This window comes from Ylistrum balloti, unplaced genomic scaffold (genome assembly GCF_031769215.1).
Source record: "Ylistrum balloti isolate Yb309-2 unplaced genomic scaffold, AGI_CSIRO_Ybal_v1 Utg369862, whole genome shotgun sequence".
Taxonomy (NCBI): domain Eukaryota; kingdom Metazoa; phylum Mollusca; class Bivalvia; order Pectinida; family Pectinidae; genus Ylistrum; species Ylistrum balloti.
Genome location: NW_026782009.1, coordinates 1,051,464 through 1,178,659, shown reverse-complemented (window position 1 = coordinate 1,178,659; position 127,196 = coordinate 1,051,464). Strand labels below are relative to the sequence as shown.

Below are 127,196 nucleotides of genomic sequence, written 5' to 3'. Positions count from 1 at the left end.
ACAGGCAAAGAACCTCTTAGAAATAGCTGTACAGGTTGTCACTCACTCCTCACTGAACACATCAAAGGGCGTTATACGTTGTCCATCTCTTCAGGGAGAGAGCTAAGAGAACATCCTCTGTTATTTAAAAAAAAAACAAAACAAAAAGAAAAAAAAAAAAAAAAAAACAGAAAGTAAATCATGTAAAACGGATCAGGATGAAGCGAGATGGCAGCATCCGTGACACCAATACTTTTGATCTTATTTTAACACCCCAATTTTGCCAAAACCTGTAAAAGTTGGCTTCGAAAATGTTGGTGTGGATGTTGCATCCCAAATCCACTGCGATGCTTTGGTTGCCAGAAATTTGGACATCATTCTGATAACTCCAAGAAACAGAAAGTTAATACAAAGTGAGGTGTTGTAGGCCACGAAGATGGGACAGCAGATGGCGCTTGTGATGGTCGAACTCACTGTGCCAACTGTGATGAAAGGCATCCGGCATATTCTAGAGATTGCCTGCTTGGCGCAAGGTTAAAAGAGATCCTTCGCGTCAAGTATACAAACAACATTATTTTCCCCGAAGCAAGAAAGATTGTTGAAGTACCTCGTCGGGTTCATCCTATGCCAGTCGTGCAAAGGTTGGTATTAAAACCGTGGAGACCCGTGATGCTGCAACACAGACATGTGATGCAGTTACACACACTGACATAGCGTGCGACAATCTTTCTGGCCTTAGACCTGCTGTATCAACGACTTCAACACAGTCATTGCGACCAACACCATCACCATCACCATCAAAACAGAATCAGAACCCTCAATCACAATCAAAACCTGCCTCCAACACTCAAAAAGTGAAAAGCCAGCAAAAGCAGAAAATTCAAATTTCCTCAGATAGAACGAAAAAAGGGTCTGACGACCCAATTCACATTTTCAACAAATTCGGCACTCTGGAGGATATGGAGTACAAGGTAGCTACTTCAAGATCCTTCAAGATCTCTATTAATGCTGTCAAAACGCCTTAGGTTAAATAGAATCCTTTACTAGCCGAAGTATGTATACCAAAAGCCAAAAGAAAACGCAATAAAAGACCTTGGATTAATGAAAATTGTGATAAAGCTATTCGAAATAGGAAAACCGCTTTGAGGCAATTCAAATACAACCCCTCAAGCGATAGCTTAAACAACTACAAAATTATTCGGGCGAAAGCCCTTCGTGCTATATGCTTAGAAAAAATTGTCTTGGAGATCTTAAGTATCCAAATTAATTTCCAATACATCCACCAAAAATGTATGGAATAGGATTAAACGAATCAGTGGAAAAAACATCATTCAAAACAATAGGACATCTGAAAACTAAATGAAAATTAGCAACATCGAAAATTGATATTGCAAATGCTTTGTGATCTGTTTTTTTTTATAATAATCATTCCAAAAACAATTCAAAAATTTAAGACCACGCGTGAAAAAACTAAATTGAAATTTTCTTCCGAAAACAATGAAACTTACAATCAACCTTTCTCATTGTTAGAACTTCGAGAATCGTTGGAAAAATCACATGACTCTGCAACAGGACCTGATGATATTCACTATTAGTTCCTAAAACACCTACCAGACGCATCTTTAGAAAAACTTCTAGATATTTTTAACTATATTTTTAGATCGAGAAATGTCCCAAAGTCATGGAAAATGGCAACTGTGATTCCTATCCCCAAACAGGGTAAAGATAAAACAGATCCCTCCAGTTACCGTCCAATATCACTTACGAGTTGCGTTTGTAAAACTCTAGAGCGGATGATAAATTCAAGATTAATTTGTTATCGGGAATCCAATCGCATAATTTCACCCCTACAAAATTGTTTTAGATCTAAGCGAGGTACCAACGAACATTTGATTGGACTTGAAACCTTTGTGCGCGAGGCTTTTCTAAACAAGGAGCACTTGCTTGCTGTTTCCTTCGATTTGGAAAAGGCTTACGACACAACGTGGAAATACGGTATAGTGAAAGGTCTGCACAATATAGGTATTAAAGGTAATCAACCATTTTTTTTCAAATTTTCTATCAGATAGAGTATTTCAAGTCCGGAATGGAACGACCCTTTCCGATGTTCATCAGCAGGAGATGGGTGTACCACAAGATAGCTTTTTTTTCATTTCAGAATATTTTATTGTACTGATCGTATGTACAAAAGGAATTGGGCAACAGGCAAAGCCTATATAAGCCCTCTCCTTACAAAATATAACAGTATATACATGCACATTACATATGAATATTACTTATACATAAATTTCATGAATTATTAAAGAGTTTGGACAGGAAATTATTTGTGCATTTCAGTCAATTTCAATGGACAAGAAACATTTTAAATATTAAAAGTATTGTAAAATTAAGCTAGTTAAGGGTCTAGAAAAATCGTTTGGTGTCTCTTATGTATTTCTGAACCGTCTCCATAATATTAATATTCATATTTACATCTTGGGGCTGAAAACCATAAATGAAAGTTTGAATATTGAGAGGAATAGAGTCATTTAGCGCTAACAAAGAGTTAAATAGTATTAGTCTTTGATTAGTATACAGAGGACAGTGCAGGAAAAAATGTTCACGATCTTCGAATGGAGCACCACATGTACAAACAGGGTTATCATTAAGATATGAATTGAATCAATCAGATTTTAAGTGACATAATGTTATATTAATTTTCCTATCACCATGATATTTAAAAATGTTACTACATTTTGGGAAAGCACCCATATCTGATGAGTTTAAACATTCCTTTTTAGTGCACCAAGAGATGTCAAAGTGGGTAACAGACAGGCTGGCTTGTTCCATTCCGACATAAGTTATGGAAAAAAACTAGAATTATATAAATGCGTTCTTGATAATAGGACATCAAATAACCTGTCATGTCGAAAGTTGTAATTAACAGCGTTGTTAAAAAAGGGAAGTAGCAAGTCTGATACATGAGATGGACAAATACTGTTAAAAATTTTAAAAATACAATAGTCAGTCTCTTTATATAAAATATCATGGCTAGTGCTTCGCCTTAATCCAGAAATAATTCGTAATGCTTCATATTGGACTGACTCTTAGACGTCGCACTCTCTCTGGGAACAGTTGGCCCATACGATATCAGCATACTCTATAAATTTTCTCAACATATTTCCTATCAAGCTTGAATTTTAACATTCTAAGATTAGACGAACGAATGAAATATAAATTTTCTCAACAGATTTCCTATCAAGCTTGAATTTTAACATTCTAAGAATATTAAGTCTTGAATAAGCTTTTTCATAAATAAAATTTATATGAGTTGACCAGTTGGCATTGCCATTGAATATCAAACCAAGGTGTTTATGATTAGAGACATTATTTATTACTTCGTTATTAAAAATGAGGTCAGGATGCAACGTCCCAGATTCAGCCCGTCTTGAAAAAAGAAAAGAGAAACCGTTTTGTCCGGATTGAATATCATATCCCATTTTTTATCCAAAGTAATAATTTTGCGTAGATCTTCATTAAGTTTATCAGCAGCCTCCTGTCTGTCACCCTCTATCAATGTATATAAAGATGTGTCATCAGCAAAAAGCTTGACATTAGATGATAAATTATCTCCTATATCATTTATGTATAATAAAAACAAGTATGGCCCTAAAACTGATCCTTGAGGTATCCCCAGATTTCCAGTCAGATTTAAATCCATTTAAGACCACTCTCTGTCTCCTATCTATTAAGCACGATGAAAACCAATTCAGTATATTACCACAAAATCCATATTGTTTTAATTTAAATAATAAACAATCATGCCAAACCCTGTCAAAGGCTTTGCTTATATCGCAAAATATCATTCTGGCTTCTTTACCTTTATCCAAGTGTTTTACAATAGCATCATATATGGTTAATAATTGATAGACAGTTGAATCTTTAGGAAGAAACCCTGATTGATTCTTAGAAAGAATTTTATACCTTGAGAGATAACTAAACATATATTAAAAAAAAATGTCAAGTAATTTACTAAAAATAGTAGTAACAGAGATTGGTCTATAACTAGATGGATTATTTTTTGAACCCTTGCACTTGTACACGGGTGTTACATGGACATTTTACCTTTAAAGATTAGAAAAAGAGGTCTAATTAAAGATTGAGAAACTCCTTTAATAAATTTTGGAGGAATAGAGTCAGGTCCTTGAGGTTTATTAGCATTATGCTGGTGAAGTTGGTCAATAATGTCTTGTTCTGTGATGTCAAAGATCGCGAAGCTATGTTCTGGACAGTTAAAGTCGGTAGGTAAATCGTAAGCAGTCTTTTCAGTTTCTGATATTGATAAAAAATAATTATTAAAAGATTAAAAGCATTCTTTCGATTACACTTTTTGGACTTAAAATGAACAGTATTGTCAAAACATTATCCCCTACAATGGAGGGCGCTCTTTATGTCGTTGAATTCATCATGTGCTATCGATCTAAGCATATCAATACCATCGAAAGACAACTTGACAATGTTTTAATCGACTACAAATTTGGGCAGATGGAAATGGTTTTAAATTTTCACAATCAAAAACAGTTGTATGCATTTTTGTCAAATTAGGAAACAACAGAACGATCCAAATCTGTCTGAGTGTGGTGCACCAATTGCGGTTGTTGAGCCGTAATATTAGACAGAAAATTGTCGTTTCTTCAACACATAAAATACCTTAAAGCCACATGCCTTAAGGCACTGAATATTCTAAAGGTTGTGTCCCACACTGATTGGGGAACTGAGAGGAAAGTTTTACTAAGACACTATAGCGCCATTATGAGATCAAAATTGAACTACGGTCCCATCGTATATGGATCTGCTAGACCTTACCTTCATATTTAAAATTATTAGACACTGTTCATCACCAAGGTCCCAGGCTCGCTCTCGGAGCTTTTAAGACCACACCTACAGCAAGTCTCTATGTAGAAGTTAACGAACCATCACTATTTAGCCGTCTAAATAAATTGGCTGTGCAATGCACCATTCAGCTAAGGTCAAATCCTTCAAATCATGTTTTTTCCAATGTATTTGATCCAAAATATAAAACCTTGTTTCAGGGCAAACCAAAAACTATTCCATCATTTGGTATTCGATTTCCTGCTCTTTTAAAAAAAACAAATATTGATGTTAACCAAATTCAGTCATTTGGAACGATAGAAATTCTACCCTTGGCTCATGAATTCACCTGAAGTTGGCTTTTCACTTCACGAAATGCTTAAATCATACACAGATAGTTACACCTTTCGTTCATCCTTCTCGAAATTGCAATCAAAATATAAAACAATTTCTACATTAATATGGTGATGGTTCAAAAGATAATTATAAGGTTGCTGCGGCCATGGACACAAGATGAAACCTATGGATGCCGGCTACCGAACAACGCCTCAATATTCTCGGCAGAAGCGCGAGCTATATACCTCGCCCTTGCATATATTCAAAGAAACAAAATAATGAGAGCTGTTATCCATTCAGACACTCTTTCTGCTCTACAAACTCTTACAATAAAAAATATCGAAAATATTTTCATTCGTAATGCATTAATCCTATATCATGAACTTGCTTTTAACTTTCGTATTGCTTTTTGCTGGTTTCCTAGGCGCATGGGAATACCAGGTAAAGACAAAGCAGATCGTGTCGCAAAGGAAACTTTATCGCTACCATCTGTTGTTTTGAAACTTCATTTTACCGATTTTAAACCATTTATTTAACAAATCTTAAAAGCTCAGTGGTAGGAGGATTGGAATACCTATACCAAAAACAAATTGCACCCCCTTAAACCTGTTATCATTGAATGGTCTCCAGGCTATAGAGACAACCACCTTGTCCGTCATCAAACATCAAACAAACTAAGAGGTAATTAGTATGCGAACACACAATTTATTTACATAATATCATATTTTTTTAATTATAATTATAGGTTTAATGACCCGTCAACACATAAAAGGTCATTACAGTCACCAACCGGTGAGTGACACAGTGACACAAAAAGAAATAACATCAAACAAACTAAATGGTAATTAGTATGCGGACACACAATTTATTTACATTGTATTATTTGTTTTTATTATAACTACAGTCTTAACGACCCGTCAACACATAAAAGGTCATTACGGCCATCACCCGGTGAGTGACACAGTGATATAAAAAAAATAACATCAAACAAACTAAGAGGTAATTAGTATGCGGACTCACATTATATATACAATATCAATGTAAACTTGAAATGGACGTCTCTTTATGTCACAGCACATAACTTACCCATTTATTCATGTTGAAAAGGTGAAGATAATCTTCGGTGCATAGGATGGGAGGAGTCATTCACCGTTAAACTTTTAGTGAACAGAAGCCACCTTTTGTTTTACCGCTGAATAGTTTAATGATACCCCATACCTATTTGGTGGATGTATTTTTGGACATTTTTTTGAGTGTTTAAGCGTATAGCACGACGGGAATTTGCTCTCATAATTTCATAGTTGTTCAAGCTATCACTTGTGGGATTGTTTTTGAATTGCCTCAAAGCGGTTATCTTAACGGGTTTACTCCAATCTACTTCGTGTAATTTCCAATGGAGAACATAATCGCTCTCTGTGGATCCACAATCCCTTAGAAATATTGGATAGTGGTCAATTCCACAGAGATCGTCATGTACCGTCCGTTCGAAATCGAGTCAAAACGATGGGTGACCTAAAGTTTAATCAAGGCGCGAGAATGATCCGGAAAATGGATGCAAATAAGACAAAAGTTATTTTCCAATATTTTTTTTCCAAATTTTGTTCCTCTCACATTACTGTCGGGTGAACCCCAAAAGGTTGTTTTGACCATATCAGTCGCCAAAAAGTATGGATGGGGAAGGCAGTTGCGAAAGGAGTTTGGAGGTAGATACATAGAGCATACTTTAAGTGTTCTATGGAACGTAACACTAACAACAGTTGCCTGGAGGTCTGTATTGAATGCTGTTTTTCTGTGAGAAACTTGGTTGTCAACCAGGATGGCAACTCCATCGGCTGCTTTGTTGCTTAAAAAAAGAGGCTGTATCGCTCACATGTTGTCTTAACACTGTATACCTTTCAACATATATGAATGTGTAAGGTATGTATGATTCATCCGAAGACGGGCAAGGACAGCTTAGTTTCGGTGGTTGTCTCTATAGCCTGGAGACCATTCACTGATAACATGTTTTTCAGGATGCAATTTCTTATTGGTATATGTATTCCACTGAGCTTTTAAAATGTGTTTAATAAATGGTTTAAAATCGATAAAATGAAGTTTAAAGCAACAGGTGGTAGTGATAAAGCTTCCGTTGCAATACGATCTGCTTTTTCATTGCCTGATATTACCATGTGCCCATGAAACCCAACAAAAAGCAATACGGAAATTAAATGTAAGTTCATGATATAGTATTAATGTATTAGGAGTGAAAATATTTTCGATATTTCTATTACTAAGACTTTTCAGAAGAGAAAGAATGGATAACAGCTCTCATTACTTTGTTTCTTTGAATATATTCAAGGGCGAGTTAAATAGCTCGCCGAGAATATTGAGGCGTTGTTCGGTAGCCAGCATCCATAGGTTTTCTCTTAGGTAAGCAACCTTATCATTATCTTTTGAACCATCAGTATATAAATGTAGAACCTCTCTCATATTTTAACTGCAATTTCGAGAAGGATGAACGAAAGGTGTAACTGTCTGTGTTTGATTTAAGCATTTCATGAAGTGAAAAGTCAACTTCAGGTGAATTTAAGAGCCAGGGTGGAATTTCAGTCGTTCCAAAAGACTGAATTTAGTACAAACAAGAATTTAGGGCCAACAATTATTACTAATAATTATTACTTATTAACACACCCAAAAAGACTGAATTTGGTCAATATCAATATTTGTGTTTTGTAAAAGAGCGGATATTCGAATACCGAATGATGGAATGAAACAGGATGAAATACAAGTGAAAAAGCAGGATTTGAAGGATTTTACATTAGTTGAATGGTGTATTGCAAAGCCAATTTATTTCGACGGGCATATAGCGATGGTTCGTTAGCCTCTACATAGAGACTTGCTGTAGGTGTGGTCTTAAAAGCTCCGAAAGCGAGCCTGAGACCTTGGTGATGATGAACAGTGTCTAATAATTTGAGATATGAAGGTCTAGCAGATCCATATACGAGGGAACCGTAGTCTAATTTTGATCTAATACGAGCTCTAAAGAGTCTTAGCAAAATTTTTTTATCAGCTCCCCAATCAGTGTGGGACACAACCTTTAGAATATTCAGTGCCTTAAGGCATGCGGCTTTAAGGTCTTTTATATGTGGAAGGAACGACAATTTCCTGTCGGATATTACACCTAACAGTTTGGTTTGCTCAACAACCGCGATTGGTACAACAGAGAAACAGATTTGGATCGTCGTGTTGTTTCCGAGTTTGACAAAAATGCATACAAACTGTTTTTGATTGTGAAAATTTAAAACCATTTTCATCTGCCCAAATTTGATTAAAACATTGTTGTAGTTTTCTTTCGATGGTATTTATATGCTTAGGTCGATAGTATATGATGAAGTCATCAACATAAAGAGCGCCCTCCAATGAAGGGGATAATGTTTTGTTCATTTTAAGTCCAAAAAGTGTAACCGAAAGAATGCTGCCTTATGGTACACTCATTTCCTGCTGATGAACATGGGAAAGGGTCGTTCCATTCCGGACTTGAAATACTCTATCTGATAGAAAATTTGAAATAAAAATTGGTAGATTACCTCAAATACCTTTATCGTGCAGATATTTCATTATACCGTATTTCCACGTTGTGTCGTAAGCCTTTTCCAAATCGAAGAAAATAGCAACCAAGTGCTCCTTGTTAAGAAAAACCTCACGCACAAAGGTTTCAAGTCTAACCAAATGATTATGATTTTTTTCAACGATTCTCCAAGCTCTAACTTTGAGAAGGTTGCTTGTAAGTTTCATTTTTTTCGGAAGATAATTTCAACTTAGTTTTTCTCGAGTGGTCTTGAATTTTTCAAAATGTTTGGAATGTTTATTTGCAGACGAGGGTTTTTGAATAAGCAGATCCCAAAGCATCTGCAATATCAAATTTTGATGTGGCTAATTTTCCAACTGTTTTTAGATGTCTCTATGTTATGAGTGACATTTTACCGCTGATTCGTTTAATCGTACCCCATATCTTTTTGGTAGATGTTTTAAAATTTAATTTGAACACATAAGATCTTCAAAACAAATTTCTGTATAAGCTTATACCACGACGGGCGTTGGCCCTAATGATTTTATAGTTGTTTAAGCTATCGCTTGTGGGATTGTTAATGTCACAGATGTTTTTGTAAAGCCAAAGTAATGTTAGTCATTTTGTTTAACCTTTTTTTCATGTTAAGAGGAATAGCAAAGCGTTGTACACACTGTGCAAATATTGTTTAGTATTATGAGAAGAATATTGTAAAATTAACATAAAATTTATCTTCATTTTTCAGAGGTGAAGGAAATGTATTCACCTGGCTAACAAAAGAAATTTAGCAATGGACAGAAAAAGTCTGACTTTTGAAAGACGGCTTTTCTGTTTTACTAGAATACAGAAAGTTTAAGAACTGAGAAGATTTAGCAGCCCTTTCATTCAATTAGATTCTGAAAAGTTTTTGCAATGTTTTACATTTAAGCTTTTTTCCCCTGATCACCTTATCAGTCTGTAAGTAATTGAACATAATGAATTATTCTTGATTTCTGCATCATTGGGGTGGTTTCAGTGGGCGTATAGCCCACTACTAGGATACTTTATCTTCAAAACACGTCTAGTAACATTTATAGTGCTACTTTTTTTTCAAATGATTTTCTAAGCTACAAATCAAATTTTGACAAAATACCTTATTCCAACAACGAAACGAAGTATGCATTGTCTTACCTTAATTTCTCATAGTGTACACGCTATATCTGCGTATAGTTTAATATATTAATCTAAAATACTTTCACTGTTGCAGACACATCTATAGGCCCTATTTAACCATGTCATTCTGCACTCTGAGAAGTGAGACCTTCATCTCACAGCGAATTGATTTTCAACGAAAATTTGTCTTTCGTATAGACGGGGAAGACATTTCTTTTGCTAAATGTTTGGCTAAATTTCACATTATTTTGGCACCCCCTCCCCCCACCTTCTTCCCATTTTTGGTCTCGTTTCTCTGTCCCAAGATACAAAATACTTTATGGCTTAGCCCGCAAGGCCCCTTGGATGCAAATCCTACCATTTTTACACAAATGCAAATTATCCCTTTTGGTTCCGCCCGTCGGTTCCCTGGTAGCTCAGTTTTTAGTTTTGAATCCCCTTACACTCAGGAATGCATCCAGGAAATAGAGTTTAATTTCAATTAGTGAAATAGAAGATGTCAATTGACGACGGCTGCCATGATATGGCATAAGCTTGCATGGCTATTTGGACCAGACAAGCTACCATTTCAAAACTTGCGATGTAAGTGTACCATGGCTACATGTTCTTTCTATATACCAAACGATAATGTTAAATATATCTTATTTATATTGATTTTACAGCTACTTTTTCAATGTACTTTTCAAAATCACAGATGAGGTTTATGATTATTCTGAAATACACCTTTATAACTCATTTTCACGACTTTTTATCTCGTTCATACGAAATTTTAACTTGTTTGTACGACTTAGGTCCACACTTTTCTTTCGAAAAGTTGCAAGAGTAAGCTGGCGTATTAGAGTATATTGATAAGGTACATGTTTAATTATCAAACAAAGAACAATCAATAAAAAAATCAAACATTACACACAAGAAAATGCCTGCATGCAATACACAAGGATCATTCCCTGGTGAATATGCTTTATGTGAAGATATTCTGAGGTAAATCTGAATCAAATTCGTTGAAAGTTCCCAAAGTACCCAACATAGATTCGGAACGGGATATGATAAAAGTGATATATACCTCCTAGATCAATGTTAAAGCTAAAAAGCGGTGATACATCACATGTAGATATATGACATCATAATGCATGGCCGCCTGTCGACTACATGACATCAGCGGTCGGAAAATGTGTATGCTATTAATAATCTTTTGTTAGCATATACACATCGTGAATAAATAATTACCATACTCAACATCCAGTGTATACTTATAGAAATAGGACTGAAATAGTAATTTTAAGATGAGTTACGATATATGCGACTAGAATATATCGCGAGAGCTAAATCTTCATTGCTATCGTATCTCATCAATTAATCGGTTTTTCTTAACTTCGAGTGTCATTAGAACTTCAATATGTTTTTGTACAAGTGAATTGAAACAAGAATACCGTCGAATTAAGCAATATCCGCCGGTCACATTCCGGAAAGAAACACATTATTGTATTGAAATTGATAAAAGTACGGCAACGAATCAATAAGTGTTTTACTAAATTGTCATATCGGAAACCTAACTTTGTCATTAATTTAAAGTTTATAACTAAGACACTTCTATTTTCCTAAGTCGTCTCTCGTGTTTCAAAGATAGGGCCTTGAGCATCACTGACAAGTCCTAGAAAGACAAAACAGTTGCATGATACATTTTTAGTTCATTATTGGGTTCTATTGTACCTTATTCAAAAGGTGACTTTTTATGATCTTCTACGTGCGTCTGGACCCATAGAACAAGATACATATTTACTCAGTGTTATACGTGCAAGTGAATAGCACCTTTTAATGCAGGTTTAGAGTTAGATGCAAAGATGTCATCGAGATTTTTACCGTAAATCCAAACTTTGGGCATTTCTTCTACTGTTTCCTGTTCAGAAAAAAATATAACATTAGCAAATGCGTGCTTCAGGGAATGAAGAATGTCAGCCACTTGTGTTTATGGTGTACTGTATGATGGATGTTTGGTTTTTTTAACTTTCAAACTAAATGTCACTCAGAAGAAACACGTGTCTCTTGTCGATATAAGTAATTCATTATATGCATATTTTTAATTTGACTTGAATATACGTTAGGTATGAAAGACATATGTACATTTTCACCTCGATTACATTTAGGTTTTAATGAATTTATTTGTTCTTCATGACGCCTGTTATCATTTTATTGACACGTGACCTGTGTACCAAAGTTGTCGAAAGTAATTATTGGAATTATTTTGATAACAATTTTGCTGTTTTTATCGGAGACATCAGAGTTTATTACATGAACGTGACTTCCGTAACTTCGTTTTAACACGCCGCTTTATGCTTTCTTAATTTTCCCTCATGCGCAAAGACACTTTTGGAACGATAATGATATAAATCCGTGTTTCCTTTTGATTTTTGCCGTTTTTCATTAACATGGTAATGCAAACTTTTGAATATTAAGAGAAAGTATACAGCTTTATTAAATATTTAAAGGTGATGTTTTAGGCAAGTTCGACGTCGATTAATTTGGATTGATTATAAAACCAAAGGAACCATCTTTGAAGGCACAAAGCAATTTATCAGTGAGTGGCCGCGGAGTGTGAAACGAATCTTTCGGCTGACCTCTATGGGAAATAAGCATTGCTGGAAACCCGACCTTTACAAAATGTCGCCTATATCAGTATTTTCAAAACCTTGTAGAATTCAACGAAAAGCTTAAACATCTTTCTGTATACAGGCTTATATCATTCTTTCATTTATACCGGTGTGAGATGAAATAAAATTGTATCGAAATCATGTTTGAACATTTGAATCATACGAGTGAAAAGCTCGTAAAATTGTTTGCTAACACTTTCCAGTATCTAAATGTAATTTTGAGATTACCGAAAGTAAATGCTCTATATTTAATTCAAGCAGGTTAAATTTTGTATAAAAATTTTGTCAGCAGTGAATGTCGATAATCGAATGTCATCTGCTTGCGAAAACAAGCAGAAAATATGCAGCAATAAAACGGTATAGAGTTCACTGTCTATGTGTCAAATTTGAATAATTGTTGCCTATATTCTACCGTAAGGTCATTGAATCTTCCTCTTGCATAATCATAAATATGTATATGACAAAAGCATGTCAGCGCACCATACAATGAAGCGTATTTAAACTTTTTATGAAGAACTAGACTTGTTTCGTAAAACCTCAATTAAGTTAATATATTAATCGTTATTGTTTGCTGGTCATTATTTAAAACGTTGATGTCATTTTTAAGAAGTCAATATCTAGAAAAAGAATACTGTTAATAAGTTGTAAAGGAGGTAGAGTTGTTTTAAACATGATAACATTTGTTAGTGAGCTTTGATAACCGCTGTTTGAATTTGTTTGTCATGGGCCAATAAATATCAAGAGAATACCAACAAGTCAACATAATTTAACCCAAGTATGTATGTTATTTTCAAAATATCTGATACTGAAAACACGTGCATCTGTTGCATTATAGTCAGTCCACCTCTAGATCTAAAAACGTTGAGATTTACATGGAGTTATGTACGTTTTAAGACGCCTCTTAGATTTCAACATTTTAGACCGTAAGCATCATTGACGAGTCTCTAAAGGACAAAAACGTATGATGTAATGTAGTCATTTCACTGTCTAGTCTATTGTCAGTATTAATTGGCTGTTTGGAGTATCGTAATACCGTGTATATTAGTATGACGGCACAATAAATTTTTCTACATTCATTGTCTGGATCATTAAACAAAATGGTTCTGCATTCTTTAAGGTCCTTTAAAATTTATGATCATCAGGATTGCCGCCCTATGCAGGACAGATACAAACAAATAGATTACTCTACGTGACGTTCGGCACAGAACTCAAAAGCAAGTTACCGCTAAGTGACGGAAATGAAGGAAAATAATCAAGTACCACAGGATGAGCTCAACATTCTAGTTACTCTTTGACATCATACCATTTGCACATACAGTAAGCATTAGGCTTATTGTTATTATTACATTCTTAAGGGCCCGTAAACACATAAAAGGTCATTAGGACCGGTAAAAACACACAGCGATCCAAAAGGAAATTACATTAAAAAACGAAGAGGTAAAAGACAAACGCCAAAAATGGGTATGTTATCACAAAATATTAAAATGGTACGTCTATTTTATAGACCAACATCTTTCAGGTAGCCTAGAACTTTTACAAATCTCAACAATTTCAAAAAGGGTTTTCAGTCTTGTAATGTTACAATAAAAACTTTCTCGAGTAGACAGAAGGTTAATGCAGTCCAATAATGTTTAACGGTAAATGGATTATCACATCTTATGCACCGGGTATTATCTTCGCCTTTCAGCATATATAAATGTGTAAGGTGAGGTTGGCCTATCTGAAAATTGTCTCTATAGGATGGAGACCATTCTCCGATTAAAGGTTTTACGAAGTGTAATTTATTACCGGTATATTGATTCCATTCCTCTTGTCACGGAGATATTAAAAATTGTTTAATAAATGGTTTAAAATAATTAAAATGAAGTTCAAAAACAACATGTGGTAGCGATAAAGCTTCCTTTGCGGCACGATCTGCTTTTTCATTGCCTGGTATTCCCTTGTGCCCAGGAACCCAGCAAAAAGCAATACGGAATTAAAGGAAAGTACATGATAGAATATTAATGTATAAGAAATGAAAAAAATTCGATATTTCTAGTGCTAAGACTAGAACTGAAACAGAGTCGGAAAGGATAACAACTATCATTACTTTTTTTTTTTGAATATATTCAAGAGCGAGGTAGATAGCTCGCGCTTCCGCTGAGAATATTAATGCGTTTTTAAGCAGCCGGCATCCATATATCTTGTGTAACCATGGCCGCAGCAACCTTATCATTATCTTTTGAACCATCAGTATAAAATAAGCATAATGAAGTATCCTGAATTTTGGTAAAGCGAACAGCCATACGAAACCATTTGTTTGGTTTCTTCCTGTGAAAATTATTTGGGAGAGATTCTACGTGGGAGTTTTTCAGTGACTGCTGAATTAATTCTGTTCCAAATATAAATCTAATAAGTGGGTGGCAAATCACTGCAACATCACGAAGGCTTAGTAATGATCGCATTGCAGTTCTAGAAGACCATTCATCATGTATTCGTTACATGCGTTTTTCACAGTCCTTTTAGCAACATGTATAACTTTGTTAAAACATGACCCAAATTTAAATGCCATTGGCGTTTTGTAATTTAATAGTGGAATTGCCATCACATTTCAAAATGTTGATTACTTTTTCTAATTGACTATCTCATTTAAAATGTACATTTGCGCTTTTATCTGTCCATATATTTCATCTTGTACATAAAATTAGTGAGCGGACTGGAAACATCAAACATTACATTTGAGTTATATAGCTTAAATGCATAATGTGAGAAGATCAAATGTCAAGTTCATGAATTACTGATAACAAGTACAGTTCTACATTGGAGCTCTACGATCTGACAGATTAAATATGCCCTGTCATGTCCAAGGACATCACGACGTTCACCTGCTCATTTATATAGGACTCAACTACAACAGTGGTATAGGTCTATGTCAGCAATCTGTGTCATATAACTTCGCAATCTATGTGACTAAAGTCAGACCGAGAATTAAATTTATTATAAAACTAAAATTTGCGTTTGCATTTAACGACTGAATCTAAAATTGAATATTATGAAAAGATTCTTAAAAGAGAATTCGATACCGTAGATCCTAGTCAAGAATAGATATGCATCATACAGCTGTTTCGTCGTTAAAGGATTGGTAAGTGAAAACCTATATGATGACTGAAGGAATTTAATTTGGTCGAAAAAATGTCAAATTATAAATGAGGAGCTGCATTAGTCCCATTATTCAATAAACATTTTAAAAGAATGCCATCTGCTTGTGTATAATCTGAATCGTGTGATTATTCAAACTATTGATAATGACGTTTTGAATTTATCTATTGAAATCGCCCTACGTCCGTGGTCCTTAAATATTTTGTTGTTGTCGATATTTCCTGATTGAGGGACTGATCAGAAAACAAAAATGGCCGACAGGTCGTCATCTTGAATTGTTTCGGTGAAGTCGGCCATCTTGGATTTGGCAATTAAATATCATTATTTCAGCAAAGGATTGGTCAAATTTCATATTAATAAGAGCAAAAACAGAGAAGAGAAAAGAACGGAAAATCAGTATTTCAAAGAGCAAATAAACGATGATAGGAGATAAGATATCTCTTGGATCTCTTGTTAAAAGTGCTTTGTCATGGAAAATTTCAAAACTTTAAAATGTGTTTTTCAAGATGGCGACTATAGCATCCGCATTTCTTTTCTGGTTGACTCTTTCGGACTACCTTTACTACTTGTTGAACTTGAGAAGAATAAAAAGTGTTGTTTGGAGAAACCATTATTGCGCATTCATGACACAAAATAGCCGCCTTCGCTGCCGTATCAAAATTTCGAAGAGACAGAACTATCATAACACTTTGGCTGCTATCTTTCTCTATCATCCTCTCCAGATTTTAGTTCGGTGGTACCAGTGGCTCATGAGAAGCAGTTTATACCATGTCTTTCAATGGCGGCAACATTGGGTTTTCAACGTACCCGAAAAATAACATTTCGTGGTCTGGGCTGTCCCGTTTCCAGTGCGGAATTCCTGTGTTATACTGAATAATGGTTGTTTTTGTGGTAATACAAATAAGACTTTCATTTAAAAACAAAGAATTAAATTTCAGTTAATTAAAATTTCCCAATTTGGGTATAAGAAGACATACTTTTCGAAAATATTGCCCCCGGCTGCTCTGGATAATGACGGTACAATAAAACGACACTCTTCATCACAGTTTGTGTAATATTTACCCGTGTCACTGATCTAATCTTGTGACCACGGCAATAACCCGCAAAATACCAAGTATACGGTAATATGGTAAATTGAGAAGTTAATAAAGTAGGAATCATAATTGCACAATCCTGTTGCACAATAGCTGCCATATTGAACAATCGGCGGGGCTGCAAAAACAACGACACTTAGTCAAGACCATCTCAGATGAATACTACTTGTTGAACTTGAAGTTTCAAATAGGTGTTGGAAAATCATGTTACAAAATGGCAGCCATAGCTGCCATATTAATTTTCGGCTAGACCAAAAACTGAAACCTTTTTTTAAACATCCCCATCAATTTTCAGCTCAATGGCAGAGTGTACAAAGTATTTTTCAACAAAATGGTCATATTGGATTTCAAACCGACCCGACATTGATGCAAATGAGAAGTAGTTTCAAATACTAAAATTTACTTAAGTCGGACGATGCATGACGACAGGCACTTTCGTGTTTGATGAGCGGATACATGTTTGAGTTTTCCTGATTATAAGCGATTATGGTGTTAATTTCGTTTAACATAAATACTTTGTTACTGATGATTTATGTTTTTCATTTAAGGATCTGCTCTTGATAACTTACTTTTTTGGAAGCCATACCACATTTGATTTTAAATGGAAGAATATAGATATATAAAATATGAAAAGAAAGCGACAGGTCAGTGTGCCCGTTTTCCCATGACATGTCTCTGAACTTCGGTAGTACTCTTCATGGATTTTAGCGCTGTTTTTACAAGACATCGTATTTTTTCATATGTAAATACTGTGTGATACTTTATAGTGTTCAACATCATCTGTTTCTTTCTGATTTGACACTTCCTGTTGTTTCCTAAAACAAAAATGCAAAATGCTTCATCCAGCTTGAATTGTTCAACTGATAACATCAGTATGTGATGAGAAATGGATTGAAGTTTACTTTCAAATGTAAATCTACCATATTTCTGCTGACTCACTTTTTTCTATACTTAACACCAAAAGACTATTACTATCATCATTACTATTAAAATCCTAACGTCCCGTCAGCACACAAACACGTCATTAGGGCCATCAACCTGTGGAACACGCAGTTATCACAAAAGAAAATCACGTCAAACAAACTGAAATGTTAAAAATCCTAAATGGTTATATCATCACATAATATTGAGAAAGTAAGTCATATTCTGCAATATAGACCAATATCTTGCAGATAACCAACTTAAGAATTTTACAACTCTCGGCAGTTTCAAAAAGGGTTTTTAGACTTGTAACGTTACGATAAAAAAAATCTCGAGTAGACAGAACGTCAATGCAGTCCTATAAAAATGTTGAGCGGTGAACGGCCTATCGAATCATATGCACCAAGGATTATCTTTGCCTTTCAACACATATGAATGCGTAAAGACGGGCAAGGACAACTTCGTGGAAGCGATAAAGCTGCTTTTACGACACGAACTGCTTTTTCATTGTCTGTTTTCCCCATGTTCCTAGGAACCCAGCAAAAACAGTTCGAAAGTTGAAGGCAAGTTCATGGTATAGTTAGTATCAATATATTATGGGCAATGAAAATATTTTCAATATTTCTATTGCTAAGACTTTGTTTAACAGAAAGAGTTTCTGAATAGATAACAGCTCTCATTACTTTGTTGGATATATTCAAGTACAGGGTAGATAGCTCGCGCTTCCAGCGAGAATATTGAGGCGTTGTTCGATAGCCAGCATCTATATTCTTCATCTTGTGAAACCATGGGCGCGGCATCCTTATCATAATCTTTTGAATCATCTGTATCTAAGTTTAGAAACTGCAATTTAGAGTAGGGTAACGTAGGGTGCAACTGTCTTAATTAGCCATTTTATGAAGTGAAAAGTCAACTTCATGTGTAGAAAAGGGCCAGTGTGGAATTTCTATCGGACTAAATTACTGAATTTGGTCAATATCAGTTTTGTGTTTTTAAAAGAGCGGAAATCCGAATACCGAATGGTGAAATGGTCTTCTGTTTGTTTTGATACAATGTTTGTATTTTGAACCAATTACAAGTGAAAACGCAGGATTTGAAGGTTTTGACTTTTATTTCGACGGCTATATAGTGATTGTTCATTAGCCTTTACAAAGAGGCTTGCTGTAGGCGTGGTCTTAAAAGCTCCGAGAACGAGCCTCAGACCCTGGTGATCCACAGTGTCTAATAATTTGAGATATGAAGGTCTAGCAGATCCATATGTAATCGTGATGGTCTTGTATTGAAATGACGACAAGGTCACGGGGGTTAGGTACGATATTTATTCCAACATTATCAGGACATCTTAAAAAGCTCTGTAACAAATAATAATAAAACAGACTTAACTACACAATCAAGCTAACCATACTTTCTTAACTTCCACACACACACAGAGGGAAATAACTCTCACAGCCCTAATAAAATCATTACTTATCAATCGTATACTATTACGATTTACAAATGAGACGTTTACAATGATTATTATAGACTTTTATATCGATACTATTTATATCGATCAAATAAATATATAGATAAATGCAAGATGCATTTATCTTTACAAGTTATATTGAGCTAAAAGTTAAAATATAATCATACATATACAGAAATACATATATACCTGAATAATGGCTTAAAGCCCATGTCCTGAAACTGACCATGGAGCTACAACAAATCCACGGGACGGTTTAGTTCAATGTATATATCAATATATTTTCAAGTTTATTGAACACGTCCAGTCTGGTCAAGCGAATGCCTCAGTCTGACAAGACAAAAGCCTGAACAAAGAAATATCCCGCCAAATCGCCCAATAAAAACAACCAATGAAACAACAGGAACTATGTGACATAATACCACAAAGACTGACCACTTGGACATTACAATAACTGGTACAATAAAGACGACACGAAATGGCACTAAATACAGATACATAACTATATGATACAGACGATACTAATTCCGGCAATCTGTGTTACGGACGCGACAATACAATACACTGGACGATTGGAGAATAATATTAAAATAATGCCAAAAACACAATAATAGATATTTAATGAAACAACTTAAAAATACACGAAATAATGTCCCTGCTACACATACACAATGGAACCGTAGTCTAATACGAGATCTATAAAGTATTTTTGTATCAGCTCCTCAACCAGTATGGGACGCCACCTTTCGACTATTCAGTGTTTTAAGGCATTTGGCTTTGAGATATAACATATGTTGTGGAAGGAACGACAATTTACTGTCGAATATTACCCTTAAGAATTTGGTTTGTTCATTAACTGAAATGGGTGCACCAGAAAGAGAGATTCTGATTGTCGTGTTGTCTCCGCATTTGACAAAATACATACAAACTGTTGATTGTGAAAATGTAAATCCATTTTCATCTGCCCAAATATGGAGTCGATTCAAATATTATTGTATTTGTCATTAGATGGTATTCATAAACTTAACTCGATAGCATATAATGAAGTCATATTCAATTAAAACTTTATAAATAACTATGCAAAAATAATAACTGCATGGTTGCATAAAATCAACACTGAAATTTCAGGTGCAATAAGAGAAAATACATTTACTAACAATTTCTCTTGTTTATAGCTGCTGAATTATTTCCCTTCTCAATGGAAATTAAATCATAATATATACAAAGGGCAATAACTTTTCCAATGGTTAACAAATCAAATTGCTAAAAAGAATAAATTACGTCTGTATGTTGTGATGTATAAACACTCATTTACAAAAACAGAATTCTTAAAGTAAGGTTTTGCCAACAACATTACATGAAATGGTCAAATTCAAAAGAACTACTGTATACAAATTCAATCATCAATTCACAAGGGATAGAAAAGCAGCTTCACAAAGTTTCCAAATTAGATTAATGGGAGAATTTTCTTTTTGTTTTAAATCAAGGCCATCAAAAAAGGTTAACTACATGCCATTATAGTAATGCTACAATAATATCAAAATGCTCCTATTATGAGACAAACTATTTAAAAGACTGTTATATGAATAAGCAATGGAAATTTCATGTACATGACATAGTATTTGGAAAATTTAACAAAGAATGCTTTTAAACAAAGATTTGATGTTGTATCAAGTAATGCTGAAACGTGGTTGATTATTTCATCAATTAATTTGAAAGAAAATGCTCTAGTGCACTAGATACAACGTAGGCCTAACGGGGTTGACGCCTCTACCATTTATGTTGCCTTATGATGAATGATAATACTTGTAATATATTTGATCTGAGGTAGCAGTAGCGACGAACAAGGGTATTCCATTTTTGTTGTGTACAGGGCTACCATTTTGTGGTGTGTGATGTCTGAACTAAAATAATCAAAAGTTGGGGAACTACTGATAATAAAAAAGATATATAATTATGTAATGGAAGAAGGGTAAACTAAATAACTGGAATACTGACCGAGTAAACGCGATATTTTTTTAGCTCTGTATAACCTCTTCACATAGGGATTCTTTGCATTACAGGAACACAGTTTGAGATGCAGAAACTGTTATTAATCACTAAAAGCTGGCTATAGTTTGTGTGTACATAATTCCTGTGAACGTGTCTTGATCTTGTGATGCTGCCCTGTTGCTGCGCGTTTTTTTACGTTAAAGTCCGATGTCTGCCGGTCACAGGTCGGCTTATTTCGTAAATATTGATATTTTCCATGATTAAAACAAAATATAAGCATTTTCTAAGCTACAGTGGTGAATTAGGACATAAAAGAAACTTGAATTCAAAATAATACGTACAGAATTTTCTTTGTGATCAACTTCCCTTTGACGTCACTTCGTTTTGCTGACAAAGTTATCTCCCAGAACACTTTACAACCAGAACAGACACATAAAACACAGCTTGACAGAACTGAGACAAAAAGAAATTTGTTACTTTTCCCCCCTTTTATTTCAGTCATGGCATGCATAATTAATTCTCGGAAATATAACGCTTTGTAGGCTAAATATTTCAATATATAAATTAATATTTGTTGTTGTAGCTAATTAGGAGGAGGAGTTTAAGCTACTGCTATCAATGGAGGTGGTAGAGATGATTGTTATATAGGTTATTGGCTGGAACAAATAACATTTTGGTGCACGGGGAGAATCATATGAAAGAGATATGAGGAGACAGATGAAATCTAGACGCAATCTACGACCTAGATTCTGATGAGCATGGAAAAATCTACTTCCGTCGATGTGTAAGTATGTAAGCTAATATGTAAGCAGTACAGATGATTCAAAATGAAACAGATACATTATTGATTGATTTCACTGAATTTGCCTGATTTTCCAGCCTTTTGAATCACAAAAGACTTTAGCAAACCTATGAGTCATTTTATGATGCCTAGTCCGGCTTGTATAAAACAATCTCAAATTCAGATTTCCTTCAATTCGGCTTGCATAAAAAATATAAAGGTTGTTTGTGGACTGAGATAAAGTTGAGTTATTTTTGCGCCGGCTTAAGCGGCCCGACTGAAAACTGTTTTTTTTTTGGAGGAGGTAAGTTTCATGTTATCTGCAGCTGATTATCGAAAATGACAGTACAAGTAAAAGAGTGAGAAGTGTAAACTGGACAGAGAGAAATTCGTTTTGATACTGCCGGCATGAGACAGAGGAAGAACTGTTTGGAAAACTTAGCAGGAGTGGCGGACACAGAGCAATATCAGCTAAAATGGTAGGTGGCGGCAGCAGCGTACATATGAAATATAAATTATTACTTCCATATTGCGTTTATGGCAGATGTCACGTTTGCATTACAGACGCCGTCAAATTCGAGTAGGATTAGCAGCGGACAGTTGCTTTACTTGGAGTTAATACCATGGTTCATGCTAAATTTCAGTTTATATATGCATATATATTCACGTTTACATTTACAGAATAATTGAGACAACTTTTAAAAACGTACATTGTGCATACGGTAGCATATTACGTGAACAATCAAGATTAACAAAGAAATGAGTGAAGTTTTTATTCGTATCACCATCGGCTACAACGGAAGTGGCAGTCATGTCATTTAGATTATATACTTAGAAAACATTACATGTGTGACACATCATCTATATGTTTGAGCTAGCCTTGCTTACTACATGTGAAATGTTATAATTTCATCATGCTATTTTCAGTTTCAAAGTAGAAGGCATGTCGTTAATTCAGATACAGAAACAAAATCACAGCACCAAACTAGATCGATCACTTACACAAAACTGATTTTGTCTTCACACTAGAATAATGGACACAAATTTTGGCAAAAATCAATCGTTCCGACAGAAGTTGGGTTTTAAAGAATTTGCTCTATTTTCCCCAATGTAACATTCCCCTTCCACCCCAGGGCGCCGATACCCACACTTTATAAAAGATTCATTTCCCTTCACACCAAATTTGTGCAGATCATCCCTAAAGAGGTAATAGGATTTTAGATAATTTATATGTTTCCCTTTTGTGGCCATGTCCTTCCGTCCCAGGGGACCGCGACCCATCGATTATACAAAACTGAGTCTCCTTCAACCAAGGAAACTTGCGACTAAAGTTTGTCATGACTAATAGCAATTTATAAGAAAGTTGACGGATGGATGACAGACGGATGGTTAGATGGACATTATGGTATGCTATAAGCTTCGGACCAAGTAAACAATAATAACTACATGGTAGATTCGATATCAACCCAAAAGCACATTATTGTTCAGTATATAGAAACAAGAATCACATGTTTTCTTTTTCACCTACATACCCCATTTGCTGGGATTTGGCAAAGTCATCTGTATTCATTTTTGATTCCTACCACCAGAGATCATACCCGATGATATCAAATGCTCGTAAGTATTACATAGATAATTGAGTAGGATAAAATGATTATTATCTGTATGGCATACTACTTATACGGATATGTATTATTTTTGTGTCGCTATATATTGAATTTAATTAAATGAACATAATGACTGAAATATCCTACAGAATATGCATAAGAATAAAAGTCGTTTTTGGCGAAATTTTATTTTACTGTCGGCAGGTTTTGTATATAAATCTTAACTAAACCTACATTAACTCGTTGGGGAGAGGATGAAGCAGGCATGTGCAAACACAACGCGAAGGAACTAAACAAATTGTAAATCATGTGGTGTTGTTGTGTTACATTAGATGCGCCTATTTTGGTGCCGTGACCAGGATGAAACCAAGCTCAATTGATATAACTTACATCAGCCTTTGACACTAAAGGTATAAAGAGTTCAGTAAGTAGTGGATCAGGTCGATCGATTAATATGCTACATTGACGGGTATTAACCCACACAGAAACTATTGGTTGCGTTCCAACTTCTGGTTCAGGCTGCAGAGGCCTACGTTAAAATGCAAGTGGGTAACCCAGCTGTCGATCGACAATTTGTTTGATTGATGCGTCATATCACGAAAACCTCAAGCTTCAGGTCATGGATCCACAGCCTTATGGAGCCTCTGTAAGCATTGCTATGGTGGAGCAAAATCCCCTGCGGATAGGGGTTAGAATATATTCGCTTTGTCCTACTGCAAGTGGTAAAAGTCCTCTAAAAAGGGCCAACCTGGGTGGCGTCCCGTTAGTACTGGAAAACGAATCCTGGTGGTTGAGGAATGGTGATGTGTTTGGGCTTCATTCTTTAGCAATCTGGCATTGTTTCTACCCTATACATCACTTTGGCCTCTATCTAAGTAAGACGGCCCTCAATAACTTATTGGCTGGTCTTGCAAAGCCCTAAGTCAACTATATGTCCTAAGTGTTTGGTTTTTTCCTTTTTATATCACTCAGCAGTAAACCCATCTATTTTTGTATTTTTTTTTATTTTACGGTTGTATCAAAGAAGGCGTTTGCTTAAGAGTCGGTCGGGAAAGTTTTATTTTTTCGAGTATGCTGTCTGTGTTTCCTTGACACTCGTTTACCGGAGATCTGTATCGTTAGTCGTGTGGAACTCTGAGATGGGTTAGGAACACTGGTAATTAATATCTAAACAACTAATTATGAACACAAAAAACAACCTTGCCTTTCATCATCAGACTCATGAATTCAACCAGTTCATCGCAATACGCTCAGTGGAAAATATAAACCAATGTTATCTGTTTCATCATTCCTTATAGAAAAAGACCATTCTGGCAGTGCTTCATTTTACTGATTTTAAACAATGGTTCATTACATCCTATTCACCGAGTATGATATTCGCCTTTTAACAGATAGGAATGTTTAAGGTATGTATGGCCCATCCAAAGACGCACAAGGGCAACTTCGTCTCGGTAGTTGTCTCTATAAATTGGAGACCATTCCCCGACGATAGGTTTTACAGAAACGATTGATTATCGGTATATTAATTCCATTCGCCATGTCACAGAGCTGTTAAAACTGTTTGAGAAATGGTTTAAATCAATAAAATGAAGTTTAACAACAACGGGTGGCGGTAGCGATAAAGCTGCCTTTGCGGCACGATCTGTCGTCCAGGAACCCAGCAAAAAACAATACGAAAGTTTGAGGCAGGTTCATGATATAGTATAGAATGAACATGCTTTCAATATGTTTATCGCTAAGACTATGCAGTGCAGAAATAGATTCTGAATAGATAACAGCACTCATTACTTTGTTAGTTTGAATATGGTCAAGAGCGAGGTAAATAGCTGGTGAATATTGAGGCGTTGTTGGGTAGCCGGCATTCATAGGCTTCGTCATGTGTAACCATCGCCGCGGCATCCTTATCATTATAAACGATGTGTTGCGGTGTATTGACACCAATATGTCATCTCGGTTAGGTGTGCGATAGCGCGTTGTATACAGGTAAGCACGAAGGTGGCTGAGTACTAATATTGGAAGGTTATATCATATTGATGATATACGTGGGATTATTATATCAATATATCATAAATATTCATAGGACCTTATTAATCTGTTTTAGCTTTAACGTCACCGTGAATGCAATGCTTAGCCAATGTTTTGACTGAAAGCCATGGAAACTCATACTGCTCATACATGTATTCACGAACTAATGGGGGTTGTGGAACCTGTGTTCTACAAACCTATTGTAGGGTTGCACGACGTGATCACCAGATATGACCATTGTACCCACTGCATAGTACATGGAAGCTGAAATTTCTCGTCAGATGATTATGATATTGTATCCAGTTGCAAGACATCCCGGAAAGGATCAATTATTTTGTCAACTGGAGCATTTTGACATTGCCAATGGTTGTTTGATGAGGAGCAGATGCTATGGTTGAAAGCTACAGGCTTGTTAGTTATGGTATAGTGTTATAGTAAAGTGTATATACATACTGTGTAAAATATTATATGCCGTTGTGTTTTGGAATAGAGTGAGAGAGTGTGGTATATTTAAACTTAATGTAAGAAAATAAATACATATAGATATTAAGATTTTATTAATCTGTTTGGTAGTTGCTGGCAATAACAATCGGTTACGTTAACAACCCCATACCTTTCAAAATAGTACAGCTTGAATCCACAATTCATGTCGTTGGTGCACAAATGGGTATCTTTACTTTAACGGACCTACCCCGTTTATACTGGAGTATAAAAACTTCACAAGAATCCATCTAAACAACGTTTGATTGTTGCCCCGTCTGGTTGTTCAACCAAACCATTATCAAAACCACTCACTATCATTCTCATCACTATCATATCTTGGTTGAAATCTTACTCAAAGAACTTTCGACCATTCTACAACACCTTATCTCATTCTAAGCTGAGATAATGCCTTCGTTCTCTTATAAGGTTTAGAAACTGTACGTGTTTGATGCTCGTTAGTTTGCTAGTAGGTTCCGTTGTTGTATACCTTGCTCTTATTTGAGAACGCGACGTTACTCACTGGGACTGACAAAATTTCCATCCCTTAAGATTTTATGAGATAAAACCCGACGTAATGACTTTAATTTTAATGGTGGATATACTAACACCATAATAAACACATAGTGCACATATATATAACTTTTACTACGAGGGCCACATATAGATACATGCCTATGAACTACTGATCCAGATTTTGACGATTTTAATTTGGTCGGTAAATCGCTTTATAAATGTATTTCATACATACATATATAAATATATGCATGATATAATGCATAACTGTCATAACAGTAGAACATCTTTGAAATTTCAGTCAATTTGACCCATTTTTGGCGCCGCCTATCAGTCCCTAGGAGTCAATCAAGGCCAATATGTGCATCCACTCAAAGTGTCAGGTTTTACTAACAAAAAACAATCTAAGCTAGTATGAACTATTTCTGAAACAAAATTAAACAAATTACGCTTAAAAATGTAATTTTCCTATATATGATATAATAAATATTCCCCTTCCCCTAGGGAAAATGTGAGAACCATGGGTCATGAAATTTACAATTTCATGAAAATACACTTCCATACATGAAGAATATTTGGTTCTACATTATCCGGATATTGAGAAGATTTTCGAAATCTCAATAAATTTTACCCATTATGGCCCCGTCCGACATCCCCTGGGGGTTAGCTGAGGTCAATATGCGCATTGATTTTTCATCTTAAACTAATAATTCTATCAAGCTTTGAACTACTTCCAACAGAAAATGCTGTTCAAAACTGTAAGTTACCGAAATAAACTATAGTAAATAAAAGGCGAAATGTGCGACCCTGGTGTCATGAAAATGTCAATTTCGGTTAAGCATTTGGAGGATTTTCCATGCATGACGATGACTTGATTGTAATATATCTTTGGTTTGAGCGGAATTTTGAAATTTAATTTAATTTGACCCATGTTTAGCCCTGCCCAATTGTCTCTAGGAGGCAGACGTCGTCAATAAATGCATCTTATAAAACTTTCATGTTAAACTAATGAGTCAAGCAAGGATTGAACTGTTTCCAACAGAAAATAAAATATAGTAAATTTAACCCCCTCACCTGGGGAAAATGCGAGATCCTCGGGTCAAGAATCTTTTTTATAAAACATCTTAAGGCCTTACCATCCAATAATCTGTCTACGAATGTATTGAATCCATAGCTAAAGTCGTTAATCCACAGTCAACGATAGCAATAATCACGCACTGCAAGATAGTAATAAATCCACAATGAGAATAGTAATAAATCCGAATGATTTCCACTCTTCACGATATGAAAAACTCCACATGCGCGATAGTAATAATTATTCCAGCTCGATATGATTTCCACATGTATGATAAGCAATAGACCAATGTTATCCACCGGTTCCTGATGGGTAGTTTGTCGGTCCTTGTAATCGATCCATCACTGCCATTGCCACAATATTCACAGTAATTCCACATTAGCAATCATTGTGAAGTCATATTACAACTTACATCAATATGTACTATAACTATGGATATTTTATGATTGGCAAGTGGAGTAAGTATTGTATCCTTCGCTCCTTAGTTCACAGGGTCTACGTTTTACAGTCACTGCATAAACCTATATAGGCCCATGGTTTTGCATCGTAGATGTGGCTACATATTGGTCAGTTTTTGTCTCCGTCACTAATATGTAACCATGGTGTATGGTCTAGCGATGGCCGAAAACCCGCTTGGCCAAAGTGTGGCAAGGGACCAGGCTTGTCCCATACATACAATGATGAGGACAGTACTTCATCCTGTCCTGTAGCAATATATTGCGCTTCCCGTGCCTATCGGCATCACCTCTCGGTCAGGTGAATATGTGACTTACGGATGTGACCTCACATTGCGTAATAACAAATATATTTTAGACTCCAATTACTGAAATAACCATCCGCCCAATACCTACAAAGACCAATGCCAATTAATGCCTAACGATAGGAATCGTCAGTAACCCCTTAATTTCATTTACAAGATAATTCATAGAAACTTGAACAATTTCCATTAGCTGGTTCGGTATTTCAAACGTTTTGAACACTGGCAGAACCTTTTTCAATGGTTCCCAGACACTAGACTTACGAAAAATATCATTGTATAACAACTTAGTGGGTTCAATAATGTTCTATGCACTTTCTTGGACGTGAAACGGAGATAAATTCACATAATCACTCGATGTAGTGTACCTTATCGGTAACTAGACAATGTGCATCGTTGGCTTAACTGTTATTCTGTTAGTTTTCTCGTTTGTTTCAGGACACACTATAGCAAACAGCAGTACGCTGTCCGTCACAACCATCCACTTCACGTCAACAAGGTAGCTGTTGGTATCAACGACTCTGGAATTACAACTATTTCGCAATGCTCTTTGTTTGTGCAAGAACAGTTCTACAACTATGTTGTATTTCAGGACTGGAGATGTTTTGTTCAGGAAAAAAAAAAAAAAAAAAAACCCGAGCGAGCGGGCGTCCCGCGATTGGAGCCCAACCTCTCTCCTGTCTGGCCTCCGCTCCTCTCTTCTGGTAGACCCAGATAGGTCTATTTATACTAAAATGTTTTTAAACCGGCTGACAAAGATTGATTAATACACGAGTTATTGACATAAACTTATACACGGGAATGGTCGTAGATTAGGTTGTTTTCCACAAGATAAGTGTACACTGACCTTCATCCAAACTGCCTAGATAGGGCTAAGGTAATTACTTATATAATCAGGGAATGATTTAATACAGGAGCAAACGTAGTAGATTCAGTAACAACAGTATGCCTCTGGCTACTGGTCTATACATAATTGCCCACTGGTCGATAGATGTCAGTAATAAATCAATCTAGTCTCATTTTGGTATTTCAATTATGATTAAAAATCTTTCATATGTCTAAATGAACATAATTTTGAATAATTTAATTAAATCACATATTCATAATATGTTTATATTTACTGTACAGGAGTTATATTGGGAGTCCTTATATTGGCTCTTTTCGTCTATGTTTAAATACGAGAATCTGGTACGGTCCGCATTAACGGCTGAGACAGCCGCTTCGACATCATAGCGAGCAACGATGACCCCATTTTTGTTAAAATCTCAACTTTGGGTACCACGTAATGTGGATGACCTGGATAAGAGGTCAGCACACGTATTTTCTGTTCCTGTGATATACTCTACTATACAGATATACCCAGCTTTTCCTAGTGCCCATAATTGGATCTTCTTGTTTTTTTTTATTCATTTATTACTATCTAATTTTCGATTTTATATTAAAAGTACAATAATGATTATATTCGGATTGGCTCGTTAACACATAAAAGATCATTAGGGCCATCAACCGGAGAAAGACACAGCTATCAAAAAGAAAATAACATCAAACGAACTGAAAGATAAACACTTAAAATCTTAACTGGTTATATTATCACAAAAGATTAAAATAGTAAGACACATCCTATGATAAAGACCAACATCTTTCAGATAATCTAAAATTTTATCAATCTGAACAGCTTCAAAAAGGGTCTTCAGACTTGTAAGTTGCGATATTATATTATTATTATTATAATCTTAATAAAGATCACAAGGACCATCAACCGGTGAAAAGTACAGCGATACAAAAAGGAAATAACATCATACAAACTGAAAGAAAAAAAGACCAATGCTAAAAATCTGTAATGGTTATATCATTAATGATTAAAATGATTATTAATATTCTATAATAAAGACTAACATCTTTCAAATACCTATAATTTTACAAATATAAACTGTTTCAAAAAAGGGTCTTTAGAGTTGAAACCTTATGATAAAAAAATTCTCGAATAAACAAAAGGTTAATGCAGTTCAATACAAAATGTTTACAGGGAATGGTTCATCTCATCCTATGCACCAAGATTATGTTTTACTTTCAACATATATGAATGCTTAAGGTGTGTATGGCCCATTCGAAGATTGTCTCTATAGGATGGAGACCATTCTCCGATTAAAGGTTTTACGAAGTGTAATTAATACCGATATATTGATCCCATTCTTCCTGTCACGGAGATTTTAAAATCGTTTAATAAATGGTTTAAAATAATTGAAATGAAGTTCTAATAAAACAGGTGGTAGCGATAAATCTTTCTATGCGGCACGATCTGCTTTTTCATTGCCTGGTATTCTTATGTGCACAGCAAAAAACTATACGAAAGTTAAAGGAAAGTTCATGATACAGTAGTAATGCATTACGAATGAAAATATTTTCGATATTTCTATTGCTAAGACTTTTTTTGTACAGAAAGAGTCTGAATAGATAATAGTCCTGTCAATCTTCGACCAAAAAAGGGTCAACCTCCAGCTAATTGCAACAGAATTTATTTGACTTTTTTCTTGTACACAAATATATAGGGGAAAACATTTCAAAATCTAGAAAAATCTAAATAGGGGAAAATTGTAATTTTTGCGGGTTTTTTTCACACAGTGTCATATTTCTGCCGTCTTTATAAATTTGCATCTATCGAACCATTTCAAGCTTGTGGTCTTAATTTGAAAACACAATTCCTTGTTATTATGTACGGACGGAAAGTTTATTCATTGGTTATTAGTTTTAATGTAACTTTAACAAACTTTCTCGACAATACATTTGGGTTTAATGATAAAATGAACTCCTACCTCCTTTAGAATACCTCACAAATAAAAAAAACAACAAAAAACACACATTTTTATTGATATTTTTTTAATTGATACGTTATACACAATGAATTGTTACTAGATAACAACGGTGTGTGTAATATCGAAATTCTACAGTACTGATGTAGAGAAATGCGTTTTTATATTGCATTTTCCCTGCCCATAAGTCAGCAGTGTGTGTTTATTTGACTTTTCATGTCGGGACGTGTTCTGGTATTGTAATGTACATTTGAAACAACCCGTTGAAAACATAACACCGATAAAAAAGGAAACTATTGGAAGTTCCTACAAATCGAAATAATCATTTTTGATGACAAAATTCAATGGTAAAATCAGAAAAACTACCCCTACCACCTATAAAATTGTGAAATTATTTCCATTTTTCTCTTAATATTATCAAATGTGCATAGATTCAGGACAAAAACAACTTTATATATTTTTAAATACTCTTTAACTGAATAATGGACGGTTTTAAACTTGATAAAATATATAATATCACAAACCCTGATCAAGACAAGGAAATCATTTCAAACAAAAAACAGAAACATCATGATTGTGTGTTCCGGACAAGTGAATTCTAATGCCCACATGTTGCATGCGCCATAGTGTTTGCAAGTAATTAAGGTACAATGGCCAAGGTGAACATTCAGTTTGGCATGTTATACACCGACATGTCACAATTTCCCGACAACTGCCACGTGATTTCTTAAGTGTAAATTATGTCTCTTAAATGTTACATCTATCAAGTCCGTCTCCACAAGACGTTGTCCATTGGAACAGATGATGATGTTTGCATTCGCCACCACATGATGTACATTCCAGTCCATTTTTCGTACAGCTACAACTCTTTGAGTCACAGTTAGATTTGCAGTTACAGTGAATTACTTTTAGGAGCGCGCGCATGTGCTGGTGGTAAGTGTGTCATCACAGGGGACAGTCTGTCTTTGTCTATGTACGAACCCCAGTCTTCTGGCAGCAAACATTCACTTGGTCTCATCCACTGTTGTACCTGCAAGTACACACGCATGCTGTGGTAAGCAGCAGCAGCCGCTGTCGGTGGTAGTGTGTGCACCTGCACACAGGTGGTACAATACATGACTTTGCTGGAGAACGTCTTATACCGAAGTGAGTTTAATCCATCAGATTTCTCACCGCTGTACAATGCCACGATTATCTTTTCCCTTGCTACCAAAACATCCTCTTGTGTATAATTTCTACAAAATACATCTTCCAGTTCTTGAAAACCCGGGTCGTTCCTCACCTTTTTAAGCGCAGTCCCTTTCCCAACGCCAAAGTAGTGTCACATCCTGTGATTGCATGCACAAACGGCTGGAAATAGCAGGTGCGAGGTCCAGGTAGTTTTGTTTTTGTTTTAAGTATGTCCCAAACCTTAGTTTTTCTGCAACCGGATTTTACTGATTGGAAGAAAATATCGTGGGCGTTCAAATCGGCATGAAACAGCAACTTTTAGGTCTGTATCTTCGCCCATCGATACCGTAACGGTATCAAACAGTTGTTTGAACTATCATTGTGTCAGCGTCGCAAGGAAAAGCTCTTTTTATGTCCTGAATGGCATGTTTTCGGTTAAGGTTACCTTGGCGCCAACAGCTCCCCATGTACGTCTAATGTGAATGATGTCTTTGGTTTACATAAAGTTTACAGAAATCTATGCTTATTCTTAGAATTTGTCGTTGGCGTGCCATGGCTGGTGTGACACAGGAAATTATTCCGATTCGATGGAAGGTATTGTGGCCATCTATTGTCCTCAGGTTATGATCAACGTTATAAACTACGTATTGAATGGTGTGGTCCTGGGTATGCCGTCGATATCAGTTCCTTGCGATGCAGCTGCACTGATACGAAAAATCCCAGCTGACGCAAAGTATCTATCAGGAAATTGGATCCAAATTAGTGATGCATCTGTATACCGAGACCTAACTAAGTGGAGTGATGAAGGCCCTTGGGCATGTTGCCAGAACTATCGCCTGTCCTATTGATGCTAGCTTCACGTTCGCATCCGCTTCGTTGAAAATGTAGCGCAACATTATCTGCAAACTCTTGGGAATATATTCAATATTTTCCTCGCAAGAAGGTATATTGTAAGCTGCTGGGTAGACATCCTTTGTACTATCCATAGTTTTGGATGTCTCTTGGCTGCTGTTTCAATAATACTTTTTTTCGGCTTCCGTGTCTTGATATTTTGGTCTCTGCTGGAAATCACTTAGTATAGAAGATGCAGTAGCTTTAAATGTGATGACGTTTGGTTTCCCGTTTAGTTCAGTGATGATAATGTTTGCGCCAAAGTGCTTTAAATGTCTGTTCTTCATATGGGTGGCACTATAAACATCCTCTCTGCAAAAACTCTTCATGTGATCAATGAGTCCTGGAACAATGATCTGGTCATCGGCATGTTCATTTAAAATGTTAATAATTTGTTGAAACCCAGCCTCATTAAGATAATTCACAGGTCTTCCAAATGATTTGCGTCTTTTGTTTTCTTCCTTTGTAAACTGCTTTGGAACTTGCTTGTTGGTACGGAAATTTACATTTCATTGCTGATGGTAAACGGCATCGGGAGCAGGAATATCACGTACAAACTCTAGATGGGCTCTAACTTCTAATGCCCAATTGTCCTCCTCTCGATCCTTGATGGCTTGGGGTAAGCTTGTCTGAAACCCCATAGTCCGTACAGGATTTACATCATTTTTCCTCTTTTTTTTTGTCTGCTTCCCACCGAAAATACACATTTACAAAATTAAAGTTGATCGTCATCATTCGAACGAAGAGAACGTTGTTTTGAATAACTATCTGGAATTTGCCTGGTCGTTGTATAACGTTTTTATAGCAATACTGACGCCTACACTCTCTATGAACTTTATCACCAGTGTATGTATTGACCGTGTCGACATCACCATGTTCCTTGTTGGCATTGTTCACACCACTGCTTCCTTTTTCTGTAAGAGTGACCACATCTTCACCGTCTATAACAGGCGCTTTGCAAATTGCACAGACGCGTTCCTACAATAAAAATGTAAAAAAAAAAAAAAAAATAAAAAATTATGATGTACAAATGTAGATGTACATAGATACTTTTTTGTATATGCTCAGTAATAAAAGTGCATTTGATAAGCTAAAAAGATAAATAAATCAAGTAGTAATTGGAAACAAAAAGAAACAAAATATACAAATAAGACAAGCAAAATATGAGATTACTTAACCTTTTGATTAGAACTGCTCCCCGTTTTTGGTGGTCAATGACATCCGGTCCTATTTAAGTATATTTGTGTAGATTTTCACGTTGTAAAATTAAATTGAAAAAAGAAAATAATATTAAATAAAACAAAACACAAACAAAAAAATCAAAATAAACAAATATAAAAATGAAATAGGATTGATCATAAAAAATCATTGTCATCCAGTGATTTATGAAGCATTAGTCTAAATTTTAAAATATTGCTACATGTACTTCGGTGATAATTTGCGAAAAATATCTGTTTTATTTAGCACCGAACATTGCTTTTATTAAACAGTGTATTATGTGACAATAATAATTAACGCTTCAAAATTTAACAATTGTATATATGTGAAACGTCTGCCAAATCAACTTAATATATAGTCAAATAGTTTCAAGATTTCAAAACGTTCCTCGGTCTCTCCAAGTTACCCAATGTTCTAGTTCGAAATCAAGCTTTACATTATGATTTTAAATGTGGTTAAATATGGAACAATAAGTTGTATATACACGAAAAACTACAGTTTCGAAAACACATGTAAATTACCATTTACATAACAATATTATATATAAAAAAAAATATAAAGCGGGCTTAAAGAGCGCTTATAGGTTTCCATAGATTTTTTCGACCTAAGATACAGGTCGTTTTCATTTACATGTGAACACATAAATGTTGCTCGTTTTCTCATCGCAATCAAATAAAACCATTCATTGCATTGGATATCTATTTCAGACTGTGCCATGTACAACATTTTTTCATAGCAATTTCTATAAAATGCAGGCTTCGTACATGTGGAAGAGTCAGTATCACAAGCAAATGGCACACGTTTCCAAAGATAAAAATCAAATATGTCGCAGAAAATTCACAGAAGTCGCTTATCATAATTACAACAGGTTCGAGACGTATTAAAGTTGGCATCGTCGTAGGTAAACAAACATATTCTGCGCAGGATGTACCTCCCTTTATATGTACGGCGGCCCATACGCGTAAAATCAACACTAACATACTTTTGCAATTTTTAATCTCAAAATATAGAATGCTCCCCTATTTAGATTTTTCTAAAGTTTTATTATGATTTATTTAAACATATTCTGATTACATTTTAACAAGAATTGTTTCTATTGCTATTAGTTGGAGGTTAAACCGTAGATTGACTGGACCAATAACAACCTTCATTACTTTATTTTAATATATGTAAATGAAAGATATCGGTCTATATTATAGATTGTGACCTACCGTTTTAAAATGTTGTGATAAAATAACAATATTAGATTGTTAGCATTTGTCCTTTACCTCATAGTTTGGTAGATATTCTTTCCTTTCTTTTATCGCTGTGTGTTTCACCGTTTGATGACCTTAATGACAATGTATGTGGTTTATCTACGGGCCGTTCAGACCGTAGCAATATCAGAAGATACATCAGAAAATGCCTACGAATAGTTTGAACTGATAATCTGATAATTGAAATTCGAGGAAGATGCATCCTGTATTTCTCAAAATCACTCAGAATCCAAGATGGTTGTCTGTTAACCTTTTTTTTTCCAGATAAGTCGCAAAATGAAGAGTAAAAATAAGTACCAAGTAAAGCCTATTAGTCCAGTCATTTTATGCCAAAATTAGGCTTAACCTCAAACTAATTCCAAAAGAATTTATTTCAACTGCAATGAAGTAAGAAATTTTCCATAAACATTATATTAAAAGTCTAGGCTTATATACGAAGGGGAAGATATCTTTTTTTTAATATTTACAAGTGGACCGCAAGGGGAAATTTCAAGGATTCTAGTAATAATGTGTGATAGTTAAAAATGCATGGATATCAAAATGATCAACAATCAAGCGACAATACTTGTTGATTACTGTAGTCATATCTTGTTTTAATTTTGTTAATAAAATATATCTGGGTGGAGAACATTATTTTATTAATTAAGCATAAATGCTTGCACATCAGTTTTGTTCATGTATATAGCAAAAATGCTCATTATTCATTTGCAAAACATATTTTTTCTATTTCTGCATGTTTATGATAAGTTTAAATTTGTATTACATTTCCTTTATAACATTAAAAAGTTAAACTATCCAGAATGGCTACAACTTCATTGTTATCGATTAAATGCAAAAATGACATGTTCAACAAAATAAGTAGTGTTTGATTATTACACAATACATTGTACCTTTTATGCTTGATTTCTTAACACATACACATTGCTTATATACAACTAACAGCACACTTCAATATGAAAGTTTATCTTGGTGGCTGAATTAACAAAATATCTGCAATGCTTGATCAGTATTTCCTACAAGTCCTCAGTTAAGTCAGAATGAGTAATTGCTGACAAATTGGAACAGCTGGTACCCCTTCACTCACTGCGTCCTGCGGTACAATCGAGTCCATTTTTGCGGCATGTACACCTTTTCGTATCGCAATTCATTTTGCAACTGCACCTGACAGTTTTCAGTAATTGCTCTGTCATATACACTGCACATATCTTGAAAATTTACTCCAGTAATTAATTAGTTCATTGTCCACAAAAAGAAAAAGAAGATACAGTGTATGAGAGAAACAGTCTGACTCAATATGTTACAAAATATCTTTACAGTAAACATTGAGTAATTATTATAACCGCCTTTCGTTATACGTCGCATACATTAGAAAAAATAGTGTTGAGAAATAAGTTACCTTGACAGACGTGATTCCCGTCCTCATCTTGGCTGTAAACCGAATAGCCGAGATGTTGTATCACATCCTGTCAGCGCATGTAACACTGGGAGCAGAGTGCACACATCTCATAGAACTGTTTTTGTTAGGTTTATGTCCCATATCTGTATTTGCTTTCCAAGAGATCGGCTACAGTCCGACTTGAATAATATATTGTGTTGCTAAGGAATAGCATGGTAGCATAGGAGAACAAGAAGGTCAGTGTCTTCTCCGACTACGACGACGTCGTTAATGTCTGCGCAGTTCACAGCCGTCTGGACTATAAGAAGATCTGCATCGCTGCAGAGTGTACCGTTGTGCAGCCATTTTCTTGGAGTTTGCAGCTGAGTAAATTTATTAAATGCTGTTTATTTCCTGAATTTCCTAGATTTTTTTTCTTTTTCATCCGACAAGGCATTTCTCCCGTGAAGTCTGCTATCTGTGATGTAAGTCCTCGTCTCACGTGAGTGACATATTTGGCGGACAAGTCATTCCCATAACCATCAAAGACTACAATCGCATTCAAGTATCTCCTTGTCACAAACTCTACATAAGACTGGCAAATCGTTAAGAATGTAGCGCCTACAGTCCATGGAACTCGGTGTAACAGCGAACCCCCGTCAAGAACAATGATAGTTCCGTGGTCATATCGAAGTGCTTCAATGCGACATTGTCCTAGATTCCAAATGCAGTCGGCCAAAGATGAGTTCTGTGCTGCTCTAGGAAGCCCTGTTACTTCAAAAAGTGATGATGGATAGCTGCTCAATTCATATTTGAATACCGCAGACGGATCTTCACAAAGTGTGCTGGCAGCGATGGTTAAGCGCTGAAATAAGAGCTGCGGATCACTCTGAATTTTTTCTCCATCTGCATTAACACACGATCTATCTCTTAACGTCACCACCTGCTGGGACTTTTTAAATGAGAAGTCAAGAATCTGTTTGCCTTCCATGGTGCGCTTTTCTATTTCCTTTGCTTTGTCCTGAGTAACTGTGTCATCTGTCATGGTTCACGTTTCTATGTTTCTTAGAGATGCGCAGCCGGAAAATGGATTTCTCTCCTCCAGAAAAGACAGAATAGTGGCAATGTCCTTGTAGTCCCTCTCCTTTCTCGAGATAGAAGATTCCTTATGTTGATCGCTTGTTTGATAACCGACCCCAGTCAACATTTGCATGGCGTTATTGCACATGCTGGTATCGACAGCAACCATTGTGCCCGCTAAACTTCGCCCATTCCACGGCCTCTTGTTAAACCTCCAGATGTCTTAACACTTCTCATAAGCTCCTGTTCTATAACGCGGTCACAAGACAGGCCTGCCAAGTAGCGATCGCTTCTTCGAAAAACGTGATATCCGGACAAAAACTGCTGGTAGACATTGGGGCGGTCGAACTCAAGTTGCTGCATCTGTGCAAGGTAGGTGTACGCTGAATTTGAATTTCAATATTCTGCCAAATTTGTGTCGTTGAAATACTTCTAGAAACAATAAATGCTCAATAAAAACTCAAGTAAATAATGTCAAATAAGAATAAAATATTGTAATGAGAAATATATAACCTCTTACCGACACGTTTCTCTACAATAATATCGTTATCTGTCAGGATATGTTCTGGATCCCGTACGCTGAAACAGTGTCCGTATTATCTCCCATTGCACCTAAGGAGGCCCGAACACGACGTACAACTCGATAGCGGTATTTCGTCAGATTTGTCTGATTTATGAAATGTTCCCTTGTTTAGATTTTTCTAGACTTTTGATATGTTATCAAGTAATTCGTGTTCTGTACAATACAAAAAACAGCAATTCTTTTGCAATTAGTTTGAGGTCAAATCTTAGAATGACTAGTCTATATATGAAATCAGAGCGATAACCATCTTGTGCCAAAATCCAAGACTGTCAGTTCTAAACCATTTTTATTTATGATGAAAACAACACGAATGGAGGCCAGGGTAATTTGTATACAAACGTATGAAATTTGAGAATGATCAACCCTATGCTACCATAGAAATAGCGATAATCAATTTTCTGTCAAAATCCTATTTTGTTTCTTGTAATCAGTGTTACAATCAAATGGCACGAGGCACAAAAAGGGAACCATCATATGAAAGTAACGAAATATCATCCAGCACAGAAATAACGTTGATAATTTATAACTCGACCCATCAACCTCTTGTTTTCCAATCTGTTCAAAATATACATAAATAGGGACAAATCGTAGTTTTTACGAATGATCCATTGAACACTTCCAAAGAAATAAGATTACAAACTATTGCTATCAAACATGATCGCATTAATACAAAAATAAACCATCACGTGCGTCTCAAAAAATAACGATAACAAGAATGCCACGGACGAATAACGATTTAAAAGGACACATTTTTAGGTCACCCGAGCTTTGTTGTTGCTGACCCCTTCCGATCATATTTCGTCTAGCGTCGTGTGAACGATTCAGAAAATGCACATGTACCTGACGTATCTGATGTATATAAAAAAAAATATTCAATTATGGGGCTGCTGCACTTCCCCTTCTTTATCTGTACTTTTCTGTTGAACACTTTGGATTTTCTTTTGTCGCTTCCTAGGCTTCAAACATTAGCATCACTGACCTAGAAGGACGAAACAGCTGTGAGACGCAATTCGATTCATTGTTTGACTCTACTGTATTTGTTATGTATTATTCACTTGCGAGTCTTTTGTACAAATTTTAACTCTTTTTTTGACTTCTTGTCAAGAAATGTTTTGCGGTTTCCAACCAGACTTAGTCTCTAGCATCAATACCTCAAGGGACATCTTGATAGCGACAATCGTGGTCCTCCTTTCCAGGGAATTTGGGATGGGTCGAATATCATGAAAAATAGGGTCCTTTTTTAAGAAAAAACCGTCTTCTCTTTTGGAAATCTTGGAAAAAAATAAAGTGTAAATTTGCTCAAAAAACGCATATTCTTTCGAATACGCATATGCATTTGGGAATTGAGAGGACTAATGCGAGTATGTTTTGCTGATTTTCTTGGTCTTGGTCACTAGGTCAGCTTCTTGTAATGACATGCATTTAAATGCTATATGTATCATTAAGTTTAAAGGTGACTGGTGCCAATGTTCGGGTAACAAGTGTTCATTTTTTCTTCCACAGATGAGTATTTCACCAAGGCTTCAAGGTCACAGTTATCTCATAGTCATTGCCTCTTTTCTTGAAATCTCAAGTGGCCTTAAAAGTACATTTGACCTCTAGTTTCAATGTAACACGTTAACTAAAAGAATAGTTGTTAACATAACATTAATTTCTTGACTCACTTGTCTTACTTATGAACTCAGTTTTAAAGGTGCGAATATTCTACGAAAATATGTCCAATGTAATGGTAAGGTTCAAATTTATCCTCTTCTGTTATCTATAATCTATGGTATGTTCGTGTTTTCCTTTTTGTGATAGCTCGCACCTGATTTCGACTTCATAGTGCTTTCTCACTGAATTATGCTGACAAACACTACCCGGCACTGCCATTTTGTTTTAAGCAACAGCAACAACTACTCCTAATACCTATTTTGTCGCGACCAGGAGACAGGACCAAAGCCGCACTCTTTACGTGGCCAAAGACTCAACTAAGGACCAACATGAGGTACAGTGTGAAGGAATGTAAAAGTGAAATTGTTCAGAAAGAGTAGCAAAAAACATCTGTCTGAATAGACAACTTAGTCATACATCACCACATGACATCAAAAGCGTAGACAACTTGTTATTAATTTACAAAAAAATTGAATTGTATTGAAGTATTCTTGGTTAAAGAGTAATTAATTTTGTATAAAGGGTGGGGCGGGTCACAACAGAGGAAATACAACAAACTCTGAAATATTTCTCATTCTTTAGTATGCTTGAATTTTAAATCAATTTTGATCTGAAGTATACTATGGTAAAGAGCATTGAACTTTGTGTAATTGGTTCATCTGATCTGCATTGCGCAGAGGAGTGGGACCAAATAGTGGAAATAAATACCAATCATATAATCAATATTCATTTAGTTTTGAGAAAGCAATATCAGCAAACTTTACCGGGCGGGCAAGTAATTCAAAGGGTCGTAAGATTGAATTACCAATGAGTTGTCATATTTTTACAGTTCAGTGTTTTCAAGCAAAAATAATGCTTAAACCAATTTCCGTAATACATTCTTTATTTACAACTGACAAGTACAAATGTCACAGACGCTCCATGAACATATTCAGCTCCATGAATATATTCCACATACTTGTACATATTGATATATGTAAGTAAAACTGTTATGTACACTATCAATCTCACTTCTTTTGAAATCAACAATGTACACACATTAATTAACAATTTTGAGTGTACAATTTGTTAAAAAAAAAACCAAAAAAACAAAAAAAAAAACAAAAAAAAAGCGAGTTCAATTCACTCATGACAACCTGGACACTTTTATTCACTGCCTGCAAAAAATGTTCGGATTTACAACTGTTATCTATCTTGATTACATTGATTGCCATTATGATATCTTTCGTTGTTTTCAAAATACCTATGAATTGACTGTGACAGGTATTTATAACTTATCATCAATTATGGCTCATTTTCATAGATAATTGAACATATATTTATCAAAATCCCCAAAATAAAACTTTTTCTATTTAATGACGTCAGGTATCGTGGCTAATTCATTGAATGTCTGCTTAATATCGGCAGTGATGTTATTCTGACCTTATTTAATTAGGTCAACATTAGACTTTCTCACGTGGTCACCTTTTCGAATACCCTTCATCCTGCGTCGTGCATCCGTAAACAATTTAATACTTTCGACTGATCCGATTTCAATGAAATTTTACAGAAACCTTCCCAGGCCTTGTGAGTTATAGTCCTCAACCCCAGGCGCATGAGGGACGGGGCCAAATTCACTCGGATTTTAAAATCTTCTTCAGACCCAGATATTGTAGAATCAAATACTTTATGAATGGAAGCACCTTAATGTGCTTTACCAAAATTGTGAATTTCATGGTCCTAGTGTCTCACATTTCCCCGTAGGGAGGGGGTAAAGTTTACAATAGTTTATATAGAAATAGAAAAACTATATTTTTGAGCACTTTTTGTTTAATCTCAATTGAAAATATTTTAAATTTGGTTAGAATTATAAGTGAAGGGTGACGGCCTGATGGTATGCCCATTTTGATCCTGACTGAACTCAAAATGGGTCACATTGACTTAAATTTAAAAAATCTTCTTCTCAAGACCTAGATATTGTATAATCAAATGTTCTTCATGTATGGAAGCATCGTAAGGTGCTTTTAATACCAAAATTAATCTCACATTTCTGTTTTGGTATAGGATGACTGTTTTGATAGTATACATGTTTTGATACTGAACTACTATATTCAGTGTCTCAATTTCTGTTTCATGACACTTGATAATTATTCTTTTATCCTTTATTTTCAACATTGCTTATCTCAGGTGACCGTCAATGCCACTAAGCCTCTTGTTTAATACGATATGCACTGCATAAAATGTATTTTCCTTTATTTTGATACAGTTCAAATACCAATCATCCGATGAATGCGACGATATACTGTCATCTTAAACTGTGCAATTTTTAGAATCATTCCAGTCGGTTAAAAATTTTAAGGTTAAAAAACGGATATTTATTGCATAATTTTGGAAAAATTTCTATCTTTGATAATTCGTTAATCTGCGCCGTATTTTTCGTGTTTAATTTGTAGAAGTATTGAGGGACAACTACCTATATCGTTTAAAAATAAATCAATTGTCTACTTGTTTTTCCATAAGTGTCAAAATGAAATGCAGCCATCGTGTTTCATTCGTCATCGTCCGCCTTGCATTGAATGCAAACTTCTCCTTTAAAAAGCTACTTCTCAGTAACGTCCTTGTGAATTTTAGCTAAATAAGTCGGAAACATATTTGGAATGGGCAATCATCCTTTTAAATTCTTTGAAACTACTCTTCCCGAACGCACGAGCAGTCTTGAACTTGAAAATTTTGTTTGACCCAGAAGCCGTGGGATTTAGCTGAAATTTTGCTTTCCGTTGCAATTTTGGCTACTTGAAAAGAAATAATTTATGTGAAGAATGATTTTATTGTCAGATAACCAGCAAGTCCTTAGCATCTTGTTTCTTTATTTACTGGTTACTTAATATTAAATTCAACTTCAGAAGATTTTTTTTTAATTTTAAAATTGTGGAAATTTGCATGCCCTTCCTTTCAAGCTTCATAGTTGGGGACCATACAATGTGTTTCTTTCCTACATACTTATATTGCCAATAGTATTAAGTCAAATTTGTTGACTTTTCGAGGTCAAAATATTATTTTCCCGTCAGTTTCCAAACTTATGTTCTATGACGTTTATATCCAAAGTCATCCGGGATAAACATTCAGATGTTAAAATTGCGGACGGCATATTGTGGTCAGTCTACAGCGAGTTATTTCCATTGATCATTGAAATGAAGTGTTGAATTTCGAATGAATTTGAATATTGTTTACTAGATTCGTACGACATATAACCACTGAATAAACAAAATCTCGCGTAGATCGATTACAAGCTCCCGGTATAAAATAATTTTTATGACCTAGACTCAAATCCGATTCAACTATATCTAGCAGATAGATATTGTAGCGACGCGTGGGTCACTTCGTGTCGTTTTTCGGAATTTAGTACAACCCTGTCCGAGGAAGCGAGGAACTACTTACGTCACAGCCTCTTCCTTTGGAGGCCAAGATAGATAGGTCGGTATTGAAATTCAGGCAGGGAATCTGTTAGATTTTTGTGTTGTCAGCGCCCATCTCTTCCCTAAAATGTTATAAAATGGGTTACTAAACATCAGTTGCCACCTACAACCCGATAGGTTTGATTTCCGACCGTGTAATTTGGTGTATTTTTCGATTTATGCAGACTTAAGTTTTGGCGGGAACCTCGTGTCGTGATTGAAACAGCTGTTGAAATTTTGTTAAATAGTGGATAATTCGAGAATTGGTATTCTCGGGAGTAGTTTTCTCTCGTTCGGTGAGGCTAATTCTGTGTGCCCCCCTCGCCAAGACGAACGTAGGAGAAGGCGGTAGTGTTGAGTTGGACTTTGTAAATTTGGAGTCGACGTGGCGGAGATGATCATTGAAATGCTCCGAGGAACGGTGTTTCCGTGGGCCGAGAGTTAATTTAGCTAGAGAATTTCGACAACCACGACATTGGTTCCTGCCTGGTAGTTAGTTTAGGTAAAAGTTTGTTTATTTCAGGTGGCTTCTGTACATTGTTATGGTTAATTTAAAACACTCACTGAGCCGGTTAAATGTCTTTCAAAACTTTACTCTTGTAAAATATATAATAAATTGTTGAATCTGTTTAATTCTTCCGTCATTATTGCCAAAATAATTTGTTTGTGAAATCTGCAAGCGAAAGCGGCAGTCGAACCCATTGGGCACTTTTATTATTGTAACTACAGAGGTGACGTCCGCGGTGCGGCCACTAGTTGGTCGCGAGACGTCGTTCGTTACAATATATTCACCAATTCGATAAAAGGCAATGTATATATTAGTCGTCTACAAAATTCAAGTCATGTTTTAGAATATTAGTTATTGGGTTAATTACCGTTGGTAACAAGTCAGTAACTACTAATACCTCTGATGTATGTAGGCCACGAGACAGAATTCAAAGGCTTCCTCACAGGTAGTGAATGCTCAACTAAAGGCCAATAATATATAGATACTTATTACCGGCTAGCCTGTAATTATGATAAACAAATCAATGTGCAAAACTTCAACTCATTGTGAAATCTTATCAAATATTTCACATAAACAGCTGAAATTCTGCAACTCGCCAAATTAACAAATATAAACAAACTTTGTATCAGTTAACGACTGCCAATAGTCGACAAAGGATCATCACCTTAATGCCAGAAATAAGCGTTAAAACTTGGTCGACTTAATCTTATCGACCCACTCAATGCAAAAGGTCCTGATCACATTACTGAAAAATAATGAAGGGGCACCGACCAATGCTTTCTTAAACCTACATTCCAATATCACATAGAGCACGTCATTACAACATCCACCATGACCACATGAGTAATAATACACTGTTCGACCTCCTGAGCACGGGTAACACAAATCTAGAAATTCATAGACCCCATTCCCACCTTCCTCCAAAATACCAAAGCAAAACAAAAAGCATGAATTCTGACAAAATTCCACATTATCGATTAAAATCAAATAATTATACAGTGTAGTAGAGGCACACAATTACATGGATTACTGGTCTCTTCCTCTATTTAAACATATCAAAAAATGAGAAGGCTTTCGGAAACATGTTTGATTTCTAATATTTTCCAATGAATTCTCTGAATTTATCAAACAGTTTACCGACAATAGAAGACATAGCCATAGACAAAACCACGAAACACAAATGAAACGCACAGATTAAATCAGAACCTTGACGTAGAAGAACAATGTGAAAGTGACTGGTTAATGACATCCCATTATAACCAATAACTTCGAGAAATAATCCAAAATAAACTTAAGATGGAACGAGCTAACATAATTCCTACCAATGCAAATGTTTTAGGAGTCCTCAAACACAACCTCAAAAGCAATTAAGAAAACAGCATAAATATGCATAAGCAGATGACTTGATGAAATTAAGAGAGAGAAAGAAATGAATATATAACTTTGCTATATCACTTAACTGTAATGTCTTTGCTTGAATGTAGAGGCGCAACATTTTAAAATAGTTTGATTTAATAGCTCCCTAATCAAGACTGGTCAAACGATCGACAGTCAGGCCAATTTGATGACTGTTTATGTCAGCCAGCACAGAAATCGATATATTAACCAATTTCATCTTTCCATAGACCACTTTTGACGTATGATGCTGTTCTATTTGACTTGAAATTAATTTACAAACAATAATTTTCTATTCACGAAAACTCTTTTTTTTTCTTTATTTGATGAAAAATAATACACTCTATATTTTTTAATTTACACAATATTATCATACGGGTAGTTATTATGCATGTACCTGTAAAATTCGGAAATAAATACAAAACTATCTGTACAATAGATACCTATTATAACTTCGGATATTACTGTAAGTAATTACATTTTATTGGAAACGCAATATAATACACATTAACATTATGCTATTTAAGATAAAAGGGTAAATCTAATTGATCTCCTAAGGCAGAAAGAGGAAAAAAGGAAATGACAAACAAATGATAATAATGAAATAGGTATTTATGAATCAATCCTCATTTTATGTTAATGACTGTAATCACTACACAGCAACTGACTAAGTATATCTTGACTCAGTTAGGTGATCTGACAACAACGCAATCTGACAACAACGTGCGAGGTTTGCTTGCCGAAATATAAGCTATTTGAATTTCAATTGAAGTTGGCTGGAGTTACCTCTTTTTAATTCTTTCAACAAACATTCAGTTAAACGTTTGATAGAGTCAGTATTAAAAAGATTCTACACGATCATCCTCACAAGATCCTTCTCTTCTTAAAATACTTCAACTTTTTTCTATCACTGAATTTAATACATAAAAAACAAATGCTATAAATAACGTTTTAGTTCCGAGATTGCGTTAAATATATAACCTATATAACCCTTCAATCGGACGTAAATCAATGACTTTGTTTAAGCTTCATTTTATTTCATTTGTTACTCTATCAAACATTTTTTGACAATTGAATCAGGTGTTACAGGACCCCAATAATATACAGTTAGATATTAATACATACATCACGGTTAAATTGTTATAAAATTAATTAGATAAGTATTTACATAATGATAATAGTTGTACTTGTCCGTCTTCGGATGGACAATACTTACCTTACACATTCATATATGTTGACAGGCGAAGAATTCTTGTTGCATAGTATATGATGAACCATTCACCGTTAAGTTTTTATTGCACTTCATTGACCTGTCTACTCGAGAAATTTGATATTGTAAGTAATTTAGGACCTGCTTTTTCAAAAAATTTGTCTGCAAATACGCGTTCCAAAAAATATGAAAAAAATTTAAGATCATTCTAAAAAATCGAAGTTGCAATTCTCTCCGAAGCTTACGATCAACCTGTCTCCGAAAATCATTGAACAATTCACATGACTCTGCAACAGGACCTGATAATATTCACTATCAGTTCCAAAATCGGCTGCCAGAGTAATCATTAGAAAAACTTCTTGATAAATGGCAACTGTGATTCCTATTCCCAAACAGGATAAAGATACGACAGATCCCTCCAGGTACCGCCAAATATCACTCACGAACTGTGTTTGTAAAACCCTAATATCAACCAACAAAGCGTTTAGATCAATGAGAGGTACCGACGATATTTAGTTAGACTTGAAACCTTTGAGCGTGAAGCTTTTCTAAAGAAGGAACACTTGGTTGTTTTTTTCTTTGATTTGGAAAAGACTTACGACATAACATGGAAATACGGCATAATGAAAGATCTGCAAGATATAGGTATAAGAGGTAATATATCAAATTTTATTTCAAATTTTCTATCAGATAGATTACGTAAATCAATGACAAGGTTAGGTCATTACAAAATGAGGGCAACATTTTGATAGGAGTGGCGAACTGTGTCATGCCTATAAAAATGTCTCAACCCCGACCATTGAATCAGGTGTTACAGGACCCCAATAATATACAGTTAGATATTAATACATACATCACGGTTAAATTGTTATAAAATTAATTAGATAAGTCTTTACATAATGACACTATTTTAATGTTATTGACCAAAGCGAAACCACATCTGATCCGAGTATATTTAGACTAAATGAGATGATTTGACAACACGAAAGTATTGAGCAATGTTTGCTATTGAATCATGTTGTCTTCTGTAAGGGTCACAAATTTGTTTTAAATTCTATAAAATGCACTAATTTCAAGTCCGGAATGGAACGTCCCTTTCCGATGTTCATCAGCAGGAAATGAGTGTACCACAAGGCAGCATTCTCTCGGTTACACTTTTTGGACTTAAACGTACCAGTATTGTCAAACCTTATCTTTAATGGAGGGCGATCTTTATGTTGATGACGCCATTATATGATATCGATCTAAGCATATGAATACCATCGGAAGACAAATAAAATGTTTGAATCGACTACAAATTTAAGCAGATGAAAATGGATTAACATTTTTCACAATCAAAAACAGCTTGTATACATTTTTGTCAAATTCGGAAACAACACGACGATCCAAATCTATCTACATGTGATATACTCATTCCGGTTGTCCAGCATTATGTGTAATGTTCGAGAGGAAAACATCGTTCCTTCCACATATAAAAAACCTTAAAGCCACATAAAACCTTACGCCACTGAATATTCTAAATATGGTGCCCCACACTGGTTGGAGAGCTGATAGAAACGCTTTGCTAACTATATAGCCGTGGCTTTGCAATACAACATTCAGCTAAAGTCAAATCCTTCAAATCGTGCTTTTTCGCTCATATTTGAATCAAAAAATAAATTCTTGTTTCAAAACAAACCAAAAACTATTCCATCATTCGGTATCCGGATTTCCGCTCTTATAAAACACAAATATTGATATTGGCCTATTTCAGTCATTTGGAACGATAGAAAGTCAATGCTGGCTCTTGACTTCACATGATATCGCCTTTCCTCTGCATGACTATACAACAACTTATCTAAGTAATCTTAACTAAAATAGGCTTACCACACGGGGAAATTATGAAAGGTTTATTTACCGAAGCGTACGATATTTAAATTCCAATCCATGCTATCTATATTTTGTGGCTTTTTGAAATCTTAATGAATACCAGAGACAGCCATGACGACATTTTAAGTACAAATATGATATATATATACATAGAGAAAATACTTATAACCGGTTGGCTTGCTATAATAATATCAAAATTGCAGCTTTAATAATAAACAAAAGATGCTATACAATTTTACCTAGTAAATGATTAATAAAAATGTTCACAAGAAAGTGTCTTATCTGAATCACGTACATTCAGGAAAATGATTTAATAAAGAACCATTTTAAACAAATCAAACTTATTTTAATTCATTTTTCAGAGTACACAAAACCATAGGCGATAATATTTTTTTCCTTGGGAACATGACCTCGAACCTTTTGAAAAGTAAAGGTAAATAAAACATATACCCTTCCATACCAGTCTGGCTTCGCCTTTGCCAGTACCCTTATCTTTACTTTGGACAAGACGTCAAGTAAATATTCCCTCTTTTATGTCCACGTGCCATAATTCAATCAAATGTAAGTAATGTATTGCACAACATCAAAGCATCAATACAATATACAAATGTATCGTTTGTAGCTCTTGAAGCTCTGATACCGCAATACAGGGCTTCAGCTAATTTTTAGGTTACGAAACATCTACCATTTAAAGAAACATGTAAACAAACTCTTCATACAGGCCTCTGCATCACTAACTCATCAAGATGACGGCAGTGGACGGGGAGATATCAATTTCCGGATTTTTGCTCTCCAGACTTGGACCATAAAATAGTCGTTGGTTTTGAAATTGTGATGTCTCTTCGATGTTTGTATGATAAGACTCCAGGAATCTGAAAAGATTATTTTTAAAAAAAATGGTAGGAATGTCAAAGTACACGATCTCGGCTTCTGGGGCAAAAGATGTGGGGCCCAATATCGGGAATAGATGAATCACTTTAGAGGCAAAGGACACGATCTCGGCCTCTGGGGCGAAAGATGTGGGGCCCAATATCGGGAATAGATGAATCACTTTAGAGGCAAAGGACATGATCTCGGCCTCTGGGGCGAAAGATGTGGGGCCCAGTATCGAGAATAGATGAATCACTTTAGAGGCAAAGGACATGATCTCGGCCTCTGGGGTGAAAGATGTGGGGCCCAATATCGGGAATAGATGAATCACTTTAGAGGCAAAGGACATGATTTCGAACACAAATTATACCCCATATGCACGTGTGTGGCATATTTTGTACTGGATGATCGACAGGATGTCATCTTTGACTTAAGAAGTTAATCGGCTCATTTTTTATTCAATAGAATATGCATACTCAGAACACTCGTTTATCGAATAGCGAAGTAAGGGTCGGCGTCTTGTGAATCACAGCTACTGTTGCATCTTATTGGTTGAAGTATAAAACTAGTATACGAGGTATAAAATAGCTTCCCATGTCCTTTAATATGACTCTGTTGGAATGAAGATATTTAATTCAGATGTGGCCCAAAAATAAGCTTGTGTAAATGAAAGCTATGTATGTATAGATAATTGGTCTCTGCCCCATGGCCTAAACTTCTTTATTGTCTTTCATTTGTAGTTAAGATGCAATTTGGTCTGAAGTATTCTTGAGTGAAAGGAGCAGAGTTTTTAATAAAAGCTGTTGCATAGAAACCTTTTGAAGCAAAGGGCGGCCTACTAGGGAAGAATATAAATAAGATACTTTCCGTAGTTTAGAATGAACTATTTGAGCGAACTAAACCAGGTTCCACATTTCCATGACTGGGGGGATTATGAAAATGATAATTTGTTTGTCTCATTATTTGGTCAGAACGTGTATGTCATTTTTATATTTAACCCCAACCTTGTTTGTGGTTTTATGGGGTTTAACGTTCTCACGATTGCAAGGATCATATGAAAACAAATCAAAAGGGGAAAATAAAGAACGGGTAAAAAGAAGCATTTTGGACGACACCAGATTTATTTCTGTTCCTTTGGCAGAATTCGCGGAAGGAAACCACGATTCTGCATAGCTACTTGCAAAGTGACTTACTATTATGTAGTGGAATACAGCATACCATATTCTTAGGTTCTCTGGTGTCCTCTTAACAGAAGACATCAGAGATACCGATTCCGACCTGTCATTCAAATCTCGTTAAACCATAATTCAGTAAGTTGGCACAAAATAAGAAGCTAGAAAAAAGATGTAATTTATTCCACTATGATGAAAAAGGTGAATTTTGATATGAACTATTTACGAGAGTAACGAGATAACCAAACAACTTTAAATTGTCGTATTTGAATTGAATGCATATTATACATACCAGAGATTTTTCCGATGTCTACAGCAATGATACAATGACTTGGTATTGCTTTATGTCTTGACGTTCCTCGGCCATTAGGATTGATCAATCTTATCCTGGTAATATCATTTTGCACGTCCAATTCCAGCTGCACTGGATATTCCCAACCGTTTGAAGTCTCTTTCATAAATATTGCTGCAAACAGAAAGAGAACGCAATTTCATATTTTACATTTGCGGTCATATGTTAGATGATGCTTTATTTTCTAACTTATGCATAAAACAACAGCACATAAAATCTAGGAATAAACGAATCAATAGTAATGCAGCTGCGACTAGTATCATCCAACATTTGATGATATAAAAGAATCAATCAAACTTTGATAAAACATTATTTAAAAAAGCCCAAATATTTTAGATTGTAGAACAAATGAATTAATCTGGCCGTTTATACAATTGTTCTAACATAACGAATGGTTGCCACTTAAGTCATAGCCTATACAACAAGGTCAACTGTATCTTAACACTGCTATCATTTGTATATTTTGATGGTACAGAAATCGTATTGAATATCCAATTTCACAGTTACAAAATATTTTATCGCCTGTCCTTACAGCTGCGTTAGTTTTGTGATGTATTGCGCTTTCAGAAAGCTATGAGCTGTGAGTCTACATGTGTCCGATTTCGTTGGTATTAGACTTTCCTGTTAGTGGTATCGATAATGTCCAGCGAGGGAATTTCAAGTGTCAGTGCATTGTTCTGTCAAAAATGTCGTAGCGTAAGTTTCTTTTGATTTAACTTTAATTAAACAAGGACTTTTGGTAGTGTTATGGTACATTCCATTACTTCGAAGGTTGATCGTTTCAAAAATCCGTCAAAAACTTTGTGACATGCTTTTCAAACATTACTTACTTTGTATATAAAACGCTCTTAAATACTCTTCAGTCTTCTTCTGAAGAAGCACTTGTGTATATACTTGTAAATATATGGCTTAATAAACTTACTTAAATGTACTCATATATATCTAGAGATCAAAGTAATCCTATCCAACACTTATTCATTATTATTTTTAATTGGTATGTACCCCTATGGAATCGCACATCGCGCGCACAAATGTGCAATAGCTAATTTTGTTCAGTTTCCCACCGTGCATACACCACGCACACATCGCACATTGTATAACTTTGTGCGATCCTATAATTGCACCTGATAAAAGTAATTTGCATAATACATCTGTCATATAATCGTGAATTTTAAGATTTCACACTTTTTTTACATGGGAATGTTTAGATATTAACAATCTAATTTTTAAAATCTCCAATTTATGTCGCACTTATTGCAATATATGGCTTGTAGCAAGTATGAAAATAAAAACGGATATCCCGATGAAGCATCATTTTCTTATATTTCCAAATTACGCAATACCAAATGAAGCATAGGTCCTAATCGGAAAAAACCATCGGAAGTTATTTAGAAATAAACCAATCTAGAAACTGACATGGATACATTTTTTAGCTAGCATTCGAATACTTTATAAGGCAACATTTCTTGGAATCCTTTCCAAACTAATTTTCAGCTCAATGACACTGGTCAAACTGGAAAAATAGATTCAAATGTGTTTTTTCAAGAAGGCGATATGGGAGTTCATATTTAATTTCCGACCAACTCAAAAATATTAATACTTGGTCCGGACTATACCGGGGTTTTCAGGCAAGAATGAGATAAATCTCATCGGTAGAACATTAGAAGTTTTTCAAAATGCTTGTAAACAACATATCACTTTTGACCTTTGACTCCTATCGAAATCCGAAAGATCGATTTTTATAAATATTTATCATTACTTTATATAGCAATTGATTGCAGTATGCTACTGACAAACTATCAGCTCCCTGTGACTCTTTTAACTTCAAATTAATATTGAATGAAAATAGGAACGGGATAATTTTACATTTTTAAGGACATTTTTGATGAACCAATGAATAAAATCAACCAATCCAATACATCTGTTGAAAAATCTTTTGCCCTGTTCCTATTTCGGTAATGGAGACGGATTTGATTTGAATGAAATCGAGAAGAAGTCTATTTTCTGATATTAACTAAATACCTTGCATACGATCCGGAGCTTGTTTATGTGAATATGAAATCGAAAATTGTCCCCTTTAAAATTAATCAAATAGATGGTATGACGTTTTGACTTTATAATAGCCTTGTTTGACCTGAATTTTAGCGGACATGCATAGCTACATCGGGGAATTCGCCGGTCGTAATTCACATATACAATGAATGAAAGGTGTGTTAGTTTAGTTTGTATTTTTAGTTTTCCTTGTAGGCAATTTATTTATTACCGTATGCGATTACTTTGATACCTCAGATTTGAAAATCGAACAAAATGTGACAAAATATTGGCGATTTTTTTTCCAAAAAGAAATGGCAGATTTCTCTCTGGTATTTCGTTGGTCTCATTTACTAGTAACCAAATATATACTATACAAGCATACATTTCATAGCATTCCATTTCTTGTCTATTTTAGTGAAATTGTTTACAACGATGTCCATTTATAATCAGAATTAATAAGTGAGTTATCTGTCATTTGCTAAGGGAACATTGAATTGACGAAAACAGACGCAGTGTCCAATTTGACACTAGGCAATAATCAAGATATATAAAATTTCACGACGACAAATTGTAACACAATATTTACCCATAGGCAAGTGAGGGTCCATTTTGTCGGAAGCCTCGGTTTGATAACACTCCAAAGGTATGTCTTTCAGTCCGAGATCTGGATTTGCTACAGCAGCACTGGCCAGTAGCACAAGGTCGTTAAGCATACTTTCAGCTTTGGAGGAACTGACAATTTCTGAGTCATAACTCAACACTAATTCCATAGATCTGTCCTGGCGACCAGTCACCACATTTAAAGCTGTCTCCACTTTGTTTAGGAAACCGGTGATATAGCCTATATTTGTCATATGGTAATTTGAATACATTTCACGTTTTTCGAGTTGTTTTGATATGTCTCTTACATTGAAAAAATGTCGGAAATAGTTCTCTTTATCAATATCAATTTGTTTGATAAGTTGGAATGGGTACAAGCTGTTCGCACTCGCGAGCAACATCTGGTTGGAGCACAATGAAATGCATTCTCGTAATGTTGCACATACCCTGGGGAGCTGTGTTATGACTGGAATGTAGTTGGTACCAAGAAATATCTTTCCAATGAACTCCGGAAAGTGTCGGCGCATGTCCACTGTCAGCACAACCGGAACAGCAGACACGCATGTCATCTCATGTAGAAGAATCTGATACAAACTAAATAGTAGAGTAGGTACAGTTATGTGATATACGTCGAGACTGATATTATCAACCAGCTCTCTTGGTAGAAGCTTAGATAATTTCTTTGTCTTTCCTGACATATGTTTGGGTACTTTATCCCCAACTACAGATGGCACACTGCGACTCTTTTCAAGCTCTCCTCTCCAGAAATTATCAAGATGTACCCTCTCAGACTCGATTCGTTCTTCCATCAGCACAGCAAAATCTGGAGTCTCTACAGGTGTCAAATCGATATGTTTATGAAGAAAAAACGCTGGAATGTACAGCTGCAATTGTTCAACGAGCGTGAAAAGGCTTCCCAGGTCCATAGTGATGTGACTAATAATGAATCTCAGGCGATGCTTTTTTCCAGTGTCACAATACAGAACTCGCAACGGCGGATCTTTTGCTATATCGAAAGTGCAATATTTTGCAATATCTTCGTCTTTCTCACTCGTTATAACGCTAGAATCTACACACCGAAAGTCAACCTTGGCATCCTCTGGATCCGCAGTAACTTTTCTGAATCCGAATCTTCGCCCGCTAGGTTGATACGCTGTTCTCAATTCTCGGTGTTTGATAGTAATCCGTCGCAAGACAGTACGCCACATTCCGATATCGGATAGACCGCTCCCTAGTTTAAAAGCAATGCTGAACCAAAGACTTGAATCTTTCTGATTTATTTCGTGTATGTCTAAATAGAATTTTTCCATCCACGACGGTGATTCATGTACATTTTCACATTTCACTGGGGAATGAACCTCCCTGTCGATGTTAGCGGTGATACTAGAATGAGCAAAGTCAATAAGCATCTCTACAGAATATTCAGGAGACAGAATATAGGCCAACGGAAGTCTACAACCAGTAGCGTCCTTAAAGGCTTGGATTAATTCTATGGCTTTTTGCGACTCCATGCCAAGACTTAGAAGATTTTGATTCTTTACTTCTGCTCTGTCATATGCTGATAAAACTCTGGAGAGGCTAGAGAAAAACAAATCAACGATAATCTGTCTCTGTTCCTCATGAGACGCTTCCTTGAAATTGGCAATGTCGAGCTCTGTGTTGACATGCCGTTGCATGGATGACTGTCTGGCATTTGACATCTCCTCGCTATCAAATCCAGAGGTCCGCATCATGGCGGGATTTTTTCTTAAAATATTCCAGTCAAATAAGCCATACACTATTTGGCTTGGATTTCGAGTCAGAACATCTAAAAGACATTCCTTAATCTGATTCGTTTCCAACAAAAAATACCCATTAGCTTCAAGGCTATTCCTTATCGTTGCGTTGCTTGCCATACCCACCGCCAATGCTCCCCAGTTGATGCTCTGACCGGGCAGATTATTGGCCCTTCTGTATAAGGCTAATGAATCCATGAACGAATTGGCAGCCCCGTAACTTGTTTGGCCGGCATTTCCAAATACCGAAGTAACTGAAGAATGCATTACGAAGAAATCCAAGGGTAACTCTTTGGAGACAAGATGTAAGTTCCATGATCCCAAGACTTTTGGGCACAACACTGACTTGAAATTGTCCATTGTCATAGTTTCAATTCGGGTATCTTTCAAAACTCCTGCTCCCTGGAATATACCCTTGATTGGATGATTTGGAAACTGCGATTTTATGTTAGCAAACGCATTCTTAACATCTGCATAATTCTTAATGTCACACTTCACAGGGGTAATTTGATACTTATGTATATCCATCGCGTTTTGAAGTTTTTCAATCATCTGTTGATTACAATCTCTCCTAGAAAGCGACACCACAATCCCAGCACCTTTGAAACCAAGCCATTTAACAATCTCCCAACCCAGACCTGTCAGTCCACCAACAACAACATAAGTTGCATTGTTATGGATGAGCATGTCTCCAACTGCCTTTATTTCTATATCATCTTTTTCCGAATCCTTAGCGTGAGGGAATTTGATGGTCATTAGTGGTCTTCGATTATTATAAGTTACATCATGGTTTCTTGATTGTCGTTGTAGCCAACGTATTACTTTTGGAAAAGTACTAATGACGTTGATGTCAGAAAACACGTCATTTTGCTTAATGATACATACTTTAATCCCTCTTGAGCATATCTGATATTGTCGAGTTGACACGCATCCCATGGCATCGAAATAACCCACAATGGTATTTCCAAATCGTAAAATACATGTTATTTGTGATAAGGAAAGTTTTTCTAATAAAATAAACACGCCATTCTCACATTCACAGGCATCATTGAGAGAGTGAATCGATGCTATTTTGACTTGGCAGTGCTTTGTCGTCAAGATCATATCACGAAGAAGGGCAAGTGGTGCATCATCAGACGGGTCAGAGTCTGTGACGATATAAACTACAGATTTGTCTTCAACATGCTGCATGATATGCCACATTAACATTGCATTGATGATGAGACCCGGTGTATACATTGGCAATTTTGATCGTTCACAAACACAACATTCTGGTATAGATATCAAATTGGTAGCTCTTGTAGGGTGACATGCCACAACGTGTTGCTTTTTGCCCATAATAGTTCCTTGAAATTCTAATCCTATAACTGGGTAACCTTGCCAATCTGTCCAAAGTGAATTGTCAATACTTGAATCTAACTCAGTGACGCAAAATATGGATGACGAGTGACTACAAATTGCATCAACTTGAAGAATTATGTCATTTTTCTTTGAAACACATGTGTTGTCTGCAGGTATGAGGAACGGGCGTTCTACTCTGTCTGGCTTGGTACTGCGAACCTGAAGACGTAGATTTGTATCAGGGTACAATGTTCTGTGTACATTTTCTAAACCTTTATGCAGTCCTCGCTGTAGGAAGTTACTATGTATTTTGCCATCAGCAACTAGACATTCCGTAAGCGTACTAGCTTGATCGGAGGACATGAAAAAAAGAATGGCTTTGTTCAATGTCTCCACTTCCATGGGAATAGATGGCTGGATATCGATCAATACAATCCGACATCTGGTACCTTCTTGTCGTAAAGATCTAGCAAACCCCCATAGTTCAGAACCAAAAACATTTTGTTTGATATTTTTTTCATAGCCACCATCTTGTGTATTCTCTGTAACTATTATCAAAGTTTTGTCTGTGTATTTTAGCTTCTTCATAATGTTGAGGAATGCCTCGCAGCATTTGCAAATATTATCAAAAATATGATCGCTACTTTCGCTTTGTGAGGCAGTATAAGAGTCTGGAACAATTAAGGTCATCTTCACACCTTCAGTGTCTATTGCGGATATCATGGACTCAGGGTCGTCAGCCACGTCTCTCAGTCGAAAGGATTCTCCTCGTGGATAAAAACTCCTAAGTAAGGTGTGAATGCCGCTGTCGTCGTAGCAGATGATAACATTTTGTTTTGGGTCGTCTTGGGTATCGCAGATAACATCTGGCACATTCTCTTCAGTCCAAGCAATCTGATAAGCAAATGTGTTTACACCCGTGCTACCATTCATGATATTGTGTTCGATTTCCTTCACTTCAGCCAGCACCAAACCATTGTGTGTAGTAAGAATGATGTTGGTTATGCTCCTATCACTGACCTCTTTTATGATCCGGGTATAACACAACATTCGTTTCTCTAACGATCTAAACACGGTAACGCTACCAAGGCGGACCGGGTAGATTTTGTTAGATGTTTCATTTTGTTGAGAAAGGAATATTAGAGCGCTCGAGTGAAGCATTGCATCTAGAATAGCAGGATGGAAAGCTGTTCGATTAATTTGTCGTGCCACTCCTTCAGTGAGATTTATATAGGCAGTGCATTCGTTTTTGTTGAATATAATTCTTTCCAAGACCTGACTTCTAGTTCCATATTTGTATCCATGCATTGCCAACGCTTTATATAACTGTTCACGCTCCAAATTGTTCCCAGTACTTATGAATATATCCTCATTTTGAACAGTTGGCAAATGTGTGGGAAGTATGTTTGTCACAGATCCTTCGACAACCGTTATTGTATCCTTGGTGATTGAAAAAACAATTTTCATCAAGCAATCATTCGTTTCTTCTATGTTGGATGCGATATCCAGATAAAACGGTTTATCTTTCGACAAGGGGACCACTTTGATGATATCGTACTCAACATGCAAACATTCAGCTGCTACATTCATGACACTCATACCCAGTTCAAATGCCACCTCAGCGTAAACAGCACCTGGAATGACGACGACGTCATCGATAACATGGTCATACACGAAAGGTGTTTCGCTTGGACTTAAATTAACCTTAAATTTCCCTTTCGTATCTGTTTGTGTCAACATAAGGTACCTACCCGAGCAATCATTCATCAATCCCTGTTTTCGGAGGAAGCGGTAGTCGGACTCTACCATTAAGACCTTACCGTCAAACTGATATTGAGGCAAGTCTGTCAGGTTTGTTTTCTCTACGATATTTCCCCAGCATGGATTAACGCCTAATGTGTACAAATCACCAAGCGCAGTCAACACTTGAATTGAACCTGTACCAAATTTCATACATGGAATTGAAGTGACAACTTCCTTTGTGAATATGTCACTCAAATGAGCCTTCAAAACTGGCCGAGGACCGAGTTCCAGGAATATAGTTGACTCTTTACCCGTCGATTCTTTAATTGCCTGGTGAAATAATACTGGCCTTTCGACATTTTTTTCCCAATACTCGGGTGTACCGAAATCTTCTGCTATCATTCCTGTCACGGTGGAAAATACTGGAATATCTGGGGGATTAGCTTTAATTCCATTAAGACATTCTGTAATGCGTTTTGCTGCGTTTTCCATCTTGAAACTATGATAAGCACACTGGACATTCAAGTCATGAAACAAAGGAATTTCACTCGTGTTTTTAGTATGCATTGCTATGAGGTTTTTCACTTCATTTACTTCTTTGGCATCACCACTTATTGTACATGCATTTGGACTGATATGTACTGCTATATCAACATGGCCAACCTTTTTACATATCTTGGATACATATGTGGTATTAACATTCGTTACCACTATCATTTTGCCTCCCGATTCCTCTGCCAGCAACCTGGACCTGTGGTAAATTACTTTGACAGCATCTTTCAGAGATAGTACCCCACTACTATAGGCAGCGGCTACTTCACCAACGGATTGACCTACAATCGCGTCAGGAGAGATTCCCCAATGTTTCCAGAGGTCTGACAGTCCAACTTGACATGCAAATATACCAATATGACTAATGAAGGGGTCATCCATTTTTGCTCCATCACGTATTATGTCCTCTACTGACCATCCAGTCATTGACGTCAGATAGTTATCAATGCGCTTCAAGGTGTCAGCAAATACAGGGAAATGTCGAACAAGTTCCATGCCCATTTTCGTCCATGTGGTCCCGACGCCACAAAACACGTATACTATCCTGATATTCCTGCCGGGTTTAATATTTTCATCTTTCATTCTTTCAATTGCCCCTGTGCAACTTTCGATAAGATCTGCAATAGTGAATGCAACGAACAATTTCCGGTATCGAAAGTGATCTCGTTTGCACGAAGCAGTGTATGACAGTTGCTTCAGATCGCATGGTTCTTCTGTCAGTCGTTTAACCAAATGGCTAAGTACTTTAATCAGACACGTTTGAGATTTTGCCGAAAGTGGAATGCACGTGGATTTGAGGTTCTTGTTCATTGTTGTATTAGTATCGTTCGACCTTCCAACCCATTGTCGTACAAAGGCATGACTGTTCGTTCCACCAAATCCGAAACAATTTATGCAGGCAGCTCTTGAACCATCTTCTAGTACAGGCCATGGGTTAACCGATGTAGGTATTTGCAGTTCGTAATTCTCAAAGTCTATTTTCGGGTTCCGTGGAAGCGAATGAAGAGATGGTACAATTGTTGCATGGTTCATCATCAAAAGAGTCTTAATGAGACTTGCAGCTCCTGCACCAGATTCCAGATGTCCTATGTTTGTTTTAACAGATCCGATAAACCGCTGTTTGGTCACATAATTGGGCTGTATCGGATAATCTTTAAAGAAGCTCCCAAGACTGTTGACCTCGACCGGGTCGCCGATTGGTGTACCGGTACCTGAAGCAGAAGAAACGCGAACATTTTCGTAAAATTTCATTGCATGTTTCTATCACTTAAGTGTCAAGCATACCGCTAATTTGGAATAAACATAAATATAAGTATATTTTTACTGTTATTAACCATTCAGACTATAAAAAGCATTTCCAAATCAATTAATCATATGAGTTTTTTTTTCAATTTTTGCAAACGGATAGTATTTTTCAGATACGTTCATGTTTCTCGTTATTAAATCAATTCCTTTAAAAGACCAAAAGCAATCAAACAAAACGCTTTTTTCGTAAGTTGAATCACAAAACCCTAACCTATATAAATACAGACCAAGATTTTTTTAAAATGAAAATTGTCGATGAAAAACGGAAAATGTAAATGCAAAACATCGAACGATCGGCGCTAAAACAGAAGAGGCAAAACAAAGAACGACATGTAAGAATTTAACTTATATTGCATATGATTACGAAACCTGATTTCAGTGTTATATGAATATCATATGATTTTGCTAGATGCAATGCATTGTAAATAGATTAGTGAAAGAATGATGAAAGAGAGTGGTCATAATTGTTTCTCTCTCTTGGAACGAATTTTCTGTCGTCTAATTTATTACTTCAGAAAATCATATTTTTTCATAACCAAATAATATTAGTTTTACTTGTAATTTTAACTATGTAAGTACATTTATAAAAAAAAATACCGAGTTACTACATAGGAGAGATATCTACTCGTTTCAATCAATGTGCTAAAAGCGTATGTAGATGTGTTATGATATGTGTTAATTTTAAAGTCCGTTTCTATTACGGTCGAAGCAGACAATTGAACAGTTCCAGCACCTTGGACATCGTAAATATTTCCAACTATTGCTGATGTAGTCCTGCAACACGAAGATAATATTGAATAATGATTTTCTCTTTTTACTATTTTTTTGCACTTTCCGTTCCGATTCCATAAGAATACAATTAAGTCGGTGTGTCTCGTGGAAACATTGTGAGATATTTTAATTAGCGATTGACTCTCCTCATATATTAAAGTGAAAACAAACCCCACGCATATATATAAGTGATTTGCAATTGTAACAATGACCGCAACACATCAGCCTTGGCACTTGAGCTTATCCAAGTATTTGATGCTTTATAAGCGTGTGGTGTTTATTGAAAAATCCAGTTAAGACTGAAGCCATAGAGCGCTAACAATCATTTCAAAGAGTAACAGTGGCCTTGACCTTGACCCAATAATACTGAAACTCGAGTCTGTCCAAGATATTTTAACAAATGCTGATAAACTTAAGTGAGGGGATATTTGTCGTTTAAGATGAATCCTTTTAAAATCTCAAATATTAGTTACCCTTGTTTCCTACCAATGCTCAAAACAGAAGATGTCTCAAAAGAGGTGAAAATGGAATGTTATCGTCAATTGGAGAACTAGTCATTCTAAAGAATATTCACTTCCAGATTTCATCACTCACGGAACAGTTAAAAGTAAAGAGACATGACTAAATGCAACAAGAAGGAGTTTGAAATATTCTGAAGATGGGCGAATCAGCAGATCGCATTCTTATTCGTAAAATGTTTTATTGTACGACCAAACTCACTTTTGGAAGATCCTAATAGGTTATTATGATAGTTGATGTCTCCACGGGAGATTTATAGTTAACAGTCTGTGGAAGGAGACCGACACTGCAACAGTTTTAAGTTCTGTGCAGTATCTAACGCATATAAACATACATACCATGGGCCTCTATGTACTGGACATGGCTCGGGTTGATGTTGTTGGAGTGAAGATATATGTCATGAAGAAGTCGATTCTGTTGGATCCCTGATGGTGCAGTAATTGGCCTCACAGTCTGTCCATCTTGGTTACAGCCCGTGCGGATAGTCGCCCAAATATGTCTGCCATTCTTTAGAGCCTGTAATAGTATTTTCGATGGTTAACTACAGCTGAAAGTTTGTGATAATGATCCTCGTTTGAGCGAAAATTAACAATTGAACAATTGACAAAATTCATTTGTTCACAATAGCACATGATAAAAAATGATTTGTCCAAACATGTACAGACAACATACATTATTTAGCCTTTCTAGTATGACGATACCGCATCCCTCTCCACGAGCGTATCCATCGGCGTTAGCGGAGAAAGCTTGACACTGGCCAGTAGGTGACGCCATCCGGGCCTTCGTCAGAGTGACGAACATATCTGGATACAGAATACTGTTGACCCCGCCACATATCGCCATGGAAGACTCTCCTAGTTTAAGATAAACACATTTTATTAGGAATCATTTAATACGAATCACAGAGTTATGTATATTTACAACTATGAAAGACCGACAATCAGAAAAAGTAGTTCCAAAAATACACAATTAAGCAATAGAAATATCATCGGACCTTTATTTGTGCGAGGAAATTGTACTTACACTAAATGCTGAATGTTATTCTCTAATTAACGATATTCTTCTTGATATACCAAAATTGTTTAATTTGAGTTCGTCTACCCCAACGCTAATGCATATTTCCGAGTTAAGTGCATGAGTAAGACATACAATATCGTAATACTCTACGGATTATAATTACCAATGAACCGATGCCATACCTTTGCGTCCGTTGGTCTGTCAACTTTTTCTACTAGTCATAAATAATTAAGTAAATATTGACCAAATTTAGTCAGAAGCTTTTCTGGAGAACTGGAAAACAATTTTGTTTGAGTGGTTAGTCTCATAAGCTTGCAAGGGCCATCAGTCGGGATCCAAAAAGGTGAATTTAGCAAATTCTTCAAAGTCCTTCTTATGTAGGGATGATTTTAATCTAAAAGGTGACCTGGGAGCTAGTGGTTGAGTACAATAGGGAAAATAGAGCTAATGGTTTACAAATTCTTCTTCCGTTTTATGAATGTCAGGAATATTTCCAAGTTTGGCGAAGAGAAATCGGTATCAAATAAAGGACGAGGCTTGGCACTTCAGGGCGGCAGGTCCATGGACCGGATCAGGTATGGGTAACAAAGCACTTTTTACATTCTTTTTAGGCAAGTTTGGATTCCGCCCCTATTTGGTCTGAAGCATCCTTTGATGAAAACGGATTACGCGGAAAATAAGACCAGGTGTTCCTGAAGATATTACGCTTAAATCCATGTTCTCATTCACCATTCAATTATCTTATATATGCAAGTATGTCATATACTACGACGTGAAGGGAAAGAAGAAATAAATTATATCCCAATGCATCCTCGCACATGAAATGTCCTCAGCAAGTTTGGTATATTGTATAACTCAAATATAACCGACAAAGTTCGTTATATTATTCACCTTCCCCGTGTGGGTTGCGTCCTGGTAGTACTGGGAGAAAGGATCCTGGTGGTTTAGGGGCGATTATGTGGTTTGCGCTTTATTCGCGAGCAATTACACATGGCCTTTCCCCAATATATCACTTTGGCCTCTATCTCAGTAAGACATGTGATCATTGTGGCCCTCAATGATCAATCGGCTGGTCATGCCTAGCCCTGGGTCAACTACATGTCCTAAGTGTTCAGTTTGTTCTTCGTGCGCAGACAACACAACCGCCCCTCAACTACCAATATCCTTCCTCCTAGCACATACGGACGAAACTCACGGCAGACAGGTTGCAGCTTTTAGTTGACTTTTACCACATGCAGTAGCGGACGCCAAACGGGAAAGCATGAACTAAGCAAGACGACGGTTTCTGGTATAGACACATCGGTCCCATAAGCATTTAAAGAATTCGTCGCTAAGTTAACCAGTTTCTATATGATATGCTACTTTAACTAGTTTCTATATGATGTTAAGGAAATAATTTAAAATGAGTTTCGAACAGTTTACACTATTTCAGTCGATCATAGTACAAGTATGGAAACGCACAATGTTCATACGATATGCAATGTACGCATATTTTATTTATATTCTAAATTTCTCTATTTCCTAATTCAGCCATAAATCTGTAGACTTGACAAATGTAGATTAATTAGATACAGACTGAATAGTTATCTACATTTGCATAATTCATAGTATGCAGATGATCATTATACATATAATGTATAAACATGATATATGTTAACACTAAGCGGACGTCTCGTTTTGTCTCGGCAATGAACCATCTTAAATATCATACCGTTAAAGAGGAAATTTGATTTTCATTACTTCCGTACTGTTCTTATTTTTTCTAATATTTTATAATAAAAATACTCTAGTGTGGTGTTTGTTACACTGGAGACCTAGCTGGGTTGAAATCCAGACATGTCACATGCAGGATTCAGAGTTGTTCCAAAAAACTATCGAATTATTAATGAGTTTTATAGTCACTGATCAATTTTATGATGCCTGTGATCGCTTTTAGTTTTCCGTTTATTTACATCCCATGATGTTAGCCAACCGTTATTACCATTATTGAGCGTGTGTGCACCATGTGCACCCGATTTGTTTGCTCTTCACTACCTATCTGAACTTTCTGCACTGGCAGTGTTCGGCAGCAATACGTGTATGTTGTGTTTCATATGGCAGAAGATAAGAAGACGTGTAAATAGAAAACCATGAACCTCGCAACAGGTCCAATACTCATAGTCCCCCGATCAACAATTACATTGTCATTAACAGTGGCCCCATAGTGTCTAGTCCATACCTGGGAAATACAATGCTCATGAACTTGGCATAGATGCGTTTCAGAAAAATACTTTAATGTGTACCCTGGCTCAGAACCATGACAAGGATCATATAAAAGGTCATTGGTAAATTTTGGAATTTTCTAAAACATTCATTTTTGTAGGAGTTTACTGGGGTAATACAAATAACTCACAATAAATATTAAATTGGGAGTGGCCAATTTTATGTACCGTGAAACATGTATTTTGCGTCTTTTTTGCTCAATGTATGCCAATTTTAACACATTCAACATAAAAGTTACTTATTTTAAACACAATACACTGTTATGATTCATTTTTGAAATTGAAAAGTATCTGTCATTGTTTAGGATACCCGCGTAACTCAATCATTTGTTTTGCAATGAGGTCTATTACAACCGTCAAACGTCAAAATGGTTTCTATGGGTGATTGGACTAAAGATTTACTCTTTTCAGTGTCATCACATTAACATGTCGTTACACTTACTCTTCCGGATGACCTAGTCGTTTTCTCCTTATACACTGATTTTATTTACCTTGTTTCAGTGACTGTGTTGCCAAGTGTATAGCTACGAGTGACGAGGAACAGGCAGTATCAATAGTAAGTGAAGGACCAAGAAGGTTGTAGTTGTATGACACGCGAGCCGTGATGATACTGGCGGCATCACCAGTCACGGTGTAGTTTGTCAACAGTGAATAGTCTCCATCCTTGGATGTCTTTGAGTCACAGTTCATCGCGCCAATATACACACTCGTTGGTGAACCATCAATCTCCGCTCGTGTGATCCCACCGTCTTCCAAAGCCATATGCACACATTCCAGCACGTATCTCTGCTGGGGGTCCATTTCTGAAGCTTCTTTCTCGGAAATTCCGAAAAAGTCATTGTCCCAAACATTATACCTGTATCGAGAAATGCACCGTTAAATAAGTGGTATCAGGAGGAAGAAAAACTAAGGGGTAGCTTAATAACCGAAAAAAAACTGTCGAACGTACTGACGAATCTTAGTGAACGTATAAAATTAAAAGGACTAACTTTTCATTTTTTATGAATTACTGGAATTAGTTTTTGTACCATGACGTTTGTACTTTAACCGCTGAAAAACTACAGTGGGGAATAAGTCCAGGTGTTTCAGAGCGGAATAAGCGTCTTCTTCTTAACTGACGACACCAACCATGTAAATATTGATCAAAACAAGTAAGTGATGTCTCGTTTTCAAATAAGAACAATATGTACAACGAAGGAACCAATATGCAAACTAACAGGCATCAAATACGTCCAGCTTCATATCGCATAGAGAAATATCAATGACATCAAAATGACTATCGTAAAACTTCCCGAAAACTTATATCATTCTGCATCTGTTGAAACCCTGTGTTATGTCTTTACCTGACTATGTACACCGAAGTCGTGTTAATTTGGACTTTTTCACCAAAAGGTTTTGTCATGTTTCTTATATTCTCCCGAATTTGTGGGTTCGTAATCTTTTAAACGGTAACGGATAGGCACGCAACATATACTGAGAGGAAAAAGAAACGCAATTAAGAATTTCCAGGTCAACTACGGGAAATAGAAAAGAGTTTTAGAATGTAATTATGATGTAACTGGAAGATAGTTGACCACTCTGTCATCTACGAGAATTTCATTGGTGTACGTTAAGTAAACCTTTCAAATTTGACGTTGATTCAAGAGTACCCTGTCACGAAGTAGTGACAGTTATTTGGATAAACAGTGTTATGTTGTTTATTTTAATGTGAGTAAAACAAAAGAGTTCAATTTTTCTAGTATTAGGTTATTCACGGTAGTGTATGACTTTACTAGTTGTCCATGGCCATTTTTCCTGTTATATTACGGTATATTATGGGCTTCAAGTGTACTACAGCAGGGCTTGCTTACTAATCGGTGATTGATCAGTTATGGGAAGTTTAACCATTGCACTCCGTGGGGGAAGCACATGGCGAGGTTCGGACGGCTAGTTTTGTGGCCGAGATCTAAGACTAATATGAGTTGGTAAAAGGAGGTTCAGGACGTTCCCAGTGGTGAGTCGAAATATGTAAACCTTCTATTTTTCATTGGTAGTAATATCTCAAGATGCCATTCCGTATTTTTGCAAAATGTGACTTAGCAAAACAGCGATGTAAATTTCCCTATGGGAGATCTAGTGAATGTGTTTTGATCCCATTTCAATATGTTATTGCTGCTGTAATATGTAAAAAGGGTAACTACTAATACTTAGAAATTGCTTTTATAGCTAGACAAGGAATGTCAGCATCTATTTTTGTAATTTAAGCGAGTATTTCAGTTAGATAGTAGGTTACCGCATGGTCTGCGAGTTTGCCAAACTGTGGCGTACTGTTGTTTTGATCGTGTCACAGTATCCCATTAGTTATATTTTGTATTGTTGTGTTTATATAGTTTAATGACATGACTTGGAGAGCCGTGAAGGGGCTCAGGCTGAGACAGTAGCCTCGACGCAAAGATATGGGTTGACATGTTTCCCGTCCGGTGACCAGCGGTGTTCCGGAGTGCCCCATGTGTAATTCCTCGTCGCCAGCTCGTATCGCACAGGACAGGACGGCTGGACAGCTTCAGGACAGACGTCGACGCATACCGACGCAGTAAACAGGTGTTGTGGAGAGTATCTTTGGGCCTTGTCATCCCGCTAGAACTTTGTTATTATGTACGGTAAACATTGTGTCGTAAATGCCGAACTGTGAACTGTTTCTGTTGAGTAGTGAACATTGTAAATGTACCGGATGTAGAAGTAGAACTGCTGTATTGTTTACAGTTAACGGCTGACTTGAGGTGTTTGAGTACATTTCTGACTATTTGGAGCCTGTGCTGATCTAGAATAACTTGAATTACCAATTTATCTACATAATACTGAGTGATTTACTGATTGTTGAGAGGAATTTCAGGATCTAGTGAATGTTTCTTGCGGAATTTTATTATAATTTGTAACATGATATGAAATAGTCTGAAAAGTAAATTGTTGAGCCATTTGAGGGAAATTATTTCAATTTTTGTGTAACATGTAGTGTTGAGTGTGAGGGATCCCCACTGAGAGGTCAGGGCTGTATGGGTGCCAGCCTAGGTTGGGGACATTGTTTGCTGCGGCAACCCTCGCTACATGCGGCCGGGCGTTGTCCTGCTGAAACGTCAGTTGACGCTGCTGTACCAGAGGAACAACATCCGGCGTTAGGACTTGATCTCTATAGCGGACGGCCGTGAGATTTCCTTGAATAACGACCAGAGGTGTCTTGATACCATGCGCAATCCCTCCCCATACCATGACCGATCCTCCTCCAAAGCGGTCATTCTCTATCACGTAAGCATCTGCATAGCGCTCGTGGTTACGTCTATAGACACGATGTCGTCTGCCCGGTGAAGCGAAAACCTGGCCTCATCTGAGAACAGGACCCTTCTCCAACGTTGCATCGGGAAGCGTCTTACGGAATGTGCCTCAGCCATTGCATTTGCCTGGCACGTCGCCGTGCATTAAGCTGTGGTCCAGCATATGACCGCCGCGGTCTTATACCGGAGGCAGGCAGTCGAGTACGAACTGTCTTTGGATCAATTGGAACATGATGATGCCCAATTATGCACCTTGCTTTTTCCGTGGCTGTCAGAAAGCGATTGCGTAGGTGCGAAAGTCGCATTGACCTATCCAGCCGACGCGTCGTGACATGAGGGCGACCGCTTCGGGGACGGCCGCAACCCTTCCGGTGGCATGTAGGCTTTGGATGAGACGGCAAATGTTCGATGGATGAACTCCAAATTGATTAGCGACCTGATTTTGCTGGGTACCTTGCATAAGAAGTGCAATGGCACGACCCCTGTCAATTTCGGACAGTCGTGGCATTTTTACGGTGAACTGTTTATGCTTAAAATGTGGGAAATCAAGACGGATATGTCTGAAGATTCGCACACACAGATTTTGAACCAATCCTTTATACTGGGTTCGAGATATCGTGCTTTTGTCTCTTATTCTTTTGAACAAGCGGCGTGCGCAGTTTAGTTATGCATCAGTGATTTTGATACGGTACCATAAATTTCTGCTAATTGCGTTTCTTTTTCCTCTCAGTATATATAGTACGTCATGGAAGTACATCTGAACTTGTTCATGACGCATTTTTAAGTAGGTCGAATTACCAGAAATTATTTCAAATATAAAAGCTCGCCAAGGTGGAAAGGTCACCTAAAAGAGATTTTTTTTCTATTTTTTTTTCACACATTTTAATGCATTGTCAGTCAGATAATTTTTGTGTCTACATTTCTTCTGTGACGTCTTTCTTTGACGTTTTACGTCATTTCTATTTAATTTACATAGTTCAATGTAAAGTACAGACAAAAAAGTTTGAATTGAAATTAAATAAAGTTCCTACGATGAAATTTTGTTTAATTGTTATGGAATAGGTTTGGTAACGTGCCCACTAAATTCTGACGTGACTTTCAAAAACAAAAAGGCCGCCATGACGCCAAATTTGATTTTGCCCTACCGTCAATATCTCAATAATGACGTGACATTTTGAAAATCATTTTTAAATATGTTATTCAGAACTGAAAATAAATGACACTTCTCATAGGACATTTTTGTGTAAAAAGTCAACTTCCGGCTTTCGGTAAGGGTCAAGGTTCAAAAGTACAATTTAGAGTACCAAACTACTAGAAAATTCTTCTCATGTTTTGAAAAGACTAGATGTTCGATATTTCACACACATAATGCTAAGTTAATTGCATATTAGGTTTTTTTTTAATGAATGACCTTGACCTACTTTCAAGGTCACAGGAGTCAAATATATTAATATCATTAAATGACTTCTTCTTATTTTGTTAATAGGAAAACAGTTACCTGATTTGGTAAACAACCTTCTGCGGAGACTTGCTTTTGATTGGAATAAGCAAATGTTTCATAAAAGACCAACTTTCAGATTTCATTTGGGGTAAAAGTTCAAAACTTCATTGTAGGGTACCAATGTATACAAAACTTCTTATCAAGTTTGGAAAGACCAACAGACTTGATATCTAATACATACAAACTTAATATAATTGTCTATAACTGTTGTTAATATGGATGATCTTGTACTTCCAAGGTCACAGAGGTTAGCTATGTGAAAGTCATTAAATGACATTTTTGTCATTTCCTATTGGCAGTGACAAAATTAGGTCATTTTTCTTCAATTGACACTTGCAATCGTCTGTTGTTATTATTAAAACGTTTTGGAGAAATTAAACTTCTGTTTTCCGTTAAGTGTCAGAGTTTTCATTAAGTGCTAATTTCACTATCAAACGTTTATAAATTACGTGAAGCAAAAGGACCTTATATTTCACAATTATAGCATGCTGACATATTGGTCAATCGATTTTGATAATATGAATGACCTTTACCCACTTTCAAGGTCACAGGCGTCAATCACGTAAAAAAATTCCTAAAAATTCAATATAATACTTTTAGAGATAAACAGCTGTGAAATTTTCTTACAAAACCTCCTCTGGTCCTGTGGACACTTATTATTGATAACAATAAGTAATGTTTTCAAAAAAAATCAACTTGTTTTTTCGGTACAGTTCAAATTTACTTTATACAACATTATTTTGGAAAACAGTACACTCATTGCTTTGATCTCTTACTATTGATGATTCCTTTTGTACTTTGATTTCAAACAGAGTGCCGAAAAGCCCGTCAAAATTGTGTATGACAATTTCTAGTTATTATCATTATCATTATTACAATCTTAACTGCTCGTCAACACACAAAAGGTCATTAGAGACATCAATCGGAAATAACATCAAACAAACAAAGGTTAAATACAAAAGCTAAAAATCTTAAAAAGTTATATTATCATAAAAAGATTAAAATGGTAAGTCATATTCTAAAATAAAAACCAACATCTTTCAGCTAACCTAGAATTTTATAAATCTGAACAGTCTGTAGACTTATATCGTAACGATAAAAACATTCTCGAGTAGACAGAAATTCAATGCAGTACTATAGAAATGTTTGATAGTGAATGGCTCAGCCCAATCCTTTGCACCGAGGATTATCTTCACCTTTCAACATATATGAATGAGTAAGGTAAGTATGGTTCATTCGAAGACGGGGAAGGACATCTTTGTCTTGGTTGTTCTATATAGCAAGATTATTCACCGATGGTAGGTTTTATTCAATGCAATTCATAACCGGTGAAATGGTTTACAATCAGTAAAATGAAGTTTATAAACAGCAGATGGTACCGATAAAGCTGCCTTTGCGGCATGATCTGCTTTTTCATTGCTAGGTATTCCGATGTGCCCAGAAACCAGGAAATGTAGAAACAATCTTATATGCTAACTGCAATTGTTCCATGAATAACGAGGCAACTGCGACATAGATTGGGGATGCACAGTCGTAGCTATCCCTCGAAATGATCAAAAATTAATAAAATTTCTCTAATCATACAGTGTGGTTGAAAGCTGGCCATGCTGGTTTCGTTGTGGGAAAGGATCGAGATAAGCTGCTGATGTAGACAAGTCTGTCGTGTCCTTGGGTTCCAATTTTGGATGGTATTACGATGGACGTGGTCAACAAATGTTTATTTAAAGACAAAACTTTATCAATATATCTGAAATTGAAATTAAACGACTGATAAGCTCTTCGAAACCTTCAGCCTTGGTACAGTTCGCAAACATATATTTGTACTGCCGTTCAACTTTCGTGAAAGCTTTGCTAGACAGAGCGTTCTTTTAGTATAGAATATGATAGGGTCGTGCGTTGCCCGTTACAACAACTGTAGATACCTTCATTTAATTAATCAATCATGTCTGTGTTCTATAGGTCTATCAATATATACAACACTTTCTCCCTCTGTATATCTCAGAAGACAAACGCAAACGGAGGCATAGGCTTATGGAATATGATTCTAAACGCAACCGCAAACGGAAATCGAGTCCAAAAGTAATCGAAAATATGATCGACGATTCAAAACGCAAACAGAAACTGAATCCCTGTCATCTGTCATCACGATGTCGCGGTTGTCACCTGAACTGTACCAATTACTGCATATCTATTGTAAAGTAGCAAGTATGATTTATAGCAATTCTATGCAAAATCATTTAATATATCAATCACATATCAACCAGAATCAGTATGAATGATTAATATCACATTTGGTAAACTATATGTTCCTGGTTTGTACTTCAACTGATTATAAGGCATACAAATTATACATACTGTGATACACGTTTGATCAACTTATGTGTATTTTAGTGAATTTCCATAGAACATGCTAGACTTCATTTTACGAAAGTTCGATTTAGTTTACTGCTCACTATATGATACAACATTAATGGAACAAGAGATACGCAACGCGCTGTTGATAAACAATATTTAAACATAAAATGTACCAACATAAATTGATTATATGATAATGTCAATGATACCAACTTAATTAAACATGTTAAAATTACGACGAAAACAATCTATTCGGTGTCAGTTGGACAAGATTTAGCTAACACACACTTAAATATGATATAAATAAAGAATACATGATCGGTCAGTGTCAGAAGTCAGACGTAAGAGGCAAGTCAAATTTGTCTTTATGTCCCAAATTTATTAACCTAGCGTTACGCCGAAATATGCCTGAAGACAAACGCCGAAATAATAGCTCAGATAAATACAAGGTAGTGCATTTTTGAAATTAAATTTGTTTTTAACAACAAACAAAATCATAGATATATGTAAGCTATTTTAGTAAATGAGAAATATTATTCTGGCGAAATGATGCACGAACTATATTTCTGCCGTTTTCCATCACTGCCTAAAACAGCAATAATACATGCGAATTCTGACAGCATAAATAAATATTTCGTTTCAAATAAAACTTACTTCGATAGCACTCCTGCCCGTCGGACGTAGGTTTTCCCGTAGGCATCAGGATCTGGATCATAGATAGCGTCTAGGTTCCATCTCTCCCCTGGTATCTCATTCACATGATTCTCTCCGTTTACCAAAATTTTCCAGAATTCTTTGATGTTATTGGCTCCAGGGAATCGGCAGCCAATACCAACTATAGCTATCTCCTCTTCTCTCTCCATCGAAAGTTGTAGAGGCTATTGTCATGCCATACCTTTATATATCTAACACTACCAAGGAATTCACTGTATATGACAAAAAACTCATTAGTACGACATTGACATGCATGATCTTTTCTTATTATTCTGACAATTTTCTGACAGTTAAAGGGCATCAACTAAGCTTGCATATACAGTTCCTGATAGGAATTAATGTATGCAAAGTGACTGTATGTTCGTGTAAATGTCATTGGCCAAAGTTTGATTTGCCTTCTATTGTTGACGCGGGTAATGATTTACTTCCAATCGAACGACATGTCGTCAATATTGACGGCATTAACATCCTTCACGAGTTATTGTTTGGAGATGGCGAAGGACATCTATAAGACAAGCAACATATTTATTTTGCGTGTTTAAGTCGCTGTTTATGAATTTACACTGTATATCGAAAGTGTGTGATACATTCAACGGAGTTTCGTAATATACTAAACAAAAAAAGAAAGGTAACACTACTTTATTCTGTGATTAATTAATTAACCCCTTCATAAATCCTTACCAATCATGCACGAATAAAGTAATTGATCAATTCTGATAAAACTGCAGTCATGGTTCATTATAATTGATTTTCAATTGATTTTATTCGACTGTAAAAGACGTTGGGGTCAATTTCAAAGGTAACATCATTAGTAACGGGTATGGCCACCGTTTGCGATGTAAACAGTATTGCAGCGTCGTCACATGGGACTCGTAAACCGGCGGATAATTCGAGGAGAGAATTTGTTTCATTCAGCGATTCAGCTCCTGCAAGTTTGACGGCTGATTTTGACGTTCTCTCACGCGTCGCCCAAGAACGTCCCAGACATGCTCAATCGGTGACAAATCAGGTGAATTAGATGGCCAATCTAACACCTGTACGTTATTCTGCTGCAAGAAAGTTCTGCTGACGCGACTGTTGTGCGCTGGTGCATTGACCTGTTGAAAAATGGCGCCAACGCCATGGCGTCTTAAGAATGGCAGAACCACTGGTCTTAAAATTTCGTCCCGATATCGAATGCCGGTTATATTGCCATTTAACACAACAAGCCTGGTACGAGTCCCCCACGAATACCACCCAAACCATTACACTTCGCCGCCAAAGCGGTCCCGTTCTGCGACGCAGCAGTTCGCAAAACGCTCTCCTCGTCGCCTCCACACTCTGCACCTTCCGTCTCTGTGTTGCAGACAAAACCTAGACTCATCTGAAAACAGAACATTGTTCCATTGTCGTAAGGCCGAACGACGGTGAACACGGGTCCAGTTACGCCGATTATTACGGTGACGTCGCAACAAATTGGGTCCAGTGTAGGGACGGCGCGCTTTCAATTGTTAGGCGCTCAACCTGTAGCGCACTGTTTTGGGAGACACACGACGCCCGAACAATGTCCTTGTAGTCTCTACTGCGGTTACGAATCGATTGCGCAAGTGTATCAATCGTATACGACGGTCATCCCTTGCGGTCGGCCGCTTCGGGGACGATCGGATGTTGACCCAGTTTGATTTAAACGACCTAGCAACTGGCAAATTGTCTTAACACTGCAACCAAAATGCCGTACAACTCGACGGCGAGACTCCCCAGCCTGGATCATGCCTACACCTTTTCTCTCTGTACTTGTGACCACCGGGGCATAATGATAAAGTTGATAGATAGCAAGATTCGGTGATTTCTAAGTCCTAAGGATCTAAGGAACAGTTGTCAGTTTAAATGTTTATGAAATTCAAGCGAAGATACAAGTTATTCGCAGAAAACCTCGTGCAGCTCTTTCGCTAATATAGACTTTCACGCTTGAATGATTTTGGTAACCCCCTTGGATTTTGTAATTTAAAACATTACCATTTTCTAATATTGCACAAACGTCATTTTGTTTTCACTCACTTACAGGTATTCGCCAAAGAAACGTGTTAACCTTTCTTTTTTGTTGTTGAGTATATAAGTATAACTTGTTTAAATAATCGCAACAGATTGTAATATAAACCGCATCCGGTACGGCAATATTGCAATTGACGACAAACGTTACCAGTCATTTCAGTTTAAATATTTGTACTTTCGAAGATTTCTAGTTTCTGATGCATTGTTTCTGGACATCAACAATAATTATAACTTTGTAAGAACATCACTTTGGCAAGAGCAACAAAACGACACTACATCTAACGTAGCTTTGATAAAACTTCAGCATATCAAATTTAGACTATTTCTTATATTAAAACGCTCCTGTAAAGTCAATAAAAGGCGAGGAAATCATAATAAAACTTAGATATGGAGAAAATATTAGTATTTATAATTTGATACAGCTATAAATCATTTTGTAATCGTTTTTATAATTCTATCTAATTATTCGAAAATACGAATAAACCAGTATCATGTGCATTGCAAAATGTATATTTTACCAGCATTTTGAGTAATTTATTTGTTAAATTATTGAACTACATAGATAAATGAATATAGACATTTTAGTTTGTTATTAAAAACATGTAGATAATTTTAGTTACGGGCAAAATATATGAACATGTTATCATAATAAAAAAACTTGCTTTGCTTATTCCGAAACAATGTTAAAGTTCTTCAGAAACTTTTATTTAAAAAAATCATGTTCCCAATCAGTGCAAGTACATGCAAATTTTGTTAGATAAAATTTTATCAATTGATAACGATGCATTTCCGATAAAGTCAGGATTATTGTACAACCATTTTTCTAATTGTAATTCCTACTTTTATTGGATTTATATCAGAAAAAATTTTTTAATTTATTGAATTAAAGTAACCTATTTTACCCGTTACCTATTCTTTTCTTTTTGAGTATCGTAGTAGTATGTCACTTGAACTGTGATTTAGTTGATGGAAAGCATCACTATTAAGAAATGAAATATTAGATTTCATTAGCAATTTTTTCTCTTATTAATAACACATGATCAGTAAAAGCTGTAATTTCTATTTATTTAATCATTTTTACTGTATTAAATCAAGTTTTCAAAGTATACTGCACACACCTGTGTATAATTCATTTATCAGAGAATATGGATAGCCTCTCCCTCTCAAATTTTGTATCAAGCCAACAAGCTGAAAAATATATCAAAGCTATAGATCAGATAAAAACGGTAGTTGAACTTTTCAGGTATATTGCTATTATTATCAAGAACCAGTATTCCATTGCAAATTGTTACGTTATATAGTTGGAATTAAGAATTGTAACAATTTTTGAAATGTATAACATTACTACAATACTGCAATTATATCAATTTGCTACCATTATGCTACTGTTATATTCCTCATCCAATTCTAAAGTCGAAATTAATGCAGCAACCAAACTCCTGATCAACTTAATTACTTATGTTGGTATATTGACATATATCGATGTATCTATTCAAGTCATACGGAACACTTTATATTATATAGAAGATGCATAATAATTTATTTGTAATTTTGAACAATGTGTTAAAAACCTGGCTGGTACATGTTCTTACATTTTGTCATTTAATGACTGGCTTCAACTTAACTATTACCCAGAAAAATATTACTGTATGATAGTTAATGAAGCCAAGTATTGATAATAAAGAAGCTTAATTACTGAGGTAGAATATGGGTGCAAACTTTTAAAAAGATTGCAGTTAATTTACGAAAGGTAATGCAAAATAATAGCATTTTTTCTACATACACAAAATATGAAATTATTGATCAAATTGTAATATTTTGTAGTATTATGATACAACTTGAAGAGTTTGCTGCAAATAGAAAGCTAAAAAAGAACAAGATTAATTCATAAGACCCTAGGCTCAATTAGTACAGAAATGTAACATACAAGCATGACTGACTTGATTATAAATATTAACTTAACCGACGAACTTATTTATTAAGATTAAATGAATATTTAAATATGCAAGACGAACGCAGTAGAGACAACATATAAATTCTTATCAAATTAGTTACTGGAATATAGTCCGTGCTGGAGGGATGAAGATGAACACTGATCAATAAACTTTATAAATGATATTAGCTTTGTTGTGATTCATATCCGCGTTGCAATGTCTTAATATGAACAATTATTATTATTATTACATTCTTAACGGCATGTCAACACATAAAAGGCCATTTGGGTCTATTTCATTGTTCGAAAATTCAAACAAATCAGTACCATATGTATTGCAAAATGTATATTAATCAAATACCTACATAGATAAATGAACATAGATATTTCAGTTTGTTGTTAAAAACATCTAGATATATTTTTTATAGTTTATGGCAAAAGAGATGAATATATTATCATATTAAAAATGCTTGCTTTGCTTATTCCGAAACCATGTTTCAGTTTTTCAGACACTTTTATTTTAAAGATTATGTTCCCAATCAGTGCAAGTATATGCAAATTTAGGTAGATATTTTTTTCAATTGATAACGATGATATTATTATTATAATGAAATTCTTAACGGCCCGTCAACACATAAAAGGTCATTAGGGCCTTCAACCGGTAAAACACACAGCGATCCAAAACGAAATAACATTAAACAAACCAAAAGGTAAAAGACAAATGCTAAAAATCTTAAATGGGTATGTTAACACAAAAGATTAAAATGGTAGTCATAGTATATTATATAGACCAACATCTTTCAGGTAATGTAGAATTTTACAAATCTCAATCGTTTCAAAAAGGGATTTTAGACATATAATGTTACGATAAAAACATTCTCGAGAAGACAGAAGGTCGCTGCAGTCCAATAAAAAAATGTTTAACGGTGAATGGCTCATCACATCCTATGCACCAATGATTATCCTGGCTTTTCAACTTATATAAATGTGTAAGGTATGCATGACCCATCCGAAGACAGGCAAGGACAACTTCGTCTCGGTGGTTGTATATATAGCATGGAGACCATTCACCGGTAACAGGTTTAACGGAGTGCAATTTGTTACTGGTATGTGTTTTCCATTCCTCCTGCCACTAAGCTTAAAAATCGGTAAAATGAAGTTTAAAAACCACAGGTGGAAGAGATAAAGCTTTCTTTGCGTCACGATCTGTTTTTTATTGCCTGGTATTCCCATGTGCCAGGAAACCCAACAAAAAGCAAAACGAAAGTTAAAGGCAACTTCATGATATAATATTAATGTATTAAGAATGAAAATATTTTCGATATTTCTATTGCTAAGACTTTGTAGAACAGAAAGAGAGTCTGAATGGATAACAGCTTGTTTGTGTTTATTTGTGTTTCGTAAAAGATTCTGTAAAAGAGCGGAAATCCGAATACCGAATGATGGAATGGTTTTTGGTTTGTTTTGAAACAAGGTTTTATATTTTGGATCGAATACAAGGGGGAAAAGCATGATTTGAAGTATTTGACTTTAGGTGAATGGTGTATTGCAACGCCAATTTATTTCGACGGCTATATAATGATGGTTCGTTAGCTTCTACATAGAGGCTTGCTCTAGGTGTGGTCTTAAAAGCTCCGTGAGCGAGCTTGAGACCTTGATGATGAACAGTGTCTAATTATTTTAAATATGAAGGCCCAACAGATCCATACACAATGGAAACGTAGTCTTGTTTTGATCTAATCAGGGCTCTATAGAGTATTAGCAGAACTTTTCTATCAGCTCCCCAATCAGTGTAGGATACAACCTTTAGAATATTCAGTGCCTTGAGGCATTTGGCTTTAAGGTATTTCATATGTGGAAGGAACGACAATTTCCTGTCGAATAAGAATTTCGTTTGCTCAACAACCGGAATAAGTACACCATAGAGAGACAAATTTGGATCGTCGTGTTGTTTCCAACTTGAAACAAAAATGCATACAAAATGTTTGTGATTGTGAAAATTTAAAACCATTTTCATCTGCCCAAATTTGTAGTCGATTCAAACATTGTTGAAGTTGTCTTTCGATGGTATTCATATTCGATAGCATATGATGAAGTCATCGACATTAAGAGCGCCCTCAATTGAATGGGATAATGTTTTGACAATACTTTTAATTTTAAGTCCAAAAAGTGTAACCGAAAGAATGCTGCCTTGTGGTACACTCATTTCCTGCTAATGAACATCGGAAAGGGTCGTTCCATTCCGACTTGAAATAAAAATTGGTAGATTACCTTTAATACCTTTATCGTACAGATCTTTCATTATGTCGTATTTCCACGTTGTGTCGTAAGCCTTTTCCAAATCGAAGAAAACAGCAACCAAGTGCTCCTTCTTTTGAAAAGTCTCACGCACAAGGTTTCAAGCCTAATCAAATGATCGTTGGTACCTCACTTAGATCTAAAACCGTTTTTTATTTGGGTTATATAATCCGATTGGATTCAAGATACCAAATTAATCTTGAAGTTACCATCCGCTCTAGAGTTTTACAAACGCAACTCGTAAGTGATATTTGGCGGTAACTGGAGGGATCTGTTGTATCTATACCCTGTTTGGGGACAGGAATCACAGTTGCCTTTTTACATGACTTTGGGACATTACCCGATCTAAAAATATAATTACAAATATCAAGACGTTTTTTCTAATGATGACCATGATAGATGTTTTAGGAACTGATAGTGAATATCATCAGGTCCTGTTGCAGAGTCATATGATTTTTTCAACGATTCTCGAAGTTCTAATAGTCAGAAAGTTGATTGTAAGTTTCATTGTTTTCGGAAGATAATTTCAACTTAGTTTTTCTCAAGTGATCTTGAATTTTTGAAATTTTTGAGAATGACTATTTGCAGACGAGGTTTTTTTTTTTTTTTTTTTTTTCATAAGCAGATCCAAAAGCCTCTGCAATATCAATTTTCGATGTTTTCAGATGTCCTATTGTTTTGAATGATGTTTTACCGCTGATTAGTTTAATCATATCCCACACCTTTTTGGTAGATGTACTAGAATTTAATTTGGACACATAAGATCTCCAAGACAATTCTTTGTGTAAGCGTATAGCACGTCGGGGTTTTACCCTAATGCTCTTATAGTTGATTTAGCTATCGCTCGTGGGTTGTTTATGTTACAAAAGTTTTTTTGTAAAGCCAAAGTAATGTTAGTCATTTTGTTAAACCTTATTTTGATATTCAAGGGAATAGCAAAGCGTTGTACACACTTTGCAAATATTGTTTAGTATCATTAGAAGTATACTGTAAAATAAACATACATGTATTCAACAGGCCAACAAAAGAAAATGGACAGAAAAAGTTTGAGTTTTGAAAGACAGCTTTCCTGTCTATAGTAGGATACATGAAGTTTAACAATTGAGAATATCACAAGATTTAGCAGCCCTTTCACTCATTTTGATGCTGAAAATTTCGTTCAAATTTGTAATTTGTTCCATTTAATCTGTTTTTCTGATCACTTTACCAGTCATTAAGTTATTGAACATAATGAATTATTTTTTATTTCTACATCACTGGTTTGGTTTGACTAATGGTTTTGCAGGTGAAATATAATAATGTTCTACGTTTATATACTGATGATTCAAAAGATAAAAAAAAAGTTGCTGCGGCCATGATTACACTAGATGAAGCCTTTGGATGCCGGCTACCCAAAAATGCTTCAATATTCTCGGCGGAAGCGCTAGCTATGTACCCCTCCCTTGAACATATTCAAACAAAGTAATCAGAGCTGTTATCTATTCGGACTAAAAGAAATATCTTACATATTTACTTTGGTAATACTCTGATATTGTATCACGACTCTAATTCGCGCAGCAAAGATTTGAATAACTATTTTTGATATATGCACATGTATGTAATATGATATATGGAATAAACATCAACCCACTAACCCACTTCAAAACACGTCTAGTGACATTTATATTGCTACATTTTTCCAAATGATTTTCTAAATTACAAATCAAAATTTGATAGAATACCTTAATCCAAGAACGAAACGAATTATTTATTGTCTTACTTTAATTTCTCATAGTGAGCGCTACTTCTCTGTACACGCTATATCTGCGTATAGTTTAGTTTATGTCATTTACCACTGTGAGAAGGATGAGACCTTAATCTTACAGCGAATTGATTTTCAACAAAATTTGGTCATTCCTATAGACGGGGAAGACAATTTTTTTTAATTTGGCTAAATTTCGTATTGTTTTGGTTTCCTCCCCTCAGGCCACTGAAGACCGGTATCCACCATTTACACCAAACAGGTTATTCGTTCCCCGAAGAACTAATCTATAGTTAGCACAAGAATGAAGATTAAAGGATATTTCTCCAGCTCCCAACCCCCCTCCCCCACCTTTACAGTCTCGTTTCTCTACCCTACCATTTTTACACATTTGCTTCTTACAACATAGGTGTGTTTCCTATTTAATTTGGCCGACTTTCAATGCTTAGTTCTAGAGAAGTGATCTAAATTTATGCGTTCAAGTTATCCATTTTGGTGCAATTATTTTGTAAGAAGGTGAATCTTATCATTTGTATAGTTTTGAACCAACGCAGAGTTAAAAAGGATATGTTGCTCAAGTCAGTATAATCAAATTATTCGTTTTGGTCCCGCCCGTCAGTTCCTTGGTACCTCCGTTTTAACAGTTTTGAATTCCCTAAAACTCAAGAATGCATCCAGGAAAAAGAGTTTAATTTCAATTAGTGAAATAGAAGATGTCAATTGACGACGGCTGCCATGGTTTGGCATAAGCTTGCATGGTTATTTGGACCAGACGAGCTAACGTTTCAAAACTTGCGATGTCAGTGTACCATGGCTACAGGTACTTTCTATATACCCAACGATAATGTTAAAGATATCTTGTTTATATTGATTTTATAGCTACTATTTCAATGTCATTTTCAAAATCACAAATGAGATACTATATCGATAATAATTATTCTTAAACAAAACTTTGTACTTTTTTTAACTCATGTACCTTAATAACTCATTTTCACGAAATTTTAACTTGTTATGGTTCACTTTTTTCTTTCCAAAAGTTGCAAGAATAAGCAAGCGTATTAAAACATATTCATTAGATACATTTTGTATCATCAAACAAAGAACAATCAATATAAAATCAAATATTACACACAAGAAAATATCTTCAATACACTAGGATCATTCTCTGTTTCCTGTTCTCAAAAAATACAGCTTTAGCATATGCGTGCATCGAGGAATGTAGAATGTCAGCCAGTTGCGTTTATGGTGTACTGTATGATTGATGTTTTTTTTTTTTTTTTTTTATCTTTCAAACTAAATGTCGATCAAAAGAAATACATGTCTCTTATCAATATCAGTCAGTCATTATGTGCATAATTCTCATTTGACTTGAATATACGTTAGGTATGAAAGACATATATACATTTTCACCTCGATTACATTTAGGTTTTGAAGAATTTATTTGTTCTTCATGGCGCCTGATATTATTGTTTTGACACGAGACCAGTATATCAAAAGTTGTTGAAAGTAAATATTGGAATTATTTTGATAACAATTTTGATGTTGTGTTTATTGCCATTCGCTGTTTTGATCGGATATAGCAGAGTTCATTACGCGAACATGACCTTTCGGAACTTTGTTGTAACACACCGCTTAATGATTTCTCAATTTTCCTGCATGCGCAAAGACATTGTTTACACTTTTTTGAACGATAACGATATAGATTCGTGTTGTGTTGCTCCAGTTTCCTTTTCATTTTTGACTTTTTTTCCTAAAAATGGTTATACAAACTATTGAATATTAACAGAAAGTATACAACTTTTGTTCTTCTGTGGGAGTTGGAAAACCTTTTACATACGATTGAAAAGCTCGTAAAATTTATTACACTATCTAGTATTTAAATGTAATTTTGAGATTACCCAAAGTAAAGGCTATATATTTAATTCAAGCAGGTTAAATTCTATCTACAAAATTTGTCATTAGTAAATGTCGATAGTAGAATAGTATTTGCCTGCGAAAACAAGCAGGAAATATACAACAATAAAATGGTATAGAGTTCACTGTCTATGTGTCAAATTTCAGAAATTGTTGCCTATATTCTACAGTAAGGTCGTCGAATCTTCCTTTTGCATAATTATAAATACGTATATGACAAATGCATGTCAGCGCACCATACAACGAAGTGTATTTAATCTTTTATGGAGAACTAGACTTGTTTCAGAAAACCTCAATTAAGTCCATATATCAATCGTTTTAATAACCACTTGTTTGCTGTTCGTTATTTGAAACGTTTATATCTTTTTTAAAAAGTCAAAATCTAGAAAGGAAATATTGTTAATGAGTTGTAAATGAGGTAGAGTTTTTTTAAGCATCGTTTCAGCAGCTTTCTTTATTATTCCAGGTGATAACCTTTGCTAATGAACATTAATAACCGATGTTGTCAGTCAATCTATTTGAATTTGTTTGTCATGGGCCAATAAACTTCAAGAGAATACCAACAAGTCAACATAATTTAACCCAAATATGTATGTTATTTTCAAAATATCTAATACTGAAAACACGTGCATTTGTCAGTCCACCTCTATATCTAAAAACGTTGACATTTACATGGAGTCATCTATGTTTTAAGACGCCTCTTAGACTTCAACACTTTCAACACATCGACGAGTACCTAAAGGACAAGAACGTATGATGTAATGTATTCATTTCACTGTATAGTCCATTGTCAGTATTGATTGGCCGTTTGGAGTATCTCAATACCTGGTATACTAGTATGACGGCACAATAAAGTAGTCTAAAGGTTAATATCATAAATGCTGTTGTGATGACGTAAAATCCCAAACAATAAAGACAATGCGTCTTTTCCACATTCATTGTCTAGATCATTTAATAAAATGGTTCTGCATTCATTGAGGTCCTTTAAAATTTATGATCAATTTATGGACAGATACAAACAAATACGTTACTCTACGTTCGGCACAGAACTAAAAAGCAAGTTACCGCTAAGTGACGGAAATGAAGGATAATAAACTAGCACGCCAGCATGAGATCAACATTCTAGCTACTCTCTCATATCACGCCATTTGCACACACAGTAAGCATAAGGAGGTATTCTAAATTTCGGGAAAAGTGAACAGCCATGCGAAATCATTTGTTTGGTTTCTTCCTATAAAGAATATTTGGGAGAGATTCTACGTTAGTGTTTTTTCAGTGACTGCTGAATTAATTGTGTTCCAAATATAAATCTACTTAGTGGGTGGCAAATCACTGCAACATCACGGCTTAGGAAGGATAACATTGCAGTTCTAGACGATCATTCAACATGTATTCGTTACATGCGCTTGCACAGTCATTTTAGCAATATGTATAACTTTGTTAAACTATAGCCCAAATTTAAATGCAATTGGCGTTTTAGTAATTTAATAATGGAATTGCCATCACATTTCAAAATGTTGATTACTTTTTCTAATTAACTACCTCATTTAAAATGTACATTTACGCTTTTATCTGTCCATATATTTCATCTTGTACATAAAATCAGTGAGCGGGCTGGAAACATCAGGCATTACATTTCATTTGAGTTATATAGCTGAAAATGATAATGTGTGAAGATCATATGTCAAGTTCATACATTTCTGATAACAAGTACAGTTCTACATTTTGGCAACGGAGCACTACGATCTGACAGATTAAGTATGCCCTGTCATGTTCGAGGACATCACGACGTTCACCTGCTCATTTATATAGGACTCAACTACAACAGTGCTATAGGTCTATGTCAGCAATCAATGTCATATAACTTCGCAATCTATGTGACTAAAGTAAGACCGAGAATTAAATTTAACATATAACTAAAATTTGCGGTTGCATTTAACGACTGAATTTTCAATTGAATATTATGACAGCTGTTTCGTCCTTGTAGGATTTGTAAGTGAAAACCTATATGATGACTGAAGAAATTTTATTTGGTCGAAAAAATGTCAAATTATAAATGAGGAGCTGCATTATTCCCATTATTCAATACGCATTTCAAAAGAATGTCATATGCATGTGTATATAATCTGAATCGTGTGATTATTCAAACTATTGATAATGATGTTTTAAATGTATCTATTCAAATCGCCCTTTGTTCATGGTCCGTAAATATTTTTTTGTTATCGCTATTTCCTGATTGAGGGACTGATCAGAAAACAAAAATGGCCGACAGGTCGTCATCTTGAATTGTTTCGGTGAAGTTTTTTATTGCTAATTTTTAAAAAGTACTGAATGAATATCTCTTAAATTTCATATGTAGGTTTCCTTTTGTCTCCTGTTGCGCTCGTTTGATTTTGAGACCGATAAAGAAAGGGCTTCCAGTCGACCATCTTGGATTTGACTATTAAATATTATTAAAGCAAAGAAATGTTCAAATTTCTTATTAATAAGAGCAAAAACAGAGACGAGAAAAGAACGGAAAAGATCAATATTTCAAAGAGCAAATCAACGACGATAGGAGGTAAGATCTCTCTGGGATCTCTTGTTAAAAGTGACATGTGACGGGAAAGTATTTAGGATATTCTATATAGGGATACTTACCACCTACAAATGGCTGTTAAATTGGAGCAAATTAATGTCGGACTTATAGGACCATCATTCACTCAAAAGGAATGCTGACCATGCCGTTACAATTTTAGTTAAAACTAAGACTCCAAACAAACGCATTATCGCAGTAGGAGTCATCATTTTTGACTCATTTTGAAAGTATTGCAATTCAAGTTGCACCAAAATTGATACAACACAGGATCTCCGGATTTATTAATTTAGATTATATTTCAACCCATAAAAGAACATTATTGCATACTTCAGCATCAATATGTCAGTAATCACCAGAAAAGGAAATCGGTATCTTCGTCTCTAGTCTATAATAATTGTTTAAAAAGTGTTACATACCAGCAGCAAGCAAACAGAAACATTTGCAGATTCCAAACCCAGCACCTTAGACTTTACGAATGATATTACAGTTACAGGAAAAGGCACCGAGACAAGGATGTCCATGCTCATTTTCAGTTGTGCAATTTTCATACATATTGCATACCATTAACTTATCGTTGGGTTTAGATAACCTTCATTCACGACTTTGACAAGACAATCACAAGTCTGAAACTACACATTAAAACTTCCTCCGATATTCACAATTTCACGTAGTTCAAACTTCAATTAGCCCTATCTTATTCACCGTCTTCATTCGACATTATCAAATTGGAGGTAAATATTAACTTCTAAGGATGTAAAACAAACTTTCTTTGCTAAGGAAGTAATATTAGAATGTGATAGTTGTATTGATAATTTGAACCCTGAAGGATAGGATCTGGTGTTTTGAAGATATGCTCTATAAAAAATAAAATGCTGATGGACCTGATTGTTAATACCTATATATGATATAACACCAACATTAGTAGTAGGAACACTTGTTTGATTATTAAAACAGTTTAGAATAGTTAAACAGTAGAAAAGCTCCTCATATTTGTTTCTTAACATTCCCACAACATTCCATCTCAATGGCCCCAGAGGAACATGAAAAGAAATTTCAAATGAGTTTTGAAGTTCCAAGCTGACGGTCAAGAGATCGGATTGACTCTTCCGGACTACCTTTAATACTTGTGGAACTTGAGAAGAATAAAAAGTGTTGTTTGGAGAAACCATTATTGCGCATTCATGTCACAAAATAGCCGTCGTCGCTGCCGTATCAAAATGTCGAAGAGACCGCAAAATCATAACGCTTTGGCTGCTATATTTTTCTAACCTCCTCTCCAGATTTTAGTTCGGTGGTATCAGTGGCTCTTGAGAAGCAGTTCATACCATGTCTTTCACGACTCTGGCCATGGCGGCAACATTGGGTTTCCAAAAAATAACATTTCGTGGTTTGGGCTATCCCGTTTCCAGTGCGGAATTCCAGTGTTACACTGAATAACTGGTTATTTTTGTGGTAAAGACAAACAGGTTTTTATTTAAAAACACAGAATTAAATTTCAGCTAATTAAAATTTCCCAATCTGGGTATAAGAAGACATAAATTTCACAAATACTGTCCCGGCTGCTCTAGCGAATGACGGAACAATAAAACGACACTCTTCATCACAGTTTGTTTCGCGGTTAATATTTACCCGTGTCACTGATTTGATTTTGCGATCATGTCGATCACCCGCAAAATACCGGCTATACGGTAACTAAAGTAGTTAAAAAATAGGTGGTGTTCAAGGAATCCTGATTGCACAATAAAGTTGCTAAATAGCTGCAATATTGTACATTGGGCGAGGCTACAAAAATAACAATAATTTGACGGATTGTGAACATTCCAATCAATTTTCAGCTCAATGTCAACAGTGGAACTGAGAAGTCTAAAATGGCGGACGGAGCATGACGACAGGCAAGTTACCATGGGTCATCCTGAACTTCAGGGTTTGATGAATTTATACTATTAAATATTTTCAAATTTGATGATATCGCTTCCGTTTGAGTATTCCTGATTATAAGTCATTATGGTGTTAATCTCGGTGAACATAAAGACGCGTTTTAAAGGATAGACATATAATTATCGGTGTTTGATGGAACAGAATTAGCCGATAATTATTTTCCCTTCAGTGTCATATTTTCCGATAGGGGGTGTTTTGTATGCACGTGCACGAGGTATTGGTGACTGTCGGGTCATTCAGCACTTGACTTTATTTCAACGGTATGGATAGTGAGGGTCAGGAGACACGTGGCGAAGGGGACATTTTCAGTACTTTAGCCCAACTCCTTGACGAAGTTCAGAGTCAGAATGCAGAGCTGTGTTCACTAAGGAATGAAGTGCGTGGTTCGACAGCCATTGTTAGTTGCGAGGTAAAAAAAAGTTAAAAACAGACTCTGATTTTAATTGGCGTTTTAAGGGTAATAAAACCCAATACAAGTTTAATAGTGATATTTTGGACAGTGTGACACAGGCTGTGTGAGCATTGGACAATAATAAGCTTTCATATTCTCGTGAACTGTTGAGTGAAGTGTCTGACAAGCTTAAACAGCGTAACAAACTTATACGTATAGCCGATACGTCAGAAGGAGGGTGGGAAACAGTTCGACAACACGAGTCTCACCCAGTAGCTTGTGACTCGGATGACAAGAGCAAAATTAGGAGGGCGGAAGCTTGAGCCCTAAAGAAGAAGAAAGATGCGTCTCGGAAAAAATCTCAGCGGTTCGAGTTTGCTGGTACTGGGATTACTGGTGGCAGTAGCTGTGTATTGGGAGGCCAGGGAGCGGTTAAAGCGACTGGACAGCCCTTTCCTGGAAGCAGATACTCCAGAGGACCCGGGGTTCAGCCTGCCTACGATTTTTTTACGAATATGAATGGGGGGCTATAAGTGAACTTTTTGCAGAGAAATCTTATTCTTAGGTGTGGTCAAATACCTCGAGTGGTCAATCCATTCACAGTTTCCATACAGAGTAATTCTAAACAGAGATTGATTTTGGATTTACGAGTAGTAAATAAGCATTTATGGAAACAGAGTGTAAAGTATGACGACATTCGTGTAGCACTGATGCATGTTCAAAAGAATTGCTGGATGTTTAAATTTGATATTCACTCGGCGTATCATTTTGTCGAGATATTTTTACCACATACAGAGTATTTAGGATTTTCCTGGACATATGAAGATGGTAGAACTGTATACTATAAATTTTTGGTGTTGCCTTTTGGGTTATCATCTGCCCCATACATATTTACAAGTGGAAAGGGGAGGAAAAGTTGATGTTGATGTATCTTGATGACGGTTTTGGATGTGGAAAAGATTTTTCAGAAACTCAGAGCTTAGCACATGATATCAAGTCAGACTTGCTAAAGTTCTGTTTTGTGCCAAAGGCAGAAAAATCGTTGTGGGTACCGGTTCAGGTTTTGCAGTTTTTAGGCTGTACTATTGATTCGGAGCGTTTTATTATGTATGTTACGGAGAGTAGGGTTGAAAAGAGTGTTGTGATAGATAGTGTGTCCCAGATAATGGCGAGATATATCAGCCTGGGTATTTCACAGGCTTTTTCTTGGAGTGCTTATATTAAGTTGTCTGACGAGAGTTTATTACAACTGAAATTCTGGAGAGAAAACGTGAACAACATTAATGTCAAAACACTGAGTGAGGTTGAAAAGTGTTCCAAAATAGTGTAGAGTGACGCAAGTGGTTCTGGTTTCGGTGGGTATGAGGTTAATACAGTGAATGGTGTAGCACACGGGATGTGGACAGAGGAGAAGAGTAGTAAATCTTCAACATTGCGGGAGTTAGTTGCTGTTTTGAGGGTTTTTAAATCTTCAGGAAGCACATTAAGCGGCCATCGCGTGAAATGGTTTACGGACAACACAGGTGTTTGTAAAATCGTAGATAAGGGTTCTATGAAACCTGATTTGCAGTTAGTTGCGACAGATATATTTCATACTTGCATTAAGTATGCTATTTCTTTGGAAATGGAATGGATACCAAGGACATTAAATGAAAGGGCAGATTATCTTTCAAGGGTCCTCGAAAAAGATGATGAGGGAATTTCCATCAATAGTTTAAATATCATTATTCAGAGATGGGGAACGCTTGATGTTGACTGGTTTTCATCGGAAAATGATGTAAAGCTACCAGTCTTTTTCTCAAGGTTTTGGAGTGAGGGTTCCGCAGGGACGGATGCATTTGTCCACGATTTTACGAGTTGTGAGAAAGATGATTTATGACAAAGCATAGGGTGTGTTGGTAGGTCCGTTATGGAAATCAGCTACGTTTTGGTCTGTTATATCTAAGAAAGACGGTACATTTATACCACAGATTTCAGATTATATAGATTTACCTACAGCAAAGGAATGATTCACACCAGGTAAGAACGGTGTTGGAATGTTTTGTAATTCAGATCTGAAGTTCCGAATTTTAGCACTTGATATGGACTGTAAAGTCATGGCTATGGCGAATAGATTACTACAGTAATTTTTGTGGTTCGTTGTTATCGTGGCTTATTTGGTACAGTATTAGGGTTACTAACTTATTGGCTGCTTGGCATAATTGTGATATGTAGTTACTTGTATGCCGAAAAATTGAATGAGACACACGTACATCTGAATTAGATATATGTATGCCGCATGGTTGAATAAGATACAAGTACGTCGCAGGGCTGAATTAGATACTTGTATGCCCCATGCCTGAATTTATGCATGTATACCGTTTGGCTGAATTGGGCACTATGCCGCATGGCTGAATTAAATACTTGTATGCCGCATGGCTGAATTAGATATATATATATATTTATATATGACACATAGTGAGGTTAGATACAAGTTATATTTGTATATAGTACAGGATGGAAGTTAGTATGTTATTGAGGTACAATTGTGGAATATTTATGGTATAACGAGACTTCAGATATTTAATTATTTTAATTGGTTTGTTTGATTTTAATTATGATTTCCTCTTTTCAAATATGTTTTTTTTTCAGTGTTACGCTGATGAGATCGAAGAGCTCCCGGAAGTCTTGTCTGGTGAGGTTGCCCTAATTCCGGAATTACTCATGATTCGCGTGGATTTCAGCGTTGGAAACGATGGTTGTTGGCATGTGGGATAGGAATCAGGGACGCTTTGCCGGCCAAGGCATTCCATGTTGCTCTATATTTAGCTTCGTATGATTTGGACTCTCCTACTAACTCCAATTTGGTTTAGAGTCGTCGAAGAGGAGATTAGTCAAACCGGATTGAAATAGAAACCGATGACTGTGTATTATTATTGTCAATGTATAAAAGCAAGTTCAGTTTTGGTAATCCGAAAAATTAAAGAATTATATGTGCGTGTTTAATTGCCTTTGCGGGATTTTTGAGGAGTGATGAGCTGCTACGTATTCGAGTTTGTGATGTCATGCTTGCCAGTGCATATATGAGTGTGTTCATTGAATCCAGTAAGACTGATAAATATAGAGATGGTGCATGGCTAATGATTACCGAGACTGGGACATGTTTGTGTCCAGTAAAAAAAATGAAGTTGTTTTTGATTGGGCCAGTTTTGGTGAGAACTCTGATCAGTATCATTTTTGTAGTTTGTCTGGAACCAAAGATGGTTAAAAGGCGAGATCGGACAACAAATCTATGTCTTATACTATTTTGCAAGAGTTGTTTATTGAAACGTTTAAACCACTTGTTGAGGATATTTCCGTTTTGTTTGCATTCTTTGCGTGCTGGTGGAGCTACAGCAGCTGCCAAGAATGGTGTTGAGGATAGATTGCTTAAACGTCATGGTCGCTGGGTTAGTGAAACTGACAAGGATGGCTATGTGGAAAATTCTTTTACAGAACGTCTTAAGGTTTCTGAGAGATTAGGCTTGTAAATTCAAACATTAGTTTCCCCGTTCTTTTAGTTCAGTGGCGATTATGCGCTCATTACAATAAATATATTTGATATTTTCATTGTTTGAGGATTTCCTGTCGGAAGGTATGGTATTGGAGGGAAATATAATCGGAGTTTGATGGAACAGAATTAGCCGATAATTATATTCCCTTCAGTGTCATATTTTCCGATAGGGGGTGTTTTGTATGCACGTGCACGAGGTGTTGTTGACTGTCAGGTCATTCAGCGATAGTCGCTCCGATAGTGCACATGACTTTATTTTTAAAGATAAAGTTCAGTAAATTAATTTAAAACTTTAATAACTACTTTGTATGAATTATGGAGGTGACAGGATGTTGAGATTGTCATGAAATGGAAAGATAGATTGGTAAGTGAGTGTGTTACCAATGTATTTGTCGGTCAGTGGCGATTATGCGCTCATTACAATAAATATATTTGATATTTTCATTGTGGTGTTTGAGCATTTCCTGTTGGAAGTTGTGGTATTGGAGGGAATATAGATATATCAAAAAATTAAAAGAAAATGACAGGTCAGTGTACCCGTTTTCCCATGACTCTGAACTTCGGTAGTACTCTTCATGGATTTTAGAGCTGTTTTTACATGACATTGTTTTTTTCATATTGTTAATACTATGTGATACTTTATAGTGTTCATCATTATCTGTTCCTTTCCTTTCAACCGGTGAATCACACAGCGATCCGAAAAGAAAGTAACATCAAACAAACTGAAAGGTAAAAGACAAATGCTAAAAATCCTAAATGGTTATATTATAACAAAATATCAAACTGCTAAGTCATATTCTACAATATAGACCTACGTCTTTCAGATAGCCAACTGAAGAATTTTACAACTCTCGGCAGTTTCGAAAAGGTTCTTTATACTTGTGACATTCCAATAAACAGTGAACAGCCTATCGCATCCTATGCACTGAGGATTATCTTTGTCTTTCAACATATATGAATGCGTAAGGTATGTATGAAGACGGGCGAGGACAACTTCGAGGTAGCGATAAAGCTGTTTTTGCGACACAATCTGCTTTTTCATTGTCTGGTATTCCCATCTGCCCAGGAACTGGAATGGGTACAGTACAAAGAGAGAGATTTGGAAACATATACTTAAATCGATGGCATGTAATGAAGTAATTTTCAATTAAAACTTAATAAATAATCATGAAAAAAGTAACTACATGGTTGCATAAATTAACACTGAAATATCAAATGCAATAAGATAAAATACATTAACTAACATTTTTTCTTGTTTGTAGTTGTTTAATTATCTCCCTTCTCAATGAAAATGAAATTCTAAAATATACAAAGGACAATAACGTTATTAACAAATCAAATTGCTACAAAGGACAAATAACGTCTGTATGTTGTGATATATAAAGACTGACTTACAAACACAAAAGTTCTTCAATGTTTTGAAAACAACATAAAGTGAAATGGTCAAATTAAAAAAAAAAATTGGAACGTTTTGGTGAACGGGGAGAATCATGTGAAAGAGATACAAGCGGACAGGTGAAATGTAGAAGCAATGTACGACCCAGATTCTAATGAGTATGGAAAAATCTACTTCCGACGAGCTGGACTTTTGACAATGTAAGTAAGCGAGTATGTAAGCAGTACCGATGATACAAAATAAAACAGATACACTATTCATTGATTTCACTTTTTAAGGACCTCCTCAGCTGAGGTAAAGTTTAATTACTTTTGCGACGGCTTAAGCGGCCCGATTGAAAACTCTTGAAGGAGGCACATAACACTATTACGTTTTTCTCGTGCGTTTTCCCTTAAACTGTCAAAGCGCTAGTGGTGTAGGTAAGTTTCGTGTTATCTGCAGCTGATTATCGAAAATGACAGTGACAGGTTATTATTATTATTATTACATTCTTAACAGCCCGTCAACACATAAAAGGTCATTAGACTTCAATCAAACTTTAAAACGTACATTGTGATCCAAAAAAGAAATAGCATTAAACAAACCAAAAGGTAAAAGACAAATGTTAAAAATCTTAAATGGGTATGTTAACACAAAAGATTAAAATGGTAGTCATAGTCTATTATATAGACCAACATCTTTCAGGTAATGCAGAATTTTACAAATCTCAACAGTTCCAAAAGGGATTTTAGACATGTAATGTTACGATAAAAACATGCTCGAGTAGACAGAAGGTCAACGCAGTCCAATAAAAAAATGTTTAACGGTGAATGACTCATCACATCCTTTGCACCAAGGATCATCTTCGCCTTTCAACATATATGAATGTGAAAGGTATGTACGACCCATCCGAAGACGGGCAAGCACAACTTCGTCTCGGTGGTTGTCTCTATAGCCTGGAGACCATTCACCGATAACAGATTTAACGAAGTGCTATTTGTTATTGGCATAGGTATTCCATTCCTCCTGCCACTGAGCTTTTAAAATTTGTTTAATAAGTGCGTTAAAATCAGTAAAATAAAGTTTAAAAACAACAGGTGGTAGCGATAAAGCTTTCTTTGTGGCAAGATCTCCCTTTCATTGCTTCGTATTACAATGTGCCCAGGAACCCAGCAAAAAGCAATACGAAAGTTAAAGGCCAGTTCATGATATAGTATTAATGTAATACGAATGAAAATATTTTCCATGGGTTTCATTTTGTGTAACCATGCCAACAGCAACCTTATCATTATCTTTTGAACCATCAGTATATAAATGTAGAAATGTTTTCATATTTTAGCTGCAATTTCGAGAAGGATAAACGAAAGATATAACTGTCTGTGTCTGATTTAACCATTTCATGAAGTGAAAAGTCAACTTCAGGTGAATTCATGAGACATGGTGGAATTTCTATCGTTCCAAATAAGTGAATATCAATATTTGTGTTTTGTTCGAGAGCAGAAATTCTAACCGAATGATGGAATGGTTTTTGGTTTGTATTGAAAAAATTGTCTTATATTTTGGATCAAAAACAAGGGCAAAAGCAGGATTTGAATGATTTGACTTAAGCTGAATGGTATATTGCAAAGCCAGTTTTTTCACGGCTATATAGTGATAGTTCGTTAGCCTCTACATAAAGGCTTGTTGTGATCTTAAAAGCTCCGAGACCGAGTCTGAGACCTTGGTGATGAACAGTGTCTAATAATTTTAAATATGAAGGTCTAGCAGATCCATACACGATGAAACCGTAGTCTAATTTTGATCTAATAAGAGCTCTATAGAGTCGAATCAAAACGTTTCTATCAGCTCCCCAATCAGTGTGGGACACAACCTTTAAAATATTCAGTGCCGTAAGGCATTTGGCTTTAAGACATTTTATATGTGGAAGGAACGACGACTTGGATCGTCGTGTTGTTTCCGAATTTGACAAAAATACATACAAACTGTTTTTGATTGTGAAAAATTAAAACCATTTTTATCTGCCTAATTTTGTAGTCGACTCAAACATTGTTGAAGTTGTCTTTCCATGGTATTCATAATTATGCTTAGATCAATAGCATATGATGAAGCCATCGACATAAAGAGCGCCCTCCATTGAAGGGGATAATCTTTTGACAATACTGTTAATCTGTCATCCAAAAAGTGTAACCGAAAGAATGCTGCCTTGTGGTAAACCAATTTCCTGCTGATGAACACAGTGGCAAGTAAAAGAGTGAGAAGTGCAAACTGGACAGAGAGAGAGAAATTCGTATTGATAGTGCCGGCATGACAGAGAGGTTGAGCTATTTGAAAGACGTAGCGGAAGTGGCGGACACCGAGGAATATCGGCTAAAATGGTAGGAGGTGGCCGCTGCAGCGTACATATGAAATTTGAATTATCACATCCATATTGTATTTATGGCAGATGTCACGTTTACATTACAAACGCCGAAGAATTAGCAGCGGACAGTTGCTTTACTTAGAGTTAATATCATGGTTCATGCTAAATGTAAGTTTATATATGCAAATACATTCACATTTTTATTTACAGAATAATTGAGACCACATTTAAATAACTTATATTTTGCATACAGTAACAATATGACGTGACTTAACAAAGAAATGAGTGAAGTTTTTATTCGTATCACCAACGTTTATGAGGGAAGTGATTGTAGGCAGTCATGTCATTTAAATTATATACTTAGGACACAATATTTAAATTACATGTGTGACACATCATCTATATGTATGAGGCACCAATGTTACAGAGGTTATTATTTAAAGCAATGTCTGCTTCCACTAGGATTTGCACTCTGGCTTACCTACTGTATAGATTGAGCTATAAATAAGTTCTAGCTAGCCTTGCTCACAACATAGGATATTTCTTGCATGCCAAACTGTTGATTTAACGGTGTCTGTAAAATGTAAAGTTTAGGGTCTTTTCTTGCCAAATCAAAGCATAATGTTTACATTTCACCATATTATTTTCAGTGTCAAAGTAGACGTCAGGTCGTTATTTCAGATACAGAAACAGCACCAAACAGAGAATTATGCATGCAATGTTGTACAAGTACCTTAAAGACTAATCTTTATATCGCCCTTATACCCCAATACAGTGTAATGAATTGATACTTTTTATAGCGAATATCTAATACATGTAAATAATATTTGGTTTCACAGTAATTACGATTTTTTAAAAAATAATTTAGTTAATTAATTAGTTAATTTTCCGTTATCGATGAGTTGAAATGAGCTGGTATGGAGATTGTGTTCATGATTGTCATTTAGATACAACAGACATGCTGACTTGCGTTCTGTCTGAATAAAGTATTTTAACAATGATAAGAAAGTGGTGGGACGTTCACGAATGGTTATTAAGAAAAAACCAATACCTGAATCTAGTACATCGCCATTTTTCATTGGCGAGTACGAAAGTCAGCGAGCAACTGTATACCGCCAGGAAATTTGAAAAGTTGGAAAAATCAAATGCATTGGTTAGTGGGTTAATTTTGTTATCCTTTTCAGATCATGTTTGAGTTACTGGTCATGTCATTACGTTTTGATAAGAAAACATCAAATTCACATGTAAGCCATTTCATCTCGTTATCAAGTTGCTATCCTATTAACAAACCTACGAAACTTACGTATACAGCCGGTAACGTATGTACCAAGTATCTAAAGTACATACAGATTAAAAAAAAGAAAATACCAGCATGTTGGGAAAGGCATATAACAAAATGCATGATAATTAGAGTGATGATAATAAACCATAAAATATGAAGTATCAGAGAGAGAGAGAAAGAGAGCAGTTAAGTAGGAGTGCGAGCAGTATATACGTTTGACGGAACGGTCACAAGTCATTATAAGTAAACAACAAGGGTTGATGGACAGGTTAGTAGGGGAAAATAATGGACCATTGGTGATCAAGCTATCAGTCAGCGACTGCTGGTAATGGATTACCTGCGATAAGGCAGGGGAATGCCCCCTCGAAGCCTGCAGGTAAAACACTGAACAAGAAGAGGAACAATACAGAAGGTATATCAGGGATAGGGGATGATAAGGGGTACTCTTAGTAGCACGTGACTTTTCAATGATTTACACAATGGGCTGGACGGAAGGAAAGTCACCATGTGATGTTAGGGACTAAGGGAGAGAAAACATCGAGTGGAGCGAGATGGAGTATAGGCAGGAGAGAGGGGAGAAAGCAGACATGTGCAAACATAACGAGAAGGAACTAAACTAATTGTAAATCATATAGTGGTGTTGTGTTACACGATATGTGTTTATTGTGGTGCCGTGATCAGAATGGGAACAGGTCAAACAGTGGTTAACTCTCGTGTTAATGTCCCGAGGATATCCTGCGAACCTCAATTGATGGGACTCACATCAGTCATTGACACTTAAGGTATAACAAGTGCAGTAAGAAGTGGATCAGGCCGATCGATAAATATGCTACACTGACGGGTATTAACCCAAACAGAATACTATTGATTGCGTACCAATCGGTACAGGGGCCGGTAGGTGACTTTATTAAAAGGTTCTTAGAAGAAAATCCGGTGGGAACATGGGCTGAGCTTAAAACAACAGCGCTTTCATTTCGATCACTGATCCGCGTTGATGTTGTTACGAAAACTTCAAGCTAAAGGTCATGAGGAAAAATCCACAGCCTTATGGAGCCTCTGTAAACATTGCTATGGTGGAGCAAAATTTACGGAAACGGATCCCCTACGGATAGGGGTTAGAATGTATTCGCTTTGTCCTTCTGCATGTGGTAAAAGGACCAACCGGTCTGCCGTGGATGGCGTCCCGTTAGTGCTGGAAAAGGGATCCTGGTGGTTGATGAGTGATTATGTGTTTGCGCTTTATTCTCGAGTAATCTTGCATTGCTTCAACCCTATACATCACTTTGGCCTCTATCTCAGTAAGACGGCCCTCAATAACCAACCGGCTGGTAATACCAAGCCCTGGGCCAACTGTATTTCCTAAGTGTTTAGATTTTTCCTTTTTATATCACTCAGCGGTATGCCCATCTATCTATATATTTTCCAGTTGTATCAAAGAAGGCGTTGGCCAAAGAGTCGGTCGGGAGAGTTCTATTTTTGCGATTATACTATCAGTATCCTTGACACTCGTTTACCTGAGATCCGTACCGGTTGCAGTGTGTGATTCCGAGGTAGGTGAGGAACACGGGTAATGAATATCTAAACACCTAGTTAAAATAAACGACCTTGTCCTTCATCATCAGACTCCTGAATACAACCAGTTCATCGCAATGCGTTCATTGGAAAATATAAACCAATGTTATCTGTTTCATTATTCGTGAAAAAAAAAAACATTCTGGCAGTGCTTCATTTTACTGATTTTAAACCATGGCTCATTACATCTTATTCACCGAGGATATCTTTTAACATATATGAATGTTTAAGGTATGTATGACCCATCAGAAGACGGGCAAGGACAACTTCATTTCGGTGGTTATCTCTATAGCATGGAGACCATTCACCGATGCTAGATTTTATTCCTCATGTCAATGAGCTGTTTAAATTGTTTTGATAAATGGTTTAAAATTAGAAATGTTTAAAAACAACAGATGGTAGCGATAGAGCTGCCTTTGCGGCACGATCTGCCGCCCAAGAACCCAGAAAAAAATAATACGAAAGTTTGAGGTAAGTTCATGATAAAGTATAGAATGAAAATAGTTTCAATATTTTTATTGCTAAGACTTTTCAGTACAGAAAAATATTCTGAATAGATAATAGCACTCATTACTTTGTTTTAATATGTTCAAGTGCGAGATAGATAGCTAGGGAATATTGAGGCGATGTTGGGTAGCTGGCATCCATAGGCTTCATCTGGAGTAATCATGGCCGCGGCATCCTTATCATTATAAACGATGTGTTGCGGTGTATTGACACATATATGTCATCTAGGTTAGGTGTTCGATAGCGCTTTGTATACAGGTAAGCACGAAGGTGGCTGATAACTAATATTGTATCGGGTATGCATAGTTGTTTACGGCCATGTTGAATGTTTGAAGATATACTCTGTGACGATGTTCTTCATTAATTTACAAATGTGTGTTGAATGTTAATGCCTAGTGATAAGCATCTGGAGGCCTTTCCATCCATGAAGAGTACTTGATTGTAATAAATCTGGGATTTGAGAGGAGTTTTGATATTTGACCCATGTTTAGTCTCTGGGAGGCAGCTGGGGTCAATAAATGCATCTTATAAAACTTTCATGTTAAAATAATGATTCTAGCAAGGATTGAACTGTTTCCAACAGACAATAAACTATAGTAAATTAAACCCCCTCACCTGGGGGAAATGTGAGATCCTCGGATCATGATTTTTTTTATAAAGCATCTTAAGGCCTTACCATCCATTAATCTGTTTACGAATGTATTGAATACATAGCTATAGTCGTTAACCCACAGTCAACGATAGCAATAATCACGCACTGCATGATAGTAATACATCCACAATGAGAATAGTAATGAATCCGAATGATTTCCACTCTTCACGATATGAAAAAAATCCACATATGCCATAGTAATAATTATTCCAGCTCGGTATGATTTCCACATTTAAGATAAGCAATAGACCAATGTTATCCACCGGTTCCTGATGGGTAGTTTGTTGGTCCTTGTAATCGATCCATCACTGCCATTGTCACAATGTTCACAGTTATTCCTCATTAGCAATCATTGTACTATGGATAGTGCATCATCTTGTTTACATAGTCGACTGTATCTCATACACAATATACAACAGTTTTATGATTGGCAAGTGGAGTAAGTACTGCATCCTGCTCTCTTTAGTTAACAAGGTCTACGTTTTACAGGCACTGCATAAACCAATATAGGCCCATGGTTTTTCATCGTAAATCTGGCTACATTTTCATCAGCTTTTGTCTCTGTCACTAATGTGTAATCATGGAGTATGGTCTAACGATGGCCGAAACCTGCTTGATAGCGATAGATTGCGCTTCCCGTGCCGTAGCTTAAATCATACTCAAGAGATTCTTACCTTGTTAATGATCAATACAAAAAGTAAACAAGAAATTGTCTTATCTGAACCATGCATATTCGGGAAAAATGATTCAATAAAGAATCATTTTAAACGAATTAAAATTATTTTAATTTACTTTTACATTTTTCCTCTTGAAAAGTAAAGGTAAATAAAACGTATACCTTTCCATACCAGTCTGGCTTCGCCTTTGCCAGTACCCTTATCTTTACTTTGAGCAAGACGTCATGTAAACATTCCCTCTTTTATGTCCACGTGCCATAATTCAATCAAATGTAAGTAATGTATTGCACAACACTACAATGTATCAATACAATATACAAATGTATCCTACGTAGCTCTGATGCCGTAATACAGAGCTCGTTATATTCATCACGATGACGTCAATGGACGAGAAGATATCAATTTCCGGATTTTTGCTCTCCAGTCTTGGACCATAAAATAGCTGTTGGTCTTGAAACAGTGATGTCTCTTCGATGTTTGTATGATGAGACTCCAGGAATCTGAAAAGGTTAATAAAAAAATTTGGTAGGAATGTTCAGGTACACGGTCTCGGCCTCTGGGGCGAGAGAGGTGGGGCCCAATATCAGGTATATATAAATCACTTTAGACACAAAGGACATGATTTCGAACACAAATTATACGTCTCTGAAAATTGCTATCAAAGTGATTGGGGTGCTCGCGGACGTCCCGTTATATCATGCTCCTTATTTCAGGTCCTCAACAGAAGCCACTACGATTTCGTCAGGATTTTTATGAGCTGCGGTGTCATTTGATATTGACATCACTGGTAATCTGGTCGGGTAGATCTCCCCTTGTAAGCAATATACGGTGTGTTATTAACACTTTTGATGTTTTCCAAAACGTTACATCTGAGTGTGATATTTTCCAACGTGAACACATATATTACTCCCTGCCATGCATATGAGATGTTCAGAAAAATCATCAAGAAAATACATTTTCAAGATCCAAAAATATTCCATAAAAAATAGGCAAAATATGAACAAAAGAGAGATCCTCTGAGAATAAGGATCACATGATTTTTATCTGTGTTTGAGTTAATGACCGAAAACAACACCAGTTGACATAAAGATCTGAATGATTAAGTCTTCCCTATTCTCAGTCTTTCTCATAAGTTTATTGTTAGTGGATCTCTTGTATCCAACCATTTCCGTTACTTCTGCATTTGTTTTTCTTCTTTTCCATGAGATTTTCATGATTCTCCGCATGAACCACATCTCCACTGCTTCTAGTCGCTATTCTGTGTCCTTGGTGAGGGTCTAGCATTCACATCCGTATAAAGGAATGGACCATACGTATGCTCTCATAACACGGATCTTTGTCTTGCGCTTCATGTTACTGTTGGTAAAAATGCATTTCATGTTGTTAAAAGTTGTCTTATTTTGACCTATTCTCTTCTTGATTTCTGTGTCACTCTCGCCATCCGGGGTGATATTACAACCGAGGTATTTAAAGGCGTTTATTTGTCTGATTCTCTCTCCTTTAAATGCTATGTTGCATTGTGGTATAACAACTTTTTTTGAGATCACCATGCATTCTGTCGTCTTTGCATTGAGCTGCAATCCTTTCTTTTCGTTTTCGTCTGTTACTGTTGTTAAAATCTTTTGCAGTTTTTCTTCAGAGTCGGCGATAAGGACTGTGTCATTTGCATATCTCAGGTTGTTGATGTTGTGGCCACCTAAATAATTTCCTCGTGATTCTCAATATTTCGTGGAATTATTTCACTGTATACATTAAATAAATCAGGTGAGAACACGCAGTCCTGCCTCACACCCCTGCAGATTGGTCTATATTGTCATTGTCGACTCTAATGACTGTCTCCTGTTCCCAATATGTTTCTGAGGACTCGAAGTTCTTTCCCGTCGATGTATAGCCCTGTCAGAATATCAAACAAGTCAGAGTGTCGTATGTTGTCGAACGCTTTTGAGTAATCGATGAGACAGAGGTATAAGTCTTTCTGGACCTCGATGGATCTTTCCAGGAAAGTTTTCAATGCGAAGATTGTATTTCTGGTGCCTTTGTCTGCCATGAATCTAAATTGCGTTTCTGATATTTCTGGGAGTATTTCATTTCTCATTCTCTTCATGAGTATTCGTAAAAGAACTTTGGTGAGGTGACCCATCAGGCTGATTGTACGATGTTGGTCACATTCAGCTGTACCCGGTTTCTTAGGGATCGAAATGTAGATGGACTTCTTCATATCTGTCGGAATCTCTCCTGTGTCATATATATTGTTCAGTAGTTGTGTGACTGCCTTAATTCCCACTTAATCTAAGGCTGTTATCAGTTCAGATAGGATATCATCAGGTCCTGGCGCCTTACCACTTTTCATCTTGCTGAGTGCATGTCTCACTTCGTCTTCCATGATTATGAGGCCATCTTCGTTGCTAACATGAGGAGGTGGACATCTGTCGTCATGGTATAAGTCTTCGATATATTCTGACCACCTGTTAAGAATATCTTCTTTTTCCATGAGTATTTCTCCATCTCTCGACTTTATGCAACCTGTTTTTGTAGATGATTTCTTCCCTGTCACATCTTTTATCTTTTCATGCATAAATTTACTATCAAAATTTGCATTCGTTTCAATTTCCTTGCACTGCATATTTATCCATTCTTCCTTGGATTCATTTATTGTTTATATACTTGCAAATAACTTTCACACTCGGGCATAATATAGTTGTGGATCTACACTTACTTGGCTGAAACCATCCGACTATGATATTACGTATTTCTACTACATTTTGAGATTTTGAGATAAATCGATACTACAAATTGGATATGACAGTACTACATTCATCACGCTCAATCAAAACGTATTTCTTTTCCAATTAACTAATTAAGTAATGCATATGTTTATGTAAGATTTGCTTAACAACGAAAATTTCGTGTCAATATTTCGCAGCCAAAGGCAAAACATATGCTTATCTAATAATTGTTTCTAGAAAATATACTTTTAAATCGTTTACTGAAATTAATGAATAAGCAAACTTTTTTTTCAAATGAATATACTATGCTATCTAATGTATTATTCTCTGTACAGGTTGCTAATAAGAGCAATTCAAATTCAAATGAAAATAAAAATCGTTCCATAATAGTCTATATTAATTGCTTTTATCAACGTTTTATTAACTTTTTTTCCGAAATTTTGTGAAAGTATTTAAACAGCCAAAAATATATTAATATGTTCTGAATAACTGTCGTTGTCAACTTTTCCATTTATGTCCTAATAGTTTTTCAGTTCACTTTTGCCCAATTCGACACGTGTGCATGTTTCACATTTTCCCTATATGTATGTGTGTGGCATAGTTTGTAGTGGGATATGAATGGCCAAATGACCTAACATTACAGATGGTGACTTTCGACAGGATGTCACCTTTGACTTAACAAGTCAGTCGGCTCGTTTTTTACAATAGAATATGCATACTCAGAACACTCGTTGATCGAATATCGAAGTAAGGGTCGGCGTCTTGTGAATCACAGCTACCGTTGCGTCTTATTGGTTGAAGTATAAAACTAGTAAACGAGGTATAAAATAGCTTCCCATGTCCTTTAATATGCCTCTGTTGGAATGAAGATATTTCATTCAGATATGGTCTAAAAAAGCTTGTGTAATAGAAAGCTATTCATGTAAAGATAATTGGCCTCAACCCCATGGCATAAAGGCTGAGAAATGCGGCAACCTCTTTAATGTCCTTCTGTTGTTAAGATGCAATTTGGTCTGAAGTATTTTTGTGTGAAAAAGCAGGGTTTTTAATAAAAATTCCATAGAAACCTCTTGAGGCAAAGGGCGGCATACTGGGGAAGAATATGAATATCTGAGATACTTTCCGTAGTTTAGAACGAGCAATTTCAGCAAATTTAACCAAGTACATGTCCTATGGGAATCTTGTTCTTAGAATGCCATTTGCCTTCCACAATTTTCCTCAGACGGGGGGGATTATGAACATGGTAATTTGTTTTTCACATTCTTCGGTCAGAACATGTATGCCATTTTTATATTTAACTTGTTTGTGATGTTACGGGGTTTAACGTTTTCACAACAGCCAAAGTCATGTGAGGATTGGTGTCAAAAGACAAATCAAAAAGGGAAAATAAAGAACTAGCAAAAAGAAGCATTTTGGACTACACCAGATCTATTTCCATTGGCAGAATTATCGGAAGGAAACCACGATTCTGCATAGGCACTTGCACAGTGTTTTACTATTAGGTAGTGGAATACAGCATACCATATTCTTAGGTTCTCCGGTGTCATCTTAACAGAAGACATCAGAGACACCGATTAGTTAATTGCCTCCTATAATAGAACGTGCCTTCCCAGGCTCTTCGCTCGGAATATGCTCGGTTATTCCTCGTAGAGGGAAGAGTAACTATATCCAGTGTCTAAACGAAACCACGGTGAATGTAAACAAATTTATATGTGCAAGATCCGAGTATCTGACACTATTTGACATCCATAGCAAATTCATAGACATTGAAACTCCTATCAAAGGTAATTATGACCCAAATGACCCTAGTGGTGTGCATGTGAGTAAAAATGGGGCAGAAACAATGTTGGAACCCATCCTTGATTTCCTTTGTGATGAGGAGGGAAGAGATCTGACTGGGGACAAAACCAAAACACCAAATACAAAGAAACGAAAACTAAGTAGTCAGTCTCCTACAACACCTTCAGAGAAACCTACTAACAAGTCGAGTAGGTGTGACAGTTAAGTAGGGAAGCTGCCTAACAGTTTACGGTTGCTTTTGACAAAATGTACATGTATGATACAGGCTAAGACCACTTTATGGACACTTTACCTGTTTCTATCCTGTACTGTTTTGCATACATACCATACTGTACAAGGTACATGTATGCAAACATATGTAGATATATGTTTCATGAACAATATTAAATCTTTTTCCCTTACTTTAATATGTATTTAGACTCAACTATTAGCCAGCAATGTAGTTTCAATATCTTGAGCTTGATTGAAACAAGTAAACATGTACTGGTATATGCCTATAATGAAAAATAACACAATTAATCGTGTTAGTTTAAATGTTAATGGTTTAAGAGATAAAAGGAAAAGAGATAGAGTTTTTAACTGGTAGAATGAGAATTACAAAAGTATTAATGAATGTTGGGACATAACAAAAATAAAGATAAAACAGCTTTGTGTTCAAGAAGAAAAGATGTTGGTATAGAATCAAAGGAAGCGACGGAAACTATAAAATAGGAATAAAAAATATCCTAACTGAACAAACAAACAAAATAAACCTTCAGAGTCCCAAAACAATGGTACAATAAAACCATTGTTAAAAAAGGGCGACAAAGAAGATATAAAAAACCTGGAGACCCATTACATTTCTCAATGTGGACTATAACATTATTGCCAAAATTTTAGTCAATCGTCTTAAGCCCATTCTCAGTAAAATTATTCACACTGATCAAAAACGATTCAAGATATCATAGATTATTGTTACATATAAAATCAAGAAGGATTTATATTTTTTCTTGATCAACAAAAGGCGTTTGACAGGATAGAATGGGGATGGGTCATGAAACGTCTAAAATAGTTTAATTTTGGTAGCGTTTATTGTAATTGGATCTAAATGCCATTGAAAATGCTAAAACATGTATTCAAACAAATGAGTTTAATTCGTAATACTTTAAAATCTCCAGGATGTCCAATTACCCCTCATTTATACATCATCCAAGCAGAATCACTTGTATGGAGCATAAGGGTTGATCCAAGCGTTAAGGGTCGAAACAGAAACCTGTGTTGTCATTATAAAACGAGTGGTGGTATGGAAATGATAGATGTAGAGATATTTTTTCTACAATGTAAACAAATAAAAACAATTCATAAAATACTAAACTCTGAATCTGATAGCTGGGGTGTAGTTGGTAGATATTTTCTTTCCAAAATAAATGAAAAGTATGATACAAAGTATTATTATGTACATGTTCTGATTTGAAAGGAATCAATATTGACAGAATATTGTCAAAAGTTTACTCTGACAGTTTAAAAACTTGGTCTTTTTTTAGTCTTAGACATATAGATAGCTCGCGCTTCTGCCGAGAAAATTGCAGTTAAAATATGAAATATTTCTACATTTATATACTGATGGTTCAAAAGATAATGATAAGGTTGCTGCGGCCATTGTTACACAAGATGAAACCTATGGATGCCGGCTACCGAACAACGCCTCAATATTCTCGGCAGAAACGCGAGCTATCTACCACGCCCTTGAATATATTCAAAGAAACAAAGTATTGAGAGTTGTTATCCATCCAGACTCTCTTTCTTTTCTACAGACTCTTAGCAATAGAAATATATTTTCATTCGTAATACCTTAATACTATATCATAAACTTACTTTTAACTTTCGTATTGCTTTTTGCTGGGTTCCTGGGCACATGGCATTACCAGGCAATGAAAAAGCAGATCGTTCCGCAAAGGAAGCTTTATCGCTACCACATGTTGTTTTTAAACTACATTTTACCGATTTTACACCATTTATTAAACAAATTCTAAAAGCTCAATGGCAGGAGGAATGGAATACCTATACCAATAACAAATTGCACTCCGTAAAACCTGTTATCGGTGAATTGTCTCCAGGCAATAGAGACAACCACCGAGACGAAGTTGTCCTTGCTTGTCTTTGGATTGGTCACACATACCTTTCACATTCATATATGGCGAAGATAATCCTTAGTGCATAGAATGTGATGAGCTATTCACCTTTAAACATTTTCTATTGAACTGCATTGACCTTCTGTCTACTCGAGAACGCTTTTATCGTAACATTACATGTCTAAAATCCATTTTTGAAACTGTTGAGATTTGTAAAATTCTACATTACCTGAAAGATGTTGGTCTATATAATAGACTATGACGTAGCATTTTAATCCTTTGTGTTAAAATACCCATTTAAGATTTTTAACATTTGTCATTTGCCTTTTGCTTTGTTTAATGCTATTTCCTTTTGGATCGCTGTGTGTTTTACCGTTTGATGGCCCTAATGACCTTTTATGTGTTGACGGGGCCGTTACGAATGTAATAATAATAATTTTAACTTTATATTCGCGATTTATGATATTGTTCTGAATAATTATCATCAAGTTGTCAACAAAGTGCCCTGGTCTCCTGTCTGTTTTGGTGCATTGTGTAAATTGTGCAGCATCAAATTAGCTCTGGAATCATTCAATATAAATTGCTTAATATAATCATGCTTTTGATTGGAAAATCTTCATGTTTGCCACACTTTTCCAGGTTGTGTTGATTATGCAAAATAAATTCACAGGTTGGGCGTATGGTATTTAAAACTTCTTCATTTAGCATGCGTGTGGATCATGCGGACCAGGTGAGCTTCGAAGTGGCTTCTTTCATAAATACAACTTGCATTAATTGACCAAATGTGACAAACTTGAACGGTAACACGCCGAAATTTCCCAAAAATCTACCAGGAAAAGAAGTATACACCAGAAATTTAATAACAGAGACATTGGAGACGGTTAGCGTTACATAATGGAATATTCGGCTTTAGAAAATGACCTAAATTGCTTTCAATCGAAATAAATCAAGCAGTGTTCAATTATACAAGATATCCCGATGTCGCAATAAAAAGAAAAGTCAGGGGGAAAAGACAAAAATAGGCTAACGCACATCACACGTTGTGGGGAACTATCTCTCAAATGTGCGATTCTATCGCGCCTGATATACATTTTGAAAACTGAAAGTTAAGTATGGGATAGCGTTTATTTATTTCCTAAATGTCAGCTAGACTGAATAGTCACATGCACTCGTAATGTGAAAGTGTCACACGTGACAAGCATAAGCGTACAGACATACATTGAAAACAAAAACAAAACAAAAATATCATGAGAAAAGTAATTTTACTTTCAATATTTCTGTATTTCCCATTTTTCTATCACCTGTCACTTACATACCTGTATACAGGTAATTTATGTTGTCCGAGCCAATCATTTTTAGCCAAGTCCATAAACTGTGCGATCCGTTGTGCGTTAGATACTGTATAGTGCGTATGTGTGGACGATTTGCAAAGGACGTATACACGATGTGTGAACGGAGTTTTTTTAACAGTGCCTAAATCCTTGTCACCTGTCTTCCCCGCGATGTCGCAGCCGGCGGCAACATCTCCGCCCGAATGCGAGGTTTTGAGTACCAAATCACCTAATCTGTACTATATACTGCGTAATGTTATAAAGTAGCAGGAATAATTTTAGACATTATAGCAAGTCTTAAATGGACATTTAATACATAAATCTCATATTTTAACCTGAATCAGTATGAATGATCAATATCACATTTGGTACAGTAAAATGCTTTTCCTAGTTTCTACTTCAACTTGTTATAACACATTTAAACAATCAAAATACAAAATAAACATACTGTGATAAATGTTTAGTTAAATTATGTTGAATTAGTGAATTATGTTCTGATGCTCGTTTTAGTTTACTGCTCACTATATGACACACCATTAATGGAGCAAGACATACGACATACACAACGAGCTGTTGATAAACAATAAAACATATGAAACAATACTTAAGCTTACAATGTACCAACAGAAAACGATTATATGATAATATCAATGGTACAATGGCTGTTTTTCGACAATTTGTTAACCTGGCGTTACGTTGCAATATGCCTGTAGTCACACGTCGAAATGATAGCTCAAAGAATAAAAGTTAATGCATTTTGCGAAAATAAATCTGTTTATTACAACAAACATAACCACTTATTGCAGAAATGCATTTCAGTTGTTTTAGTATACTAGAAACATTGTTTTGACGAATTAATGCACATACTTAAACTAAAGTTTTCCATCACTGCCGAAGACATCTTCGCACAACTGAGTCAATCTTCCCCTAAACGACTGATAAAAAACCAAGGTGACATTAACAGTATGGTTCCTGGGTGTTTATTATATTATTGCATATGGACACTGAGTTAAATCCAGGCCCATTCGAACTGTCTACTTTTCATTTAAATGTCAGAAGTTTTAGAAATAAGATTGAGACTATAGAAGACATCGCTTGTGACTATGACGTTATTTGTCTTACAGAAACCCATCTAGACGAGCGTGTTTCTTCAGAACTTTTACACTTTCAGGGTTTTCATGAACCATTTCGACTAGACAGAAATTTCGCTGGTGGCGGTGTCCTTGTATATTTTAATGATAAATTAAAAGTCAGGCGTCTTCACGATCTGGAATATAGGGGTGATGAAGTCATATGGACTCAAATTGATCTACCTAAACAACCAATGATTTTATGCACTATTTATAGGCCGGAAAATTCTGTTCAGCCCTTTTGGAATAATTTTCAGGAATCCATTGATAAAGCTTTAGCAATTACTCCAAACTTGGTTATTACTGGTGATATCAATGTTGACTTATTAATAATATCGCCAACACATATTTTATCTATACTGATAAATAACTACGGACTTAGAAATTTAATCAATGAACCTACTCGTATTGGGCCTACCAGATCTAGTCTTCTGGACCCCATCTTTATTTCAGAAACACTAACTTGTGCTGAAAGTAATGTTATAACTATAGAAAATTCCATCAGTGATCATGAAGCATGTATTGCCTCAGTCCATTTTTCTTTTGATGTTAAACCTGTATACAAGAGATTAGTTTGGCTTTATAGATCGGCCGACTATGATAAATTTAACAATAAAATTTTAGAATTTGACTGGGATGATTAATTAACAAACAGTGTTTCTATTGATGAAGCCTGTGATTTATTTACCCATAAATTTTTGGAATTTGCTCGAGAATGTATACCGTCTAAAGAAGTTATAATCCGGCCTAACGACAAACCTTGGATGTCATCTGAATTAAGAAAACAAATACGGATAAGAGATAGGTTACACAAATTATACAGATCTCGTGGTAGGCCCTCTGATGTAAACAAATTTAAATGTCAGCGTGATAAAGTGAATAATATGAAGAAACATGCTCGTCTAAAATTCTATGAAAATATTAATGGGCTTATTGATCAGTATTCTACGTCAGATCCAAAATCCTATTGGAGACTTATAAAAAGACTGATGAAATCTTCTGGTTCATCCAATTCTATTCCTACTCTTATAGATCCGTTATCTGATGATATTGTTACTTGCGATAAACTGAAAGCTAACATGTTAAACGATTATTTTTGTTCTATATCAGATCTCGAAGATAAAGTAGGAGATATACCTGTAGTTGAGAGCAGGACTGACAAAGTATTGTCTTCATTACGAATTACTGTTCAGGAAATTTCTGATATTCTTCAAGTTTTGAAAGTAGGTAAAGCCTCTGTTGTGGATGGAATTAGTAATCAAGTGTTAAAAGCTACGGCTAGTACTGTGTGTTATCCTTTAAAGATTATGTTCAACATGTCACTTTCTCTTTGTATTTATCCTCAACCCTGGAAATTAGCCAAAGTAATGCCTCTATTTAAGAAAGGTGATAGGCATCTTCCATCAAATTATCGTCCAATTTCTTTGTTATCCACTGTTGGGAAAGTTTTTGAAAAAGTTGTTTTTAAACACATTCATAATTATTTTTTGGAGAATTCTCTTTTTTATAAACATCAGTCTGGCTTTATGCCAAACCACTCCACTGTTTATCAACTTATAGAAATGTATCATAATATCTCTTTAGCGCTTGAAGAACGAAAACATGCCTGCTTAGTGTTCTGTGATATTTCTAAGGCATTTGACCGCGTTTGGCACAAGGGACTTATCATAAAACTAAAATCATATGGAATATCTGGAGAGTTGTTAAGCTGGTTTACTAACTATTTATCTCACAGGCAACAACAGGTTTTTATTTCTAATTCGGTCTCTAACATTGGCTCAATTAAACAGGAGTTCCGCAGGGTTCTATCTTGGGTCCTTTTTTATTTCTAGTGTACATTAATGATATTTCCGATTTACTGATTTCTACCTCTAGGCTTTTTGCTGATGACACTTCCCTTCTACATACATCTTCTTCTTGTCGTCAATTAGAAATTACTTTAAATCGAGATCTTGAGTCACTAAGTAAATGGGCAAAAACTTGGTTAGTTGATTTTAATGCTAAAAAAACTAGTGTTCTGTTTATATCTAACGCCCTTGACCTAGATGGAATTTTTGATTTTTATTTTGGCGAAGAGGTACTGAATTTTAGCGAATGTCATCGTCCCCTGGGAGTAGTGTTAAATGCGAAAGGTAACTGGGGGGATCACATAATGTCGATACACAAATATGTCACGAAGAAAATAAATGTACTTAGAACCCTAAAAAATTTGTTGAGTAGGGAAACTTTGTTAAAAATGTACTATTCGTTTATTTTGCCTATCTTTAATTACTGTTGTGAGTTATGGGACGGGTGTACTATTCAAGAATGTGAGATGTTAGAAAAGTGTCAGCGTGAAGCAGCCCGTATTATCACTGATCTCCCATCCTATGCTACCAACCATTCTCTGTATTATGAAACAGGATTAGAGCTACTTTCAGGGAGGAGAAATAGAAGAAAACTTCAGTTATTATACAAAATGAAAAATGGCATCACTCCTGATTTTCTAAACATAATTCTTCCTAATGTTATTCATGAATCTGTTAGATACCAATTAAGAAATAACAATGATTTCATCATACCTAATTTCAGACTATCGTCTACCATTTCATCCTTTCTTCCATCTACGCTTCGTTCCTGGAACAACCTCGAGTTAGCCACTAGGTCCTTAGAATCTTTTGCACAATTTAAAAAAGCTACATCACGTAAAGTTACTTCTGCTCCTAGTTACTTTGGATTTGGCGATCGTAAAATTAATATAATTCACACTAAATTAAGGGTATAATTGCAGCCCACTCAATTACGATCTATTTAGGGTAAATATTGTTGATAGTCCTTTCTGTTCTTGTGGGTTTCCTTGTGAAAATGCCTATCACTTCTTCTTGGAATGTCCGCTCTATAGACACCAGAGGCTTGTTATGTTTCAGGGTTTGAACCTAGATATTGAAGTCGATGTAGACTTATTATTGTCGGGTAATCCTGATTTACCATTGCAAAATAACATTGATATTTTCAGACGGGTACATAAATTTATAAAAACCAGCAATAGATTTATATGAAAGAGAATATTTCATTAATCTCTCTCTCTCTCTCTCTCTCTCTCTCTCTCTCTCTCTCTCTCTCTCTCTCTCTCTCTCTCTCTCTCTCTCTCTCTCTCTCTCTCTCTCTCTCTCTTGTTACAATAAGTTTTTATTTATTATACTAATTTTGTTATCCAGTTAAGCCCTATTTGTATTAGTTGTACATATTTGAGGAGAGGGCTTAAATAATGTTGTAATAACTTGTGCTTGATCCTCTTGTCTATGTTATTTTGGCAATAACTATGTTTAAACTTAAGACAGTGATAATGTATGTGTTATCTGGTAGCATAAAAGAGTTTCACATTTCGCTTAAAATAAACTTACTTGGATAACACTCCTGCCCGTCGGACGTAGGTTTTCCCGTAGGCATCAGGATCTGGATCATAGATAGCGTCTAGGTTCCATCTCTCCCCTTGTATCTTATTCACATGATTCTCCCCGTTCACCAAATTTTTTCCAAAATTCTTTGATGTTATTGGCGCCAGGGAATCGACAGCCAATACCAACTCTAGCTATCTCCTCTACTCTCGTCATCGAAAGATGTAGAACTTATTTTCATGCCATACATTTATATTGCTAGCGCTTAGAAGGAATCCACTGCGTATGTCAATTAATTCATTTCAGCGTAACCTTGAAAAAGTTAGGTCTTTTTTTTTGTCCTGACAATCACCAGACAGTTGATGACACAACTCAACTTGCATACAAAGTTATAGAAAGAATTAAAATGTGTGCAATGTGATTGTACGATATGGTTGAGTAAGTCTCATTGGGCGAGGTCGATTCGTCCTCCTCCTCATCATCATCATCATTTTCTTCCTCTGTATAGAGATACAAAATAAATAGAAAAATCAGAAATGGGAAATAAGATATATGTTAACTAGTCTCTTTCATTTAATTACCGGTACATGCAATAACAAGCGCATTCGCGTCACGAAGCGCGTTTCTACTCCTGTTTGTCGTCAGCTGCCAGGAATAAATATATTTATATGCTTTATGTTCATAATCAATGCAAATACATGCAAGATTTGGTAAATAAAGTTTTATGAATTTATAACGATGGATTTCCGAGGAAGTCAAGATTATTTTTTAAAAAATTGTTCTAATTATAATACCTACATTTATTGACTTGATTAAAAAAATACGCCATATGAACTGCGATGTAATTGATGGAAAACATCACTAATGAGAAATGAAGTGAACATATATTCATTTCTCCAACTATTTTTACTGTAGAAATAAACTTTTTAAAGTAAACTATACGTAGCTGTGTATAATTCATTTATCAGGAACGTTGCATAGGATGTGATGAGCCATTCGCCGGTAAAGATTTTTATTGGACTGCATTTTTCTTGTCTACTCGAGAATTTTTTTACAGACCCTTTTTAAAACTGTTGAAATTAATTAAATTCTAGGTTATCTGAAGGATGTTAGTCTATATCATATAATATGACTTACCATGTTAGTTTTTTGTGATATTATAATCATTTGACATTTTAAGCATTTGTCGCCGCTTAAAATCTCAAATGGCTAACATCTTTAAGAAAACCTAGAATTTAATTAATTAATCAAGCTTTTAGTTTGTTTGGTGTTATTTCCTTTTGGGTGGTTTTGTCATTCTCAAGGTTGATTGCACTAATGACATTGTATGTGTTGAAGAGCTGTTAAGACGATAATTTCACGCCTAAACTGTTTTTTGTAAACTATTCAATAGCATATAAAAGTAATATCACATGAATCGAGCCTTTTAGACATAATTTTACGTATCATAATAAAACCATAAACTTTATATATATAAAAGAACAAAATAAAACGAAATCAAGAAAACAACAACAAAAAAATAGAACAATTACACATATATACTCCAGAGATAAGTAAACGCAGGGTGATATTATTTGCAATATCTTGCGAACGCGTTGTTCAACAACAATGAAAATCGGTCAAGTAGTTCTCTATGTTACAGTGCACGTGGTATCGAATGTTGCATTATTGTTTTACGTGACGATGTCTTCGGCAGAAACCACAAAACGGAAAAGTCTCGTGAACAGCAGTGTTGTGATATTGCGTTACACTGCTCGACATACCATTGGGTAGTCTGCATAGAGACACATCATTTTCGTATATTTTGATGAATTTCTGATAGCATTACAATTGAATGCCTGACGGAATTTCAGAGGTGGCAGGCCATTGCGATGATTAATATAAGGTTAAAGGCAAATACAGGTTGCCAGACATTTCGGTGTCCATATTTACAGTACGTCTTGTTGAACGTCTATGGGAAACTGGGCGGGTTGCTGTCAGACCTAGGTCTGGCTTGGGTGATGACCGTGCCCTCAGAATATTCCCTTTAAGGCAATGGAGGCAGGTCTTGTTTACTGTTTACCAGATTACTCTGTTTCTAGCAGATGTCGTGTATATCGACCATGTGGAGAAGGTTTTGCAGACGTAATAGAAACGGACAGCTTTGGTGTGGGGAGGAATCTCACATTGAGCTTGATCACCAGTGGTTGTCGTAGCGGGTAAGTTAACTGCAGCCAGGCATAGAGATGAGATCTCTCTGGCCCATTATTGCAGCAAAACAACCTCACATTCCAGTAGGATAATGCTCGGTCCCATGTAGCGAGGATCTGTCGCGACTTTCTCATTAACAACAATACCTACCCACTGGACTGACCGTCATACAGTCCCGACCTATCCCCTATTAAGCACTTGAAGGACCAGCTAGATAGACAGGTTCCCCCTGTTACTGTGGCCCAATTGAGAGCAGATATGTTGGAAAAAGTGGCCAACAACCCAATGAGGAGGATAAACTCATTCATGAACTCCATGCCGAGGATAATCAGGGCTGTGGAGAGAGCGAAGGGGGACATACCCGATATTGACTAGCCAGTTCTCACAATCAGTCTTTTTCGATTTCAGATTACAGAGTTCTCCTTTAATTTCCATCACTTACCAGATACAAATCGTTGATTTTGCATTTTTTTATGTATGGAATGATATTCATTCCTTCTTTAAAATATTGAAAATTATACTCGACGTCTTGCCTAGAATCATCGTCGGAGTGTACCCTGCATATTTTTTTATCCGTTGAGTATATATCAAGGTGATACTAGACGGGTATTTAAGTTCTAACGGGTAAGTTTATATGTAAATCTAACTGTTGGGACTGATGATCATTTTATGAAAGAGACTATGTAACCCCGGGTTGCATTATACGCATATGTTATAGGTATGTTGTGGTGTCACTGCACACGTTGTTACATGTTTATGTGAAGTCCTGTGTGAACTGTACTCATGTGTTGTGTCGTGTTGTGTTGACGTATCAACCTCGGGACAGTCGCGCTTCACCTGACTGGTGAAAGTGCTAACAGGTGACGAACAGCGAGCCGCACGAAATTCCTCTTTTACTTTCATTGCACATGCGCACTAAGCTTTCGTGGTAAATCTATGTTCTACAACTGGTCACTCGATGCCTGGATCTCGACACGTGAGGGTCGAGCCATTGTTTACTCCGTATAGACCCCAGGGACCGGGGAGCCTGGTCTTTTGTGTATATAAAAACGGTGATGGAAGAACCCATGTCTTATGGTTTTTGTTGTTGTTGTTATGAACCCCGTGTTACAACTATGTATGATTCTTATCAAAACAAACTGCCCTATTACATATAGCGAAAGTTTTAGTTCAGAGACACCCTGGCCTATTCAGATGTACATCACAGTCTCTTCCCTCAGGCTATGGGTGGTTTCACCTGTAGCAGACCCCCTAGCTAATATAATGCAGAGGCTTTCATCAGTAATATATATGAGTTATAAAACACTTGAAATGAAGCATTTCTATCTAATAATCTTATGATGCGCTCGGAGGCCGGTCGAACGGAAGGCCCAACAGAAATAACAGAATGAAATAAGCCCGACTGGAACAGCCGAACGAAAAAGCCGGACGGACAGGCTAGAGGAATGCTATATTAAGCAAAACGGCCGATCGTACATCTAACCGCCCTGACCCGGGCGCGAGCCAAACGGTGGCCGATCGTGGGCCGGACGGTCACCGAACTGTTCTGAAGTGAATACCTAACCGTAAGTCCAACTGAATATGTAATTTAGCCCACATCCCAATTTAAACTATATTGTGTATTATTTATAGTAGCTGAACGAAAAAGCTGGATGGAGAGGCCGGCCGAATGCATTCAGCAAAACGATCGTACATCTAACCGCTCTGAGCCGGACGGTCACCGAACGGCTCCGAAGTGGATACTTAACCGTAATTCAAACTGCACATATAATTCTGCCGACATCCCAATGTGTATAGTAGTTGTAGTCTCAGTAAATTAATAAGAATGCATGTTCAAAAAATTCAAAAGTCACCTATGGTCTGTACTACAACCAATTTTATGATCCCCGTCATTGGTGTGAGCCAGGATACACAACTTGCCCCCAAAAATTGTTCAGAAACCTGTAATAAATCATTTGATTTTGTCAAATCCTCTTCATTAAAATCTGTTGCAAATTTTGAACTGAAATAAAAAGCTAAGTATTACAAATATAAAAAGTTAAACTGGGAAAAATCCTGAAAATTCAACACATTCAAGATTCGGAAAACTGTTTGACAAATTTGCATTTGCTGCTCCCCTAAAATATTTAAACATTTTTGGCCACTTATATTTACTTAAAGTATCGAAAATATCATCGAATTTCAAAACCAGCAAAATTGTTCCAGGACACCCATGAAACAAATTAATTAACACAAAAATGAAAGAAATCGGGACCAAAACCAAACATTTGAGTCATCCGCTGTAAGTTAGGTGTGTTCGAATCAAAAGAGTTTCATTGTAAAAAAGGAAATAGAGTATCCTTCATATAATTTAATTTCTTGTTGGAGACAACGAATGTGGTATAAACTTAACAAGGTGTAATAATCCTAAATGATGCAATAATAAACTATAGAAAATAATGTCTATATAGCGTTTTGTTTAGACATTACATGTTATGTAAACTTGGAAAAAAAGGTAAAAGTAAATATTTATGACACTATCAAGAGAACCAATGGATCGGAATCGTCCAATTAGTAAGGAATTTATAAAGTAAATTTTAGTGTAAGTGATTTCGAAAGTGGAATTTATTCACTTGTGATGATATCCATTCTTTCAGGTGTGCTAAAGGAGAGTTCTGGCATTTTTGACGATAATTAAACACACAGAAGTCAATATCATTTATCTGAAAACTTTTGTAGTCCTTCACTTGCATGTTCCAGGCCCAATACCATGATTCTGGGTCTCTAGTTCGAAGGATTTATTCTATCACAGGTTTTATTCTAGTGTTTGTTGCGATCAATAGTCATAATCCCCCCCTATATAAAAGAAATCTTTGTTTTAATGACGCACACAAGAATTCTGCATCCAACCGAGAATTTCTTTAACAATAGATTTATGGTTATAAATCATGCATCAATAGAAAAGATAGGATTTGTCCAATTTGCATATGCGTCAAAACAATCGATTGTGATTACAAGAATGACCCATATCAATTTGAAGGAAGCATGGCGACGTTTACGAAGAAGTGACCTTGACTCATAATGAAGTCACCGCAATCAAATTTGTTAAAGGTCAAACCAGGTCAAAATTGTATTTTTAAGGTAAAAAAAACTCATTTTTGGCGCAAAAAAGTGGAAAAAACGGCTGTCGCAACGTATTTGAAGTACAATGTAAGCTAATCGGCCAATGACGACTTTGTCACGGATCGGATGTGGCGTCATATGAGGGGCACAACCAAGGGCGTTCTTTACATTTATACGATTTTTTTCTGCGAATCATTTCGTGACCACGGATTTAGTCTATTACAAAACCAAACTCTTGAGTGCGATCGTATCAGTTATCGTCTTATTTTTTCAGATGATAATAAAAACAACGAAATGATGGTAACCCTGGGCATCATTGGGGTGCACGAAAAAATAAAAATATTGACAGATATATGTAGGATTTTGTCAAACGATTGGTTTCCGCTTAAAAGATCACATTATGTTCTTGTATTATACTATCTATTTAATATGGTTTACACGTATTTACATTACGCCACATTTTGCCAAGCTTACTATACCTCTTGTGATGCCACATCGATATTGTATTCATTCATCTTCAACATTTATGTCGTTGATACACAAACAAATCTATCTGGTCATTTTGGTTTTTTGTTTAATTCCAGTTTGGCCAGTGACAGTACAAAGTTACGCAATCCTATTCATTAAATAGGTTTCACATGTATTTCTCTTATTCAACGCTTTTTTTTCATGCCGTGATACTTTGTTGTTATAGACATGTTTATACTGCCCGTCTTTCGAAGGTTCACGAGAGTAGCATAAACATCGCTCAGTCCTTGCTTGTTTGTCACGATATCTGATTCCTATCTGCATCTGTAAGTGAGAACAGGATTAAATATATAAGAGCAACTGTATCTTGCCCTAGATAACTTATAAGACACAAAAAACAAAACAAAACAAACAAACAAAAAAGAAAGAAAAAACAAAACCCAACTTATCCGGGAAGCTTCTAGATGTTATTGTTCATATTGCATTGAGTTTCTATGACATGATCAACTCATTTACAAACATCAGGGGAAATATGTTATTGTCTCTTTACATCACATAATTACGACCGTTTTCTTATATTCGTAACCACACAAATATATCAATTGCAAAAAACGTATACATATCCAGGGATGTAACACACTTGCGAAATAATTCCTTCTAGACGATGACAATGGAATGTTGATACAGCGATAGCAGTAACGGGTATCGTCTTTATTCTCAGACGTCATTACATGATCTGTTACATCTGAAACACTTCCTCGTTTACATATACTGTATAATTACTCTGAATTCCAAACATTCCTGTATATCACTATTTTCACTGGTAGGAACATTTATTTTTTCTTTTCTCTTTTTATTCTTATGGTTATGACACGAAGCTGTATAAGTTTGATGTTTTCTTCGTTGATTTACATTGTATATTTCCAAAATGACGTGCCACGGATATATATTGTTTCACAAGTATCCGTAGGTTCATTACACTCAGTTGTTCTGTAATGTATGCATTCTTATTAATCCACGTGTTTATTAAACATGAGAAAGGCGTACACTGTTCCGCCGGTTTCAGCCTTAATTTCCAATATCCCTCCTAATACAACTTCGCTTTTCGTTTTTAGTTTAGCGCTCACGTATATTTAAGGAAGGCTTTGGGTGTCCCTTTGCTATGACAAACCATTTTAAAATAACATTTTACAAATATTGACATTCAGAGTCATCGGTAATGAGGGTTCTTTTGAAGGTTTCGAAAAAATTGTTTAACGCAAGTTCTTGTCGCATACTTTGATGTATATGATCTCGGGATCAATCAATGAAATCATAGTTCTTTTAGGTCATTTGGTTTATATGACGAAGTTTACCTGACGGGTCCAGAAGACCTCATTCATTCAGTTTATTTGGGGTGCCGGACTAAAACCCCAAATTTCACATGCATAATTAAGTAAACAGGAAATATAGGTATCAAATAATGACAACTTCGTTTCACAATTTAACATGAATCTTTTCATTCTTCTGTTTAACAGGAAATAAGCTTTTCTACCTTGCGCAGCAAAGTTATCCAAAGCAATACTAAATTTACCATTGAAGTTAAAAGATAAACCAAGGTAACAAAATTGATCGACTAACTCAATGGGCGAACCATTTTGTCCAAATTAACATCTAAATTCCACCTTGCAGAATAAGAATGTAGAAAATCTAACATCTTTTGAAGGTTGTCTATATCTTCCGAAAACAGGACAGTATCGTCAGCATACATCAGTATGAACAGGTTAATCAGCTGCAACTCGTAGCTTTGACAATTGGAATTGATTAATTCAGACTCCATGTCATTAATGAACAAAGAAAATAAAATCGGGGACAAAGATTCCCCTTGTAACAAGCCGACATGGAGGTCGTACATAACAGATAGTTTACCATTCAACCTGACACAAGACTTAACATTATCATATATAGATCTAACAATATCCAATAATCGACCTCTTACTCCAGCTCTCCATAACTTAAACCACAACTTTTTATGAGATATACTATCAAATGCCTTCCGGTAATCAACGAAGACACAATACAACCTTTCGTTATTTTGTAAAGTCTTAGTAATCAAAGTATTTAAAACAAATATTGCGTCTCTCGTACCAAAGCCCGGCCGAAATCCAAACTGGGCGTCTGAAACGACATTTTCATTTTTACTCCATGTTAACAATCGCTTATTTAAAAAAGAAGTAAAAAGTTTTGCTACATGGCTAATGAGAGTAATACCTCTATAATTATTAACATTGTTCTTGTCACCCTTTTTGTGCAGAGGTACAATAACACCTTGTGCCCAAACTTTAGGAAAATAACCTACTTGAAAAATAGTGTTAAACAACTTTAATAATACAGGTGCAAATAATTCTTTATATTCAACAAAATACTCGTTAAGGAACATGTCCATGCCAGCCGATTTTCCCTTTGGGAGGCATTTGATTGCTTCAAGTAACTCATGTATACTAAATTCATCATCGAGCTCGGCATAAACACACTCATTGTTATCAATAATTACATCATCATGTAGAATTGTGTCCATTGGATTATCAGATAAATCACTAAAATATCTAAAAAAAAATCGTCAAGAGACAAGTTACCGGTACCACCTAACTTACGTTTCGAAAACTTTTGATAAAAAGACTTTTGGTCGTTACGCTTTAAAGCGTCCATCATATCGCCCTCCATTTGGAGGTACCTACGTTTCATTTTGACCTCATAACTTTTATAACTTTTCTTGGATCTGGTTAAATTAACCCTATATTGTTCAGACTTACAACTATTAAAGTGATAAAGTGCAGTTTTATAATTATTGTATAATCGTTGACATTCCGTATCAAACCAAGGCTTGTCAGGCTCTTTTGATTTACGAAAAGAAGACTCATGACAAGAACAATTACAGGTCCTGACAGTTTTGCTCTGACAACAGTAACGGTCAAACAAAAAATGAACATTTTCTTCGAATACAGTAAGACAACGATCGATACTTTCACTAGTATTATCGAGCCCATTCAAGGCATTACTGATCAGATATTGATTATCATACACAAATTGTTATGACTTTTCCTTGTGATCACTAGACCAAGAAACATATCTTACTACAGAATACTTACTTCCATCATTGCAGCAATCACAGCCTTCAGTCTTTACTTTTAAAGTAAGCAATAAAGGTGCGTGGTCAGAAAATTCGTTAAAGAGACCGACTTGGCAGGTATTAACTAACTTTATAGAGGTAATATTACAAAGAGCGTAGTCAATAACACTGGTGCCTAAGGCATTGTAAAAAGTTATCCGACCATCCATATCTCCTTCAGTGCGACCATTTAATATACGGAAGTCGGTTGTTTTACACAACTGCAAAAGTCGACGGCCAAACGTATTGACTTGTCGGTCCTGGGACTTACGATTGGTATTACTTGACTCCCTCTCGTAAGAAAAAACATTATCAATAACATGATGAACATTTTCAGGAAGAACGTCATGCACAATGTAGTCAGGCATATTACCAGTTCTACTGTTTAGGTCACCCATTATGAAGACATGACCAAATGTACTAAATTTCCCAATACCATTTACAAGCAAATCAAAAATGTCTTCGTCATAAACGTGGTAAAACGTGGACCTTTCAGGAGGTAAGTAAGTTAATGCAAGAAAAACATCTTTGCCATCTGAAAAAAGCTTACCATTTATCTTTACCCCGACAATGCTATCAGCATCTACAGACTCTAAACTAATGCTACCCTTAAGCCATGACTTGAATAGACAAACAATGCCCCCACCTTTACACTTAGCCCTCTGAAAAGGCGGGAAACATTCAAAACCACTCACAGTGAAATTGTCAACATTTTCTAACCAGCATTCAGCAAGACACACAATATCATATGCATTGAACACGTCTCGAAATCCTTCGTCACCAAGCTTACTACTTAAATTTCTCTGAACGTTCCATGAACATATTCTAAGACTGGAAGTGTCCTCCGCTAGCCCATAGACGGACTTCACGGTAGTCTGATCGGCATTAGAAACAAACACAGACGGGTCATGTCTGTTATGCTGTGGTTCTTGTGGGGTGGCAGGTGGATCCCATGATCTCGGAGCAACTCTATTGGTATGTTGTACCTGACTGGTCGTCGGCTTTTGGTGAGAAAAGTTCTTACTTGGGCCTCGTTTGTTCCGTCCTACCAGAGTGCCACGACTACGAGAAGCGGACGGCTGCTGGCGTCCACCGTTAAAATTCGAAATAGACGGACTCTCCACTGTACCAGAAGTTGACTCGTATGGTCTGTCCTGTGGAACACGAATATTTGTGTGCTTATTCGCATCGGTTCCCACGGTTGCTTGATGTTCCTCATACAACCTACCATCTATATAAAGTCTATCTCGTATCAGCTTGGCATCATTACCAGCTTGCTTGCTCCTGACATACTGGAGGTCTTGGTGGTAGAGAAACCTGGCGACAATCGGCCGGAGCTTACCACGCACACTCCTACCAAACCTATGCACGTTCATGAATTCGATTCTGCCTTCAATACCAAGTTCTATATGAATGAAGTCTCTAATAAGTGACATGGTATCTTCATTCCGGTTCTCTCCGGCCAATCCAGTGAACACAAGGTTATATTTCATGGACCTACACTGGAGGTCTAGAACAGTATGTCTCATCTCATCACGGTCCGATCTAAGAGACTCTAGATCCTGACACAGGCTACTGATAGCTGCCTCGTGATCTTTAAGTTTCTGACAATATATCAGTATTGACCAACTTTCCATTGATTTCGTCGAACTGACCTGACACAAAGATAGCCGTAGATTCGAAATCATTACACCTGCGCTAAACTTCCCGAACCCTTTTCTCAACGTCACAAACTCTTGTGGTCAAACGAGAAATATGATGCTCTATCGCATCAAGCTTATCTAGCTTCTCCATTTTGGTAAGTATGAAGTCAAGTTTCCTATTAGTCTCTTCAAATTGCTGCTCCTTGATCACGTCTTTATCACTTGGATTCGGAATCGGGGTAGAAGCCACAGGATTGGACGCCGGCCTCGGAGGGCTGCCGTACAAAACACCACTTACAGCGTTAAGTATATTGCTCACAGTACTCGTTGAATTATTGGAGCTCCCCGTAATGTCACCATCATCTGTATCTTTCTTCTTCCTTTTCTTGCTTTTTCCCATTATGATACACAGTAATAACTCAATGCAAAAACAAAAAAGTTTCCTTCACTGTATAGACTTCCCAAGTCCGGTTAAGAACAGCGCATCACTGGAGCGTGACGAATTTCCAGTCGTGGCTCGTGCGCTTATACACGTGTCCAATACAGGTAAACCGTAGGGGTTATAGTTCAAAAACAATGAATATTGTTATCAACGTATTCAATATTTACAACACCTCAAAGTCAGAAAAAGATCACTATTGGGTCAAAATATAACAGGTCTACACCCGCATGAATCTTGCCTTCATTGCCGCACAATTATGCATCAGAGAACAACGCACAAATACACAAAAATACCAGATGCACACGGAGCTCACCAGACCCGTTCAACATAGGGCGCCGTCATCTTAGAAGGTCTATTGCTAACGTGTTTCGTCCATCAGCCATCATCATGCGCCGTCTGACGTGCTTCGTCCGCAAACGCTTTATTTAAAACATAATTTAAACACTACTATAACAAAAGGCCTGGGTAGATTTCAAACAAATATGGTATGAAACAAAATTCGGAGTGAGGAACTCGAAAGTGGCAGTTGACAACATTTTGTTTCAAACCGCAACTCATCCTTAATACTTGAAATGATTCCATTCTTTATATAGGTCGTATTAAATCAAAATCAAACTAAGGCTCCATTGTATATTGATCTCATATCTTAGACCTTCATATCTCCTATTATTAGACACTTTTCATCACCAAGGTATCAGGCTCGCTCTCTGAGCTTTTAAGACCACACCTACAGCAAGCCTCTATGTAGAGGCTAACGAACCAACACTATATAGCTGTCGAAATAAATTGGCTTTGCAATACACCATTCAGCTAAATTCAAATCGTTCAAATCCTATTTTCACTTGTATTTAATAAAAATTCTAAAGCCTTCGTTTCAAAACAAATCAAAGACCATTGCACCATTCGGTATTCGCATTTCCACTCTTTTACGAAACACAGATATTGATATTGACCAAACTCAGTCATTTGGAACGATATAAATTCCACCCTGGCTCTTGCATTCACCTGAAGTTGACACAGAAATAACATCAAACGAACTAAAACGTAAAAGACAAATGCTAAAAATGTTAAATGGTTACATCATCACAAAAAATTGAAAAAGTAAGTAATATCCTATAATATCTACAAACGTCTTTCAGATAACCTATAATTTTATGATAATTAATATTTCTATTATTACATTCTTAACGACCCGTCATCACATAAAATATCATAAGGGCCATCAAACGGTAAAACACACAGCAATCCAAAAGGAAATAGCATTAAACAAACCAAAAGGTAAAAGACAGATGTTAAAAATCTTAAATGGATATGTTAACACAAAGGATTAAAATGGTACGTCATAGTCTATTATATAGACCAACATCTTTCAGGTAATGTAGAATTTTACAAATCTCAACAGTTTCAAAAATGGATTTTAGACATGAAATGTTACGATAAAAACGTTCTCGAGTAGACAGAAGGTCAATGCAGTCCAATAGAAAATGTTTAAAGGTGAATGGTTCATCACATCCTATGCACCAACGATTATCTTCGCCTTTCAACATATATGAATGTGCAAAGTAAGTAAGACCCATCCGAAGACGGGCAAGGACAACTTCGTCTCGGTAGTTGTCTCTATAGCCTGGAGACCATTCACTGATAACAGGTTTAACAGAGTGCAATTTGCTTTTGGTATAGGTATTCCATTTCTCCTGCCACTGAGCTTTTAAAATTTGTTTAATAAATTATTATAATTATTATTATTACATTCATAACGGCACGTCAACACATAAAAGGTCATTTGGGCCATCAAACGGTAAAACACACAGCGATCCAAAGCTGAACATTCTCAAAACAGGGTCTTTAGACTTGTGACGTTACGCTAAAACTGTTCACGGGTAGACAGGTCAATGCAGTTCAATAAAAAAAGCTTAACGGTGAGTGGCTCATCACATGCTAAACATAAAGAATTATCTTCGCCTTTCAACATATATGAATGTGCAAAGTAAGTAAGACCCATCCGAAGACAAGCAAAGACAACTTCGTCTCAATGGTTGTCTCTAAAGTATGGAGACCATTCAAGGTTGATAGGTTTACGGAACGCAATTTGTTATTTGTATATGTATTCCATTCTTCCTGCCAGTGAGTTGTTATGCATAGTTTGATCAATGGTTTAGTATCAGTAAAATGAAGTACAAAAGCAACAAATGATTTATTGATACATGCTGTTGCGAGATATTTCTAATCTTCCTTTCCATGACATGTATACAGTAAGCAGGACTGATGATTTTCACTACAGCGATCATAAACTTATACATATTTTTTTCGTCACCCTGCATCTATTGAAACCCTGTAATACGAGTTTGTCCGTCAGTTTACGACTTCTTGGTCGCAAATCGCATTAATGGAATCAGGCCCTTGAATAACGAACCAACTGCGACATGTCAGCACAATAGGATGCTATCCAGAAATGGCAAATTCACAAATTGAAAATCAGCAAGTTTATCTTTAGGATGGTTGAAAGCTGTCCATATTGGTTTCGTTTTAAGAATCACTTCACATGACGTCATTTATTTAGAATGTGAAAATAATCTAATTCGTTTTCTGCAAGCGATGGTCAAATTTCCCAAAACATTTGTGCTTTATCAAAGTTCATATCATTTACAGAATAACCACACGCGATTTAGAAGGGTTCAATGCCAATGACACAAGATTTTTAAAAAAGACAAGGTAAACAGTTATGGCATTAAAATTTATTAAACTTTTCTAACATACAATGTCAATGAAACATTTTTTACGCATGAATAATGCTATTTAGAACTTTAAAGTGTACGTTGAACCACTTTTAATTTTAAGTACTCGCCATTGTTGAAAGCACATTTCGATAAGTTTCAAATAATGAAGATCATTGCGTTAATGTTGCACAAACCTACCGTCCGTACGTTTATCATAAGATTCACCAAAACTGTGTCTCGTTTACATAATTCACATAAATAGAGATAACACTGACAGATGTGAAGATAACTAAATCATACCTTATCTAAATTATCTTCAAAGTTGTCATTTTCACTCGTTTTATGTAAATTATGCAAATACAGAAGAGACACGAGGTTTGTTTAACCTTTATAAGTCACAACAGAACAATTACGACACATCACGCTTACCAAAAAGGTATATTTAGAAATCGTATTTAAAGTTCAAGACTGAATTTCTTTTAAAATGATGTTTATATTATCAGAACATACACTGACATGCGAAATTTTATAGAGTATCTTTAACATGTAGTAACAGATACAGATACAGTTTTTTCGATGTAATTGTGTTTCTTTCTTTCTTTGTTCTCTATATACATATAATCTCAAGTATCTGTTCAGTAAGACTGGCCGTTATTGTGTTCACACTTTTTCAAAGAAAGGACGGAGTTCGTGCTTTTATACATATATTAGGCTATATGTAAAGTCGATTATGTGGCAGATTTTGGGCAGGTCAACTTTGATTAGTAAAATTTATGTATATTGGGCAAAATTATAAATATGCAGTATAACAGAAGCATGTCCGATGGACCAATCTTACACCGAAAGTACACAAGATAAACGCATGTACATCCAAAATGGCAACAGGAGAAATTCCGGAAAAAACAGAGTCTAAGTGATCAGCACTGTGTGCTTACGACTGTGACCATATAGCACATGACGTACTTGTAGGTCCCTAGTTTTAGCTCTGTGTGGTATAAAAAAAACATCTCTTTATGTGGAATACATCTTCGACTGATCAGATGGAAACATCTCACACTATAATGGTGACATGAAAATTCCGGAACGATAAATATTCAAGTAAATGAAATAATAAAGATAATCAAAATGTCAGCCGTCCACATCACTAAGATTCTAGAATTTCTTTCCAAGTCTTGATAAGTACCGACTTTGAACATTTTTCCACCTTTGCTTTTAACCTTAGATT

At 35.9% G+C, this 127,196-nt stretch overlaps 3 protein-coding genes across 3 annotated transcripts; all 3 read right to left on the bottom strand.

The window, feature by feature from the left end:
• Nucleotides 1-49,549: 49,549 nt before the first annotated feature.
• Nucleotides 49,550-73,155, bottom strand: LOC132545925 (uncharacterized). Its single transcript, XM_060209604.1, has 7 exons — nucleotides 72,947-73,155; nucleotides 65,620-65,984; nucleotides 62,523-62,704; nucleotides 62,189-62,366; nucleotides 53,831-60,466; nucleotides 51,151-51,324; nucleotides 49,550-50,016 (listed from the first exon to the last, which is right to left on the bottom strand). Exons 1-7 carry the CDS (start codon nucleotides 73,153-73,155, stop codon nucleotides 49,550-49,552), a joined length of 8,211 nt encoding a protein of 2,736 aa, XP_060065587.1.
• Nucleotides 73,156-101,611: 28,456 nt separating this feature from the next.
• LOC132545924 (uncharacterized) lies at nucleotides 101,612-102,004 on the bottom strand. Its single transcript, XM_060209603.1, has one exon. It carries the CDS (start codon nucleotides 102,002-102,004, stop codon nucleotides 101,612-101,614), a length of 393 nt encoding a protein of 130 aa, XP_060065586.1.
• A 66-nt stretch (nucleotides 102,005-102,070) lies between these two features.
• Nucleotides 102,071-102,409, bottom strand: LOC132545923 (uncharacterized). The gene has a single exon (XM_060209602.1). It carries the CDS (start codon nucleotides 102,407-102,409, stop codon nucleotides 102,071-102,073), a length of 339 nt encoding a protein of 112 aa, XP_060065585.1.
• Nucleotides 102,410-127,196: the final 24,787 nt, after the last annotated feature.

What these genes read in the sequence shown, in the direction of transcription:
- LOC132545923 (XM_060209602.1), bottom strand. Translation starts at nt 102,409, where the DNA reads ATGCAGTGCAAGGAAATTGAAACGAATGCAAATTTTGATAGTAAATTT.
- LOC132545924 (XM_060209603.1), bottom strand. Translation starts at nt 102,004, where the DNA reads ATGAAGAAGTCCATCTACATTTCGATCCCTAAGAAACCGGGTACAGCT.
- LOC132545925 (XM_060209604.1), bottom strand. Translation starts at nt 73,155, where the DNA reads ATGGAGAGAGAAGAGGAGATAGCTATAGTTGGTATTGGCTGCCGATTC. An exon ending in CCAGTACATAGAGGCCCATG is followed by an intron (nt 60,467 to 62,188) that starts GTATGTATGTTT and finishes CTTCTGCTTCAG; the next exon opens with GTACCGGTACACCAATCGGC. An exon ending in GGACCCTCACTTGCCTATGG is followed by an intron (nt 51,325 to 53,830) that starts GTAAATATTGTG and finishes TTCTGTTTGCAG; the next exon opens with CAATATTTATGAAAGAGACT.